Source organism: Psittacula echo, assembly GCF_963264785.1.
Source record: "Psittacula echo genome assembly, chromosome: 6".
Taxonomy (NCBI): domain Eukaryota; kingdom Metazoa; phylum Chordata; class Aves; order Psittaciformes; family Psittacidae; genus Psittacula; species Psittacula echo.
This window is the reverse complement of record NC_137743.1, coordinates 20,684,143-20,828,321: the sequence shown is the minus strand read 5'-3', so window position 1 is coordinate 20,828,321 and position 144,179 is coordinate 20,684,143. Positions and strand designations below refer to the sequence as shown.

At 39.5% G+C, this 144,179-nt stretch overlaps 1 protein-coding gene across 1 annotated transcript; it reads right to left on the bottom strand.

Moving 5' to 3' along the window:
- Nucleotides 1-79,086: 79,086 nt before the first annotated feature.
- FRMPD2 (FERM and PDZ domain containing 2) lies at nt 79,087-139,783 on the bottom strand (the record flags this gene model as incomplete). Its single annotated transcript, XM_080621965.1, has 43 exons — nt 79,087-79,158; nt 80,412-80,474; nt 80,744-80,959; nt 82,351-82,685; nt 83,807-83,897; nt 85,580-85,728; nt 87,978-88,093; nt 89,740-89,825; nt 91,898-91,974; nt 93,754-93,925; nt 94,832-94,993; nt 96,608-96,672; nt 97,117-97,203; nt 99,450-99,487; nt 100,233-100,443; nt 101,507-101,681; nt 102,311-102,469; nt 103,407-103,701; nt 108,106-108,470; nt 109,696-109,794; nt 111,101-111,315; nt 112,375-112,522; nt 112,727-112,812; nt 113,316-113,409; nt 114,718-114,822; nt 115,391-115,626; nt 116,281-116,397; nt 116,544-116,651; nt 117,797-117,895; nt 118,892-118,995; nt 119,904-120,114; nt 122,640-122,796; nt 123,664-123,849; nt 126,076-126,228; nt 127,115-127,253; nt 127,351-127,501; nt 128,242-128,416; nt 129,062-129,133; nt 130,738-130,888; nt 134,091-134,175; nt 136,814-136,945; nt 138,773-138,899; nt 139,751-139,783. 43 exons carry the CDS (start codon nt 139,781-139,783, stop codon nt 79,087-79,089), a joined length of 6,117 nt encoding a protein of 2,038 aa, XP_080478091.1.
- Nucleotides 139,784-144,179: the final 4,396 nt, after the last annotated feature.

The following is a 144,179-nucleotide window of genomic DNA, read 5'->3' as shown; positions in this document are numbered from 1 at the left end:
TCCTTAAAACACAGGTGGCAAAAGCATCATGCAGAGCTTTCTGTGCACAAGCCAAAAGCTTACTTTGTTCTAAGGAACAGACATTTCATCTTATCAAGGCTTTGTTGAAAATGTATGTACAGACATTTACACCAACCGGAATATATTATTGCTGCAGTTAGTTTGGATGATTAGCATCCCTATTGTGTCTCTAGCAGTGAGCAACACTATAGCAAAGCTATAACTACAAAATTGTTTCTTTTTTCATCCTTACTTTTTTGCTTCTGTGCTCCATTCTTTCTGGGAATGGCAAGTTTTCTGGGAATGTCTTACAGCAAGCTGAACATGTATATGATTCTTTCTGCTTAAGACCTTCAAATCATTTTCTGTGTGCAGGTTACAACTGAGAATGAGCATGCAGTCTGGTCCCTAGCCTATAACCTGGGGGAGCCCATTATCCCATTTAGAAAACTGGGGATCATGGATCACATTAAAATGAAGAAATGGGAAAGAGCATGGATTTGTACTATACGTGGATTTTGATTGTCTCCTTCACAGGAGCTAAGGTATGTCTGCAGCACATTGCAGTCGGCTGGACTAGGGTGCAGACCAGAGCTCAATAGCCTCCGCAGTCCACACTACCTAGATATGGAGTGCTTATAGCTCTGTGGATTTGCCCATGTTCCCATGGGAGCAGACGGTATGCAAATACTGATCTTTTGAGGAAGACAATTTTAAGCCTTCTTTAGGAAGGATACTATGGCACATTATGTACTCACATTGGGTGAACAATAAGAACAGATCTAGAATGGAGTTACTATGTCTCTTCCCCACTTGCACATGGAAGGCAGTGTAGACCCGAGTTCTCTCTGTCAGGAAATATTTATTCTCACATAGGATGTGAGACAAATTTGGGCTTGACTATAGTTTCAGTCCTGCTGTAGCAATCTTAGGAATGTTCTGAGTGTTACCCTGTACGCCTGAGAAGGTCCCATCTTTCTCTTCCCTATCCCTTGACTTTTTTTGAGGGTTCTTTTTATGTTGGAAAGGAGAATGTGTCTTTATGATCCTTTCTCCCTTTTTTCTCTCTAGAAAAAAATTCATACAGACTGTTCCTTATGTGATTTAGGGAAAGCTGGGCTTCTTGAGGGGAAGTATGGTGCTTCCTCCTCCGAATACTCTGCCAGTCTAATCTCTATGCTATGGCCAATAAAGTCAGCCACTTTGCTCCTGTATATGTGCAGTTCTCCCATCCCAACAGCCCCTGCTTGTCTGTAGCATTCTAAAGCTGTGTGATTCCTGGGACTAACCAAAAAAACCTTTAGTTTGGGTGGGAAACTGGCTCACATACTGCACCCTAACCAAATATAAGAAGGTCTTTTGTCATTTGAGTATAACTTGGATAGCAGTTAAGTATTTTGCTAAATATCTTCCCAGAGTATAAATCTTTCACTGTTAAAAGGTATCATTCCTCCATTTTATTTGGGTTCATGAATGTCAGCTTAAGATCGTATTCACTAGGGTCTTTTTAGGTAACAAGGGAATAGAAACCTTGTAAAATGCATCTAAGATTGCAGGGTTAATTTTTAACCTTCTGTAGAATAAAGCAGTATAAAATCAATTTGGCCAAAGCCAGCTTAAGTGGGTAATTAAGGTCACAATCAACGAAAATGGTTTCTGAAATCACTGCAGCTAGAGATCTTTACATTTCTCTCTCAGCACAATGCAAAAAGACGGGCCCCAGCTAATGCTTTCATCTGGCTATCAATCATCATTACATTGTAAGCTGCCAGGGTGAGAGAGGGCAAAGCTTTGAATTCAGAGCTGATGGAAGTTCTATGACCTTGGGGCTTTCTTAAGCTAAAGGCTAATTAACCATAAAAAAGTCAAAGGTCTGCAAGTCTAACACATTAAATGATGTGCCTGCCTCTTTAGGTTCCATTGTATCAGTAAACATTAATTCCGTTAAGTGTGAGCATGTCTAGAACAATCATTGCCTTCTCCCACCCCTCCTTCTACCTCCTTAGTTTTATATCTTTGGATTTTCTCCCTCTATGTCAAGTGGAGCTTGGGAACTGTGCTCACAATGGAGAAAGTTCTAAGCAATGCAGGCTACATCTGGAAGATGGATTCCTGACATTCTTCTTTCCTAATCATCTTGGCCAAGCTAATCACATTAGCTTCAGAGAGTGTATTTGGTCATCAGAGTCCAGAATAAACAAGGTCATAGTCTAAACAAGTGTGTTTGAGATTTCATAGACTGTGGGAGGCAGCTGTAAAACCACATGAATCTATATAATAGATCTATGGATAGCGGCATAAAATTGAGGTAAAGGTGAAAAATGAAATTTAAAGGTAGCAATATGGGACAAGAAAAATAACAATCATTAGATAGATCTACATTTAGGAGAGTTTGAATGTTTTCTAAATAGTGTTTGTTTCTTTAACAAAATCTTCTAGCCAAAAGGGGATAAAATTGTTATTGCACAGTACCTGCTTTTGGGGCCTCATTCAAAGGCCATTGAACTCAGGGAGAATTTGCCTATGAACTCCCAGGAAACACTGAATTAGATGAAGTATGGTATCAAACAGTGTTCCAAAGCTCAGGAGATGTGTATTTGCCACTGTTATAATTGTGTTGTTCAGGTACCCTCTTCTCACCTGCCTTCATTCTAGCCTATCTGTCTCTTCCTGTGGTGGTGTGCTCCAGCTCTTCACTTATACCGCAAAAGTTTGTGGAGCCACATTATTAACCAGAACTAAAATAGGGTTAAAAGTTTTCGATTTAATCTGACACATTTCAGTGGTGCAATTGGCAATGCTGGAGGGAGAGAAGAAGAGTTAGCAGGTGCAGGGGCAGGCAGGAACTTCTTAAGTCAGCTTTGGCACCAGAGAAGGTGTTTATCTAGGAACATCTTGAGTCTCTCATTGATTTGTCATTAGCGTTTAGCACTTTCAAGTTCCTGAGGTTGCAGTTCCATTTTACAAATCCTTTCACAGCTGAGTGTAAGGGGTTCCTGTCCCTGTCCCTGCCAAGCCTGCCTACATCTGTCAGCTGCTTGTTCTTGCCACCTGCGAGACATCACAGCCCTTTGGTCATACCAGTGAAATCGTTCATGTAACTGTGATCTAAAAAGGTCTAAGAAATGACCTGTTTAAAAAAAGTGCAACATTTAAAATCTCCAATTCCGCTCCCCCCCCCCCCAAAAAAAAAAAAATGGGATAAAAGAACTTCTTATCACTCCAGGCATGTTGACTTTGCTAGATTTTTTCTTTGGTGAGAATGAGAGGGGAAAATGCTTTATGAATGTTACTTAATAAAGGATCTTCACAATAGAGGGTAGTAGAGGGTCCCTTACTGTCATCTGCCTTGATTGCTTGCCTAAGCCAGTTCAGGGTATTTTAGAGTATTTCACTCCTTAAAATCAGTTTGTGATTCTTACAGTGAATTTAAGAGTATTCTGAACAGCTGCCTTTAGATGAGGGTGAATATATTGTAGCTCAAGCACATCATCTTGCCCACAATGCTGACTTTTTTTAAATTGAAGAATATACTGAGCATATGTATTAATTATCAGTAAAGTGCAGCAGCATGCAATCAGAGTACTACAGCAGAATGCAGACTGCGTTTGTAATGTGATTGTAGAGATGAAGACATAATGATATGACAGGCCTAGTCTGCAGGGAGAAGTACTGTCTTTTAGTAGTTTCAGAGAGTTGAAAGAAATGGAGAAGTTTGGCATTTTGTTTTCATTATCAGATCTCTGTATACCAGCAGTTGTGCTACGGTACCACCCAACAGTCTCACAAAGAAAGTGTAAAGGATAACAGCACTTGTTTTGGGGTTTTGTTAGAAAGGTCCTTCCTGTACTACGAAAAAATGTTATGTATTAGAGGCAGAGCTTTATGGACTTTGGGCTTCTGTGGGTAGTATTTTTGGAGAAGCCCTACAATTATATCCTGACAATTTAGTGTCAATTAAAGACGCTGTTAATGCCATTTTCAGGAATGTTAGTGGGTTTTTGCTTCAGTTCCACTGTGGCTTACCACATTGCAGTTTTGGTCAAAAGTTCCTTTTTGCTTTCTCCACATGGCTTTCTCCAAGGCTTTTGATGTAGTACTGATAGGCTTCGGCTGCATTCCAGGGTAGGTATTCTTGTAAGGTCTCATCGTCTTGCTCCTAATCCTTTGATGATCACATCAGAGTACTTACTGGAGTGCATGGAAGTTCCTTTCCTGCTCACATATCTTTCCTTACACAAGGTGCAGATGGAGAACAGGGCTGAAGGGTCCTTTTGTACTGATTGGTATTTGCAATTAAAATGATGAATTAAAAGGTGTATCACCAATAAATCTCATTTATTTGCTTAAGAGATGCTATGAGGGATCCCCACAGACTGCTTTTTGCTGTAATATCATTTAATATTTTCTTCAATGAACTAAATAACAAAATAGAGTTTTGAATTATAGTTTTGTAGTAAAGTTTAATGAAGTAGTAAATAATGAAGGCAAGTTTCTATTGTGGAGTGATAGGAATCATCTTGGCATGTGCTCTCCCAACAAACTGAGCTTTCAGACTGCTGACTAAGAAGTCAAGGTATTCCCACATGCTGTGAGACTCCGTCTCGGAAACTCAGAGGAGTGAGATGTTGTGATAAATAACCATCCTAGCAAAAGCTCTTAGTGCAGTACTTAAAGTAAAAGGGACAGTGTGATCTTATAAGAGGCTAGAAAGGCCATAAAATGGAAATATCAAATGGTCAGAGGGAAGTAATTTTGCTTCTTACATGGAACTAATGAGATCAGTTTTGGTGTCCCTCTTTCCAAGAGGAATGTATAAGAAAGAAATTATTGGGAGGCAAGCTTACATGTGAGGTTTGGGAGCTGCAATGCTCAGACATGTAAAAAAAAGATCCTTTGCCTGTTTGCCAGAGATGTCCTAAGTTATATGAAATGTTAGATTACGTGATCCAATGGCTTCTTAAGGTCTCAGGTCCTGTGAAACAACTGCTCCTTCCCTTTCATTTCACCATTTATGTATGCAAGATTGAATTTGTTGCATTTTAACTTCAGCATGGTGGCATTGGACCATCTATGCTGACTGACCAACTGACTTCAGAAAAGTCACACTAGTGTCAGCCTGGAGTAATGCAGTGGCAGGCTATACAGTTTATACAGAATTTTTGGGATACCTCAGGATAAAAGGCGCTATATAAATATAGGTCACTTTTATTAAATGCCTTGCAAATCGTTTATGATGCCTTTAAATATCAGAACAGCCATACCACATCAATAACCTCTGCACATGTGTTTACTTTATTTTAGAGTTTGCCACAGTTCACTATAAATGGCTTAGATATGTCCAGTAATTCAGTTATAATGAAATGCGCAAGCCTTCAATAAACGCACGTGTTGCAACTGGCTTCTGATGTAAATGCTTTACCAACTATATGTACATTAGTGATGACTGTAGCAGGCTTGTAAATACTTTTTGTAATTCTTTGGCCTCTATTCTCCCCTACCTTAACATAAGTTTTATAGTGGTGTGTAATTCTAGATTCACAGATTTTTAAGGCCAGGAGGGACCATTAGATCATCTAGCCTGACTATGAGTGTAACAGGCCAGAAAATCTCATCTGTTTACTTAAGCAATGAATCTAAGAACCATTTTTCTTGTCTAAAGCACATCTTCCGGTTGGCATGTCTGCAACTCTTCAGGTGAAGATCCTGAGATGTGAAAAATGAGTTAGTGTCCTCAGAAATCTGCTCCAGTTTTAACCATCCTCACAGTGTATCTTGTCTTCTTCCCCTACTGTATTCTACGTTACTTCTTTGTATACAATAGAAGATCTAGTGAGGAGAGCATCACCTTAACTTTGAGCCTCAGCCCAGATCTTTTCAGACTCTAACCTGCATGAAGTTTTCTTGGGGAAAAAGCTTGATTTAATTCTTGTTAACCTTTTTTCAGCAGGCCTCCAGGCATTCTTTCTGTTTTTTTTCCCATAATGGATAAATTCTTTGCGGAGAAGCTGTGTGAGAGCCATATGCCCTTTCAAATTAATTTTCAGCCTCTAAGCACATTACTGAAAGAACTCCTCTCAAAATTCTGAGGCTTATACACCCAGAAAAGATGCCAGATTTTGAAGGGCCAGGCACCTCTGTAGGTATATACATTAAATCAATTCCATGTTGAGTTTTTCCAAGGATCTGAGTGTGTGTAAAGGTTGTTAAATAGAAGTCGAAGACCTTGAAAAACCTTCGCACTTTGTGTGGATGTATCTTTTAAAAAATACAGCTCTATTCTGATTCACGTGTTGCTTGGCAATTGTTTGTACAGACTCACTGGAAAAGAGTAAATGTTCCCCCTTTCTGCCGATTACCACACAGGTTTCTCAGAATCATCATGTGCACTTCTCTGGACACTTTACCTGATTGCCAGCATAAGTCTTTTTACTGTTCCATGGTTCGTTCAGCACCGTCAGAAAGTTTACAAGTTTCTAATAGGGTGGTTTTATTGTCTGCCAAATGTACAGACTCATGGTATGGGTGTGGAGGAAGAAGAAGATGGAGAGTCTGGATATAAATGTGGTTTAATGCTTTGGGAAATATTATTCTACTATTCCAGATTGATTCTGGAGTCTATAAGAATAAGTAAAAGTACAGCATATACATTACAGGCAGGCAGAGGAACAAGTGGCAGTCAGGAGGAGTTCAGCTGGTAGATGGTTCCTTGGAGTTTTGTGCCAGACCAAGGCACAGTATCAGGGAATTGCAGTTTGATAATTTAAGCAGAAACCAGTAATAGTTAATTATTATGTTAATGAAAGCATGAAGTCAGGAGAGATCTATATTCTCCTGACAGATAGTGATGTGCAGATCAGACCTGAATCCACAGGAAAACACTGAAACCTCTTTAGAATAAAAATGCAAAGTTGAGACAGTGTGCATTTTTAATTGCTCTATTAGCACAAAATAAAAATGCACATAAACTTTAGTGCTTTTAGTATTGCACTTAGGAATGTTTACTTGATGAAGGTAAAGTGCTTTGAGAAGGAAAGCATACTTCCTCACGGGGGCTGCTTCCCATAATTGGAGTATGACTGTTTAAATTGTAGCTCAGCAGAAATATTTTGATTCTGTGGGGCACCAGCAGCTCAGCAACAGTGCTGCCTTTCACAACCACTTCTTAAGTGTAACAGATCATTTAGACCCTGGGTTGGCTAGGCTCACATAAACCAGGTTTACAAAGAGTTATAAAAGCTTGGCTTTCCTCCTCCCTTCTCCCCCACATTCCAATTTTTCCCCTTATAATTTTACCACAAGGCAATGCAGTCAAAGCTTTTCTTGGATCATATGAATCTAGATCAATAAATATCAGTTGCAGAATGGGAATCTATGCACAGGCATGTGCTAGAAGGATGAAATGGTTGTGTTAGTTTAAAGGAACCTCAAAGTTTGTTTTGTTCTCTATTTGCAGGGTATAATGCCTATGTTATATAGGTATCAAGCTGCAGCTGGAGTGGGAGTAAGTTTCTTCTGAAAAAGCAGCAATGCTGGAATGTGCTGTGGAGACTCAGATTGTTTTTCAGTTCTAGAGGCATGTATGGTAAGAAAAATGTTCTTATCTCTGGCTGGATAAGAGTACCACACATTACGGAATAACCTGCATTTCAGCTGTGATCAGATAGTTATTGTCTATATATATGTAAAGCGTTTTACGGGAACAAGATGTTTGGTTCAACAACAGACTGTCAAAATTGTTAAGGCAATTTTTTTCTCCCAGTGCTTAGACCCTGAGTCAGCTTCTACCAGACTCTCCTCCCCTCATATCCCCCCTGCAAGAAATAAATTACTTTACTAGCTCTGAAATGAGATTCAAAGTGAAATTCAGCCATGTGCAAAACGACACTAGAAAGGTTAATCATTGTTTAGCAGAGATCCTGTGGGACCCAAATGGTGTACAACACTTATGTTTGCCCTGAGCCTACCTTATCTCAAACATACTAAGTTCAATAGATTTTAGATCAAGAACATGCTCCGTGTAGTGTATGAAGTAACCAGACTCAAGTAGTGATTCTGCCACTAAACTGAGCATCATGATATTATAATCAGAATTTCTCTAAATGGATTAATGTCTTTGCATGGAAGTTCCTGTATAATGATACAGGAATTGCTGCAATGAGACCAAAGGCAGAGGATACAGTCAAAGGCATTACACCTTTCGAACTACAGTTAACTCCTAAGAAGATACAGTCTTTCTGATCATAACTAATTGAAGAAGTTTAACTAGAATAGTACAGAATTGTGCTGAGTCAGCAATGATGATAGCAGCCTCTGAAACCCGCTAAACACAGAAAATCAACATATGACTTAGCATGAGTTGTTGTAAGGGCAGTTGTTTCCCATATGAAAAAGTGTTAATTCTGTCATGTTTTGCTTTGAAGGAAATAAGGTACAAGATCACGGTACAAGGAATCATGGCAGCAAGATTTTACTTAGCCATCTCTTGCAGGCCTGTTCTATGATTTTAAGCATTTACTTCTCTTTATGCAGCCATCTCTTCATTTAGAAACTGAGAAATACTGATTCCTAGTGTGGGGTTTTGTGGGATTTTTTTTTTTGTGTGTGTGTTGTTTGTTTGTTTGTGTTTCTTTAAGTTAAAAGGGATCATTATACTTATCTCACCCAACTTCCTGCACAAAGCAACCATAGAATTCCAGCTAGGATTTATCACTCTTTTACAAAGCACTGTGCAATCTCTGGCCAGATGCAGCTGTATTCCTGATGAAGTGAGTGGGCTGCACACTGATATAGCTTCTTTTCATTCATGTGGCAAGGGGCAACATACCATATATGCTTAGAGAGAAAGGGAGGAGTAGGGTTTTTTTTTTTAGCTTCCCTGATATATCTCTCCCACCAATTATGACACACAAATGTAATTGTATAATTTTTCATAAAGAAAAGCAATATCTCATTTGTCAGAAGTAACTTTTCATGAAAAAGCTCTTTTAATTAATTAACAAGCTTTAGTCATATAAAAATATAATAAAAAATTAAGTATTTTCTCCCATGCTTATTAGCCTAATTGGGAGTAAAAGTAGTTTTGATTAAACTTAAGATAAATAATACATACATAGCCATGTAATGTTTATATTTATATGCACACGTTCTTAGCTTTCTATGTGCATAATCATATCTATCTGTACCGGAGTACCAGATAAAATCAATCAGGGGTGTCTCTTGGTCTGTCTCACATACACACTTTCAAAACCTGAGAGTTTCACACTGCACAGTTGTCGTGGTTTAAGCCCAGGCTGTAAATCAGAACCACGCAGTCTACTTCCCCCCCCACCTTTCTTCCCTCCACTCCTGGAGGGACGGGGAGGAGAATTGAAAGAATGCAACTCCCACGGGTTGAGGTAAGAACAGTTTAATAACTAAGGTATAACACAAATCACTACTGCTACCACTAATAGTAATAATGATAAAGAAAATAACAAAGGAAGTGTCGTGGTTTAAGCCCAGGCTGTAAATCAGAACCACGCAGTCCACTTCCCCCCCCCCCCACACCTTTCTTCCCTCCGCTTCTGGAGGGATGGGGAGGAGAATCAAAAGAATGCAACTCCCACGGGTTGAGATAAGAACAGTTTAATAACTAAGGTATAACACAAATCACTACTGCTACCACTAATAGTAATAATGACAAAGGAAATAACAAGGAAGAGAATACAACCGCTCATCAACCGGTACCTCACCCCCCACCCTGCAGTCATCCAGCCCTTCCGGGAACTCTCAGTTCTACATCCTGAGCATGATGTGCTATGGTATGGAATACCTCTTTGGCTAGTTTTGGGTCAGGTGTCCTGTCCCTGCTTCCTCCCAGCTTCTCCTCCTCCCTGGCAGAGCATGAGAGTCACAAAGTCCTTGGTCAGTCTAAACATCGGTGTTATCAGCTTTGTTCCCAGGCTGAAAGTCAAAAACACAGTGCTGCAACAGCTACTAAGAAGGAGAAAAAATGACTGCTGCTGCTGAACCCAGGACAGAAGAGAATACAACCACTCACCAATCGGTACCTCACACACACACCCCACCCACCCCCCCCACGTTCCAGACCTTCCGGACGACTCAGTTACATCCTGGGCATGACGTGCTGTGGTATGGAATACCTCTTTGGCTAGTTTGGGTCAGGTGTCCTGTCCCTGCTTCCTCCCAGCTTCTTCTCCTCCCTGGCAGAGCATGAGTCTCATAAAGTCCTTGGTCAGGGTAAACATTCTGACCAGCAACTGAAAACATCAGCTTTATCAGTATTATTGCCAGGCCGAAAGTCAAAACCACAGCGCTGCACCAGCTACTAAGAAGTAGAAAAAATGACTGCTACTGCTGAACCCAGGACAACAGTAAAAGTGAGTAAAACAGACCTCATCCTAACCAAGGCCAGATTAGATCTTTAGAATCCAGCCCTGATGATTTGCAGGAGGCCTTCCTCATGCAGATTCCAGAATGTGTGTTTAGAAATTAGCCCTTGGATGCACAGCCAGCGTAGGTGCCTTCAATAAAGCTATATGTTCTGTCTTAATAATAGTGACTCTTAGTATATTAATATCATGTTCCTCACATTCTGGGACACTTTGGTGAAGCAGAATAGAGAAATCATGTGCTGCAGCTTCTGGCTTTCAGCTCCATAGGCATATGGCAATATGTTGTTAATATAGAAGTCAATAGCTACATGCTGCTATATTTCATATAGGGGTACCTTGCTTTTTAATTAAGTCCAAAAGATGCCTTTGGTTTGAAAAGCTTCCAACTGAGCATAATTTACATTTCATTGTCTAATAGCAAAGGTTTTTAAGTGTTTTTATTCTTTTGAAATGTGAAAATATCAGAGCTTGAATAGAGTATTACAGAAGAAAAAGGAGCCTGAATTAATTTCAAAACTAGATTAACATCCATCTCCTCCTCTCCACTCTGTGTTCTGCTTATGCAATATAACAGGAACACAGTCCTTATTACTGTTTTCAACCAGTGTGGGGATGTTCTCATCACACATGGGCCCCCTGCAAACCCTCCTGCACCTAATTTCTGTGGTCACTACTGCAGATAATGTAGCGACAGTGAGGAGGCTCAGACCCAGCATAGAGGAGTCTGAGCAAGAGAAATGGAGCTTGCTGGAGGCCAGCAAATGCATTGTCAGAGCAGCTAGTAGGCTGGTTCATCTTGAGTTTGGTCCACACATAGGTTGGTAGATCCCAGCTGCAGCCAGTTAGAAGCATTAAATTTGCTCATAAATCAAGGACATCAAAGCATTATTCAAGTACTAATAAGTTAAGCATTGTACTATATGCCTTACTTACCTGTGATGTAAGTAAATTGTAATAGATGTATTTTACAAATGGGCAGATTTGAGTATCGTGAAACTACTTTGCAAACCTATAATCAGGCACCACTGGAGCTGAGAGCTGAGAAGGGACCTTGGGATCTGTGATACTGTGCTGAAGGTATTGTCGGCCAGAATCCAACAGCACCAATATGAGAGGTGTTCCTTCAGTCTCTGAGTCAGCCTCTGAATAACTCCTTAATTTTTCTCTACCTGCATCTGTGAAAGGAAAGTTCCTGTTCTCTCTATCAGATAAAAAGAACAGTGTCAGGAGAATGGGATTAGAGTATCCTATTCCTCAGCTTTCTCTGGTAAGCTAGTACTTGGTAAAAAATGTATTAAAAATAAGACGCCATGAACAAGAAAATTATGCTCAAGTTTGACAGTTTAAATCCCAGAATATTGTGCAAAGCATGGGCTATTTATATGAGTTAGTAGTTAGAAGAGCCATGGTAGAGAAAGTTGCAAGGAGCAATTCTGACCCTAGGCAAAACAAATGTAGTTGCTTTGCTTTGTTCACATCTAAATTGCAATTCAGTGGGAAGGATGACCTGTGCACAGTTCTGTTTTGAGGTGCACAAACCCTCTCAGGACCTTCTACCAGCTGAGATCAATGTAAGAAACCAGGGCAAAGATAAGTCAAGAGAGCACAGACAGGTTAAAGGTTGAAAACTCACATTTTTGCCCTTTGTAATCCTGCAGTGTTGTTACTGACAGAACCTGTAGTTGCTGCGATTACAAGCTCATACATGGCAGCAGTGCAGACTGTGGGTGCCTCATGTTTTTAGAAGGCAATCTTTACCCCATGTCAGGCTTTCTCATCACTTTGTTGCAAGAAATGTGGATGCTTATACCAACACATACATGAACACTCCTGAAATCCCTTAGATAGACATTTTGCTGTGTAAAGTCCTCATTAAATTGATCTCATTTGATTGACCAATTTATAACAAGTAAGGCTGTGATTACAATGATCCAAAGTAAAATACGACCCACCTGATCAAGATAGGCTACTTCTAACAGTTTGGTGTAGCAGAATCAGAGGTTTGTGGATTACTGCAGATGTCACTAAGCAGAATGCCTAGCTTTTGATATGATTCTATGGTTTTAAAGTTGCTGGTTTATATTTAGTAAAATATGAGAATTTGGCAAGTGCATTTAAGTCAAAAAACATAACCCAAACAGAGTTTTGGGAATTTTTTACTCAGCATTGTTAATGAATATTGTTTCAGCAGTGTGCATTTCACAGGTAAATATATGACCAGAAATTTTAAGAATGGTGAGTCTGAAAAGTGGACGAGGGTAAACTGGGACCCAGGAACAGGGAAATGACTTAATTTGAAATGGCAATTCACTGGCTGGCATCAGAACAGAGCAATGATCAAACTGTTCAGATGTTGTGGCTTTCTGTTTTCATTTCTTAATATGTCTATATTTTTATGCAGATGTAATGCTATATTACAGTAGCACTGCAGGAGCCACCATTAGAACTCTGACCCTAACGGTAAGAAGTATTTTAGCAAAATAAAATTATAAAACCAGTCCATGCTCTGCAGAGCTTACTGACTATAACCCCAGTTGTATAGCCCAGGGTGGCCTCCAACACTCCACTGACATCACAGGGAAAATTAAAACTGTGCTAGTTCTTGTTGCAGTTCGTCTTACCTAACCCCTAATGAAAGTTAAACAGAGGGCCACATATTTTGCTGAGAAAAGACAGCAGGCTGAATTAGGATCCCAGAGATGGTTACATGGATTGCTTGTTCAGGATTGTACCAAGCCTTTTACTTGCCCCATCACAATCAAGTAACGTTCTTGTGGCAACCACAGTAATTCCCTGCAGGGGGCAGGGATATTAAGAAAGTATGTTTAGAGTCTCTTAATGTAATTTAGCAGCAGGAAACTAGGAAGGAGTGCCAGAACCATGTGAATAGCCAGTTCTTTGTGCAGCACTTGCAAATGCTCCACCTAGGCCACAACAGGGCAGTTGCTGCTTCATTTGAATTTATTGCTGAGAAGTGTTTGGCTGCAAGTACATTTCACACCTGATTTAAGGCTTTTCATTTACATGTGACTTACGTAATAGTAAATTTACAGTTTAAGTGTGGTTAATGAAAATTAGTATTTGATTCACTGGAAACTCTTGTTTGGCTTCCCAGCTATTGGCATATTTAAGCTCTGTAACAATTCCAAGCCAAAAGTGTTTCTCTCCTAAGATCAAGTAAGTCTACTAGTTGATAGTGTTGTCAACACTTCTTAGTGCTGAATGTAGTATATAGTAGTTTTTTGCACCTGAATACTGTGAAAGTGTCCTGGTTACAGTTCTGTGGTAAATCAACCACTAAAATATTTCATTATAATAAACATTCACTTAGACCAAGTCAGTAAGCAGAAAACTCAAAGAACTACTTAAGCATAGTGAAGAGATAGTATCTGTATTGAAGAGCTTATGTGAAAGGAATGATCTAGGCCAGGGATATGCAAAGGCACAGAGAGCAGAAGTGACTTGTCTCAGGTTATACCACTATTCAGCGAGTGGCTGGTCGTTAGTGGTAGTAACTCAGCCATTTGATGGTGTTGTTTTCACTCTTTACCATATTGGTTACATGAATATAATAACAATATTTATTTACAGAAGATTAACAAAGTAGTTTAGGTAGCAAATGCCAAATGACTGCATGGTAAAAAAAACAACAACAAACCAAAACATTAACAAAAATTCATATCCTCCCTTGTATCCTTAAAAACCAGTTAAATATATCAAGATAAATTTATCCTTTTTTTGCCCTTAAAGAAAAGACATCAGGGATGAATTTGGCCCCATTTTATTCAATTTGTACTCAATTTGCTAAGCTCACTAATTTTCTCTTGTTTTACTCTCTGTTAACTGAGAAACAGCAGCGCTTTGCAATAGGCATTAGAAGCAGGAAATCTCTGGGTATGTTTCTAATCGCCAGACTTTCTTTCCCTCTTTCTGCTGTTCCTGTTTTAAGAAGCATGAGGGGGTGGTGTGAGCATGAGGTGCCACTAAGGAAACAGAAAGAGTATCAAGGTCAGGGTGAAAACCACACAAGAAGCAGGAAGAGATGCTTGCAGTTAGGTTCATGACCTTTGTATTTTTTTCTGATTGTCCAGGAGAGGGAAGAAGTGGGTAGAGAAGGAGAGATAGGAAGTTAACATTAGAGCAGATGTGTGCATAACCCCTGCTAGAAAACATCAGAGAGTTATGAAGGTTGTATTAAAGCTGCTAAAAATTGTACGGTTCTTACTGCTGAACATCTGGGAAAATCAGAAGTATGTCTGGTTTTTGTTCCCAGGCAGCTGAGGTAGTTCCAACAGGTAAAGGTCAAAGCCTGTGTTTCAAAAGGACAACTGAACCATAGAAAAGACTTGAAACATGTTTGATTATTCAAAAAATATTTTAAATATTAAAAATATTTTCAAAGCAAAACAATACCATTCATAATTGGTAAAACTGAAGTTCTTACCAAATATAGTAATTTAAGATGTTCATAAAAATTGGCAGGTATTAGCCTTAGTGAGCGTCTTCAAATTCTCATTGAGATAGTTGCATTCTTCATCAGTTCTCTCTCTGTTCTAACTTGGATGTAGTAATGTACATGTCCTGCTCCACAAATTCGCAAATGGAAAATTGTGACCAGGTCAGAGTTCTACTTAATTTTGTTCGGGCTTGTTGAGATCTCAGACATTTTAGTTTAGGCACATTCCTGAAGAAGATAAAATCTTTCTTTCCAGTGCCTTGGGGCACAGTTTCAGTGCATCACCACAAAAAAGTCTGTTACAAAATTCAAGCTCAATCTTTGCCCTATTTTATTACATATGGAACTGCATAGCATTTTTCAATACTCTTGTCTTGAGACAAGACTACAAAACTCAGTGTCTCTGACGCAGTGGGTGGTGAATCACTGCAATTGAAAGATGCTTGATAGAATGAATACTCTATAAAACCTCTGATGGTTTTCTACGAGGTTGGAAGGAATGATGAGTCCTTTTTTTTAGTGGTCCACCGGTTAACAAAATTTGTACGCTGGTGTGTAGGTGATCTTCTCCACCTCCTTGTAACTGCTGAATGTATTGCCACCTGCATTATGCTCTAAGCTACACTTTCTGTTTCAGTAGGAAATGCTAAGAAGCTACTAAGCAGTCTTCAGCCAACTATAAAACCACCTCTGGAAATTGTAGTGACTTGATTTTCCCAAACACTATTAACAGAAAATAATTGTGCAAAATGAGAGGAATGAATAGTTCAAATATTGGTGTTCTGCCTGTGAGTAGCTGTTTGCCTACTAGTTAATTGCAGGTGTAGTCAAGATACTCCAGAACTTAAATGGCTTTTCAGACTCCATATGTGATATTCTCTGGTGTTTCACACACACAAAAGTGTTGAGGTCTGTTTTCAAGACTTCGTACCTTGTGATGTCCAAGATGATGACTCGTTTATGTGTCAGGGAGCATGTCAGGAAGCTCACAATAGTCATCTATTGGTAGAAGAGAAGAAACTGAGTTCTTGGGGATTCCAGGTTATGTCTGGATGGGAGCCTTTCAACATCTCTGGGGAGTCAGGAAATTAGACGAGGCTTCATTTTCCTTTCTTCTATGTGACACTGGAGTCATATTAGTGAAAATCTGTTCAGTTTCATGTATACCAATAATAAAGCATTGTTGTCTCTACTAGATTATTAGAAGACATAAAAATATCACCAAATGTGCCTGCAATGAATGGTTACCGGGGCTAATTGAAGTTTGGTGTGATTGGATTCTGCAAACAGGAAAAATTGGTTTATTGAATGGAAATAAAATAAAATTGAAAAAAAAGTTTTATTTTTATAAGCATTCATGAGGGTAATGATTCTTTTTGAAATATTACATGATGCTGAGCTTTCTGGGGAGGGCTACTGTCAGGACACCTTTTGTAAACCAAGCAGATGATGTCCAGGTGTTTCTTTGTTGACATCAGAGAAGCCAGCAGCCTAGCTGATAGATTTCTGTGAGCTCCCCATTCAGTCATCAAAGCAGTAATTGCTGCATCTGGACTTGCAGAACAAATTATGCAGCACTTTCCAAACCAGGACTTCGCCTGAATTCTGGGCTTTACTAGCTCTGAAGATCAAAATGTGATCTGCAAGCAGAGGGCACTGAACTGATAATTACTGTATATTGTCATATTAGATGCTCATTTAGAGGAGAGCCAAGATTAAACTAACTGCAGGACAAACTGTCTTGCTCTGTGAGAGCCTTGCTTGATATCTAGATGTTGATGATCCATTCTTTCTTCCTCTGCAAGTTTGATTCTTTGCCTATTTTCTAGCTCCCAATGGTGTTCTTTGTTTATGCAGCTGGCTTAGTTCTTCCATTTGCTGTACACCTTTGAATATTTCAAATTTTGCTCCAGTGAAGAACATAAATTTGTGAAATGTCAGAATTTATCTCAAAATGGGATTTCTGTTGCCTCATTAAAAGTGTATTTTCATGCTTCCTATTGTAAACTGCTGCCTTCAACTTGCATTCAGAAATCCCATCAATATTCATAAAGATTCGGAGAAGAATATGTCTGCTGAAAAGTTAAGTACTGTAATTATCACTTGAGAGGGGCTTAATTAATTTTTAATGGTAAAGAATCAGGATCTGTAAACAGAGAGAAGTCACCTATGAGCACCTATGTAAAACTGATAAATCCTGAACTAAAGACACAAGAATGGGGATAAAGACCTGATTGTTTCTTTTTTGACTCTAGCCTAAAAATTACCATATTCTTGAGAATCAGAGGAGGAAATTAATCTTCTAGAAATCTCTGTTAACAGTAAAGAGAACATGTTCAAGTACTCAGGAGCCATGTCTAGAGTTGGAAAGCTTTCATACATTGCCATTTTTGCTAATGGTGCCTGAGCACAGCAAAGCTAGCAATAAAAAGGGTCCCTGTAGGCTTCATCTACAAATAAAGTAAACAGTGCCAGGATGCATTCCTCAGTGATGGAACTCAGTTCTCTGTGCTATGAGATTGTTGGAAAAGTTCCTGGCACAGTTTCACTTCTATCACCTGGAAATCTCCTACACAATTCATGAACATGGTTCAGGAGTTAGCAGCTTGTAATAAACATGGAGGATACGGCCACCCTGTTACAGGGTAAGTGAAACTAATGTCATGGAGAGGGACTGTTCCATGCTAGTTGACATTAATACCAAAGAGCATGTTTGGGTACATATTAGCCCTCTTAGACAAGCCACATGCTGTCTTAAATCAGTCTCAATATCAGGAAATCATAGCTTGTTTACCTGAATGCTTCTGGGGAAATGAATTGTGCCTATAGTTCTACAGACCAGACTGGCAAAGCACCAGAAAAATTATTTGAGTCACTGTGAGGTCCCCACTGACAGCTTTCACTGGCTTGCTAGCATACCTTGCCTATGTCCTTCAAGGCCTGTAAGATAATTTCCTTGTGATGAGAACACTTCTGGGATATTCTGGATTCACATTTCTAAAGATGAAAGTTCTTGTTTACCTATGGAGCACTTGCAGCATAGGAAATGCAAGTGTTTTCTCTTCAGAGCCTTGCCAGCATGACTTAGTCTTAAAGTGGAGTGACTGCTTCTAAACTAATAAAGCTTAATTTATTTTAGTGACTAGTTCACTTGTAGGCATCTTAATGGGTAGCTATCAGCTATGCTACCTAGAATTATGATTTTTTGTTAGACACTTGGAAACTCAGCATCTGGTGCAGAAGTTAATCTAAGGTAAGGTCATCTGTAGCCAGAACCTGATCCTGGCTTGCAATTATCTTTAGTCAGAACTGAACTCTGTTGCACTGCCAATCTTGTAAGTCAACATGTTGCTCAGTGTTGGAATTCGACATAAAATGAAAGTCCAAAGCATCCTTTCTGGTGCTATAACAAATCATTAGATCAAGTGGGGAAAAGAGGTAACATGCTATCTTCTCCCATACTCAGTATCACAAAAAAGTACCCAGGAAGTTGCTCACTTACCCTCTGCCTGCCATTAGAGGCTTTGCACTGCACAGGTCACAGCTCTGCCGTCAACTGTTGCCAGAGTCAGGAGGCAGTGTGTAGAAATTGAACAGGGGAAGAAAGGGGTGAAAGAAATTGAAGTTTTGATTTTCAAAATGTACAGTTAGAAATGTGTGGGCAGGAGATTCACTGAAGAAAAGAGGGAGTATTGGTCAGCTGTCAACAGCTCAAAGCCGAGAAGGTCCTTGCTGCCTTGTTGGGATTCCACTGGAATGGCGACACTGGAAGATGTTGCAAAATCAAAGTGACAAATGGAAAGAAGGAGGGGCATTGATGCCAGTATGGAGGAGGCAGAGAGCAAGTGAGCTTGCTGGGGAGGATAAAACAGGGTTGGTATTGTTTTGAAAGAACCCCCTGGTTCAAAGTAGGATGAAGAGGTGATTGGTGGAGGTAGGTGAACAAAGAGAGGACAGGGAATGGTGACTAATAGAATAACTAGAAATGACAGTTACCTGAATAACCCATGTGGAAGAGACCAGTAATGACATGCCTTATACTCCCAAGAGTAGTTGTCAGTAGCACTCGGTAGAAAATTAAGCTAGACAAACTGTTAGCACTCCAGACTGCCTGAAACTTGCTCTGGCAAAGGGCACTGGTTGGCTCCCAAAGTGCTGCTGTCAGGAAGGAGGCCAAGGACCAAATGCTCCTTTCCCTCTTGGGGTGGTCTCAGTGGTCTGAGTGAGCTGTGTGTGTGGCAGAGACCCTGTCTCTGCCACTGCTTGTCTTGCACCTATTCTGCAGACAGAAGGCCTCTGTCTGCAAACTTGTTAAACTGGCATCTTCTATCAGCAGTAGATTCACTAAAAGAAACATGTAGGAAGGGAGAATGTATTTTGCTGATGTTCTTTATTTCAATCATACAAAGAAAATGACAATTTTTATATAGAAGCCATTAGGGATGCAAGAGTCATCGGTTCCTAGCTCTAGGGTTCTTTCTTTTAACCAGACTGTGGCAATGCAAATACAGCCCATCATGATATTTATATCTTTAATTCTTGCATTCACCACATTACTAACACACTGATGGGCCCCTTGTTCTTCATTTGTCTATTTCCTTAAACTTTCTGCCCCCTTTTTTATTATTATTATTTTTTCTGTCATGTGTGCAGTTCTTGAAGGTCAATCAGACGTCACGGATAGAGCCATTCTGTTCAGGGGCTTGCAAGCAGCTTGTTTATGAATGAAGAAGGCTTTGTGAACTTCCAGGGACCTGCTGAGCTTTTTTATAAAACTACCAGTGGGACAAGGAGCTTGGGAAAGTAAAGGCCTCTTACGGAAACAGAAAACAGAGGCATACTGCCAAAAAACCTAGGCTGACATTCTGGTTTGTCAGAATCATGTCCAAGTAACAAGTTTCTAGAAAACAGATCAAGTACCTATATACCCAGGTTTTGAGCTTACCATATGTGAGCACAGGGCAGTATGTATGCTAGGAGACTGCCACAGCAAGTGATTAAGTCAAGATCTGACCATAAAAAGTGTCATAAAATGAACAGATCAGGAGGACCAGAGCTTTGTGGAACAGAAAACAGAAAGATAAACACAGGTTAAAGAAAAACAATTTATGGACTATGGCTGCAATGCACGCAGCAGCAGATGCATGTTGATCTCATACTGCTTGTCACAACTTTTTTACCGATTTTTTTTCTATCTTAAAATTAGTGTTTCATGCAACTGACAGGACATTCTTTTGTTAGAGGTATGCACAAACCCTTCTAAAAAAAGGAAAAAAGTAGGACTCACAAATTATACACAGTAAAGTGTATAAAAAAACTCCACTTTTTTACTCCACTGCAGTACCTGGCTCATGAAGATAATTTTGAGCTGAATATTTTCTTCATCCTGATGTCCTGGATATCCTGTGGAGTTATTAAACACTTGTCTAGCTTTTATATATACTTTTAGTAAATTCAGTGGAATTCTACACTGAGAGTTTGGTAGCCTTTTCAGCTGCTATCATCTCTATAGAAGTTCATAATTTTGAAAACATCTGAGAAGCTGAAAGTTTAGTTTGAGAAATTATCAGAGAGTTTTAGGTAAATGAAGATTAACGTCAGGCAAGTGAAGACTGGGGGAGGGCTCAGAAATTAAGAAGCCATAAAATTGCTTACTCTGTGCATTCTTAATTTTTTACTGTATTATTTCTTTTGCAAATTTAGCAGCATCCCAATTGCCATTGTTGGATGATGCCAGTGGGGAACAGAGAAGGAGATGGCTCAGCCCATTCGCATTTTGACATCTTCCGTTTTGTTTGATTGGGCATTTAGAGTTTCCTAGGGGCATGGGTTAATAGTAGATACGACATGTCCTGCTCTGTAATAACACTTGGAAGTGTACTACTACTTGAATAAAGCCAAAGTGTGCAACTGATTCTTACATTTTTTAGGCTTCAGTAGAACAATTATTTGAATCTCATAGATTCTGTTTGAACCTCTTGGATTTTGTGGACTTCTTATGTGTATAGGTCCCTTCCTGCATGTAGCTGGAGAAAGAGTAGAGGAACTAGCAGAATTGTTTAATTGGCCTAAATTTCCTTTACTCCAATTTAAAATTTAGTTGCCAACACAGTGGAAGCCAGCTGGATGTTGTTTATTGGAACTTTCATTGTTGTACTCATTCCGGTTCCTTCAGGGAAATGCTGATACACTTAATGAAAGCAGATTTAGGAGCGTATAGCAAAGTAACACAGAGATAGGCAAGCAGAGGCCTAATCCAGGCCTCAGTGTTCTTCCCTGACAATTGGCTGTGCAGCCTATAGGTGCTACATGTAGTCTTTCTCTGAATATCTTTGGTGTTTCTTTCAAACAATGGTAGCAAGGACAAAATCTGAGGAAAAGCACATCATTTGTCCCGAAAGCTCCAGCGCACCAAACATCCAATACAGTTTGAGAATGCTTGTTAATGTCAAAGAAATAGTGAGTTGTGGAAATCTTTGGTTGAATCTTTCTCTGACTTACTTCCCAATTCTTGCCTTCCTATCCCTGCATGACCATCATAATCAAAATTGCTATCATCATTATTCCTTTTCTCCTTCTTTCTCCTGCCCAGATGGCCTTGTCTCCAGGGGTATTTCTAGTTCCATGCAGTCATGCTTTTCTCTTCTTATCTTTACATTTGAGTCAAGCTACTTTCACAGGTAGATGTGGCACTTGAGGGATGTGGTTTAGTGGTGGACTTGGCAGTGTTAGGTTTATGATTGGACTTGCTGATCTTAAAGGTCTTTTCAAGCCTGAAATATTAGTGATTCTATATTCCATGACACCTGGGCACAATTAAGCCCTGTAGATAACAAGGGAACATTCCCCTTAATGTCAGATTTGATGTTTTAGCCAGCAGGTTTGGGGAAAACTCTAATCACCCTGAATCCCTCATTTGAAATTGACTGTAGAATTTAACTGTCAAGCTCTACCACACTATTGTGCATAGGCACAATATTTGTTTCTGCTCCCAATGACTTAGGGTTTGGCCAACTATGAATTGTTTTTTGGGGGCAGACAAAAGGCTCATCTCTGAAATAAGGGAAACTCATTTAAATTTCAAATCTGTTTTTCAGCAGAACTTTCTGAAAACAAAAAAAGTTGCGAGAATATATTTAATATACACAAAATGACATTTCCCACCTAATTTCATTGTTTGAAACAGCTAACCTTTTTCAGCACAGTGTGAAAAATAAAAGAATAGCAATTCTCTGGCAGACATTTAGCATGTGAAGTTTTAGTTCTAACACATAATTTTGGCAATGTCATGTAAGTATCCTCAAAAACAAGGATATGCCTAATAACTGTAAGATGAATATTGGTCACCCTGTACGACTTAGAGGAAAAAAATAACTTTAAAATATGGTCTTTGTTTTGACATTTCAGGATACTTTAGAAATACAAATTAAATCTCCCATACTTCAGCTGTACTCAGTGTGTGTATGGTTTTTCCACTATGTATCTATACTGTATTATATCCAAAATTATGCAGTTAATTTGAAGATGAGCTATTTACTTAGCTGGGATTGCAGGCTTTGCAAAAGTTGGAGACAATAAACCCACTAATCAAAGTGAGAGCAAAGGTTAGAGTGACTTAAGAGTTTCTGAGCTGGACTTTAAGATGATCGATGCTGTGTTTCTTGAGAGGAGACAGCGGTACAGCTGAATTAGAGAACCAAGAAAGAAGTCATGGCAGGGGGATTGGAACCAGATGATATTTAAGGTCCCTTCCAACCCTAACCATTCTATGATACTATGATTCATTCTATGAAGTTATCTTCTGTATAGGTGTTAGGATGGAAGAAAAAAGACTATTTATCAACTTGATTAGAATCCCCAAAACTGACAAACCTAAAATGTTTTTGGAGAGAAGCTTGACACTGCAGATGCCATTCGGTGTTATTCTCAAGAAGGAGGAAAGTAATTTGGAAATCAGTTCAGAGGATCAAATCACCATGTGAATCACTTCATGGGTTTTGACTGACAAAGGAAGACTGAAGCCAAATTACAGTGACTCCTGAAAACTTACCTTGGAGGGACGGGGGACAAAATCCTGATCTATACAGCTACTGTGCTAATTGGAAACATTCATCGTCTTTGCATAAAAGAAGTATCACTGACACCTATTTAGCAACTCCAATTGGTCTTAAAGAGAGGCCTGAACCAAGGAGTGATAATTTTGTGTTCTGTGCCACATCTGCCACCTAAGTTTCCTCCTGCTGCAAAGGTCCAGCATGATGACTCTGCTGCATAGAATTCCTTCTGCACTGAAACTTGCCATATAAGGATTCAGTAGAGAGCAGATTTTATTTATGCCAATATATGTTTTGCTCTTTGGAAGCTATTTGAAAATGTTATGGTCACTAATTGATTCAATATTTTTTGACAAAACATCGGCATGGTTGAGGCCTTGCTGTTTTTCATAGACAAAGCCAGTACCACAGTTTGTTTTCGTTCTTTACAAAGGCTTTGCAGCACATGTGGTACAAACCCCTCCTTCCTCTCCTTGTCTCTATGAGCTTAAAGTGCAGATGGCAGAGTTTTCTTAGGCATGCGCATAGTAGATTCAGAAGGGGGAGGCTCTAATAATCACACAAGGCTCTCCTTCCTTCCTTCTGCTTCTGTCAGCCTCTACTCAGATCCTGGCTTTAAAACCCCTTGTCTAGTGACCAGTGCACTACAGTTGTCTCCATGTCTTGTAAGGGCAGAAGGATGTTCAGCCCATCTTGCAGCAGACAGAGCAGGAAGTATTCCTGCCAGTTATACTGCATCTAAACACCTACAGTACTATGGCTAGGAGACCTGGGCTTTCCCTAGCTACAAGCACCAGGTTCCTGGAAGTTTTAAGGCCACTCAGCTGGAGTAGTTGTTGGCAGTAGGAGTATTAAGGCTCTTGAAGTGAGGTGAGCATGAAAGGGAGGCAGTGAGCCTCTACACAAGTTTGTATTGTAGTAGCAACAGTAAACACCCCTGGCAATGATTAAGATATTGGTATCCCCTTGTTGGAGGCTGCAGAATAGTGATCTAGACCTGGGGGCTGTGAGCTAGAGTCAAAGAAAACTCTCAAGTAATGCCCATCTACAGAAAATGCCAGAGGTGATGCAGAATGGCATCTTGTTGCTGAGGTTAGGAAGGAGTCTTCTACGACTTGCAGAGGCCTTGGTAGAGGAAAGAACATGGTAGATTTCATAAGCTACATGGTAGGTTTCTACATGGAAATGTACATGGTAGATTTCATATTTCCAAGTTCCAACTCAGAAACAGATATTCTTTAAATCCACAAATAACTCTGTTCCACACCTGAGAAACATCAAGACTCCATCAGAATTGTCCTGTTGTGCTTTTGTCTCGTACTAGACTGTGAGAAACCTGCAAAAAGCTTTCCAGAAAACAAACATGTCCTGCTTTTTCTGCTCATCTCTTGTCCACAGTGATTCATGCTTTATTTACAGGTGCTGGTTATTTAAATATATTTTTGGCAATAATTATTCCTACAAGGCAGGGGTCTATCCTATAGGTGGAGAGACTAAGACTATGTCTATAACTTCATGCTAACTTTAGACAAGACTTTGACCTAGTTGTCCACATGATCTGTATTTTAGTTCTTATTCCAGCTCTGATCTGAAGTGAACCCACTGACTGTAAATGATCTCAGGCCTTGGACACAGACTACGCATGATTAATTCTTGTTCTGATGGTCAATTCACACAAAACAAACCAGACAAGGAGCTTCAACAAGCTTAAGCCCTGCTATCAAAGGACAACTAAGTGTAGCTGTAAAGATCTCAGACTTGTGAACTTTAAGAGGCAAGGAGCAAGAAAAGGCCTGGCAAAAGTTGGAGTGTTGTGTGCACTTCTGGTGTCCTCAACATAAAAAGGACATGGAACTGTTGGAACAAGTCCAGAGGAGGGCCACGAGGATGATCAGGGGACTGGAGCACCTCCCATATGAAATAGGCTGAGAAAGTTGGGGCTGTTAAGCCTGGAGAAGAGAAGGCTGCATGGAGACCTCATAGCAGCCTTCCAGTATCTGAAGGGGGCCTACAGGGATGCTGGGGAGGGACTCTTCATTAGGGACTGTAGTGACAGGACAAGGGGTAAGGGGATTAAACTTAAACAGGGAAGTTTAGATTAGATATAAGGAGGAAGTTCTTTACTGTGAGGGTGGTGAGGCACTGGAATGGGTTGCCCAGGGAAGTTGTGAATGCTCCATCCCTGGCTTTCGTCAAGGCCAGGTTGGACAGAGCCTTGGGTGACATGGTTTAGTGTGGGGTGTCCCTGCCCATGGCAGGGGGATTGGAACTAGATGATCTTAAGGTCCTTTCCAACCCTAACTATTCTATGATTCTAAGTTTAGGGAAGAAGTTAGTGAAAATATATTGGACACTTCTTTCAAAGCAGGGATCAAAAGGCAACACAATAAAAATTACGTAGCAGATGACTGATCTGAAGGACTCATTGGTGCAGATGTCATGGAGACTAAAAGTTTATTAGGTTTTCAGAACAGTTAGATGAATGTGAACATCCAGGGCAAGTTGTGAGGACTATAAAATTCTTGTGCTTTGTAGAATAAGCCAACTGTAACAGAGAGGTCTCTTCAATTTACTATTGCCTTTTGCTGTTAAAACAAAGCTGGTTACTTTCTGCTCCGATTATTCCTTTCCTGCATTCTTTCTTTTTGGCATACAATATTTCAAGCAAGACTTGAAATTCTGTGTGATTTCCATGGAGTCCCAGATGAACTGTGACATCTTGAGTAATGAACCTATATAATCTTAACTGGAGAGTCCTATGTTAAGACCAGAACCTATATTATAAATAATTTTTTTTTCCCCAGCATTGTGAAATTTTTCAATATTTTTTTTATACTAAGCTAATGTTTCAGAGAGCTCCTGAGTATAAGTACTTGATGTTCTTACATAGCACTAATTGAAAGCACAGTAACTTCTGCTGTTAAGAAAAAAAAAAGTACTGGAAAATTTCCAGAATGTCAGTCTTATTCAAACAGGGGAATTTATTGAATGGATCATGTCATCATGCAGTTTTGTGCCCTCTATTTCTGCAAAATTTGCATGAATTTAAAATAAATCCTTTTTTGAAAGTCTAATCAAATGTAAAAACTGTCATCAAGATCATTCTTGAGGAAATTGGTGGCCTGTGGGGAAGCAGAATGAAAATCAGGAGTTATTTTTTAAAGTTTTAACCTGTGTGGGTCTTGATGCCTTCAGACATGGCATACTTATTCCGCTCCTTGGTTGCAGTGACATAGATTGCACCTTCCTCTTCTGAAAAGGTCTGATGGAACAGCTGTTGTTATGGGGCTCCTGTGACCTACTAGTGCAATAATACACGAGCTACAAATCAGATACTGACCTGATCAGATAATGTCATAAGCCATTTAGAAATGCAGACAGACTCAGAACAATTTCCACCCTGACTCTTCAACGAAAGCACACCAAACCCAAGCTATTTGAATGGAACATAGAATCATAGAATAGTTTGGGTTGGAAGGGACCTTCAAAGGTCATCTAGTCCAGCCCCCCTGCAACGGGACATCTCCAATTGTATCAAATTGCTCAGAACCACATCCAACATGGCCTTGAATGCCTCCAGGGATGGAATATTTACCACCTCTCTGGGCAACCTGTTCCAGTGTTTTACCACTCTCATTGTAGAATCATAGAATCATAGAATAGTTAGGGTTGGAAAGGACTTTAAGATCATCTAGTTCCAATCCCCCTGCCATGGGCAGGGACCCCCACACTAAACCATGTCACCCAAGGCCTCATCCAACCTGGCCTAAAAAATTTCATTCTCATGGCTAGCCTGAGGAACATAAAGGACTCTTTTTTATTCTATGTTTACATCTCTGGATGACTCAGAGGCCCCATTATCCCAGGTGTCCTATGACTTTTCCATACCAACACAGTATCACTGGGTCTTAGGTGATCTAGAAGCACAGATGGTGCTGCTAGCTTGGCTACAGGAACAAGAACAAGTGAAAACATTCTGTCAAACTAATGCACAATTATACACTGTTTTAAACTTTTCAGGTGATGATACTAATCATGTCTTACTACAGATCTGAAACAGAGCCAAGGATTTGCATGCTCTTTCGGAGAAATTCTCAAAAGCAAAGGTCTTAATTCCATAGCAATAATTCTATAGCACTCTTTAGGGGGAGTGGGATTTTAATATGTGGGACAAGGCATTATGGGTAAAACAAACAATCCCAAAGTTCCTTTGCTCTGTCTCAAGTGTATATGAAGGCCTTGTTTTAGCTCCTGTTTAGCAGTTTCTAGACAGTTGCAACTGTTACTGAGTTGCATTAAGTTAATGGGAGCTTAGCTTAGTTGGAAAAGAGCACAGAGTTTGGCCTGTGAAAACCCTGAGGCTTGGTTCTATTCTTTGGATGCAGAATATAGGCTGAATATAGGCACCTATCAGTCTTTTTCCAGAGAACTAGTAGGGCTCATTGTTCCCTTTTAAAACACAACTACAAGCAAAGCAGGACATGCCTTTTATGTAAGAACAAAGTAGCTAGTAATTTCACCTGGAAAGGAGGAGAGCCACTAAAATTATTTTTATCTATAACATGTTGGGACTACACAACCTCAGAGCTCTGTTACATTTTGCTTAGGTTTTTGTTCTCAAATTTTTTGTTGTTGTTGTTCTGAAGTTCTTAAATCAACAATTCCTCCAGGCATTTGTATAGTGTATAATTAAAACTTACAGGATTCAGATGGCTATTGAGAGAAGCAGATAAAGGAAGCTTCAAGAAATCATTCTTAATGTTCCAGCACCAAAAATCAGAGCCCCTAGTTGGATGAAAAGTTTCCTTCTTATTGCCTACAAGTAGTTTCTGTAATTGGCAAAATTGCCTGTTATTGTTTGAGTGTGTCTGGATCTCCTGTGGTAGGTTTTATATGTTTGAGAATTGCCTGGAAAGAAAAGCAGTGGCTTTCCCAAGTCACTGTTTCATTCACACAGGCTGAGCTGTAGGTATGAGATTAACAGGGTCTGACATGAATGGAGCCCCTTCTCTCTGAGGCCTATTGGAAAACAAAACACATACCGGCATACATTTGAGCAACTGTGAGTTGACTTTGGAGAGCACTGGTATTTTTACACGATAACAGTCTATTGGATTCCCTCATAAGTCTTTCAGTTCTTCATTACATAAGGACTTTTCCTGAACTGCAGAGCAGAGAGCACCATGTATGTAATCCCTGTTTCACACTAATGCATCACATGTGCTTTGGATTTCAAACATCAATATTTGTAGGAACATACAGTAGGGCTCTTTCTATGAGTAGGGATTGGATTCTCACACTTACCGCCCTTCATGGACTCTCCATAATTCACTGAGCATGGGCTTTGCTTTTCTTTATTTAATTCTTGTACTTGAAAATTGCCCCTTTATATTTAAGTATTGTAGAACCCTCCAGTAGCAATGCAGAAAACTACAACATGACATTTACAAAAAGAGTCTTTCTTATAGGTGAACATCACTGGACAGTTTTTATTTATCTCCTAAGATAATTGTTTTAATTGATCTTACTGGCTAGGTTTCCATCAGGTGTAAATCAGCATATCTGTACCAATTTCAATGGTAACATTGATTTACAGCAGAGAAAGGGTTAATCTAATCTCATACCTGTCATACCTGTAGACAGTGAAATCTGTAACAATAGTTTTAGGAATGCCCTTTATTAACCAGTTAATATGTCTGGAATAGTTTTTGTGGCCTGATCCTGTAATATTACAGAGGGAATTAACAACTGTTCTTATTAATTATAGGAGGTCATGGTACAGAAAGAATTCCCAGGCCTGCATGCCCAAAAGAAAGGTGTTGTAATCCCTAAATGTAAGTGCTAGGTCCTCTTGGTGGAATCCAGAATTTTGGGCTGAGTAGCAAGGTTCCTTATACCTGGTGGGCCAAAGTAGGTGTCTCAGAATAGGAATCAAAGCAACCAATGCTGAGAGCAGGAAGTCATGTAGAGTAACCAGTTGGAAGTGTTAAGCACAAAGCCCTCTCTGGAACAAAGGTTTGCATTCTAGACGGCACACAGGTTCTTCCATCCATTCAGGATCCAGTGCTATCACTCATCTGCTGAATATAGGCACCCATCAGTCTTTTTCCAGAGAACTAGTAGGGCTCATTGTTCTCTTTTAAACCCAACTACAAGCAAAGCAGGACATGCCTTTTATGTAAGAACAAAGTAGCTAGTAATTTCACCTAGAAAGGAAGAGAGCTGAGTTCTGTGCCCCCTCACACCCTGCTGAAGTCTGAGGGAGTTCAGCATATCAGTTAATAATGAAGCTATATACTAGTGTGAGGAGAGTCACTTTTGATCCCTGCAGAAACTTTCCCATTGCATTCAGACTTCACCAAACATCTAAATGTGATCAATTGAGCTATAAAAGGACTATATTCTTCTTTTAGTAACACCATGGCAAAACTAATCATATTAGTACAATTGCACAGCAGATGTTGGACTTGTATGTCTCAATTATTTCACCTGCTTTGGTTGCAGGCTTCAAAGATCCCAACAGAAGAAAGTGTCCTGTTTCTAAATATGCTGTTTGAATTTATCCACAATTAATCTGTAAAGAGATAATGAAAACCTAGAAAGTAGCATTCTCAGAGAGAATTACACTCATTTTCTTTTGCGTGCTGACAATGAAATGCTTGTGAGCGCTCATAAGAGCAGACAGCTTCTGTTAGCTGCCTTTCGCCTGCTGAGTTAAACAGAAAGAAAAATGTTAATGGTCAGAGCTTGTCAGCAGTACATTGCCATTCACGTTTAGTCACACTTCACTATTGTTTTGCATAGTTGTTAGGATACAGATATTTCTGGGGTCAAAAGGGGAGTGGATTCATCCCTCTGGAAACTTTATTAAAGTTTCAGCTCATGCAAGACCTGCTATACACTTAAAAATTAGTTCACTGACTAATCAATGGTAATGATGGGAAATGTGAGAAATGCTTATAATTTCTGAATTATCTGCATGTACTATTTTCTACTCCTTTTATAAAGGTATGTTTCTACTGTGACATAGTTAAGAATATGTTCTATTTTGCTAATTCTTTTTCATTCAGAGATCTCTGATTGCTTTAGAAATACTGATAAATATGAAGGAAAAGATAGAAGTGGACCTGAAAGCAGATAAAACTTAGTCATAGGATTCAATAGATCTGAGTTTAATTGCATTCCTTCAGTGACAGTGGATAATTCACTTGGTCTTCCTGTGCCTGGATGTAAAATGAAGTGAATTATTTTTTCCACTGTGCATCTTGTGTATTTGAACTGCAGGATCATGAAAGCAGAAACAGTCTCTTGCTATGTCCTCAGAAGGTAACTAGGTGGGACTGCATACATTGTCTGATTTTTTATTTGTTACATGAAGGAAAGAGTGATCAGCCAGAACTGACTGAACACCTTTCTGTAAGTCTGAGTCACAATCTTAGACTCTTTAGCTGAGGACAAGATTTGCTTTTCTCTATAAATCCAGCTTTTACTGGCTTCTCTGCTAAAGCATTTTCCTTCTTACTCTATTGAGTTTCAAATTTGGCATGAGTGGGCTGTAGGCAGTTGATAATGTGACCAAATTTGAAGTTACTTGAACAAGCTGTTTCAAAGTCGCAGGGAGTGGTGAGGGCTGGGAGAAATGTATTTTATGAAATTTCTTTAGTGTTTTTTTTTTTTTTTCCCCTTTGCTCTGGCCTACCAATCAAACAGACTGAGCTAGAGATGTTAGAGTGCTATGTATAATCTGATAGGCTGTACTACATGGACCTTAATAGGCTGTTGAACAAAATAGAGTCTTCAGGCTGTTGAACGGCATGTTTGGAAAGCGATTGAGTTAGGAATTTTGGAATAGCATGCCAGAATCCAGCATATTCCTAGGGGGGCAACCTATTCTGGTGTTTCCGTGCAAGTTCATTAGGCAGCTGGTTCAGCCAAAGAGGTTGCAAGCAGCACAGTCAGGGGTGTAGCAGAGAGTATATGACAGAGATGGTGAGGATGATCTTTCTGAGGCACAGAGAGGTTCAACAAACAAAATGGAACTTTACTTGAGCGTGTTTGTCCAGGAAAATACATAGAGTGTTGTCAAATTGCCAAATCAGAAACCAAACCCCCAAAATCAGGAAATTGGCTTTTTTTTACAACAAAAATTGCTATAGAGCTTTTGAACACAAGAAGTCTGGAGCATCATGGACTTCTGAAAGTAATGTTTTTTTCTCTTGCAAGAGTTAGAAACAAACACTCAGACTTGTAAGTTCTCTGTTGTATGTGCTTTTGGTGTTGTTTCATGGCCCAATGTGAGATGCAGCGGTGACATTCACCTGAAATTGTAGTGTGCTTTTAAAGATACCTCACAATATTACCACTGCTGCTTTGAAATAAAACAGCCTTTTGGAGTCTAAATTGCTCCTGATGTTAGACAGGTATGCCATCTCCCAGTTTTCTCTTGTCATGAGTGGGAGAGGCAAGGTGTGCGTTAGCATGGTCTAAGAGCCTAGCACCAGTGTGGGTTCTGTATCCTCTTATAAAGAAAGAAAAAGAGATAGGGACTGGATTTTAGAGCCAAACTTTTATGTGCAGAAATGCAGTATGAATTCAAATACTAAAAAGATGATTGCATAAACCTTTGCCCCATAGTAGTTGGTACTAAAGGAATGCAAAAATGTAGCTTTTCCTATCTCAGAGTAACCAGTGTCTAAAGTCATAATTTCCCCCATGTATCTGAATCCAAACCATTTCAATATGTGTGAAATAACTTTAATATCAGCAACAGCTGTTTATTATTGAATTGTTCTGTGAACTTCGAGAATACAGTAAGTCATACGGGGTGAGATACTCCAATTACTTATCCAGGTTTGAAATTTGCCAATCAAATGAAGAGTCAGTGAGCTGGTACTTCATTGAACTGCATTGATCTTAATTGTAAGCCTAACAAAAGCCCATTTAATAATGAAGGTGTGAGAACAGAAGCAGGGTGCCTCCATCTCCAGACTACTGTGTACAAAGCCTTTTCACAGCACTTAGTAGAGCAAGCTGCTTGGCACTTCAGACAGGTTTACCCTGGCCATCACACTCTCTGGCCTTTGTTCTGCACCTTCTGCCTGTAAGCCATTTCATAAGTCAAATGAAAAAGGCTTAAGTTTTCCTGTTCACCCAAGGTTGAGTGAGCCAGTGTAGAAATGGTAAGATTCCTCCTCATTCTTTCTGAAGGAGATATGAATCCAGTGATTTAGTGCAGAATAACCTAGAAAGAAACAGTGCACTTAATTTTTATAAAGAAACATGAAAGGGAATTTTTCTTGAGAAAACTTTTGCAGTTGAAAAAGTTTTGAACTTTCTGATTTAAATCTCTGCTTCCTGCCAGAATATGGTCACAGTAATGGCAAGTAGGATAAAAGAAGTTAATTACTTCTGTTTGTAAATCTCATGAACCTCCACTGAAATATCTGGGGCTGAGGAGCAAATAAGAATTCCAGTTTTTAAAAATAGATGAGATATTTCAAATTCTGTTTTGTGGTGCATTACCATGCAAATGAAACATTCCGAAACAGCAGATCAAAAAAACCTTACCAAGGACTTGTGAGACTAAAGTTCACATCCTTGATGCATTTGTCCTAGAGGAGAAACTTCTGTGTCATTTTTCTTTATGCATGTGACTACCCTGTTACAGAACATTGCCTGTGCTAAAAGCTGCTTTCACGGTTTGATCAGAAATTCTTCCCTGGACCTGAACTTCCTGCTTGAATTTTCACCTCAACCACTGCACTGTATGAGGATGAATCTGTAACTCCCAGCAAAACATAAGTGCAAAAACCAGAAATGTATTGACCATCTCAAAGTGGGACTAGTCCTTGTACTGATTCATTCAAGGGTATAGTGTCTCTTTTTCCAGTCCTTTGCAGTTTGAAAAGAATGATTGAAAGTTTTGAGCATCTGCTGTAAATTGAGAGACTTAAGAAGCTCAAAATTTTAATCTTATCTGAGGTAAAACAAAACACCAACAAGAGAGTGAGTTTTCTGTTTTAATCTGTTAATAAAAAAAAAATATTTTAGCAGTTTACATAACAGAATGTAATTCACTAATGTGGTAACTTGCCAGAAATGTGTTGGATTCTCTACCACTGGCAGGTAGTTGGAAAGACACCCATCACAACTTTAAAAAGTACACAACAGATTAACCATGTGCTATAGCATTCTTGCACAAATCATTGTGTGGATTTGTGTAGATGATTCTAGTAGTCCCATATGGTTTTAAAGTTTGCCCATCTATGAACCAAAAGATGCTTTGGATAATACAAGATTACATACTCTGTAGGACTCTGCCTCTGTGTTTATCCCATATCCCGGAACTTCCTTTAAGGTTGCTGTTCATGAGATTAATTATTTGTGCTTATTCCTACCTGGCATTTTTGTTCTACCAGCTATACACCCAGGAATGTCCTGCCAGAGTGCATAACGTACCTTGCTACAGCTCTGAGTGAAGAGGATTCCAGATATGCTGTTGTTCTGTGTGTCACTGGCCACACGAATCATGTGCCTTGTACCACTTATGGAACAGAAAGCTTAAGGATGGACTTTCTTCCACTATTGCTATAGCAGTCACTTGACAAATATGAAGCTTGAGGCAGGCTTTGGATTTAATGTCCACACAATTCAGGTATGCTGGGAGCAGCGTTTTAGTGTATATTTCCTGAGGGGTTTTGCCTCTCTTTTTTTGTTATTGTTTTATGTGCTCATTGGAGATGCTGAAGTCTGAATGAGGCAGGTTGACTGAGCATCTAGAAACTCTGTTTCATAATTTCTGGTGTCTGTAACCCCTGTTAATTGACAGTGTCCCTTCTTCTGCCTTTCTAGTACCATGTAGTTCTGCCAAGCCACATTAACTCAGCCTTACATCTCCTGGCCTGTGCCTCCCCTGGGGCACAAAGCCACGTGTTCAGCTCCCAACACTGACAGATGAAGGTAAACACTTCAGGATAAGCAAGTCTAATGCTCGTTATTTGCACATCTAGGAAAAAATCAAAGTCAGCCATTCATCTCTCCTGTTCAGTAAACACAGAAGCTAACTAGGCTGCACTGCATGTGGTTCCCCAGGGGATTGTTTTCATAGGACTTCATGTGAGGATTTTTGTTGCTGATTTTGAAAATATTTTGAGGTTGGATTGCGAATGTGATGTCCTCATTTACAGCCTTTCCTGAACCATAAATCAAGGGATATGTAATCAAATGAAACAGATAGTCAAAACCTTGACTAAGCTGTTTATTGAGCCTGGAAGGGAAAGGGATTCTGTGGTTTCACAAAGATCTTTACATAAAGATCCACTTACAAAATGCAGTTGTCAGTGTTCAGGTATGGTGGCATTAATGCATGATAGCAGCTAGCACTGCATGCTGCCAGCTAAGAAACCCATTTGCCAAGTCAAAAAACTGTGCTGTAGGACAGTAAGAAATTAAGAGCTGTTCAACTCAAATAACTTGCTTAGGCCTATAAATTATTTTTTTGGGGTTTTTTTCCATGAACCAAAACTAAAATCTGTTTTGTACCTCCTTTCGCCTCCCCACATTTTTTCTAACAACTATTGTAAGAGGGGAGATAATGGGTTTTTTAGAATCGAATGATGTGCTGAGTCTTTTAAGGTGCTTTAACATTTAATTTCATTTCACAAAATTACTTTTCAAGCAAAGGACTGTTTCTAGTTGAATGAAATTTTGAATGAGAAAAGAATGAAAATGTCAATCTTCTTGCTGGAAAGATTTCCAAATAGCTATTCACGAAATGTTTCAGTTGGAAGAGGGCTGTACTTCAGGATTTTGACAAAAAGTTTCTGTGAAAAAAAAAATTATCATACATAAGGACCAAAAAGTTGATGAGATTCTTGTTTTTCGTTTCTTATTTCTGAGTTAGTTTATATGAACTGGAAAACTTTCCCTTCTTTCCTCCATCTACTCCTCACTCCTGTAACATAATCTGTGCAACCAAAACACCATGGTAATGATGGTCACTCTTACAATGGATTAAGCTGTTTTTTTTAAGAGCTTAGTCTATGATGGTGGAGTTTAGAACACAAGGTAAGAGGTCAGGAAATTGGCATTCTCCATGATTTAACCAATGGAGCGCTTTGTTGGGTCTCCGCATGGTAGCACATTGCTCTCTGGAGGAGTGAGTGCTGCTTTAAGTGCTGGGAATGCTGGGGCTGGCTCTCTCACTTTTCCTAGCTACTGGAAACATCCCACTGCATGCAGACTGATGGGCCCAGAGAGTACACAGGGAGTCAGCAAGACCCATGCTATAAGTCAAGTCTGGACACTCTTTCGCATCTTTTCCCATGTTATCTCCTGATGCTTGATTAACTGTGTGAGGCACTTAAATGACACTTCATTGTTTCCACCATACATTTCTATACATACGTAGGTATATGTATACATGTCTGTTGTATTTACTATACAACTATTCATGTAAGGAAATAGGATTTCCTGTGGTTATTCTTCTGCCTCAGGGTGCTTTTTAACTTCTACCAGTCAGGCTTCTTGAAGTCCAAATTATGTTCTTCACCTACTTTGCAGGTATGTTTTGAGCAAAATTGCTTAAAATCAGGGCAGGGCATCCCAGGATTGGTCCTTTCTTTGGTCCTTTTATATTCTTGGGCCACACTCATCTCATTATTGCTTGTTGGAATCTGCATGTAAGCAGTAAGTCACTACAGTTTTCTTCACAGCAGCCTTCTATTTGCTGTTTCTTCCCAGTCAAATGAAAAAAATCTTAAAGGACCACACAGAGCAGCTGATGCATTCTGGATGCCTGTCTGCTGCGGAAATTTCCCCATGTTCTGGCCATTTGACAGTATTGTCAGCTAGGAACATTTGAAAAATCAAAGTAGCCCTGGTGTAAGGGGGTGTGCTCCGTTTTGCATCTCAGGAAATACACATTTTCACAGCTGCAGGTGCCACTGAGCTCAACCCTCTCCATAGCTTTGAATTTACAAATCTCTTCAAGATGCAAGCTTTACCAAGGTGACTAATCCAAAGTTTTACGTACATTTGGGATAATGTATGTATGTATGTATGTATGTATTTCAGTTGCAAGAATTTGAAATGGAAGCTGATCTGTCAAGATGAGCTTTTCCAGGAATCACTTCAGTTGGTGCTTGGGGTAGGAAGATGGGAGGTGTATATACAATGATTCCTCTCCTAAAGAGGCTGCAGCAGTGAAGGCAAAATCTTGCTCAGTGTCTCTGGAAGTGCTAGAATTCAACAGCTGCTACTATCAGTGAACTGAAGGTATGTTTGGAGAAGTTATATTTTATCATTGGTTCCTCCACTAACAGTGACACGTGGTTGAAGGTGAATGGAAGTTGTTAGGACTGAGATTGTATGGGAGGGTGTGGGAGAGCTGGCAGCTAAGCAAGTAAGTGGCAGCAGTGAGTTGCAGAGGCAAACTGTTCATTAAATTTTCCACTGGCATTAAAGTTATTTCAATCTGATTTTTAAAAGTACAGTGGATGATAAAACACATATTTAAAAATAGGGAGCAATTAAACCATCTTCTTAATAGTCAGTAGGGTCTTTTAAGCTTTATCTAATTACTAATGAAAGTTACCAGTTCTGTCTCTTCAGTGTTCCAGTCTAAAAAGCATGTAAGTATTAAAGTTAAAAAATCCACACACAAAATGTGTCTAGTTGGTAGAAACCAGAATTAAGCATGAGTTAACACTTAGGGCAGAGATTTTTCGAAGTACTGATTAAAGATGAAACATTGTCAGCATGGTTTTTCTTTTCTAAAACTGAGTGCAGCAAAAAGCTCCACCCAAGATGGAGATTTTGCAGTGTTTCTGTCCTGCTGATCTGTTGGTCTGTGATTAATTAGGATCTACTAGGCTACATGCTGCCTGACACAATGCACTCTTTATCTGTGCATACAAACAGTATTAGAGACCAGATAATAACTCATATTTTAAATACAGATAATACTATTTGGTCTCATTAAAGGGTTTTGCTGTAAGTTTCATTCATTTAAGTTTAATTTATCATAGATTCGAGCTTAGATAATGAGATACTTAGATTACTAGAACTCTCATGGTCTTCATGGAAATTATACATGCAAATTATTTCTTAGAAATGATGGAACTTATTTTTAATTTCCCCAAGGGTGCAATTTTATACAAGAATGAAATTGCTTATATGCAGTCTTTTTCAAATACAAGCGACAAAGACTAATATAAGATTTAAGTGGTGGCTTCAGGCTCTTTCTTCCCATTCCAGAAAATCATATTGAAATGTATTTTGAGTTCACCTTTCTAAAGAGAACAGTATGCTTGCAAATCAGTAGGACTATTTTCTCAAAGAAATCAAGCAAGGCTTTTAAGGAGGAAAATTCATTTCAAGCTGTGCATTTTGGAAAGTTGAGACATCAGTAAGCCCCCAAGTCCTGTTCTTCATTAGGTACTAGATATCAGACCGTGCACTTCACAGAACTGTACGTACATGTCTGGCAGGGAGTGACTTGTTTCACTTCATGCATTTGAAATGCGTGTGTGGCACTGTGAAGCATCAGAGGCTAAACAATCTTGCTGTGATGACCACAGGTAGGCAAGGGGAAGCGTTCACTGGCTGTGCCTCAGCTGGAGCTGAAAATCCAGCTAAGACTAGAAGAAGAACTGGTGCACAAAGCTCTGCAAGGATATATTCTGACTGGCTGCTTCTTTTTAAATGTTGCCTTAAATCTAGATAGCACAGCAATGTTTATCTCTTGTGGAGGGCTGGAGTATTAACAGGAAAGCTCTGGTGTGAAATGAATCACCCTGAATAACCAGAAACTGCACTAGAAATGTCTGTATCACAGAGGCTGTACAAACAGTACTGGAGGCATGGCCATTCCAGCAGTCCTTCTGTGCTCTGCAGAGGTTTGGAGTAAATACTTACAATTAAGCATATGCTGACAAGTTTTGCTGAACAGAGACTGGTTTAAGTAATACCTGTAAATGTTCTGTGAAACTTGAGCCTCTGTTCCAGACTGCACATGCTCAAAATAAATAGCAGTAATTTAAAAAAATGTAGTGAGAAGCTGGCTTTAAAGAATATTGTGAAGGATGAGAGAGGGGCATCTACAGGTAGAAATTCTCACTCATCTTGGGGGAGGTGGGGCAGAATTATTATGCCATATTAATATGTATCTTAGATATAGGTGAGGTTAGGTTTACTGGCCTCTAAATATCAGTAGGATGTTGGCTGCCAAATAAGACAGTGTGCACTTGGATTAGAAATGAAGAGTTATTTGGCTGTACAGTAGTCCTTTGGAAAAGGTCAGGAAAGTTTCAGTGTGTGAGGCTTCTTCAGGTGTTGTACAGGGGAAGCTTTCTGGAGTATCTAGTGTGTATCTTAATCTCCTGAGTTCTCTGATGTTTGTCAGACTGGAACACTTCTGGCTAGTGATTTGTTATCTTTGAACAGCATCTTAATAATGTAGGTAACTGCTAGGAAACTGTGTACAGCCTGCCCAGCTTTTCTGTTTTCTTTTGGCTCACAGGAGAGGAGGAGTTAGTCTGCCCAAAGCCATGAGTGCATCATTGTACTTCACCAGCTGCATGGGTAATGTCCCTGGAACTCGTTCTTGGACTCCACTGGAGTCACTTCAGTTTTAGACCAGCCTAAGATTAGGAATCAGGCTGTACAGCCCAGCAATTAGTGATTTCAGCTTGTCTCTGTCCTTTCCTTTTTAATAATTATGCCCAAAGCAACTAAGCCAAAAAGCTATTAGAAAAATATGTAATCAACCAAATTTATTTTGTATTGATTTTGTGCATGTGTGGGTTTCTGTGGTTTAACTTTTTCATAGGTGGCAAGAAGCAGGAAGCACATGGATGTCTGGTACCATATTCACGTCAAGGGAGGGAAATGCCACAGATGGAGGGAGCATGTCAGGAAGGGTGGAGAGAGAAACAAACCACATTCTGAACATCCACGGCCCAAAGGCCATGCAGTAAATTGGTGCAAATAATATTTGTTTGTTTGAAATGTCTTAATTTGGCTGAAAGTATGTAACCCTTAAGATCATTTTGAAAAGTACCTCTTTCAAAAGTAAATAATGAGACTTTTTATTTTTTTAAGACAAATCCAAAATGTTGCAAATGTCTTGATTTTTTTTTTTTTTCATCTGTACCTATTTCAGACTAAACATATTGCTGAATTTAATCCAAATTGTCAAATCTGGTTTTATTAACAGAAGTTCCTTCACATATCTATTTGTAGTATTTAATAAGATCCCTGACATAAAATTTTCATGTGATTCCAGTTCACCACGGAACAGAGCATAACATCTTTGGACCCTTCTGACCCCTAAGAAAACTACAGAATAAACACAAGATTCCTGGTTTAGTTCTAATTTCCCCTGCAGAGCTTAACCATTTTCACTGATAGCTATTATCATTAGCTGTCAGTCAATAGCTTACTCATTGAACACTTTAAGATCAATACCGGGATCTTTAAGTGGGTCTGTGCTGTACCAATTTATAGCAAGAAGCCCCAGTCAGTGCATCTGTCTTTCCCTTACCATGAAAGAGGCAAGTTGCTGTGCACTGTTGATTCAGCTGGAGCTCCTGGGTGGCCTATGTGCAGTTGGTAACAGGTAGAGGTATTGCAGACAAAATCCTGAATTATTGTGCTATGACTGGTTCCAGGAAGAAAGGTATATCCTACCAGCCAGCTTGTGATACATAAAAAGTATTCTTGGCCATTGGTACTGTTTTGGTGCCCAGAAACAGAGGAGAGACCAAGAAGATGCTGAAGTGGCGACAATTCAATAGAGAAGAATGTCTCACCAGCTGTTGCCCAAGTCTTTATCTGTTTTTCTCCTATTCTGGCTAGATCCCACTGCTTTTTATCCAAATGTTTATTTTTATTAATTGATGATATCACAGTTTAATATCATCAAATGTGCTACATAGGAATGGACCAGAGTAGGCTATTGTTCTTAATCTGCTGCTTGCAGCAAAATCCACTGGCCTCTGATTTTGTGTATAAAATATATGTAAATGGTGAATAAAGGCACTTCATACACCTTGCTTTTCTGATACCTAATCTATTCTAGTTAACCAAAGAAGTCCCTGTCACTACTGAACTTGAGGTTTTCATCATGGTACTATGTAAAAGCCTTGCTAAACTGAGGTCCTAAAACTCTTTCAAAATGTGTCTGATCTGGAAAAATCTCAGCCTGCATCAAGAACCAAATGCTTCACTGTAAACTGCAAACTTTCTACCTGGCATAATCTCTGAAAGTGATTTCCAGGGTTTACCCAAATACCTGCAGGCAGCAGGTAATACATTGCCCTTCAGTTTATCAGTGGAAGCATGAATTCACATGGTGTTATTTTTTCACCATATCTGAAACAAACAGATGCCACCTCTATAGACACTCAGGTCATGAATTCCCAAATGTATACAGTGATACACTTTCATGGATCTTTGTGTCCACACAGTATTCTGTATACCTACATATTCTTTAGGCTGAGTGCCATCCTTCAGATATCTTCTGACATTTTCTCATGAGGAAAAGAGAAACACTCCTCATCTCTATGGCATCCTGCTTTAAGAAGGCCACGATACAGGCGGGCTGTGAAGTCCCACTGCAAGCTCACTATCTGATACTGAAAATAATATTTAAAACATTATTTGAAAGGAGGGGCAAGATTTATTTTTCTTTTCCCTGATTTCCACAAGTTTCCACTTTTTTTATTGCTCCAGCTGAAGAAGTAAGGAATCCAGGTAAAACTAGTACATTAGAGAAACAGGAGATAAAGGATCCCATGCAGAACATTGTGACTGGAAGGATTTGCTGTCTTCTAGATACTGAAATTCACTCACTTTGCTGCTTTTGTTGATCAAATGCAATGCACTAGATGGACTCCCTTGCGAGCCGTTTCTGTGTCACCCTCTTTCCGCTTTCTTACATATTGCTTGGGTCCTTGATCACAGTCGTAAGGGAAAAACAAATTTCATTTGACCAAACATGTGACCTTGAGTTAAAGGGTGATTAGCTGGGAAGTATGCTACTGGGGTAGTAGAGATGATTTCTGAGCTGACTCTGTGCAGTAGCTGGTTATACAACCTCCCTGCCTATAAAATTATTGTGCATATAACCATAAAATTGTTGTGGTTGCAACATATTTAGATTTCTTTTCAGCTTTCCAGCAAGCACGTGTCCTTCCCTGTGAAAGATATCCCACGGCCAGGCAAACACCTGCAGAATCTGGTCTCATTGTGTGGCACAGTCTTGTTGTGAAGCTGGTCTGTCCTTTAGAGGTGATGAGCTGTTCTAGGTTGACATCTGACAGCTGGTATCTATCATATCAGGCACTTGGATGTTACAGGATTCACTTGCAGGGTAGAGCACTAAGAAAAAACACCTTTTCTTACTCCGTAATCTCATTGCATCTAATTGTACTGGTGAAAGAGTAAGGAGTTAATATTCAACAGAAATCAGTGCTTAATTACAGCCTGCAGATACTAATAATCCAGATAGTCTAGAACAATAGAATGATGCAGCTGTCAAAGGGAACGATTGATGTACTTCATTCTGAAGATGGCGAAGAAAACCTGCCAAGATAGAAGTCCCACCCTTCTCCCTCGTCCTTAGCTGGTAAAACAGCTCCCTCTACTGCAGCTATGTCAGAAGCCTCGTCTGTAACAACCTGTGCTTCAGGATCTTTGCCAATAGCATATTTGTGAGCTACTTTCAAAACACAAGGTAGGTGTTTTCAAGGCCAGGTGAGGTGGTGAACAGGTAAAGGGAGGACTTTTTTGTCTTTCCACGTGCAGCATATCCCAGTTGTTAAAGGGGGTTGCACAAGTCACCATGATCCTTCTTTCATCCAGGAAAATCTCAGTATCTCAATGCTTTGATCACAATAGTTAATGAAAAGCAGACAAATGTTTTCATCTACATACTGAAGAGATTTCTAAATTGTTTTTTTTTTTTTTTTTAGTCTGGGTAGAATATCTGAGATAAAGCCTTTTGGAAGCTGAAGCCTGTTCAAAATAGAAAGGAAATAATTATGAATGAGTCTGGTCTTGTAATCCAGAAAGGAGAAATTCAATTTCTGACCATAAGCTGATTGCTTCATGTCTCTGGGATGGGTTCAGTATTCCCTTGGGAAACAGGCATAGTATGGGAATAAGTCTTAATGACTGTAGACTGCTCAGAAGCATTAGTGAATGTGACTTTGAGAAAAAGCAGGCCTACAACAACCCAATCTGATGCCTCAGTGGTAAGACATTGATGACAAGTGTTGGCTTAGTCCATCAAAAGACCCAAACCTTAACTATACTGTTGATTTAATATGATTGGATTTTCAAGAGCATTCACTGAAAAACTATGCAGACTTGAGTTCATACTTTACCTGACCAGCATGCTAATTCTCTGCAATATAAAAATAGACATTAATTTTGAGACTGTCTTTAACCCATAATGTGAATCTCCTTGGTCAAATTTATAGGAAAGCTTCAGAAAAATAGAGAGAGAGGAAATGTGTCTAGTGTCTGATTATTCCTTCCCTTTAGTCACAATTCCTTGTTATAAAACTAGCTGAAAAGGTTATAATTTAATTTCATTGCACGGTGAAATAAAAAGCTGAAAAAAATACACTGCATTATGATAATTTTTTTTAAAAAAATATGGGACTGTCATTGTTTCAATCAAAATGTTTCAGCATTCAGAAATGAAAACATTTCATGTTTTTCTCTGCCTGCTCTTATCTGAAATACTTTGTTGAAACTGCAGAGACCATGGGATCTGGAATACAAAAATACATATAACCATCTGGTGGCAGATAAATGCTTTGAAATATTTTGAGGCAGCTGAGAAAGAAATAGTCTGTACTTCTTGCAGAAGAAACTAAAAGAAAAAAATTATTTTAGTTTTCCTGACTCAAAGCTGATCACTTTTTAAAGACTTCCCAAGGTATTGTTATGGAGTAGACATTGTCTTATGTTTCCTGGCTGGGTCTCCAGCAAGCAAAGAAGCCACTCCTACTCTCTTCCTGCTATCCTACCACACCTGTGGTCAGTTATAATACTAGGCTTATACTTAGGCTCGCTAGCAGCTGACTGAGGGGAACATCAGTCTGCAGACATGTTGGAGAGTGTTAAAAAGAAGGGATGGAAAGCCATAGACGAAATTCTGTGACTTCAATTGCTTGTGGGGTCGGAGATGTTAATGACAGAGATTGATAAAGGAGAAATAAACAAAACCCATGTGCTGCCTTGCTATGCCTCTTTCCTTCAGCAGAGATTCTGTGGGGATTGAGAACTAAGCATGATGCCCACTCCTTGTGTGAGTTCTGTAAGGAGCTGAAAACAGGTGTGTATCTAGAAGCTGGGACATCTTGTGTTCCTCACCCTTTAGTATGTCTGGGTGAAAAGTATCACATGAACCTCTGGTCCTCACTAACAAATAGTTCCAAATCAGTTTGGCAGGAAATGGCACTTCCAAGTGCAGAGCATAGAAAGAGAAAGAGTGCAAGGAGACCAACTGTGCTAGTTCCTCTTCCAGCCTGGCAAGTAGTCATTAGAGATCCCTTCCCAAACACAACTTCTGAGGGAGGAAGAGATTGGATATAGCAGTAGCTCCCTGTCACTCAAGCAGGATCACTGGGCCCAGGGCAGAACAGACGCAGGAGGAGAGGAGAAGCACAATCAAAGATTCTTCGACATATCAGGACATATATAATGTTGTGTGAGTGTGTGAGAGGAAAAAGACAAGATGGTTGCGACCTCAGACACTAATAAAGCTTTGGAAAGAACAGATGTGAGCTGTCAATGCTGAGCTGGAGTGGGAAGGAAGAAAATGGCTGTTGCTAAAGAAGTTTAGAAGAAAAGACTGACAATGAGGAGCAGGGGAAAGTCTTTAAGTGGGAGGAAGGAAAAGGAGCTGACTCTGTGCAGTAGCTGGTTATACAACTTCCCTTCCTATAAAATTATTGTGCTTATAACCATAAAATTGTTGTGCTTGCAGTATATTTAGATTTCTTTTCAGCAGTCAAGAACTGAAGACTGAATGGGAAGAAAAGGAATAGGGCGTCTGAGAGGTTGAGAGAGAAAGATTAAAAAGGGGATCCCTTGCAGAAGGAGCTGTATGAATATGCAATGCAGTCTTCTAATTTGATTTCCAGAGCAACTCAGTTTCCATACCAGCTCCAACAGGCTGACTAAATGCAAATTATGTGCAGCTAGCTGAACTCCTCTGGGAACTTCCTAATCAACCAGGGAGCCTCATTTGAGCCTGTTAACTTAAGCTGTAACTCCACAACATTGCTGCACAGACACAAGTCCAGTGTGGGACAATTGTGAATGAAAGTCTTAGTTAAGTCTACAGTGAAGATTTACTGTGTGCATTTACAGACCATTTACCGCAATGTGACAATAATCTCAACTGGAACTATGGGTTCCTAATGTAGTACAGAGAATATTTAAAGGAGGAAAATTAATGTTAGCGAGGAGGAATGAAGTTATGCTTTTGTGGTCCTTGCTGCAAGTAAATGGGTAATAACCTTGCACTTCTTGTGCTAGTGGTTTTGACATGGAGAGTGGCTAATGAAGCCTTATTTTCTGCTTGAATGCAAGGAATAGACTTGCTGTTGGACTTGAAGAAGGTCATTCAGTGATGTTGGTGATTCATGGTAGCAGGACAGTGGTCTCCTGAGAGCAGTCATGAAATCTGAATTTGCTAACTGGAAATAATGATATTGTGGTGGAAGGCTCTCATCTGTTGCCAGAGAGTCTTAGCGGAAGCTTGTTCCAAACCATGTTTACCACAGATGTCTCCTTTCCTTTCTCTCACCAAGATCCCTTCCTGGCACATGAAGATGAGAAGGATCATGCAATTTGCCACTTCTCATGTCCAAACAACAAAAATTTTGGAAATTCTGACTTTACCCAGAAGAGGGCTTAGGGGAAACAAATTAGCTTTGTTAACCTCAGTAGTGATTAAATGTCAATAAAAGTTTTATTCATGTGAAATAGAACTTACTGACAGCTAGACCCATATTTGAACCTCTCCAACCTCTGCTGGAGTCCATGAGAGTTAGACTTGAGCTCCTTGTTCTTGCAGAGGCTGGGAGGTTGTGGAGACATTGTTGTGACAGACTGTGGGGACAGAACAATTAGGAACTTGGGGGGCAGTGGGAGGAATGTGAGACTGAATGACAGTCTTCTCTGCAACTTTTACAAGATGTTCTAGTGTTTTACAAGATTTACTTAAGAAGAATCAAATTCATGGTGCAAGACCTTCAAACGCTTTGAAATGGGAACTGCTCATAATGTCCCATTTAGCTTGTTTTGATCACGACTGAAACCTAGCAAGAGGTTGCTGCCTCTGAAGTTCAAAGTGATTCAGAACAGAACCTGAGAAGTATTTTAGATGTTAAAACCAACCTCCTTTTGTTTCTCCAGTGCTTAGTAATGCTTGCCATGCATGTCAGCAGCTGGCATCTTCATGATAATTCAGTTCTCATAAAAAAAGTAGTTAATGATCTTATCTTCTTTAGCAGTTATACGAACTTAGAAAGATTTGTTTCTGTTGTGGTTTGCTATTTGTTTTGGTTTGGATGGGTTTTGTTTGGGTTTTGTTCGGTTTTTGTTCGTTTGTTGGGACTTTTTTGTTTGGGATTTTTTGGATTTTGTTGGGGTTTTTTCCATGGCACATGAGAGGAGTGGTTGGACAAAATTTATATTTTAAGGTCAAAAGAAGGAAGTTGGCTTTGTAAAGCAATGAGTTGGTACGCAGCGGAGCATACGTTGTGTCTCAGGTCTACCAGATCCTTCTCCGTGACCTGTAGCAAAGTACCTGGTGTTCTAACTCATAGACATAGGCTACAGAGATCATCACCTGCTTCTGTCTTCTTCACTTCTATCCCTTGGGCTACTCCTTGGAGATTCTTTACACCACTATATGAGTAGTTTAACTGATCCTGAAACAGTTGCTGTGTTGTTGCAAGTTAGTGTAATGTACTGAGGAAACTCAAAATCTTTGTTGGCTTCCTTGATATAGCAAGCTATAATTTGTAGTTCAGGAGGCTCATTTCTATCAGTTTAGCTGTCCATACAATACATATGTCTGAGAAACAAGTAAGTTGGACAACTTTGGCTCTTACTTTAATCTGTTCGTATTTTTGTGAGTCAAGACCATCAGCAGGAATGCTCCCATCTTTCTACGGCTTGTTGAAAATCTTCAGCCTATATTTGACTGAGGAGTATTTTTGTACTCCACTCTTTCACAACAGTATTGACTTTCAAGGGTCTCACTGAAGTCCAGGAGCAGTGTTACCTCTGCTGATGCAGAATGTGTTATGCTTGTTTTACTTCCATCTCCCTGTATGACAATCTGGTCTGCTGGTAGCTGACAAACTGAGACTGAACCATTAGTCTTATTTCCTCATTTCTTAGGGATAACAGGGAGTAGTTGTACTTGTGTTCTCCCAAGTACAGAAATAGCAGGGAATTTTGTTATATTCCACAAGAAAACTGGCTATTTCCTAATATTTTCTCATCTTAGTGGAATGAAAACCTGAAATCCAGAAAATAGCTAGTTGAAATAGAAAAAAGTAAGGTTGAATTTCTTGAAATGTTGTTTCAGTAGTTTAAAAATGTAGCTTCACTTTGATCTTTTAAAATGTCTACACTTTGTATATAGAAATCAAATTTCAAAGCAAAATTTCACATTGAGAAGAAAAATAAAATAAGAAAAATGTTAGTCAGACTTCCACATATTTTGAGGTTTTCCCTCTCCAAGCACAGTTGTTTTCCAGCAAGGTTGCTTCATGAAGAAAATATGAACAAACTTTAGAACATACCTGTTTTGTCCTCAAGACTGGAAAAGGATAACAAGGCTAATCACAGTATATTCTTCTTCTCCTTTGTACATTACAGTCTTCTCTTCAGCTACGGCCCTAGGAAATCAGGCTGAAGCCTATGTGAAACATCCAGCAGAAGGCTGGGTGCTGTAGAGGGTGCTATAGCTTGCAGGGTTCAGAAAATAATCAGCTCATGTCCCAGAGAATGAACTTTGATTATCCTGTTTTTCTCAGACCACATCACTGTGGTTATGTCTAGCTGTTTAAAACCCCTGTTTCAGTGCTTTGCTCTGTGCCCCCCGCAGCAGTGAATGCTGCCATCTGACTATGCTTTGCGTACAACAATCTCTCTTTAGATTTATGTCACAAGCCATTGAATTTCATTGACAGCCCCAGTACACATCTCATGAAATGGGGTGAAAGGATGGCAGGCTAATTTTCTTCTATGTAACTTCAGTTTATTATTTTTTTTACTGCAATGCTCCCCTTTTCTAGAATAAATAAGCAGAACCATGCTTTTTTTTTTTTTTTTTTTTTTTTCCATCCCATATATGGACTGACCAAACTGGCTTACAGGGAAAAGTGAAAAGGCGAGTGAGGCATAGGATAGAATCATAGAATCACAGAATAGTTAGGGTTGGAAAGGACCTTAAGATCATTTAGTTCCAACCCCTCTGCCATGGGCAGGGACACCCCACACTAAACCATGTCACCCAAGGCTCTGTCCAACCTGGCCTTGAACACCGCCAAGGATGGAGCATTCACAACCTCCCTGGGCAACCCATTCCAGTGCCTCATCACCCTCACAGTAAAGAATTTCTTCCTTAGATCCAATCTAAACTTCCCCTGTTTAAGTTTTAGCCCGTTACCCCTTCTCCTATCACTACAGTCCCTAATGAATAGTCCATCCCCAGCATCCCTGTAGGCCCCCTTCAGATACTGGAAGGCTGCTATGAGGTCTCCACGCAGCCTTCTCTTCTCCAGGCTGACCAGCCCCAACTTTCTCAGCCTGTCTTCATACGGGAGGTGCTCCAGTCCCCTGATCATCCTCGTGGCCCTCCTCTGGACTTGTTCCAACAGTTCCATGTCCTTTTTATGTTGAGGACACCAGAACTGCACACAATACTGCAAGCGAGATCTCACGAGAGCAGAGTACAAGGGCAGGATCACCTCCTTCGACCTGCTGGTCACGCTTCTTTTGATGCAGCCCAGGATATGGTTATGCAGCCCAGGATACAGTTAAACGTAACAGGGTACAGTTTAGCAGATAACAGCTATCAATTTCCTCTAGCTGAGTATGTATCAGTTCACTGAGGTCCATGGAGTTGTTTATCTTTTACAAACAGAGGACCTACCCAGGACTTTGTAGAAAGCAACATGAGGTGATGGTAACCATGCTGCTTTGGATAAAAGCCAAGAGAACTTCGTGCAGGAGTAAGTCAGCATCTGAGTGTTGTTAGCAAAGACTCGTCCGGTTCCCATTTGAAGAAGAACATGTGTTAGCCATAGCTTATAAAGCAAGAAATCCGAGATGCAAGTGAAACAGATCAGCACTTGCAAAAGAAAGCCAGGAGGAAGGAGCTTGAAAAAGGAAGCCATAGTAGGAGTGTGTTATATTCTAACACCTGAATGTCTGGCAGCCTTCAATTACATAAACCATTTGACAAGAATGGAAAGTGCTTTTGAACATCAGTGAAACAATAACCACAAAGATTTTCAGGCAGATGTTAGTGAACTTTGTACTGAAAGCAGTGAAGTACTGGGTGTGGAGAAATGAAAAGCAAGGACACTGGAAAAACAACTCCCCATCCTGCTCTGCCAGCATATACTTTACATGCTGGTCATTTTTTGGTATGACTGTCACCTTCTGAAGGCATTTGTACAGCCCTCCCCTGCAGCATAGCAGTCTCATAGCTTTTCTTCTTTCACATGAAGTGAGGCAATACTACAATGCTATATAATACTCTACAAATTCTCATTGTTCAGAGAACAGATACACTTTGATCTTCATTCCAAGTCTGATGCAGTGAAGATTCATTGTTACAATGTCTAACTTAGATGCCAGGTTATAAAATTGAATTACAGTCCTGAATTAGGTGATCAGACTCCCTACACAATGCAAATAAAGCTAGATGTCTAAAAATGTAGTTTCTGTTCTCCTGTCAGATACTCAGCAGAACCTGTTAAGCTGCAGAGTAGCACAAACGGAGGTCAAAACTGGGATTTCTAAGGACTGTTGAACAGTTAAGTGTGAACTGGAGCATGGCATCACTGGTGTATTGGGCAGCCAGCATCTGTCTGTTTCCTTGATGTGATATTACACCAAACAGGTTGGAGAATGCTTAAGTGATGAATCCTACAGTTGTGTCAGATTGTGCAATGTTACCATAACATCCACATTCATGAGAGAAAAGCTGTATCATGCTCCTTGAAAAGCTTCTCAATTCTAGTTCATATGTTCCATGCTATTTTTCTTAATTTTCCTCATAATCTATGTGCAGCTGGATCCAGACTTAAGCCCAGGCTTGGTCAACAGTTTATGTCTACAGGGTTATATGTGCACAGTCACTCCTTTATATCACTTAGCTAAGATTTCAAAGTTTAGCATGCTATTAATCACTTATCAAGAATCTGTTGTGGCAAGGAATCTCTCAGGCTCAAGGAGCAGCCTTGAGAGGCATCCCTACTCAAGGGGAGATCCTGGCATGCAGCCCACTGCCATGCAGGAGGCCTCAGTGAGGCCTGGGCTGTTCACTGTTTATGGAGTAAGCTAACTGGCTCATAGTCATATTTGCATATCAACTACTGAAGTTATGTGTTTTTTTCCTGAGTCAGACCTTGATCAGCATTATGGTTAAGGGGGTGCACGTTGCTCAGATTAGCCCTTGGCTATTGTGCTGTTATCTGTCTCCCCTGAATCCACTTTAAGTTGGATACAGCCGTCATGATCAGATGCATCCATTGCCACCACTAGTGGTTATCAGTTAAGCAGAGTTACCAGAAATAAAGGTCAGGCTGGGAGGAAGAGCACACTGTCACACTTACAAAATAGGTCAGTCAGAAATATTCCAGAATCCCTCCTAATTTACACCCTACTGCTCTGATTCCACAGCCCAATGTCTATTCCTTCGTAATGATCTTTTTCTTCCTTCTCTTACCTGGTTTTAAATTTCCATGCACTCAGTGCTACAGTGCTATTAGCATTTCTGTGTTCCTGCTTAAAATGTGTTCAAGTTTTTTCTTTATATGTTTGTGAGATAAATACAATAATTCTTTATCCAGAGGAATCACATGAAGCTCTCCTTTATTGTTTTATTTTGAGATCTGCAATCTTTTTAGATTTTACAGGTTGTGCTTAGTAGGAGGTATGGTCTGTCTGCATAAAAGCCCAGTGACCCTCCTTTGTTTTTTCAACACATTTCTCTTCGCATAATATCTCCTAAAGATGTGTTATGTATCTTCTTGTGTTCATAAGCCAAAACTATTTCTAGTCTATCCACTTGGACAACTTGCTCATGGTCTGCTTTTTTCCTATGCACAGATTTTCAGAATCACTTCTTAATACAAAGGAAGAGAAGGAATGATGTTTTAAACCATTTTACATGTTGATCTAAGTGTAATGCTCAAGTTCATATGCACAGAGTTACAGGGCGAGTTACTAAATACTAAGGAGATGCATAGCTCTTTTTAAAATTACTGCCCCTCCCAATTACGTAAAAGGATTTGTGTGTGCTTCTAAAGAAATCAAAGTTATGCCAGAACAACAGGGTCCTGAAAGAAAAGGCAGTTCCATCTGGAAGTTTAACTTCATTGTTGTCAAATTAAAAGTGAAGCAAAGAGTTAAAGAGTTAGGGAGGTGTTAACTGGATTATATTCAGGGTGCTTGCTGTGTGGGGCAGCATAGGCAAACTGGTCTGTCATCTTTTTCCTTCTTATGACCCATCATTAAGAGAGACTAACTATATTGCATTAAACAGTGTTGCTTGTAAGAAAAAGTCTATCCCACAGTCTTGTTTCAGCATCAGGAGATTCTGGACATGGTGTGTTGGGGATAGTAAAAGCAGGCTTCAGCAGTAGCATGTGTGTCTTATGACAAAGAACAAGCTTGAATATGATGTTGTTGTTCATCACAATGAGTAAACAAGACATTTGTTGTTAAGAAAGTGCTTACCAGAACCTAAGCAGCACTGTAAATTTCAAGGAAATCACTGGCTACCCCAGCTTGACTTTTTCTAGGGTTTATGAGATTAAGTTACAAGCATGGAAAATCATGCATTGAGTATGCAATGGGAGAACTTTCTTATTGTTCCTGGAACACAGCAGAAAAGCATGCTGAGAACTGGAAGAACAACTTAGCAATAAAAAAGGTGAATACAACAAGTAGTTCCCAGGGTATGAGCTTTCAGGCAGTGCAAACGAATTCCTTATCCCAACTGGTCTGCAAGTAATGAGTGAACCTCTAAATAACCAGAGTTTGGTTAAGACTTCAAGAACTGGAATCTCCCTGCAGTCACACTCATATGACTGTGCTTTATCTCCAAAACGCCTATCCTCACAAAACCCAAGTAGCAGAGCCCTCATTAGTATATTGTATTAGATTTGTTCCTGAAACTAGAAGGACAATTACCACAGAAAAATTAGCACCGTCTGCTGCAGTCTCCAGGTTGTCTTTGAACATTTCCTCTAGCACACTGAACAAGGTCATGATATTGTTTGCTCATGAGGTCCAGTTAGACTCCATTCCAGCATGGAAGTCTGGCTTGGAGGAGGTATCACATTTAGACTTGATTCTGGAATTACAGCAGAATGCATCACTGGCAGAAATTGTTTGCCAAGGTTTGGAAGGTGGAAGGACTAAGCAAAGAGGTCCTGACATAAACAAGTGAAAAATCAGTGGTACTGACCAGAATTATGTTTATGAGTTAGCAGGCTGGAAAAGCCTGACATTTCTCTGGGCATGTCTAACTGGCGTGTTTGCTGCAGATAACCCCAGCTGCCACTGACTTGGCCACAAAACAGAAGACTAGTGTTTTCCTTTGTATAAGCTGTTCCTGAGCTTTTTCCCCAAGTATTGGAACATGCTTTTCAACGATACAGGTTGGCATGACTTCTTTTTCCATCTGTTTGGGGGAATGGGGCAGGGTGGAGTCAATATTTTCATTTCTAAAGATAAACATTCCAGTTACACAGCCAAAAAATGGGAAACCTTCACTCGACAATGGTATTTAGAGTTTCCATTTGCTTTGGCTTCCTCCTCTAGATTCCTGTGCTGTGGAAGAGTATTTGCTATATGAGCAGTACAGGTTTATGTAAACAAAAGCTTACCATGCCAATCCAGCCAGACAGCAGAGATGGCACCCCCTAATGAGAACAAGATCCATTAGTTCAGAGAACAAAGTGGTAGGAGGGGCTGCTCTTCTTAGGACATCAAAAATCACAAGGTGGAGAATCCAAAGAGTAGCAGTTCCCCAGGGCAGCCCCTGTAGGTCATCACAGATGCCTGCTCATTGCTTGTGCTTGCTTTTTTCATATAAAAGCTGCTGCTTTGGAAAGTGTATGTAGTGGGATGATTGGCGGCACAATGACAATTGCAGTTGTGGGCGCTATCATCTGCCACCTACTGAACAGTAATTAATAAGGCCTGCCCTGAACAATACCGCTGGCTTGTTCAATGCTGACATGTGCAACAAATTCTAAAGGGAAGAGACACTCGGTCTGGGGTCCCACCCATCCACTCCCCTCCTCCTCCTCTTCTCACCCTACTTAGAAGGTTTTTTTTTTTATTTTTTCTTTCTTCTTCTTTTATTTTTTTTTTCTTTCCACAGCAAAGGTTACAGTACATAAAAAATGACTGCAAACAAGTTTGTCTCTTTAGTCTGTGTTTCAAACAATGCCATGGGCTTCATTGGTGTGGTATAATTAGAGCTCCATTCTGAATTCACAAAGAGCAGGGTCTGTTTATGTTGACGCTTTGTAGCTATGAGAGTTTTGTATGTTGCTGAAAAATCACTGGTTGCTTTTCTTTGTAAGTGCAGCTTGCTTTGCTCAGTAATCACCTTCTCCATAGTTTGTCACATAGTTTTCAAGTGTCATTTTATTACAGTTCTTCAAGAGACATTATCAGCCAGAAATAAAGAAAAATATTCTCTTTAATCTGAGGGAATCATTATATTGCTGTTGGGTCAGAACATTCAGAGAGACTCACTATTTTTAAGTAGCAATCCATTAAATTGGATAATCTGGCTGACACGCCAGAAGGCTGTGCTGCCATCCAGCGAGACCTGGACAGGCTGGAGAGTTGGGCAGGGAGAAACTTGATGAAATATAACAAGGGAAAGTGTAGAGTCCTGCATCTGGGCAGGAACAACCCCAGGTTCCAGTATAGGTTGGGGAATGACCTGTTAGAGAGTAGTGTAGGGGAGAGGGACCTGGGGGTCCTAGTGGATGGCAGGATGACCATGAGCCAACACTGTGCCCTTGTGGCCAAGAAGGCCAATGGCATCCTGGGGTGTATTAGAAGGGGGGTGGTCAGTAGGTCGAGAGAGGTCCTCCTTCCCCTCTACTCTGCCCTGGTGAGACCGCATCTGGAATATTGTGTCCAGTTCTGGGCCCCTCAGTTCAAGAAGGACAGGGACCTGCTGGAGAGAGTCCAGCGCAGGGCGACAAAGATGATTAAGGGAGTGGAGCATCTCCCTTATGAGGAAAGGCTGAGGGAGCTGGGTCTCTATAGTTTGGAGAAGAGGAGACTGCGGGGGGACCTTATTAGTGTATATAAATATATAAAGGGGGAGTGTCATGAGGATGGAGCCAGGCTCTTCTCAATGGCAAACAATGATAAGACAAGGGGTAATGGGTATAAACTGGAACACAAGAGGTTCCACTTAAACTTGAGAAGAAACTTCTTCTCAGTGAGGGTGACAGAACACTGGAACAGGCTGCCCAGGGAGGTTGTGGAGTCTCCTTCTCTGGAGACATTCAAAACCCGCCTGGACACATTCCTGTGTAACCTTATCTAGGTGTTCCTGCTCTGGCAGGGGGATTGGACTGGATGATCTTTTGAGGTCCCTTCCAATCTCTAACATACTGTGATACTGTGAAATTGCCGTCACGTTTTCAAGATAACAGCTATATGACACTGCCAGATCTGCATGCAGTTCAATTAATACTCATCACACAGTGGGGTAAATCGGGGGGAACTCTACCAAGCTGGGTGTGGTTATAATTTTAAGAGAGCCTAAACTGATGCTTCTACAACTGAACATGATATTCAAATTCTAAGTCCTGCTACAGCGCGTAAATCTAGATGAAATAAATCATAGAATCATAGAATAGTTACGATTGGAAAGGACCTTAAGATCATCTAGTTGGAACCCCCCCACCATGGGCAGGGACACCTCACACTAAACCATGCCACTCAAGGCTTTGTCCAACCTGGCCTTGAACACCGCCAAGGATGGAGCACTCACAACTTCCCTGGGCAACCCATTCCAGTGCCTCACCACCCTCTCAGTAAAGAACTTCCTCCTTATATCCAATCTAAACTTCCCCTGTTTAAGTTTGAACCTATTACCCCTTCTCCTGTCACTACAGTCGCTAATGAAGAGTCCCTCCCCAGCATCCCTACAGCCTCCCTTCAGATACTGGAAGGCTGCTATGAGGTCTCCACGCAGCCTTCTCTTCTCCAGGCTGAACAGCCCCAACTTTCTCAGCCTATCTTCATACGGGAGGTGCTCCAGTCCCCTGATCATCCTCATGGCCCTCCTCTGCACTTGTTCCAACAGTTCCATGTCCTTTTTATGTTGAGGACACCAGAACTGCACACAATACTCCAAGTGAGGTCTCACAAGAACAGAGTAGAGGAGCAGGATCACCTCCTTTGACCTGCTGGTCACGCTTCTTTTGATGCAGCCCAGGATACGGTCGGCTTTCTGGGCTGTGAGCAAACACTGAAGCCGGCTCATGTTAAGTTTCTCATCAACCAGCACCCCCAAGTCCTTCTCCGCAGGGCTGCTCTGAATCTCTTCTCTGCCCAACCTGTAGTTGTGCCTGGGATTGCTCCGACCCAGGTGTAGGACCTTGCACTTGGCATGGTTAAACTTCATAAGGTTGGCATCAGCCCACCTCACAAGCGTGTCAAGGTCCCTCTGGATGGCATCCCTTCCCTCCAGCGTTATCAACCGAACCACACAGCTTGGTGTCACCGGCAAACTTGCTGAGGGCGCACTCAATCCCACTGTCCCTGTCACCAACAAAGCTGTTGAACAAGACCGGTCCCAACACCAATCCCTGAGGGACACCACTCATTACCAGTCTCCAGCTGGACATAGAGCCGTTGACCACAACTCTTTGTGTGCAGCCATCCAGCCAGTTCTTCATCCACTGAGTCATCCATCTATCAAACTGATGTCTCTCCAATTTAGAGACAAGGATGTCATGTGGGACAGTGTCAAATGCTTTGCACAAGTCCAGGTAGATGATGTCAACTGCTCTGCCCCTGTCCATCAGTTTCATAGCCCCATCATAGAAGGCCACCAAATTGGTCAGGCAGGATTTCCCCTTAGTGAAGCCATGCTGGCTGTCACCAACCACCTCCTTGTTTTTCATGTGCCTTAGCATGCCTTCCAGGAGAATCTGCTCCAAGATTTTGCCAGGCACAGAGGTGAGACTGACTGGTCTGTAATTCCCCCGGGTCATCCATTTTCCCCTTCTTGAAAATGGGGGTTATATTTCCCTTTTTCCAGTCATCGGGAACTTCACCTGACTGACATGAGTTTTCAAATATGATGGACAGTGGCTTAGCAACTTCATTTGCCAGCTCCTTATTAAATCACTTATTGACATCTAACATCCCAAATAGACAAAGGATTTTATGGCTTTACAGACGTGAAACTCAGAACAGCATGAAGTGTGCATTTATCTCGCACAGTATTGTGCTACTGTCCTGTACAGATACCTCAAGCTCATTCCAATTTTTCAATCATTTCAATTCCTCAATCCATTTGAGGAAACTTCAGAGACTGGAAGCAATAGAGCCATGTAAAAGTGGCACTCAGACTGTCTTGCTGAGTGGTAGTCTCCATAGCCAAAATACAGTCCAGTGTCAGCTTGTGTTAATGAAAGTATGACACTGCATCATTTAGAAGCACTGGCTTGCATGGTGGTAGCTGCATTTTATGGTGTAAACATCCCCAGGGTCATACAGGCTACTGCTATGCTGCTTTACAAAATGCAGAAGATCAAGCATGTCAAATAAAGCACAGCCCCTTGACCTGACTACATCATGCACACCACTAGGACGTAGGGTGCTTGTATTTCAGCTCAGTGTGACATAGACACAAAGCAGGTCAAACCTAGGCTGCCTACCTGCTCCATTATCCGTTAGCAAACACAGTGGTGATGCTTTTCTAGACAGAATATAATACTAACTTATGTTCTTAATGTGAAGTATATTTGGGCCTATGCTGAGGATTAATATAGTGCTGAATTTGTTTCCTCATCATAGAGTAGCCTGACTATAGGGACATGGCTAAACACTTTGAAGAGAAAGTGAATTTAGATTTTAATACAGGAAATTGTCCATGTATCTGTCTGTAAAGGCAAAAGTGAATGTGGCTGGAATTAAACTTACATCTATTCTTAATCATGCTGCAATCATTGCTTTCTATTAATTTAATCAGATGTATAAGGTGTAATTTTATCAGATGAGTCCCATGAGATTATAGACAATGTGTGTTATTCCATAGCTACTCTGTAGGATTTGGAAAAAGGTGCTATTGACCCACTCCTGTGGAATACAAAACTGGAAGAGAAGGAAGAGACTTTCCCCTTCTCCTGTCAAATATTTAGATAGGAATTAACTGTCCTGAATTTGGCTACTTTGAATTAAACTGAGAAAGTGAAGAGTATGTTTTTTATATATTTTTTTTAATATATATATATGTGTATTTTTTTTTTTAGCAGTAGTGACTCATGACATCTGGAAACTTGGCACTTAACCAAGGTCTGGCAGTGTGCCCAGTCTGTACATAGAAGGAGTAAGAAGCTTTTCAATTTCTCCAATCCAATTCATTATGCAGCGGTGCACAAGCTGCCACATGTGTGCTGTTAGGAAGTCTCAGCACAGATGGAAATAGACTTTGTCACAAAATATGGGAATTCATCACTGGTGATGCTGTGCTTCCCCACTTGGAGAATGATTAGCTGTCTTGAAGTTCATTTGCAAACTGATCAAAGGTGTGAAATGGGGCTTACTGGCTAATCTTGTTTATTCCCTCACACCATTTGAAACAAATTGGAGGAAGATGAAAGGGTGAAGATTTTTGAATACCACAGTAAGAAAGGCCTTTTACTCTGAGATTTGTAAATCCGCATTTCACTTAGAATAAAAAGCTTCTTCCTTATAATTGCATTCTTGATTCGCATGGTGAATGGATTCAGCACAGCAAAAAAAGCCCAACAAAACCCAAACCTGGAGTTAAATAATATATGGACAGGCACTACTGAGAGCAGCCACTGACTTTATAAAACATGGAAAATCCTTAGAAGTTGATTATGTCTCATGATATGTACAATTGTACAAATTGCTGGAGTTTTTTTGTTCCTTTTTCTTATCTGGACAGTGCTAAGGACTTGCAACTTCCCTTGAGATCACTAAGGTGCTAATGGAATATAGGCTGGGTGGAAATCTCTGGTTTGAACTTACAAGGTTTGAGATTTATCATAATTCATCTCTGAAGACTATATGTCTGGAAGAATAGGGAGAGGAGAAATTGAAACCTTCACAAAAAAGTGTTGCAGTGTCAGAGTACTATCTGTCTGTCAACCTCTCTGCTAGCAATAAGAAGGGTAGTGCTGAGTGAAGCCATCTCACTGCCAGCTCTTGTTGTTTCTCATCAACCAGCATCCCCAAGTCCTTCTCCGCAGGGCTGCTCTGAATCTCTTCTCTGCCCAACCTGTAGCTGTGCCTAGGATTGCTCTGACTCAGGTGTAGAACCTTGCACTTGGCTTGGTTGCACTTCACAAGGTTGGCATTGGCTCACCTCTCATACATGTCAAGGTCCCTCTGGATGGCATCCCTTCCCTCCAGTGTATCAACCGAACCACACAGATTGGTGTCATCAGCAAACTTGCTGAGGGCGCACTCAATCCCACTGTCCATGTTGCTGCCAAAGATGTTGAACAGGATTGGTCTCAACACTGACCCCTGAGGGACACCTGTTCCTATCTGTCTATAGAGGGCTTCATCCATGCTGTCTTTCCTAAAGAGCCTATAACCTTCCATTCCAACACTCTGGCGTCATAGGAGCCATCCCATCATGTTTCTGTGATACCAGAATATACATATGGCAGAGATTCCAGAAACCTTTTCATACCAAGATAATAGTACCTTTCCCTAATTTGGTAGTGCCATGACACAACGTTATACCACCTGCCTGTATTTCACCCAAATGGATGCAAACTCCAGTCTTTCCATTCTGTTCTGCTTGAAACAATGTCTGCATAAACAGATTCTGTGGCTACTCTTGGCAGCTTGGTAAAGCTTGGTTCAAAGGGTCCCTTTTTTGTTAATAGTGATTCTTTTTCATGACTGTCTCTATGGTCCCTAGTTGCAGCCAGAGTCTGAAACACAAGTACTCTGTTAATGCTCCACAGCACAGGCTGGGGTTTTCCAGCCCAGCCAGATGCTGGAAGTCCTGGAAATCTTGCAAAAGAGCCTGCATATATCTGCCAGCTCAGTTGTTGCTTGGTTGTCTACAGCTGTGGGGGACTGGCTTTGATGGTCTGGATGCTCCCTACCAGGCCTATGTTCGCACATTCAGATCAAGATGGTTTGGTTGTGATCTAGAGACAGACAACTTTTTTAGAAACTTTTCCAATTTCTACCCTACGCTGTCCACATAAGGTTAGTATTGGCAGGTTGCAATGTATCTTGAGAATAGTATGGCACAAAGCTGTAAAGGCCAAGGCTAGAAGCAGATTGTCACTTCAAGGGGAAACAGTGGCTGTGTGTTCTTCTTTTTTATACTAAAATCACATTGAACTTTTCCAAACATTTTTTCGGGGGTAGCTTTTTCTTGTGACAGACCCTTTATGCTCATGAGTGTACTGAGGAGGCAGAACTCTTTATCTTTTCCGTGCCTGGCCTTTTACACTTGTAAAGGAGAAGGCTAATGATAACTCTGCATTGAGAGTTCAAGTACTTTATTCATCCCCACTGTTCTGAACAATTGCATAGATCAGTACACTGGCTTGCAACACTAGCTTGGTACACAAATGCTCCTGTTATTTCTTTATTCCAACTTTTTTTTTTTTTGTTGCATCTTTAACCAGCAATCTGTCAAGTATCAGGCTGCTGCTGCCTGTAAGGTGAAAAGAGTGTAACTGCTGGTTGGTCAGAGAACAGCAGGAATGAGTGAGCATGGACTAACAGCTGTAGGCATCAGTAGTGCTAAATCCTCTTATACATGTTAGGTCTACAACTTAGAGGAGAGAAGGAAAAAAAGAAAGCAAACATCTTACCATAACCCAAATCTATGTGGGAACAGGGAAAAATTGTACCAACCCTCCTCCTGTCTCCCCACTTTCCTGCCATCATTTTAGCACCATATATACTCCAAACCTTTGGAGCGTCTCAGCTATTGGAATAAGATGTTGTTTCATGTCTGTTTTCCATCTGGGTCTGGAGGCAGAAATGCCATAATACCACAAAACAAGCCTCTTGCATGCTACTTCTGATCATGGACAGGAATCTGGCCTGCCCGCGAGAAGGGCATAGCTGTGTTACAGGATTAGCTGGCACCCCCAGAGCTATGGGAAGTAATGCAGTGTCAGGCCATGGACTCTGTACTTACTTGGTTACTGAGCACGTGCAAACATTTCCAAGCAAATCTATGCAGCACATGAGGGCTTTCCAAGCACAGAACCAGGCCAGCTTACAGCAACTTCAGTGAGCAGATCTTGAAAAGTATTGCTTAAAATGCTTAACAAAGGTGTGTTCTCAACTGTCTTCCAATTTACAGCTCTCCTCATATGTTGTCATTAAAGTCACAGACAAATATATTAACATGTAGAAAAGGACCCTTGCATAAAAATAAAAATGGCATTTCTTAAAACGTGCAAATCAGTTCAAGTTTCATGGAGTATGAAGATAAGCAAGAATGTGTCAACGTTGGTTATGTTTGTTAGTTTAAGAGCATTCTTTGGGCTTCTGTATACAGCAGCAAAATCCCTCAGTATCTCTATCTTCCCTTACCCTGACAAAGTGCTCTCATTAAGGGATTAAAGATGTTATTGCAATACTATTCATAATGTATACACTTTGCAGCTCCTCACATCTGTTTTCTGCACTATTTATCTAATCATCAAGACCCTTATTCATATTTGCCTTGGAGATAACAGGGCAGGATACCAAAGGATTCCTGAGCTGAGAGGAAATGACAGAGGGTTGGTGTAATGAACTAATTAAAGACTTCAAGGTCAGACTAGAGAAATCCAGAATTCCATGGTGTGGGGAGACCCACAGGATATACAACACTACTCCATTTTTAATGGCACAGGCATGATCAAAGCCACCTGATCGTTCCATCCCAACAAACATGCCTCTGCCAGATCATCCAGTGTCTGATAAGTGGCTGGTGTTCTCAGCCACACTTCAAGAGAGATGACAGGCTTTACTTTTCATGTAAGGAATTACAAGGAAGCCAGGCAACTTGTGAGAGCAGAGAGCTCACTCTCACTAAGGCACTAACATCCCACATGTGAACAAATCAGACTTTGCTCTCCTCTTGCTGACTTGTCAGTTGTTCGACTGTCTTGGCTCAAAGAGCTCTGATGGCAGAGTAAAATACAGTATGAAGTTGAAGTCTATTCTTTTCAGTATGTACTTTCAGAAATGCCTCCCCATTGCACTTGTACTGCTAATATGTAGAGCCGAAGAATGTTTGCATATGTGATCTGTGATAGAACTGGGCTCAGTGGCCTAGATTCCTGGTTGGTACTTAGGTTTCATTTCAGAAGTTCTCAGAGAAAGAGAATTATAGAAATCTTCACTGCAGAACAATAAATATACCTTACAAGACAACACTTTTAAATTATTTCATATATCTGCTCACTCAGACACATGTATGTGCTGCATAAAATGGATTAAATGAATACAAATTATCAAGTCAAAACTCATTAATATAGAAGTTGAAATTATCAAATAAGATTTCCCTTCCCTGAATACTTTTCAGGTGTTACTTACTTTGTTAAAGTCAGTACATAACAGTGAAACTCTTCCACTGGAAATACTGCATGTAGTTCTATATGGCATCTAAATATCACTTGTGAAATAAGAGTTGAGTGAAACAGAAGGAAAGATATACAAAGTGAGATTTAAACAATAAGGATCAGTGTCATAAACAGTAATTACAGAGTGCTGGCTATTTTCAGGGCCAGTGTGACGGGAAATTTGATCAAAAATAGAAGCTTCTGAGCTGCTAGGCTTAATGAATTAGAGTCGTACTCAGCAGGGATGGCTGTAGCAAATTCAGACTTTGTGAACTGACAGTGGGATACTTAAAACAAGTGCAAAGGACATTTCAGCTGTCAAAACATTGGGCAATGTTTTGTAGAGATCTTTACAGAAAAGAGTTTTAAAGAGACATTTGAAGAATTTTAAGGCCATATGCTCTGCTTCTTCATCTGGCTAATGTCACCAGCAAATCAATTCTAAACAAATGACTGCCTAAATGTGTATTTAAAGAATTGAGAAGACTTGCCAAAATCAAAGACATTCAAAGTTTAGAGCAAGATAGAGCTTCAGTCTGCAAGAGCAGTTTATCCAGCCCACAGGCTATTAGCACTTCTCTTTTTCTGGGGGCATCTCAGCTGTAGAGATAGTGCTGAGTCAGACTAAATGTATTGTTTTGACAGCCAAGTGCTTTCTTCTTTTCCTTGTCTCCAGAGATCATGGGACAAGGTCAGCACAGACAAATGTCAGTGACCAAATTAGAGCAGAATTATTACTGCAGCAGCTAACAGGAAGAAACATTCCATTATCTCTGCAACACTAAGTTCTTCCAACTGTTTTGCAACCTATTGATCTGGGGTTCAACAAGGCCCAGTGGGACAACCAAAAGAATATCTGACAGAAGGGCATGAGATGGCTCCCCTTGAAAGTCGTGTCCTGTAGCAGCGTAAGTCCTACTATGAGACAGGGGATGTATATTGGGCAACCAGAATTCTCACACTTTTTGCAATGTTACTGACTTTGCTCATTTGAAGAACACCAGCTGCTGCTCTCTCAATGGACATAGTTGCAGTTAACCAAGAGATGTGCCTCCATAACTACCTATGAAGCTTTTCTACTTGGAAGGTTCCCATCTCTTCTTTAAAGCACTCAGAACACAAATCTATTTATGTGTTTTGCAAGCTTCTGTCACTATATCAACAGTTCAGTTTGGTTATGGATTTAGGGAACTAATAACATAGAAGTGGTAATCATAGACTTCTCTGGCTTGGAAATACAGTAGGAACAACTGGAACTGGCTACATGCTAAAGCTTCAATGGAAAATCCCTTTTGAATTTGCTCTGAAGTTCTGCTTTCTTTCAGCTTATCCCCACTGTCCTGAGTTCAGCAGTAGCAGTCATTTTTCTCCTTCTTAGTAGCTGGTGCAGAGCTGTGTTTTTGACTTTCGGCCTGGGAGCAGCGCTGATAACACCGATGTTTTTAGTTGTTGCTCAGTAATGTTTAGTCTGACCAAGGACTTTGTGAGTCTCATGCTCTGCCAGGGAGAAGGGGAAGCCAGGAGGAAGCAGAGACAGGACACCTGACCCAAACTAGCCAAAGAGGTATTCCATACCAGAGCACGTCATGCCCGGGAGGTAACTGGGAGTTACCTGGAAGGGCTAACTCACTGCTGGGTGGGGGCAAGGTATCGGTCGGTGAGGTGTTGTATTCTCTTCCCTTGTTATTTCCTTTATCATTATTATTATTGGTGGTAGCAGTAGTGGTTTGTGTTATACCTTAGTTACTGGACTGTTCTTATCTCAACCCATTGGGGTTACATTCTTTTGATTCTCTTTCCCATCCCTCTGGGAGCCGGGGGAAGAAAAGGAGGGGAGTGAGCGAGCAAGACTGCATGGCTAACAGAGTTTAAACCACGACACCCCACTCTGTATCTTTTTTATTTATAGTGGTCTGAATCAAACATCCCTATTTGAACTCTGCTGAACTAACAGAAGTTTGATAGTACAGATGAGAACAGCTATTCAGACATACTCCTGTTCCCTGATCAGTGCATTCTGAAGTGTTTGCCACTGTTTTCCCTCAGAAAGTGAACTAACGTAGTGGCATACTGACAATTACCTTAAGACCAGGGTATGGAATGAACTTACTTTAGCCAGAACTGGCTATTGTCTCAAAATAGAAACTTGGATTTTCAGGGAGGTGGACAAAACGGACCTTGGGCTGGAACCCTGAAATGGGCTAGCAAACAGTCCCACTGGAGTGGATATTGTAGGTACTTTTCTACTTCTAAATTTCCTGTATGTTTCCTGTCATCCATGAACAGAACCTCATGTATCATCATGGAAAAACATGTTATGCTAATTCTAGTTTGATTTTGATTGTCACAAAAGCAAATTGCACTGGGATTTGTACAGTTTTCAATGTGCCAAATGGCAGGGCTGGTGGTTCAAAAGACCTGAATTCTCCATCTGCTTTTTTCCTGGCTTCCCAGGTGATCATAAAGACAGTTTGCAAATTTCCTCTTTCTCTTTCCCCACCACTGAAGTTTGGATCTTCTTTGAGAATTTTAAGATACTGGTTCAGAGTGGTGAGAACATGGAGTATTATTTCATTAGCAACGAAGGTGACTTTTGTGTAGTCTTCTATACCTGGACAGAGATTAGAACCTGATCAGAGATGTGATTAGTCCATCACACCCTGACAGATGCAAGGCATCATTAAAGGGTAGGAGGCAGCTTCCTTACAGTCTGTTATTATCTAGTGATTTGAGGAGAGATAGTGACCAAAGTGAATGGCCGTGATGAGCATCACACCCCACTGCCTCTCATAGTCAGTAATGTACTATTTGTGAGAATATTAATAAATACACATCACTCTCTAGGGGACTGCAATACATTATTTTACCTTCAACAATAACAGACCTTGTTATTGTAGAGAGGAGCTCCTGTCAGGGCAATCAAGGATGGCCACTTTTAATGAAGACAAATGATCTCCGGCAAGCCTTGATTTGGCTTAATGGCTCACTAGTATGAAGCATGGATTTAATCAGAGCTCCAGCTTCTGTCACGCATGGGCCTTGAAGTCAGGTAATTGGAAGCAGGTGCTAAGTACAATTTAAATGAAATGTCTAGTTAATAAGGACAGTTTGAAACAAGCAATTTATACCCTTCCCCCAAGCTGTAGCCATCTCAGGGACGTGAAGGCAGCCAGCTGTGCTCAGGAACCAAATGACTTAATTTCTCAGTGTTGCTTTTCTCTCTCCCAACACTCTGTTGCTACTTTTAGCTTGCCAGATGTCCCAACTGGATGGACAACTAAGGGACTGTTTGAACTCAGTATGCTTTGTTTTCTGCTGGAAGAGGCAGCTAAGCCAAAATCTGGACAGAGATATGGTCCAAAAGATTCTGGCTTTCATGCTTCTCAAAGTGCAGGTTGGGAATGAGAAGGAACAGAGTATCGGTGTTTCCCTAATACATTTATCCTTGTTTACCGCTAAACTGTGGTTCTGAATGAGGAGATTTGACTCTCCAGGCTATATTGTGCAGGCCATTTTAGATGGCCACAACTGCTATGTTGAAATTGGAGTACATATAATCCACAGTGCCTCTCATAATCCAAATTGAGGAGCCTTCTGCAGAACACTGTGGTCCCTTTCCTACCTGATAACCTGTTAGGTTTCCTTCCAAGAACATCATCGTGGTTCATATTTTTATCTTTTTCCTTTTTGGTGGTGATGGGGCAGGAAGGAGAACAGAACTTGGGGGTAAGCAGAAAGAAACTGCCTACAACCCATGATCTGTGTGTAATTGTCATTTGGAACCATATAGGAATTGTCAGCATCACTAGGTCTTCTGCTGTAAAGCAGTCTTCTGACATTTGTAGTTTGTTTTGTATTTTGTTTGTTTTAGTGTGGTTTTTTGTTTCCTTGAGAACCTGGCTCAGTCGTGTGCTTATGAAGTAAAAAATGCTTGTAGCCAGGGAAGAAGATCTGAACATGTTACCTAAAGCAACTGCTACCCCACCCCAACACCTCACTAAAAAAGAAATACTTATTGTTTACTTACAGTCTTGAAGAAAGGCCTCTCATTTTCAGGCATTTGTTGCCAGCAGCACTGAACCTTATAGGGAACATAGGGATTTCTAGGAAGTTCAGTGAATTGTCACTAATACATTTGTTATAGTCTAGATTTTCAAACATAAATCAAACAGAAACCAAACTGGGTTTTAAACCCTAATTTTCAGTTACTTAAAACAAGGGTCTAACAAATGGGCAGAAGCATAATAAGAGCAGTACTATTGGTACTACAGGATCTTCCTTATCCCTTTTAGGTATTTCTGCCACCTTTACACTTGAAACTAGCAGTTAAAAGGTAGTACATTCATAACAAAAAAAAGATTTTACTTCTGAGGGAGAAAGTAATTAGGCACTGGCTGTGGAAATATTTTCCATTAGCAATTTTTCAAACACAGGCTGGAATACAACAATGCGTGTAGGGACTGCATGACTGGTACAAACCACAAACCTTCACTAAAGGGACATTTCTATGATCAGCTGCTGTGAAACTCATTTCTTAGTCAAGGAAGTACACACAGGCAAGGAAGGACCACTGGTGCAATTAAGTAGCCAGATATCTGTGTGCTTTGGCAGGATAGCATATGTGCTGTTTGCTTTGCACCAGGCAATGGGTAGGGTTGCCTCTCTACAGCAGGACCAAAGTTACTAAACCTGAGCCAGGGTAGGTGCACCTGTTTCTGGGAGCATGACATGGCAGTCATAGCGGAAATTGATTTCTCTCCATTAATATCTTATTATAGCAGGACCATTCAACATTAGGTGCCCTCTAAGGAATCTTTTTTAGAGAAGAAAGAAAGTAATCTCTGGCTCAAATTGTTTATTGAACTGCTTGGAAGCATGAATTTTTCCTGAGGGCCTCTGCAGTTTTTGTCTAGATTTCAGGAAACCAAAGGGGTTTTGGCTTTTCAGATCCATTTTGAAATTCATTGTTGATTTTTTTTTATTTTATTTTTGATTTTCATTCTTTTCCCTTCATCTGTTTTTTTAATTGGGAAAAAACTGACTGTCTATAATTAACAGATGAGAAATAGAACAATCTCGAGGAGGCAAATGGATCAAGAAAAGAGAAGTAGAATACAGGCTTTTTAGATTAGAAGTTAGTATTCAACTGATCAGAGTCCTGCTACCCTTCTGCTTTATGGCTTTAATTTCGTCCAATAGCCCTGAAGGTGGAATATGTCCCATTAGTTACAAAATAATCTATAAGTTTATATAAGTTATAAATAATAATAAGTTACACGAGCAAAGTGTTCAGATGGCCTTTCAAGTCTACAGCAACATTGTGCTTATGCATGTGATTGCAGCTCAGATAGCTGAAAAAAAGCTGCCAGCTCTTAGAATTACTAAGTCTAGCTAAGTTGGGTACCAGAAGCAGTGGGCATTCAATAACACCAGCTCCACCAGAAACTGAACAAAGCTGGCTGCTGTGTGAGCAAGTACGCTGTGTCAGTTGCAATCATGTCTGTCTGTAGTGGAGGAGAGAAGCAACGTTCTGTAAGTGGCAGAGGTTTGTGCTTCCAATCCCATAGTCACTTCCTATTCATGTGTGTATGAGGAGAGTTTGTCATGGGCACGCATGGTGGTGAATAATGATGGGAGGAGAAAAGAAGGGTAACTTGATTCTGTACCAGAAGGGGAAGGATTGCAATGTCCACCTTGCCTTTTGAATGTTGGTTGTTTCTGTGTACCTGTCAAAGTAAGATGTTTATAGAAGGAACAGAAGCTATGATTCTGTCAGAAAATGAAGCATTGGAAATGCTATTTGTCATTGTAAATGTATTTAGTCATTGGCCCAACTGAGGAAAAGAGAAGCTCTTAGAAGAAGAAAAGGAGTTTGTGATAACTGTTTAATTGATGCAGAAAGAAACAGTGGAGAGAAAGCCCAGGCTGGAACTGTAGTTCCCCTCTCCTCCTCAGGAAGCGGAATTGGGACCATGTACTCATGGAGCAGTGAATAGATTGTGTGTGTTCTGTCTGCAGTCATAAACTGTTAAAAAAATATGAACAACTCTTAGATACAATTCACACCTTAACGAGGATATTCCAGTTTTAGTTTGGAAGCTATTTTGGTAGGCCAGGAGAAGAACCTAATACTGATAGTTGCAGTGGACAGGAGACAAGACTAGGGTTACCTGCTGAGTCGCAGAAATAATGCATAAGACCGGATCCTGAGCTGAATCACCCTGTGACTGTTGTCAGCTTGTCAGGGTACCAAAGAGTAAGGCCAAATTGTGTTTATTCATCTGCATGCCCTTGGCTGCTATGTACAATGTAGAAAGCAATGTGTACTCTGTTCCCAGCTACACAGGACAAACGGGCTTTGCTATTCTTATGGACAAGGATCTCTTCATTACAATGTGATGGCTGTGAGGGCTGGTGCAATAAACAACTTCCATGCTTCCCTAGGAGCAAGGTTGCAGAAATAAAGCAGTAGGCCAGAGGTTCATTTACACTGATCAGGATTCACTTTCCCAGCTCTGCAAGTTGCTCACCATGAGGCCAAGTCATTTTGTCTTAGTGTGTACTTCTGTGTCTGTAAAAAGCCCAGAATAATGCTACCAGCCTCTCAGAAGTGAAATGATTTGAAGCCCTCCATGAAAGGTGCTGTAGAAGCCCAAGCTGCCATAGTCAAGCCAGCCCAAACAATACCTTGTGGAATGTGTGCCTTTCATGTTTGTTCTGGGGCCATGGGGAACAATGTCTTTTCGGGACCATAAATGTCTGTGATTCATGGTGAATTTCCTTCCCTTCTCTCATTAAAATCCATTCATTTCCAGTTCAGCCTCTTCATTCTTAAACATACATCTTGGATATTTGTCAACTTCTATTCATTTTACTTAGTCTGTGCATCTAATCTCTTTGAGACTAAACATTTCCTCTGATGGCAGAGCTTTAAGAGTGCTATTCTGCCAATTGGGATGCATTGAGGAGGGCTTCTTGGCAAGCTGGCTCATTCTTGGGTACACACATATTTGAGTAGTGAGACCATTTAGCATTCTGCAAAACTCAGAAGAGAACTACTGCCTTGAAAAGCAAGATGCTTACTGGTGAGTGTTTTTCAAGATAGGTATGGAAACTTGGCTTTTGTGCCCAATTACCTCATGACTCTCTATGTAGGCTCCTCTGTAGCCTGGAAAACAGTAGCACAAACTTCCTTCTTGTGCGTATTATTGTACCTCCTGCCTGCTCTGCCGTGTGTTTCAGGTCCTTTAGAGCAAAACTGTAGTGTTCACTAGTGATAAATGATGGGAGATGGACTCAGATTGAACTATCCAACAGCAGTGAAATCATGGCAGCTTTGGCTCTGCTTATGTCATCCACTGTTTTATCCACTGACACAGGGAAAGGCTCTTTCCTCAACTCCTTACATTTGCTGTTTAACTCTGTTCTCTTCAAAAGGGAAAGGAACTCAGGCAAGAGGCTTCTGCTGCCTCTACTCCAGACATCCTTGAGAGCTTGGTGACATCTGGTGGGAACTGGAAGGATCACAAGTAATTTATTAAACCAAAAATATTTCCCCCCAACTAATCACAAAGATTGCTATTGATTTCATACTCAAAATAGCAAACATGATGTTATAATGGTGCATATTGAACACTGTATAATTTAGAGATCAAAGGGCTTAAAATGCTGATGGGACATAACAGAGCTTAAATAGAAGGTATTTGGCATTGGGGTTTTGCAGGTATGTAAATACCATCTTTTTATCAGCCTGGTCAGAATATCAGTGTAAAAAGCAAATTATGCAGGTTACTTTTGCTCATCATGCAGTGCCAGGCCCCTGACATATAACCAATTTCCATCATGTTTAAACTTTGCACAAAGTACTTATATGCCTTAGCCTGGGAAGTACCACTGTGGGTATGTTTAGCAACCCATTTGCGAGCAGTTAGATACGCGTGCCCAGAGTTTGGATTAGGCATGGATCTGACAATTGGCACAAAACTTCAGAGAAAGGAAGGGTAGTGAAGATAATGTTATATTCAGGCTAAATCTGGTAAGTGTCCTGGGTTCAGCAGCAGCAGTCAGTTTTTCTCCTTCTTAGTAGCTGGTGCAGCACTGTGGTTTTGACTTTCAGCCTCGGAATAATACTGATAAAGCTGACTTGCCGACTGGCTTAAACCACGACAGTAGGAAAAGAGAAAATGGGTTTCTTGAAGTTCAGATGATTTATCTCATTTGATGATCTGCATGCAGATGCATTGACAGACCTTAGGCCTTTAACACAGCAGACTATATGGAGTCTTTGGAGTTTAGTGTTAGGTATGGCCATTATTTTAGGTTCCCTGACCAGCACTGGAGCAGGAAAATATTCTGCTGATACTGAAGTGTTCATGGTGCTCTTGTGACACAGTGATAAGCTGTTAAGTCCTAACCCAGAGGGAAAGCCATGTTCACCACCATGCTATACACATGGCATCTTCTGGGGCAGGAAGGTTCTCCTGCACAAAGCATAGACAGGACTGAAGACAAAATCCCCACTGACAAAATCTCTAGTAGCTGTAATGGGGCACTTAGTTGAATGTTTTTGATTCTGTTCTGCAGAGAGCAGTGTTCCATACATACACATTTGTGCACTCACAAACAAACACACACATTAGGTTGAGGAGTTAACACACACAGTGAACATACACATAGGTTGAGGAGTGAATGAATGTCTTATTTTAGTGTAGATTATTCTGTGACTTGGCAGAGGGTGAGAGCAAAGAAAAGAGGGCATTTCTCCAAGAAGTTAAAGAAAGGTGGAAATTTCACGTTCCTGCCCCATTTTCTGCATAATCTTTTGGCCTGCATCAATCATCAGTCTGCTCCTGTGGCATTGTAGTCTGGCAAATGCATCCACATTAACAGGGACATCTTTCCCAATCCTGCCAGTTTTCTCTCAGCAAGTAGAAACCATGTGCATTTGTGATATGAGATAGATTGGAAATGGTATATGCCACCTCTTCCCTAAGTCCCCAGAACCTAGAGGTAGCCTAGCTGCACTTTGGATTATTCACGAGCAAAAAGCTGGGAATCGAAGTGCACAATTGGAAGCGGGGTTTACAAACCTGTTGCCCTATTAACTGAACAACTAAGGGGGGAGAACTGTTGACAAAATGGAAGGCAGAAAAGTTTTATTTACTGGATAATTTTAATACATTTACTTGTTGGTGGTGTTCTCAGCTTATTCTGTGTCCTTCTCAGAGCTCCAAGGAGATAGTTGAGTTTCACCAGATGCTTTGGTAGAGTTCAAACCAGTGTTATGTAAGTGCTTGGAAAATTGAACCTGGCCCTTCAAGCCTTTTGAGTTTCTGCTGACAAAGGCTAACAGAAGACATAACCCAGCAGCCATCCACATTCTTAGCTAGGGATCTAAGTGAATGTTGCTGAGAAGTGGAGTAGGTGGAGAAGTCTCCATGAGATTGAAAGTCTCAGCAGGAGCTGGCATGGAGTACTCTGGAAGGAGCTGCTGTTGTCTAGAGCAATGTTGCTCTGAAGGAGTTGAGCATTTGTATTGAGCTGACAGATGTGGTCATCCCACTGCTCCTGGCATCCCAGGCATTATCTGGATTCTGATTATGGGAATAATTTTAGATCTTTTGATCTAAAATTGCTGTCAAGAAAAAGGAATGATGCTTAGTCTGTGCTAAGTGGCTCAAGGTAGGTGATATTAACGGTATTCTCACTGTGAAATAACCACTTTGTTCCTACTCACTGTTCAAATGATAGGTTAGCAGAATCCTCCTTTTTCCAGGGGACAGGCACATGCAACAAAAATAGCTCTCAGTTGTGTGAACTGTTTCACTTAATGAAGCAGCACAAATTTCCTAGTAATAGAGACAGGTGCTTGCTACTTGTACTGTACCTCATACACAGTGGTGAAGAGGAATGTGTGATAACTGAAAAGTGGAAGCATGGAGAATATTTTATGCTTTGTGCTGTCTTTTTCTTTGAGTACTTCCTCAACACTTCACAAATATTACCTGTGAGCCATGTATCTCCTCTAAGACAACAAAACAGTAGACAAGGAAAATGAGGCGTGATACTATTAAGGAATTTGCCTCACAATGAATTATAGGTATGATGAAGAGATTAACCAAGCAGTTCTGGAAGAATATGTGTAATGCTATTTCAAGTTACATAAACTATTTTTTTAGTTCTTTTATCTACTGAAAGTCAAAATTCCCCAAAGGTCATTCAATTATTTAAGTTTAGGATTAAAAAAAAAGTCAAAAGTCAGAAAGCACTGTCTGTGTTCCTGTTGAATACACAACTACAGGTTTTGCCTGGTTTCAGTGGATAAAATAGGTGCAAGGTCAAGGCAGGATAGTTTCGTGAGAGACCAAGATTCAGTTCCTGCCTTGAACAACGACAGCCTCCTGATCCAGGGAACTACAGACCAGTCAGTCTCACCTCCGTGCCTGGCAAAATCTTGGAGCAGATTCTCCTGGAAGGCATGCTAAGGCACAACAAGGTGCTTTGTGACAGCCAGCATGGCTTCACTAAGGGGAAATCCTGCCTGACCAATTTGGTGGCCTTCTATGATGGGGCTACGAAACTGATGGACAGGGGCAGAGCAGTTGATATCATCTACCTGGACTTGTGCAAAGCGTTCGACACTGTCCCACATGACATCCTTGTCTCTAAATTGGAGAGACATCAGTTTGATAGATGGATGACTCAGTGGATGAAGAACTGGCTGGATGGCTGCACACAAAGAGTTGTGGTCAACGGCTCTATGTCCAGCTGGAGACTGGTAATGAGTGGTGTCCCTCAGGGATTGGTGTTGGGACCGGTCTTGTTCAACAGCTTTGTTGGTGACAGGGACAGTGGGATTGAGTGCGCCCTCAGCAAGTTTGCCGGTGACACCAAGCTGTGTGGTTCGGTTGATAACGCTGGAGGGAAGGGATGCCATCCAGAGGGACCTTGACACGCTTGTGAGGTGGGCTGATGCCAACCTTATGAAGTTTAACCATGCCAAGTGCAAGGTCCTACACCTGGGTCGGAGCAATCCCAGGCACAACTACAGGTTGGGCAGAGAAGAGATTCAGAGCAGCCCTGCGGAGAAGGACTTGGGGGTGCTGGTTGATGAGAAACTTAACATGAGCCGGCTTCAGTGTTTGCTCACAGCCCAGAAAGCCGACCGTATCCTGGGCTGCATCAAAAGAAGCGTGACCAGCAGGTCAAAGGAGGTGATCCTGCTCCTCTACTCTGTTCTTGTGAGACCTCACTTGGAGTATTGTGTGCAGTTCTGGTGTCCTCGACATAAAAAGGACATGGAACTGTTAGAGCAAGTCCAGAGGAGGGCCATGAGGATGATCAGGGGACTGGAGCACCTCCCATATGAAGACAGGCTGAGAAAGTTGGGGCTGTTCAGCCTGGAGAAGAGAAGGCTGCGTGGAGACCTCATAGCAGCCTTCCAGTATCTGAAGGGAGGCTGTAGGGATGCTGGGGAGGGACTCTTCATTAGCGACTGTAGTGACAGGAGAAGGGGTAATAGGTTCAAACTTAAACAGGGGAAGTTTAGATTGGATATAAGGAGGAAGTTCTTTACTGTGAGGGTGGTGAGGCACTGGAATGGGTTGCCCAGGGAAGTTGTGAGTGCTCCATCCTTGGCGGTGTTCAAGGCCAGGTTGGACAGAGCCTTGGGTGACATGGTTTAGTGTGAGGTGTCCCTGCCCATGGCAGGGGGCTTGGAACTAGATGATCTTAAGGTCCTTTCCAATCGTAACTATTCTATGATTCTATGATCACCAAGACAGTTGTTATCAGCATGTGGTTCCTTTGGTGACATGGTGCTAAACTTGCAGTGAAATCTGGAGCCAGCTGAGTGAGGATTTCCTTTGCAAAGACTCCACAGTTTCAGAAGTCTTTTTTCACCCAACATTTCCAAAAGTGGGTGAGCTAAATTTCTGGCTGCTGTAGGTGTGCTTTTTGCATGTGTTAGGGGTTGTGGCAAGACTGCAAGCCAGGCATGCTCCCTACTGATGCTGTAGCCCAAGTTGCTGCTTTATCAGCACCTTTACATATACAATTACAGCATTTTCCTTGCACTTATGGTGGGGGTTTGCTTTGTGTGAATACTTGTGTTGCTATAGCTACATTTCCCTAATGTTCATTATTTCCCGTAGTGTCTTTGTCGCTCATCCAAGGATCCTGGCATTAAGAAAGCTCACAGCATGTAATTTCTGCCTTAGGAGCTATTGGTAAGTGTACTGAATGGCCAAGAGGTACTGCAGCTGGTTCGTTGCCTGGGCTAAATCTACTTCAACCATGAAGGAAGTGTTCAGGGAAACAGGATCTTTCTTACAGCAGTGTGATGGGAAAGACATGCCTACAATCACTAGTGCCCCTTTCCAAGAGGGTTGGACGGAAAGGAGAAGAAACTGTCATCTCTCAAGGGAACAATTACAGAGAGGGGAGGGATCACAGGCAACTTCAGCTAATTGCTAGGTTGTGTAATGAGCTGGGGTGCTGGACAGCTACTGTATAGTCTCCATTGTGTCCGTTGTGCCTGGTTGGGGGTGTACTGCTCCCGGGCATTTTAGCTGGTTTTTGGTTTTGAATGGTTTAATGAGTGAGCTAAATAGCTGTAAAATTCAGAGCAGGCTCTCAAAAAGTTCACTTTCCCTCAGGCATGCATGTGTATCTGGTGCAGAGCAGAAGGAGCAATGAGTTCTGAACAGCTGCCTGCTTCTTATGGGAGGGAGCTATGTACAGAACTCAGCTGCACAAAGAAAGACAGCAAAGAGTTAGTTAAAAAGTAGAGCTGGTCACTGGCAGATCTTGCAGACTGGCACCCAGGAGATGCTCCAGACTCTTCATCGTCTGGAATTTCTGTCATATAAGGAGAAGCTGAGAGAACTGTGGTTGTTTAGCATGGAGATGGGAATGTTCAGGGGCTATATGTACAAATTCCTAGAGGGGAGGGAGTAAACAAGTAAAGAAGGAAGAAACAGATCCCTTTTAGTGGTATCCAGTGACAGGACAAGATGCAATGGGCACAAACTGAAATACAGGAAATTCCATTTAAACTTCAGAAAAAAAAAAAATTGATCTGGTGATCAGATATCAGAACAGGTTGACCAGACAGATCATGGAGTCTCCATCCCTGGAGATACTCAAAACCCAGCTGAACACAGTCCTGAGCTGTAGATGATACTGGTCTGAGGTGGGGGGGCTAGACTAAATGCTCTCCAGAGGTTCCTTCCAATCTCATTTATTCTGTGGATTTGTGATTCTGTGTTAATACTTCCATGCTATTGGGTCTTCAGAAGCGAGAACTTGTTCTGTTATTCCTGGTTTGCATTAAGTAATTGACCAAGACAAGACAAATGGTACCTGTATGGCACTACAGAACATTTTTCTGGTTTTACAAGCTTCTTTCTAAACCTACAGAGCTACATCAGTGCAAAATTATGTGCAAATCACGCTTCACTGTTACACATATCTTTTATAAGTGCTGAGGCCTTCCATCACACGCATGAATGGACATTTAAAAGATCAATCTAATAGTGGATTGTCACCCTCAGTCTGCTTAAACTGCAAGGGTGAGCTCTCTTTTCAGGGTAGGGATCTCAGCTATAATAGTCAGTCAGTAGACAGGCAGTCTTCATGTTGAGCCCAGTTTTGTGACTTAACTGTGAGAAATACTATTGTCCTTCATGGTAACTGTTTTACTGGAGGCAAAACAGTTTACTGGAGCACTGGAGGTGCTCTTCCATTATAAATCCAGTAAGAAAGGCACTCAGACTATGCACAGTGTCATTTAAAGTGCTATTTATTGATGCTAACACTGTAGAGGATGAGATGATAGTACAGATAATCTGATGTCCCTTCAGACAGCAGGAACTCTGAGTTGTGCAGCATCAAAAAGGCAGCATATGATCTAGGCACAGCCCATCATGCAGACTCTGTCTGAGAAAGGGTTTCCCTGTGTTGGTCATTTGAATTATTATATGGTTTTCACACAAGAAAACAACTTCATTTTTCTACCACCCAACAGGAGTGTTCACATGAGAAATTCTTGCTACACTTCTAGGTAAAGGCAAGAACTTGAAGGTGGTATGATCATCAGTACCAAGTGGGAGATGCCTACAGGCTCTCCGTTACAATTAGCTGGCTATGTTTATTCTACAGCTGAGATACTCACAGCACAACAGGGGCCTGAAGGCTAAGCTGTATGTGCAGCACAGCGCAGCCATTGGCCTACTCAGGTTAAGGTTTATGTGGATAGCCATCCTTGATGTGCAATGATTGGGATCATTACACTGAGACATATGACACTATATCCAGTCGTCATTCTGCAGATGGAATTGCAACATACTTGACAAAAGAAACCAGTTTACATGGATTATCTTACACTACTATACCCCAACCCAATTAGATTTAGCTGCTCACGGGGTTTCATAAAACCAGTTCTTGTAAAACTCCAGGAAGATTTACCATTACTCTTAATTTTCAGTAAATGAAGGAAGAAAGCACTCCATTGCAAAAGCACCACTGCTTTAAGATCAAAAGCAAGTTTATTCATAAATAAGGCTCTTGTTAGATTTGGACAGATCCTGTTCCTGAGGATGACGAGTACTTTGTTATCCTTTATTTTAGGATCTGTAGGACTGGCACCAGTATGGCTATATAGTTGTCAGTAGCATGCAGCCCCTGCCTTCCCATGCAGGAACTTGCCAGGCTGAAGCCAGAGCACTGCATCCTGCCGACCCTCTTCTAGTAATGCTTGTGAAAGAGCCTCAGTGAAAGTTCATGGAGTGATTCTGTGCCAAGGACATGAGTGACTAACTGCGATGGATGCTGTCACAGTGGCGATTTGCCCATAGATGGCAGCGTTTGCTGTCCTTTTGATATACTGGCGGTATTTGCATTTACTGTATTTGTTCCACCACAGAAGATTCTGTTGTTCAGAAGGCCATAAACTCCAACTGAAAATACAGTTAGAGAAAACTTTCTGACTCATCTCTCAGGCTTTCTAAAAATAAAAAGGAAGCCAGAATAGCATGAATAAAGAACACAGAAGTATGACCCTCATTTGTGCTGTGTATTGGAGAAGATGGTGTAGACCTGCTCTCTGTAGCCAGATTCTCCTATACATAAATGCACCTTAAAAGTCTTATGTTTGCAGTTTATCTACACTTTAAGTTCAGTGGCCCCATCTATAAAGAATCTAAGTGTACCCCAGTAGTGCAGTGTAAAAGAAGAAACCTGTGAGGTGCAGAGAATCCCATTTAAGTGGTTTGACTTATTCAGGAAGTCTGCAGCAGAGCTGGAATTTAGATCCCTGAATTCTACCTTTAAAGGGGAAGCTGAGTACAGATGGTTCCTTAGCATCTCCAGGACAGCATATACATCAGCCACATCTGCTGAGCACTTTCTGGTGATGACTCATTGTTTATTTCTCCAAACATGGTATAGGAAGATGTGTCTATCATTTCATTCCTTTCCTCCTCAAAATGTATCTGCTCTCTAGGCTGACTGTCAGCAGTGGAGCTCATGAGCAGTACTAGTACTGAGGTGACCAGCCTTTAGCTTCAAACACATGCAGAACCGTTGCAAGTCTGCAGTTTCCTTAAAATATTTTCTTTCTGTGGATTGAGAGACTCACTCTTATCAGATCTCTCCGGGACTTTGACAGATGGAGGGCCTGTCACTCAGCATGTGGTTATTTGTGTCTGGCTCCACTAAAAGTGGGTCTGAGAGTCTCTGAGATTTTCTGTGGGAAAGTTTCTTTGTTATAAAACAGATTACAAAATATCTGGAAGGACAGTTCTGTTTTATCTTACTCTGCTAGCAGCCTTAGAGGACAAGATCTGTGTAAATTGTATGTCTCATCCAAAACAAAGTTCAGTCTGAATGACAATGCCATTATGGGGATCACAACCATGGGATCTGTTTAAAAGCATTTAATTTTATATTCGTATAGGATAAGAACATGGGATATGGCAGAATGTCTCAGAGGTCAGTAATACCCGCTTTACAGAAATGTACAAAAGATAGCATAATCCCAAAATCTGCCTTTAAAGGAAGTTTAAGCCCCAATTAATAAAAGATTTTTTCCCCTAGATCTCAATAGAAAGAAACTGAAATGAAACACAGTGCTTTCGGAAATCTTTGTAATATCCCTGTAAATCAGGAAAAACTTCCATCAAACAGCAAACACTTCAGTTGAACAGCTGTAAAGATGGTGCACAAATGTGGATAAACAAATAATGCCATGAAGATTGCCTTCTAAATCCAGAATGCTTTTCCTAACCTACAGAAAAAGCACTCTTGCATAAAGCACAAGAATATTTTCACTGAGAAGCTTTTTAAAGCTGTTATGATACATAAGGTGAATTGTGCATTCATGTGCATTCATTGCATAGTAGTATAGGTGCAGTAATTAAAATCAAAATGAAAGGCCTAGTACCAAATGAAGGTAACAAAGTTATGAATAACACTTTGACTGATGACATTGGACAAAACTCCAAATAGTTCTTTACATGCAACATAAACGTAGCAAATGCAGAATGCATGGAGAGCAATGCTTCTGGGAAGGCTCATATTCAATGAATTTAAGACAAAACATTGAATTCTGTTTATATTTGTGCCAATTTAATTCCAGGGTTATTCCACTAACTTAGCGTTACTCTGGACCTCTATCAATATGGTTGAAATTAGCACCTGGCTCATCGTCATAAATTTCATTTCTATGTTTCCCTGACTTCCAGCAGACAGAAAAAATGGCCCTTGGCCTTAATTATAATTGTATTACAGTGGCTTTTTCTGAAAGTCATATTTTTAATTTCTATTTAATCCCTCATTCTTTCTGAACTATAAACCTTTCATTCATAATGAAAATAAACAGCTATTTTATTGTCTTGTTTCTACTGCAGTTTTATATTCAAATGCCTCAGGATTTTGTCCTTTCTTGAAATCAAAGAAGTTTTAAAAATATGTACAATTGAGTTAAATAAATTCTCTTATAATATTCTATGTTTAAAAGTTACTCTTCCAATGCAACCACCCCACCTTCTAGATAAAGGACTTAGAAATAGCACTATAGAAACAAGTACAGTCTTACAAACTTGAACAGCAGGTTTCTGCTCAAATCTACTCAAACTCACACTAATAGAAACACTTTTTACAAGAGAAATAAACTGTACAGAGAGTTATTTACTCTGAACTGAAACCAGTAGGACTTCCAACCAATAGATTGGTTCAAATCCTAGATAAGAATTACAAGATAGTTAATGAAAATGATCAGGGGAAGATGAAATGTAAATGTGTACCATAATGCACACACAGTCCTTTCATCTGGCTTTGTATTGCATTCTTTTTTACATGGATGCAGAATGAAAGAATACTGGTGCTGTCTAAAGATGTCCATATAGCTGGGAAAAAAATAATATTCTATCCAATTATTAGAACACTCTTTCTGCTTTGAAGAGAACCAACTAGGGTTTAAAGGCATCTTATTTTTCTGTCAGATTCTTAAGATGACTTTTGATGGTGGTATAAATTCCTGGGCTAGAGTGATGACTAGAAATGATTCTACATTGTTCAAGCAACCAAAGCTAAATAGAGTCCTTCCACACAAAAGCATAACTACTGTAGAAAATGCTGATTTGCAGTCCAGAAACCAATAGTAGACAACAATATGTAAGGGACAACTAATCTTCCACCAACACCAGCAGAACCTTATATTTTCATAGTTGCCTCTGGAAAGTGGAGCTAACTGCAAAAGCTGCTATCTCCTTGTCACAGTCCCAAAATATTTTCCAAACAATTGATATGTTATTTTACAGAACACACAAATTCCATTTTAATTTAACAGCACTGTTGCAGGACTGGTTGGCTGTTTCTCCAAACTGAGTGCCAAGAATTAAATGACTTACCAAGGACATTTTAAGCAAGGTTTTGAAATGCTTTAGAAATCAGAGTAATCTAACAAAGCATGTAATATAACACTTGTCTGTGCTGGCTTGACATTACTTTAAAGCAATTACTAAGTGGTCGCTGGAGTCCAACAGGAACAGCAATAGGGAAGAGTCATATTGCAGTCAGTCGGAATCCATTGCTTGAAGGTTCTGAAGGACTTCCAGCACAACTTCATAGCAGAATAAATACTCATCCTGGATGCAAACACACCAATGTGAAACATCTGATTACATTCAACATAAATTCTAGACAAAGAACAATGAACTGTTTGAAGTGTTGTTTATAACACCAGCATCTATGTAGAATCATAGAATAGTTAGGGTTGGAAAGGACCTTAAGATCATCTAGTTCCAACTCGCCCTGCCATGGGCAGGGACACCTCACACTAAACCATGCCACCCAAGGCCCTGTCCAACCTGGCCTTGAACACCGCCAAGGATGGAGCACTCACAACTTCCCTGGGCAACCCATTCCAGTGCCTCACCACCCTCTCAGTAAAGAATTTCTTCCTTATATCCAATCTAAACTTCCCCTGTTTAAGTTTGAACCTGTTACCCCTTGTCCTGTCACTATAGTCCCTAATGAAGACTCCCTCCCCAGCATCCCTATAGGCCCCCTTCAGATACTGGAAGGCTGCTATGAGGTCTCCACGCAGCCTTCTCTTCTCCAGGCTGAACAGCCCCAACTTTCTCAGCCTGTCTTCATATGGGAGGTGCTCCAGTCCCCTGATCATCCTCGTGGCCCTCCTCTGGACTTGTAATCCTTGTTCTTTTTGTTCCATTACTTGAAAAGTTCATGAAAGTTTTCTTATTCAGTGCAGTACCTGTAAGCATGTGCTCAAGCCTCATTTAGGTTAATGCTTAATTTTAATCACACAATCATTATCCTGAAGAAAAATGTATCAAAGCATATGTAAAATATTTGCCTACAGGAAGAATGTACCCTGGTCTTGTCTTAGTTTTCTTCACACCGCTTGTTTGCTCAAAATTGAGTTAGCCACATCTTATCTTTCCTATGTGAAAGCTCTTTTCAGGGGTAGGGTTAACTCAGCAGTAGTAGGCTTTATTGAGGTGGTGATAACTCAGCAATAGCAAGAGTTCAGCTGAAAGCTGCTATTTTTCAGGGTAGAGTTTATGTTATCTCACTGGTTTTGTTGTTGATCCCTGCTTTTTTTTTTAGCTTAAAAAAAAAGTAGGGGAGTGAGGAGGGAATGGGGATGGGACTGGGAGCTGTACTATATTGGTGGTTTGCTTTTATTTCGATTGGTTAGTAAGGAACAGACCTTTCATATTTAAATCTAGACACCACTTGCCTGGAAGGGTGTTATTTTCCTCAAATGAGAAGGCTAAATTTATGCTTTAAGCCCCAGATTTATCAAAGCATGTAGCTATGTACCACTTATTGAGACATTTAAAAATCATCATCTAGTTGAATATTGAAAGCTTACCTTCGTTTGGATCATGCCAAATCGCTGATGTCTCAAGTCTCTCACTATCTGCTTGATGTTGAACTATCAGAAGAGAACAGGTTTTATATTGTTGACATGCAAGTTATAAAGAAAGATTTAAGCATGTTTAGATGGGGAAGTTGTGACTTAGTTCTGTTACAAATAGTATATTCGCAGTTATTATCTTTGTTGCTTAAAACAATAAAAGCTGGTTTGTTCCATTTTGTTATGTTGAATTCTAACAGGAATTACACTGGTCTAAGATACTCCCACTGTGTTGCTGACATCCATACCAGTTTGTAATACTTAATGATGATCTGTTTGATACTTACAGATAAATCTTTCTCTATATAGCTGAGCAGAACTTCAACAACCAGTAAAACTCCACTTCTTCCAATGCCAGTGCTGCAGTGAGCAACAATAGGTCCTGTACTGTGAGCTCTTCTCATGTAACAAATAAATTTTACAAGCTGCTCAGGCAGTTTGGAAGTATTTTGGTCTGGCCAAGTGGTAAACTGCAAATGACTTATAGTGCGCTTCTCTTCTGTCTGGAAGAGCAAGACCAAAAATGTTAAAAATGATCAGTCTAAGACCAAGTTTCAAGTAATTCCACTGATAAATTTTCCATTAGCTTCATTCTTGGTCAATTGTTAGTCTACTGAACAATTCCTCAGCTTTTCATACTTGAGTCTATTAAGGTTTCTTTTAGTTTTTCAGAAATGTACTCAGAAGACATATAATATTTATGACACACTGAAGTTACTCTGGATGTAGTTATATTATTTGATTAGAAAGGAAAACCAAAAACATTTGTTAAATTAGAACATTCCAGTACTGTTTACTAAAATTAGTTTTGGAACTGAACTAAGCCATACTAATAGAAGAGTAGTAATATGATAGACATGATAGTAAGATTGTAAATACTATTCTGGCTATGAGATATAAAAGAACAATTTGTGATTAGATACCCTAACATACAAACCAAATCAAATAAAAAAAATCTTACAAGAATAATCATAATGTAGATAAAGAGTATTATTAACAGAATGGTCCTGGGACAGTACTTCTTGTTGCCAGCTTGCCAAAACATGTTAAGCTGAATGCAAAAGAACAACCCTGATTTTTACGATCAGAAAAATGTGAATGTATTTTTGGATTTCTCCTGAAGTAAAACTGTGTCTTTCTGCAGTAATGTGATATTGGTCCAATACAGACATAGCAAACTAAGATAACCATTGAAACAATTACATATAACAGCCTATCTTCCCATCTTAATAATCTTTTGGGGAAGCTCATAGCAAATGCTTTACTATGCTTCACACTTAGTGACATAAAGTAAATTGGCTTTTCTTTATATAGAGATTTTTTTTCTTGATGGAAAACAACCAATTTAGTCTGGAACAAGAATGAATCTTTTAATGATTTCATTTACTAATATGTCCTGCAGAAATTTTTGCAAAGCTAAGTAAAACTTTCAGGCAAGCTATTGAGGCAAGACTGTTGGACTTAACAGTTGCTCCAGTTTCCATGTTCTTACACTTGGATTCTGTGTTTGTAGTTTCATGTGTATTCACATTTTTCGACATTAGAAAGAAATATCATTAATTCTAAAATCTAAAAAAACCACCTTCTTCCCCTTTCCTTCCAGCCAGCATTAGAGAATGTGAATCCACTCTGGCAGCCGTTACTGATTTGACTTGATGAGAACAGTAAGCAATTATGCAAAACACTGAATGCACCAGCTCTGTGACTATTAAAGGACTAACTTTTGGACATTCTTGTCTAACCTTAATTTCATTCCTGTTATTCAGATTTTCACATTCCTAAAAATTACTGAGCAAATGTTACGGAAGAAGCAAACAATAATATTAGAATATACTCACGTAAAATACCTAATGAATTTCATCATATAGGAAAATATTAAGCCTACTCAACTTACCTGCTTGTTGATAATTTCTATTGTTCTAATTACGAAGTATTCCAGAATCTGGTAATCATCTAGCCTGAGATGGAAATTAGCCAAGTCTATAGAGTCATGGGGAGGTTCAGGCCAGTATCGATGACATTTGATTTGCCCTAGCTCCACTTCTTTTGTCATCATGGCAATCACATCTGATTCACTCTCCCAGACCATTTGCCAGAAATCAGGCACAGTAGATGGCAAAGGCCCTTGAGTTGTAATATAGAAATGTTCCTCTTCTCCAACTTTCATTCTAATATAACTTGCATTAATGTAGCCATTCTTTTCTCCCAGAGGAACTCGTGTCCTATCATCTGTACAGAAACAAAAAGCAGTTATTTCAGCTATAGATCTGAAACAGAGTTCTACCATCTCTAGCAGTCAGGATGGTGAACCTCAGCCTCAAGCAGCAAAGTATGCCTCTGGATTTTCAAATACATTTGACTAGTACCACTAGTATTAATCAGCATTAATACGAATTCCCACAAATAAATTTTATTGCTCACTTCAGCTTTATTTCTCTTAAGATACCTGTGTAATGCTCTGACAAGCCTTCTAATTACCATAGAATTGTATGGCAATGATTCAGAATAGTGTGTCCAATATGGCTTTTAATATATGGGATGGGAACATTGTCACTGGATATTGCTGTTTTCAAGCAGGAAACTCCTAAGAATGTATGCTGTATCACTAATACAGGAAGGTGACTGTGCTACAAATTTTGCATGTGTTTTCCTGCTGCTGCAGTTCAGAAAGACATCAAGGGTCCAGCAAGTGTTCCCCTTCTGTTGTGATACCTCTCAGGGAATCATTGGGTATTACAGGATTTTTTGGAAATCCTTGTTAACAGCAGTCATTCAGCTCTTGTACTGAAATCTTCTAAATGACTAAAATGACTTCTCATCAGTGAGCAAACTTGTTTCTGACTTAGAACAGAGATGAGCCCCTAAAAGCTCTGGTTGCATATTATGCTTCTAAACACTTCTGAAAACTTCTTTATTTTTCCAAGAGATGCACGACTCCATGATTTCCACCATGCTTTCCAGAATTCCATTGTGTCACAAACAGTAGATATAGCTGTACATTCAAATATATTTAAAGATCTGCTATTATAGTTCAAGTTACACTTGCCCACAGAAATGCAGATCCATATTTCTGAGAAAAATGGGAAGGAAACACTTAGATAGCTGCTCCCTTATCAGACAAAGTCCCACCTTGTGAAAGATGATACTTCAGAAAATTACATACTGTGCAATGCTGACACCCTTACATGAACTCTACCTCCTTTCGAAAAATCTCAACACATTTCATTGTTAGTGTACCTCTCAGTGGCTAAGGATGTAGTGGGATTTGCATCTCCTACATATCAGTGTTATAACTGCTCTTCTGTTTTCCAGTTAACTGAATGTATGTTCTCATTAGTGTGCATACTTACATGGAAGAATATCTCGGTATCTGTTTTTATCCCGGTTTTCTGGTGCTTTGCCAGTTCTGCAGTCATCTATTGGTTTCAAACGTTCTAAAGCCTAGATCAAAGAGAAATAGTCAATCCATGTTGTTCATATCCTTCATAGACAACCTTTACAGAGTTGGTGTGAACAAACTGTACAGCTATAAGTGACCCAACATTGGTAAGTAGACTTCTTACAGAAGAGAATCAGTACCTCACCCTCTAAACTTCAAATTGCTTTGTACTTTCTTCAGTCTGCACAAGATTTCTGGGGTTTTCAAGTGAGATTTCCAACCCACATCCTCAACCCTTGTCATTACAAATCCCTGTTGTATACTGCTGTGAAATGAATGTTTGGAATAGTGTCTTGGTCAAATGTCAGTATTCATAATTGATGGCATACTAACTAAAGCACCAAGTATTGCTCTATTAACAAGTAGTGAATGTCAGTGAATACTTTACAGTGACAGGGAAAGTGACGGATATAGAGAACAGCATCAATGCTGAAAAGTGCAACTAATATGATTGTTGAGTACTTCATAGCAGATTTAGGGTAACAGTGCAGTGTAGCTGGAAGCAGGAATGTGAAAGTTAATTTCATTTACAGTTTTCAGTTACCTTCACTTTTCTTTATTCTTTTACCTCTTTGGTATGCACTGCACAATGCTCAACCATCACATTATGGCACTATACAGTGTATATGGGCTGAAATACATGTGACATTTCCTTAATACATTCATCAGTTACTACAGCTTTTACTCAGATAAAATATCCACTGACTTTGGTAACCAGTGCATTCCCTGTTAGATCTTTATGTTTTCTGTGCAGACGTGTGTCTCAGCGCAGTATGCTATGCCTGCATCAGTAGCAGAATGGAATGAATGGAAATTAATACATGCCCTTGAGCCTTTAGGAAAAGTCAGCAAATCCTATACACTTCAGCCTGTGGGATTTTCTACCCAGAAAGTCAGAGATATAAAGGCAAGTGAAAAGAACTGATAATGTTGTAATTGCTATGGAAAAGTGGTAGCAATCTATTTCCCTAGTTTTGAGTACATCCTTTAAAGGAAATTCCAGTACTGTGCTGAAGAGTTACAAAATAATCTGTTCTTTAGGAATTTGCTGATAACTGAGTACTCTTTTTATATCCTGAAATAAGAGATTCTGTATGCTTCCCCAATTTGGTATCTTTTCATGCCATCAGATGTAATTATGTGTTTTCATTATCTATGGAAGTACATTACTTTTTCTTTCTAATTTCATAAAGTTCCCAACCTTAATAGCCTCTTGTGGCAATGAGTTCCATGGTTCACTGGAGCATTGAGTGAAACATTTTCCTTTCAACTAAGTGTTTCAGGACTACTGAATCCCTAGCAGCATGGATTTCTTGTTTTAGTGCAGCCTCTGAAATAGTTCTTAGGGAAATGTTCAGGAGAGCTGAGGGGGTAATAGGAAGAAGTCATTCTAGGAAAAAGCAATTAATATTCTAATGTTTTATTTATTTTTCATTCCATGTGGGCTGTATCTTTGGACAGGGAATAGTGTAAGCCTGACCTGTGTGGAAAGAAAGATCCAAATACTGTAGCATCACTCAAACAGTAGAGTAGAAACCTTATTCTGGCTGGAATAATTCTCTGAGAAAGTGGAGTCAGTAAAGATATACAAGCCAATCTCCCATACAGTATGCAGAAGGCTGCTAAAAGTCACTTTCTTATTTCTGCTAACACACTCAGATCTTAAAAAGGAATCACACTTTACCACAAACTCCTTTAACACCTCTTGAGTCTCAATTCGAAACTGAAGGCCTCGAATAAGACCTGTGATGCCAGCCGTTGGGCCTATTCCAGCCAGTGATGGTTTAAAGTTAATTAAGTGAGTCAGTTCATCTCCACAAGCAAAGGTTCTGCCTATATATCAACAAAGAAAAACAAAGGAGTTTTTAATTATCATTGTTCATAGTGCAAATTCTTGGCTTTAAAAACTAAGGGGCTGCAGTACATAAGTACATTTTGATGCTTATACTGTGGAAGTGAAATATGAAAAAATATTTTTGGCTTACTTATGTTCATAGCAGAAAGAAGAGTAAGTCAGCACCATGGATACAACCAGCACCACATTTCATCTCATTTGGAAGCAGATCCAACTATTGCAACTTATTGCCTCATACTGTTTCTAAATACAGTCTGTTTAAATAAAGTGTTCTTGCAGAATTGTAAACTTTATCGACAGATTCTATTGGTACTGGAGACTCTCACCACATCTTCACAAGGAATCATCTTCATCTATCCAACACTTTCCTGAAAATTAGTACTGCCACACCCCAGTGCTAGGAATAATCACTGCAAATTCTTCCTCCCTGAAGTAAAATATCTTCTGCCCTTTTCTCATACTCCTCTTCAAGAACAAGATGCAAAGCATCTTTGATGCAACAAAATCAGGATTCAGTTTTACTAATTTGCTCACCCTGAAGTATATGTTCTGATATGAAACTTGACAGATTAAGAAGATGGATAAACATTTATATCTGTAGAAATATCACTACTTTACTGTAGCAATTGAAAAAAAATTTTACCATGTAGAGGAAAAACAGTAGCTTGTTTGGTAAAAAATAGTTGTTTGAGGCAGAGAAATTATGGAATTTGTCCTTTTAGTCATAGACTACTGTTGGCAAAGGATAACATGCCAGCTGTCTCAAAAAACCCCTGCTGATCAGTTCCACAGGTTTGTGGTAGGCTGAAGACAAGAAGCAATGCTCTCTTTTCCTCTTGTAAGATGTCATCGCTATTCTTAACCAATCTCCGTAACAAAACTGTTGTGTTTCCTATGCTTTTGTCTGGGCTACAACTTGCACCTGCCTTGCCTGAGCTTCTGAAACAATTTCTGTTCACTTTCTGTTCTCTAGCCATAAGAGATGCCAGGGTATTTCTATTAACTAGTTGAGAGTGCCAATGAAGACAGATCTGCCACTCCAGACACAGCATGCTATTTCGTATACACCTCTCTTTCCTTCCAGATCAAGTGGAATAAGAAAGCAAAGAATCTGAGCAGGTATGAGAGGAGAGATTGGTTATAATTTTCTGTTTGCTAGCCAGCACAGTTTGGTAGTGTGAGGGAGATAACTGTGATTTACTTCTTCTAAGAGCCATGAGCAATTCATTGCTTCCACAGGGCAAGAAGAAGCAGGGAGAGACCTGTATTTCAGGGAATCTGTAGGATACTGCAGTATGATTCCTTTCACAAATTTTTGTTTGGAGCAGAAGCAGCTTAATTTCCTGTAGGAACAACTAGGCAGATTCTTTCTGTAAACTGTCTTCTGGTATCAGAACGGCTTTAGCACCTGAGCTGTGAAAGTGCTTCAGTATGTTTAAGCACATCAGTTCTAGAGGTTTTAATTTCACTCACTATATGATGTGAAATTCAAAGCCATCCGCTTTTATTTCATTCATTTTGGAACAAACTAAGAATTTCAATTTTTAATTATGCACTGGAAAGCTCCCACAAATTTGCTTCTGACCCAAATTGCACTGGTTTTGTTTTCTTTTCTTCATTCAGCCACTCAGCCAATGTGTCATTCTTTGCACAATCCAAGAGTGCATGACTTGAACAAATGTTGTGAAGTTGCTCAAATTAATGCAACAACTTTCTTTTCCTCTTTTTTGCTCAGTTTGTACACCTGATTGAGTATAATCAAGGTATTCAGAGATTCTCCTTTGAGGAAGGACATGATATAGAGCATAGAAAAAAATCTCCTCCCCCCCCCCAAACCCCACAAAAAAATAAAAATAAAAAGTTGCCCATCCTTTTGAAACTGGGGTGCCAAAGCAGAGGTGCTCCTAGCAGTGGTGAGCGGGTGATGGCTAGCACAGCTGCCCTCCCTGAGTTCAGTTAACTACATTCAGACTTGTGTTCCTTCCTTCCTGCTGTTCCCCAAAAGAGTTGGAGAGCTCCTGATGTAAGCCTTCTTCTTGCGGATGTTTCAAAGGTTTGATGGCCTTCATACGTATCATAGCAAAAATTGTGTCCTGAGTGCTCTGGTCTTTGAGACACAAAGAGCAAATACTTAGCTTATGTATAAGTGATTAGTGTTGTTCTCACTGTACATATACGGAGCAGCTGGCCTACAATATTAAAGAAACAGAAGTTTTTGCATGGTTACTTCTAGGTAGAACAGAAATCCTGTGGGGCATATCATTGTCTTCATCATTCCGGCTGTCTGCCTCAGGCTGCTGATTCTCTCTTCTGCAGCCTTCAGATTGTGCGTATTTCTGTGACCTGTAAAACAGCATTAGTTGAATGATCGTACAGAAGTGGCAGGAACTTTTATAGTTTGGTTTTTTAATCTATTTTTTATCACTTTTAACTTTCTTAAGCAACTATTTTTAAGAATTAGCGTGAACTCCGAAGAACATAAATTCAAGGAGTAATAGCATAGTCAGGAGTAGTGTTTGGAAGTAAGGTTTGTCACAGTTGCAGACAATTTTTCATGTATGATATTCTTCAGTTGTTAGGCAGCCATAGCTATATAGGCTTTGCTTGTTACTGTTTCCTAAATTATTTAGAAAATTTTGGAGCCCTTGAATATGTTTTAGGTAGAAGATGTGCCTGCAATCCAGACTACAGCTATAATGTGTGCAGAATGGGTCAGATGTTCCTCGACTGGCTAACTCTGACACCCGCAGACCTAACATTTAACTATGGCTTAAGCACATCAGAGTCTTGCATTATCCTATCCTAGGTGTGATCATAATACATAATCTTAGAAATAGTAGAAGGTACACTTAAGAGGGAGAATAAGGTAATAAGTAGCAGCTTTCTGAATATCAGTTACCATTGCAGGCTGTGCATGTTCAAGGTACACAAGGCTTTTGCAAGTAGCAAATACGAACGCAAGAAAGTACTGGTAGTAAAAAAGTTAAGATTACATGACAGGGGCCAGAAAACCATCCTATTTGCAAAACAGTCAGGAGAGATACTTGTTATCCTTATATGTGATAACTTTGTATTAGTCATAGATGCATTTATGCATCTTGCCCACAGAGCAAGATAACTTAATAATAATCATACCTAATTGCCTGGTATATGACAAGATAATGTTATATTAGCAATGAGATAATAGCAAGGGGCACTGAGCCTCTGTTCATACAGATATTCTTACATGCAGATGCTCTCAACGCATCTTGCAGCTCAACAAGCAGGTGAGTTAGGGAAGATTTTCATCCCTAATTGGTTGGCCAAATACTGTTCTTACAAAATTTTAAGTTTTCTTACAAAATTTAAGTAAATATTTAGTCTTTTTTTCAATTTATGTGGGTTATAAGTGATAAAGAAAATAGTCATATTTCATCTATGCCATGTCATTTTAATAGACAAAACTGCCCATGTCTTATCAACACTCCATTATTCTTTGGTTTCCCATTGTACTGTGTATTTAAAATTTGAAGTAAAATTCTTGTCCTCCTATAGTACGTACTTTCTTTGGAGTAACATTCTCAAATTCTCCTGACTCTCAGATGTCTGGAGTTCAAAGTCTGGACTGCTACAGCCATAATAGCACAAGGTCCAGCCCAGGCTGCAAGTGCTGCTTGGAACACTTAGTAGAACCCACAGCTATCCTGCCCACACCAACGTGATAGGGGTACCACTGTTCTCTCTCCTCCTCAGCTAGAAAAGCTAAAGCTAGCTTAGGCATGTCTGCATGAGCTGTTAGAGCTAGAAGCTTGTGTTTCATGTCTTACTAGTTGCATGGAAGCTATTTAGCATTTCTTACTGCAGATGGAGCTGTATTCCAATAGAACTGTATTTCTGTCATTTAGGACACTAGGGTGCATTTGCACTCTATATTAGGACAGTTCTGGAAATAAAAGATAAATTAGCCATGCTATTTATTTTAATAGTTTTAATTCATTTGAAAGACTTACGTGTCTGAAGTGTTACCGATTATATCCTTATAGTCTCGTCCAGCCAGCTGACCTTGCAGAGGGGAATTGTGTTTGCTATTTAGATCCTACAGGTTTAAAATATAAAAAAGCTGTGAAAAATCAGTACATAGAAACATCAAGCATGTAGTTACTTTCATCAACATGTTTCTTATATCTGTAAAAATGTGTCTTTCAGGAATGGAAGGGGAAACAGAACAGTTTCCACTTTCAGACGAAAGTATGCAACTTTGATTCAGCATTGTAGTATCTACTAGAAGTAAGAAGCCACAAGGTGTAAAAAGTATTTGTGAGTTTCATAACAATACAGTCTTCAGAATCCCTACCACTTAGAATTTAATGACTAAACTTTGAAAAGTTTCATGTTAGTCATGTCCTCTCCAGTCTCATAAAGAAAATGCAATCCCAGGAATCATGAGTCACACTCTATTCTTCGCCTCCTTAGCACTTGGTGGGAGAAAGCTCCGCTGTCTGAGATGGAATTGTTGGTAATAATTTCCTTTTTCTATCTCAGACACAACGGTGCCAGCTGGTAGAAGCAGGGTGCAGCTGCTCTACTGAAGAAGCACTTAACTAACAGAGAAGGCAGACCCTTGATCACCCTCCATATGCAGGAGAAGCGATAGTATTGGTGGCTGGTTTTCCATCCTAGAGAATTATAACTGGATTCTGCATTTAAATAATGATTCAGGACATCCCCATCTGCATCATGTTTGTGGAAGTGGCTCCTACTGAGTTGAAACACTTGATAGATAATTATTTAAATTCTAGTTCAGAGTAGTGTTTCCTTTTCTTTCCCTTCTTAATATTCCAGATGTACTCAGAGTCCTGTGACATGTTACACAGTATAAACTACTGAATGCCCCACAGAATCTTAATGGTAGCCTCTACTTACACCTTATTTTCTTACTTTTGTGCTTGTACTTTCCCATTAGAACAGGGAAATTTGTGGCTGCCTATTTAATAATGAATTAATTTACCCAGTTTCTGCACCTACTAACTACATTGATTGGAGAATTCTGTATAGATTTTTGTTTTCTATTTTCTAAGGAAAGGTATCTTACTGCTGCTTTTTTGCATCTGTGGGTTTTTTTTCAATGGGTTGTCATTTTCAGAGTCTACATCTTTAGAGTAGATGGCAGCTGTGCTCTATAAAGTAAAGCATAAATAGTTTCTATTCACAGGAAACAGCTAAAGGCAAGCTTGAAATAACGAACAGTTAATGAAACTAATTCAGCACAAAATTTTTAAGTTAAGCATGTGCTGTGCTTAACTAGATAGACTTTACTACATGCTTAAACCTACATTTGTGCATTGAGCTAATAAGGAAACTTGTAACCTTAGTACTATCTCATATTTTTCATTACATTTTTTATTTCTTGAGTGTACTTCTTTGTCAAAATATAGGCATGACTTTGTTTTGATATTACATTTCATCAATCTCTAACAGTTCAGTTCAACACCCATTCCAACAGAGTACTTAAAACTTCTTCAAACAAATTCCTCTTCAAGGTTTTCTCATCTTATTCACATCAAGGATTTCTTCCATTTTTCTTTTCTAGTTTGATTATATTGGTTGAGGGTTTTTATTTGTTGTGGATGATAAACAGACCTATATTTCTCACATTTCCTGAGAAGAGGTTTTACAATTGTAAACTTAGAAATAATAGATGCTGTAAAATTTGATGTGGAATGTCTTACAGAACATAGTGATATTAAAAAACATAAACATGTTTGAAGAAATTTGGGACCCTTGGAGTTATGAATATTTATAGAAGACAGTTGAATAGAAATCCTTTAAAGTATATTGTTTTAAAATACTGAAAGAATGGTAAAATTAATTAATCATTCCTTCCAGTCTTAAAAAGTACCAGAATTAGACTTGCATATGCAGTCTTCCACTTCCCCCCCCCACCCCCTCTTAGCATATGTATATTATACTAATTGTATGCTCTTATCTCAGTGGAACCCCCTGACTCATTCAAATGTTAGCAGTTCCCGTCATTGAAGCACACTTCCCTCACCTTAATCCTTTTTTGTTAAGAAGATGTGGTTCTTGCCTGCATTGCAGCAAACCCATTTTGTAAACAAATGTGAGTACATTGCCTGATAACTTCTAGAAGCCTGGTTCAGATTTTACCTTGATACACATCTGGTTGGATTCTTCTTCCTTGAAAGTGAGAACAGGCTGAGCTCGCAGGCTTCCCTGTGCACTATCTGAACATCAGAAAACAAAACATAATCCCTATGAAGCATGAAAATATAGAGCCGTTTCTTCTGTGCCACGCACACCAGAGGACTTCAATCTTCTAAGAAGCACTGAGATACAGTGCCAGAAATTGGCATGGAATATCCCGTTCATGGATGCTCTGAGAGGGTTGGTACAGCACAAATGTTATGTATCACCACTGAAGAAGCCAGCATAATTCAGGTTGCCAGAAGATACATGGAAAAGACCCCTGTATCAATAGCAGTTATAAAAAAACTGAAACAGAATTTAATTCTGCCCTCTCTAATCCAGCCCATTCCTAAGGCCCAAATACCATAGATTAACTGTAATGCCAGTGCTTCTATAATACCACTGGGTTTTGCTGCTCCAGGAAAACAGTTTAAACTTTCCAGCAACTGTGTAATTCACCAGTGTCATGTGAGATGCAAATAAATGTGCCCACAACTAATTCCTTGAATTTGCCGAGCTGGAGAAAAGGCTAGTCTTACTGAAATGAATAGGAATAATTCCACAGACCTTAATAGAGCAGGAGCTTCAATCAGCCTTTTTATAATTGGCTATCCTTACCGTTTTTTTTTTTTTTTTTTTTTTTGCATCGTTAGCCCCCAGAATTAAACTAGAACAGAGATGGGCCAGTGAACATCCTCCTTTGAAGCTGGTGCTGAACATAGCTTTTACATCCTTATGGAAAAGCTTTGCTCTTGTAACTCAGAGGCAGCTTCCAGTAAGTGAAGGAGTATCCAGTGCTTAAGACACTGGCTAGAAGTTCAAGATGGTTAGATTCAGTCTAATAGATACTGAAAAAATTGAGATCTTTGAACCCTACGGGGCAGCTGCTGCCCGGCAGCAGAATTGCCTACAATACCTCTACAGGAAAGTTCGCTTCAGTAAAGCTGACTAGATGCATAAATGTTTGCTCTAAAATATGTCAAAAACCCACAGTCAGCTCAGCATCTCTTCCTTATCAGCTGAGGAGAAAGTAAATAGCAATGACACTAGCTTCTTGCCTACAAAGATTTGAAACAAAGCCTCCAATTTGTAACTGATGAGCTAGAAGGTATATTAAGAAGGAATTATATATTCTTCTCACTGAATTTTCTCCTCAGTGTTCAAGGAAATAGGTGGTTGAGGTATATAAACCCATAATCTATTGTTAATAGTATGCCCTTCCTTCCGCTCAGAGCTTTAACTAGTATTTTGATTTTGGATATTCATTAGAGCAGAGCCTGCAGCACAAGTTTTTTTCTATTAGTCAGCTCTGTAAGTTTTGCTCTGTGCAGGTTGATGTGCTGTCAAATTAGTAGCAATCAATCTGGGAGCAGAGGCTTCTGGATTTGCACATACACAAAAAGGAGAGGAGCTGTTTGTCAGATAGAACTGGTGCTTCCTAGAGAAAGGTGTGAAATTTATGAGAAATGTGTTTCAGCAGCTGGGTCAATAACCGGCTGTGATTCCATCAGTGGGCTGTATAAAACCGGGTAAAATCAGACCAGGAGCCTCCGTGACTTAAAAATAAAAGCTGAGTTAAACGTTCTGTGAGGGTCTCGCAGCTTTGCTTCCACTATTTCTAGACTTAAAACTGACACTTGGGCATTCCTTCCCCATGGTCCTATGTCTTGAGTAGCGTATCCAGAGCTGCAGATCAGGGTGAAGAATATGTTTATATATGCAGCTATGAATCAGGACTAACTGTAAAGTTAGTACTGTTGAACACAGGCAATGCATAATCTCAATTTACTGTCTACTGAGTGGATGTAGTTGCTTACCAGGCTCTGCTTTTGTGTTTGGAGGGGAGGGTATACTCTTGCTTTGATTGCCTGAATAAGCCCAATGCAAACCCATCCTTCGGCACACAGTGAGTTGAACAGTGCCTTGAGCCTTGCGCAGCAAATCTGTAACTGTTTGGCGTGGCAGGCCAGACACGAAAGTCTCATTCACCTGAAAAAATACAATGATATGTACTTCCAGGTTTCTGTAACAGAAAGGTTTTTTAATCACATATCCCAGCATTGAGCACTTTGCACTTCATGTATCCTCATCCCCTCCCATTTTAGTAACTTGCTTGATCCTGTCCTGTCCACTTCTTTATACCATGATTGCCAGCAGTACAGCACAAAAGTATAGTCTACACCTCTTCTGAGACAATAAGAGGGCATTGTTCCTCCCATAATTCAGATGGAAGATGGAGGAGAGATGGAAGTAAATGAAAAATAGAAAAGCAAACAGAACTACTGAAACTCCTGGAGGGGGAGGAAAAAAAAAATTTGGGGTAAAAATAAAACTCAAACACCCCCCAAAAATCCAAGACGTGATTTACATTAAGAGATGGTTAAACAGTAAGATTTTAATTAAAGATTCAAAAGCTCTAATTCCAGTGCTTTTTGTTTGTCTTGGTAATACCTAACTGGCAGTGATGATAGATTCCTCCCAGTGTCCTCTTGGTTAGCTGTTATATGCATGCTTGGTCAGTTAACTCTTTGTTCCCTGATTTTTTCATGCGTAACCACGTGTAATCCTCGCTGAGCACAGTTACACTACAGAGTGATTGCACTTTTGTCACTTGCCCTGCTATTCTGGGTTTGCTTCTCTGCTGGAATAGCAAACAGCCACCTCCAGCTGTAGAGAGGCCCAGCCCCAAGGGAAGCTAAATGCTAGGCAAGGGATGGAGGGTAGGGAGGCAGAACAGCTGTCTGACCCCCAGGAGTTGGGGGACATCATTTTCTACATATTACTGTGCCAAGCTGCCCCAGATTTCCAACCTGTGCAGCCTTTATACTGAACAGAATGCTGATTATAGAATAGCCAGAGAAATTGTAGGCCAAAACAATGAAGAACAAGCAGTACCTTAAGTAGGATGTCACCAACTTGAAGCCTTCCATCTACGTCTGCAATGCTGTCTGGGCTGATGGCTTTTATTAGGATAGCCCTGCCATTTCTTCCACCAACGAGTGCAAATCCTAGGCTTCCATTTTCTGCTTTTTCCAGCTCAATCTTAATAATGAAGTCCTACAATAGACAAGGATGTAGTCTTAAGTGGAGTTTATTTAGGGCTGGTTTTTTTTTTCATTTTGAATACTAAATAATCCCATTATGCTTCACAGTCCTCACTCGCTGATGTAGATTATGGGATATATCCTTCTCCTGAATAGGTATATAGAGCTTCCATATATTAAAATATATATTAACATATATAAAATATATATTAATAATATAATTATATATAAAATATATATATAAAATAAATAAATATATAATATATAATATATAATATAATATATATAATAATATATATATAATACATATAATAATAATATATATAATATAATATATATAAGTAAATATATATAAAAATATATATAAAATATATATTAACATATATTAAAATATATGGAAGCTGCATGTATGTATCAGAATGAAAATAGTACATACTTATTTCCATAATCTTTTTCAATAATTGCTGGAGGGGAAAATAACCTCTTAATAGCAAGGAAATACTTACTTTTGTAATCCTTTTATAACATATGAAATACATCACCTTCACTGACAAACAAGTAACTCTTCTCTCCAGCATGATGGTAATGCAGTACATCCTCCATTATTTTATTATTCTATAATGAAAATCTTAAACTTGCAACCTCAACATACCCATCTATTTGGCTTTAGCATTTCATTCAGTTTTAAAATAAACTGCTTCCTTAGGGTCAAATATTATGTCAAAAACAGGAGCAACCTAGAAATATTTATGACTTGCAGCATGACTTGTTCCAATGTTGCAAATGTCACCATCAGAAATTATTTTAGCATGTTGAACAGATAAACCATCATGGATTAAATGGTGCAGAAGAAGCAGTAATAGTGATGACTTAAAAGTGAGAAAATAGTTTCCATTTTTCTGCCAGGTTGGAGGTCTAATTTTAACAGGAGAGCAGCCTTTTGCAAACCACAATCAAGAGAAAACTAGTAAATCAATTCCCATGAAACATCAGTCCCAATGTGGGTAATTTCACTTCCAAGTAACGTTATTTTCCACAATTTTGCACAAACAGAAGTGATGCTTGCACTTGTAAGAATTTTGAAGCGTTGTGTGTTGAGCATGGAAATTCTTTTTTTGAAGAGCACACGTGTATTTTAAGAAGTCATCATTTCAAAAATTGCATTAATTTTGGTAAATTAAAACCATTAGGGTTTATGTCAATACTGCATAATACTCCAAAGGTTTTGAGTAATTTTACATTCTTTTCAAATGCTCCCATCTGAGAATTTCAGAATGAAATATATTAACTTAGATTTCAAACGTTGTGGAAAATATTTTACAATTACAGTTGCACTTATTTGCCCTAGAATTCCATTATATTATTCCATGATATTCCATGATATTATACACTGAAAAACAGTAATAGAAGAGCCTAACCCCAGGAGCGTTCGAGGCATTCTAGTCCATGAAGATTGAAGGAATTCAATACTTCACAGGACACTCTCCAAATGCATTATATTCACATTTTCAAGGAAACTGGAGAGGAATCAAATACTGTCGAAATATCACTGTTGAAAAAAAATCTCACTCCATATAGCTCACTTCACTTGATGGACCATGTCACGCTTGATAAACCTGTCACTTACCTTACATTCTGGAGAATCAGGAGTGTTTTGCTCAGCATGACAGTTTGTTTCCTCCAAATGTTTCTCTGTGAAAAAAGCAGTGGCAGCGATTTTTGCGCAGTTGTGCTGGTAAAATGTTCCACAGTATAACTCTCAAAATCATATTCAGAGGCATAAAATAACATTTTCTACTTGACATGTAAAATACAAAAAAAAAATAATTTGGGGATTTATGTGGGCTTACACTCCTGAACTGTGAACTTAACTTTCTGTGCATTATCCTGTAGACTTTTTATGTCCCAGTGGGCAGGTTCCAAAACAAGCTTTAAAAGCTGCATATTATAGGATCAGATACTCTAGATGGATGACAGGTAATGCATAAATGTTCTCTGAAACTCTGAGGGAGGCAGTTTTGTTTATGAAGAATTAATCTTTCCCAGGTGTGGCCAGTACCACCTACAGACTTACTTTCTTTGAAGAGAAGGCACACAATTTTACAAACCCTAATTGAAAAATGCTGAGTTCCTTACCATGTTGATGCACCAGATGCTGTTCTTGGGAATTCAGGTTTTCATCTGAGAAAGAAATATTGGCTTTCTCTGTCTCAGCAGGTGGCCCTAAAAGCATACATGTAGGTTTGTTCTGACAGGCCTCCTGCTAACCTTCATATACACAGTGGAATGTAAACTCTTTGCTTAGATTATTAACCAAAGAATCAATATCCAGTACTGACACTACATGAGGCAGTTTGCGACGCTACTGCATTATTAAGTTTGCCAGTTTGCACAGTAATATAAACAATTCTGTCATGAATTGCAGAGATGTTGCCTCTCAGTCACTGCTATTTTTAAAATTGTAACAACAAGCAGAGATCAGGCTGAGTAACTCTAGACATGTGGCAATGATCAGGCAGAGGAAGAAGCAGGGCGTGTTAGTGTCTGAACAGATGGATATGTAAGAAAACAATGTGCACTTCTTGACGCTCCCACTTCTACCCACCCACCCCCAGTTTTGGGATTTTGCTTTATCATCTTGGTGATCCTCATTGTTTTCCAAGAAGTATTCTTTCTTGTATGAATTATAGAAAATATAACAACAGGACAAGGGGTGATGGGTTTCAACTTAAAAAGGGAAGTTCAGACTAGATATAAGGAAGAAGGAATCAATACTGGTGGCCTCATAGCAGCCTTCCAATATCTGAAGGGGGCCTACAATGATGCCAGAGAGAAGCTGTTTAACAGTGAATGTAGCAATAGGACAAGGGGTAATGGGTTTCAACTTAAACAGGGCAAGTTCAGGTTAGATATAAGGAAGAAGTTCATTACTGTGAGGGTGGTGAGGCACTGGAATGGGTTGCCCAAAGAAGTGGTAAATGCCCCATCCCTGGCAGTGTTCAAGGCCAGGCTGGACAGTGCCTTGGGTGGCATGGTTTAGTGTGAGGTGTCCCTGCCCTTGGCAGGGGGGTTGGAACTAGATGATCTTAAGGTCCTTTCCAACCCTAACTATTCTGTGATTCTATAAGTTTTCTGGTGGTTTTAAGGAAAAAAAAGCTCCCTGTTGCATTTGCAATTTTAGAATGCATTTTTGTTACTGAGAGTCTATCAAATGAAGAGCTGTTTCCTTAATTGCAAATTGTTATGGATTTTCTATAAATCTATCAAAGATGATAGCAACAGAACACCAAATACCAAATTACTATAGATTTAAGTGCCTTAGAAATGTGAAGAATCTTTATAAGAGAGGTGAGTAACTGTACTATTGTAGAGTTCGTAAATCTGTATCAGAGGTGGATCAGATCTGGTAACCTATTTTGCAGGTGTCTTGAGAAATCTCAGAATCTGCAAAGCTCATGCAGCAAGGATGTGTAAGCAAGGTCCTATCAGGATATGCTTTTACCATGTTTTAGTTATACCACAGGAACTGAGAGTACATGTAACTTTAGCTGTAGAAAATTCAAAGAAGTTTGTTCTTCAGTAAATTAAATAAACTGCTTCAGATTATAAAAACAAACATATGACTAGTTGTTTTAGGGTAGGAAACCTGTAACTAGCTTGACTTGGAATAATTTCTTCAGGTAGTCAGATGCTAGTATTAAGATGAGCGTAGGCATACGAGTAATTCTGTCCTAGGGGTACTTTTTCAGGTCATCTTGAAAAAAAAACATTATTAAAAAAAATTCAGATATTGAGTCAGGTAAATGAAACTGAGTGTCAGGCCTGACTTAAACCTGCAGCCAAATGTACACTGGAAAGTGTGACTTGCATCGGTAAGGCACTTTCTGTGCAGTGATGTAGATGTGATACCTATCCTTCCATCTGATGGTGCAGATGCTTGCTGAGTTTCCTTCTACTGCTGCAGCAATTCTGGTCACGTCTTTGCAGCGCAGATGATTACTGTAGTTTTGTGTTAGTTACAGTATTAAATATCTTCTAGGAATGCTGTTATATTAACTAAGGGATATTGGTGCTGCCTGTTTCTGATTTTCTATAGATTTACTGATAGCAGTTTAAAAAGTTGGTCTAGATGATGAAGTAGTGGCTCATATTAAATAGTTTCAATCCAAACAGATGTTGAAATATGACCACTTAAAATTCCCTTTTAATATCAATTTTAAAAAAATTAAACTATGCAAAATACAATAAATACTTTTTTACAGAGAACTATATATTTAATTTCTATCTTTAAGGACCTACCAAATTTTCTTCAGACTCTTAGAATGGCCGTAACAGAAATACTGAATGCCAGGTTACAATATCTTAATAACATTTTAAAGGCAATGAATCAATACCTTATGTTTATTTCCAAAATCAGAAGCAAGTTTTGAACTAAAAAATAAAATAAAAATAATATTAGCCTTACTTACTATTCTCCTGCTCTATAGGAACCACTGGATTGCCATTTCTGGGGGCAGAAAAAGTGAAATATGTGAGCCATTAAGAGCTGCATGCTTTGTAAAGCACATATGAAAAATCTTTTTAGAAAGTCAGTTGTCTGAATTGTGGTTGTACTTCTATGATTTTGTTAAGGGTGATTTCCTAAAGAGCATTTATATGAGTATATGAACTATTTGTATGTATTTAACAACAGTGAACCATTTTTATTTATTTATTCCCCTGGGTTGGGGAAATAAAGAACATGTTGAGCCATCTGTCCCATTACAGATCTGCTTTGTGGTATATTCTGAATTCAGCTTTGGTTCCTCCTATATAAAGTCAGAATGATCTTTGTCAAAATGTTTGGCTTTTGTAAGTAACTGGGAGTTTTCCATCAGAGGTAGTTTCTTGCCTGTAGTTGTGAATCTAAGATTGTATGCAGAAGGTTAGCACTAGTGGAGGATTTTCCATAAAGAACAGGATACCTGAAAATGATGGCCAGCCTCATGGTTAAAGGTCCACATTTGTATTTGGGTGATAGTTTGGAGATATCTCATTTGTATTGTAGGAGTGTACTTGTACTCATTGTGTTAGCTGTAATTACAAGGAGTGATGATACCTTATGGATGTTATTTATCAAGTGTCAGTGTTTAGACCTTTGAGTTAAAGCATTTTTCTTGTAGTTTGTCTTGGCTTTATTGTTTGACTTGTTTATGTAAAATTGAAGAACTTGCTTCAACATTAGGATGAAGGTTGAGTATGCTCAGATTTACCTTGTGGCTTTGATTTGGACATGCTGGGTGGCAGCTTCACACACTCTCACTGCATCATCCAGGCTAATGCCCTCAGTCCACAGTCCACAGATGTAAACAATCTGATCTCGTGGCTGCAAACTGCCTTCCACACTGGCAGGAGAGCCAGGCACTATTTCTAGCACATAAATACCTTGTAACTTGCTTCCAGCCCCTCCTGTCAGCTTCAAGCCTAGAATAATGCAGAGAAAGCATCTTTTGCGGCAGCGTGTTTTCAATTTCACTGTCAGTGACATACAGCCTGATAGAATAGATATGGGTCATTGAAAGATAGGCTGAACAAATCACTGACATCATAAATAACAGTCACCCCAGTAAGATGGGGAATAAGAGCTGGACAGGGAGAGTGAAATACAATTAGATGCTAAAAAAATATGGAAAAAACTTAATGGTATTGTCTATCTTTACACTTTGGCTATTCAATAGTGCTTTATTTCACCTGATGTTGAATAGTCATTTGAGTAAGACACTCAGCTGCATAGCAGTAACTCCCTCATTACCAGAGTGCTTAAGTGCCCTGCAATCTTCAGAGTGCCGTAGGCAATGGAGGCATAAAACAAATGAGGAGATACCTATACAGTGAAAAATGGAATTGTGCAAGAATATCCAAGAAAACTCCAAAGAAGCTGGTTTTGAACTTGAAACTGGATGCTATACCTGAGCAAATATAGTTATACTGTTTCCTGAGTCTACAGTTGTATCTGTGTACAGCACTCACCCCATTCTGCAGAAATACCAAGATACAGTGTGGGGATTTCTTTTATCACTTGTTTTCACAATGCAGATCAAACTTTGTGTCTGTGGTTAATTAAGGATTTGAGTGGAGACTTTCTGAATGGCAAACTAATTCTTTTTCTTTCCCTCCAAAAAGATATTTATGTATCTCAGCAGGTAGTAGACATTATCATGTACAACACTATTATCTACAATCAACAGCTTCTGTATATCAGTAACATAAAAATGTGAGACTAGAGATCTGCTAGAAACATTAGCTGACAGGGTCATAATACAAAGATCATTTATCCAACTATCTTCACTGGTCTAATAAGAGATATTTGTCTTCCCTTTAAGGCCTTACCCAAAATAAAGCTGTTCATCGTCATGGGTGATGGCGAAGAACATAAAAGTGTCAAGGTCACTCAGGATCATATTGATCTAAGACCACAGTTGGTTATGATTACCTTATGATTGCTATAATCTCTGTGCAAAATAGCAAGCATATATTTACTACACACCTAGCTGTCCATTGGCACCTTTGGTGAGAGTAATTTCAGGAATCTCATCTGGCCTAATAGATGAACGTGGATCACTGTCAGCACGACCAACCACAAGGTGCAGATCAGGAGAGGAGCTTTGCAGTAAAGTCAGGGCTTCATTGCATGGTAAAGATGTGACATCAATTCCATTCACCTAAATGACAAACCAGTAAAATGATGTCATAGATCTCATTGACCATCATGTACTCATCCCTCCACTCTGAATTTTGCATATGAACTTAAATTAGTTTCACTTTCATGTTACTGCTTTGGTGTGGTATTTAATGTCGGTGAATGCAACAGTTAAGATTGCAGTAAGATTTCTTTTTTGGACTTTTGTTTTTCTAAATGCATAGCTGTCATGAAAATAGCTCTTTTTTTTCCTTGAAATTCAAGGAAATAGCAAATAACCAAGGAAGACATTCTAAGGTGAAAAACTGAAGATGAGCCAAACTGAAAACAGGCTTTATTCATAACTCCTGTATCCTTTGCATGTAATCTATCTTATGACATTAATTCAGTTTATTGGGAAAGCATTTAATATCTTGGTTGTCTTGCATTTCTGTTAGATGATTCATGTTATTTGCCTGGTCATACAGTGTATTCAGTGTGAAACGTGTCCTGCTGAAGTCAACAGAATTACATTTATTATATGATTCATTTGCACTTGCATGCCTAAGTATGTGTTAAACAGGACCCTATGAAAGGAAGAATCCTCAAGCTAAATGGCATTGATCTGCAAATATTTTCTCCTCTGTATAAATTCAAAGTCAATTACTGTACCATAATGATTCTGTCTCCTCTTCTTAGTCTTCCATCAGACAGGGCAGGATCATTCAAGATTTCATCAACATAGAGGCAAGAGTCCACTTTGTTAAGAACTACAGAGAATCCGTAACCGTTGTTCTCTGACTTTGTCAAAGTCACAGAGATCTCCATTTCCTATTAAAATAAGCACAAGATATGTCTGATGTAGGCTTTTCTGTTGCTTCATTAACATCTTCTATTATATGCAATGTTTTATATGCAGATAGTAATCAGATCCTCAGATGACATGAATAACAGCATACATAAAGGCTTCTCTGATCTGTCACTGCTTTACTCCAGAATTCATTTTACTTCTTTTTACCTAGTGGAGCTTCATGGTGATTGACTGATAGCACCTAATAAGGCAGAAAATACCATCAGGGACTGGAATTTTGGTATTTGAAATGTGTAAAGTAAGGCTTGGAATAGTTTGAGCTGGCAAGCATTAGAGTACTAGGGTGCAGAGATTATTATTGTTATTAATACTGCTATTGCTGTCACACTGAAGGAAACGGCTGGAGATAAATTTTGGCTGTGATGCTCTCAAATTAGTATCAATTCAGAGCTAAATTAGTGTCAGCAAGAATGCAAGATGTTCAGCATTTGGCAAGACTGAGCCTTAGATTTTGAATAGTAATTAGCAGAAGGAATGCACTTTCTTATCAGGACATTACAGTAGTATCACTGTTACAGAGATTTTTCACATGGGTTTAAAACATGACAGAAAGAAACCCATGTAGTTGACTCCAATTAATTTTAGCTGCTACTAGAGGACTATTAGGCCTTTGAAAACTGGGAATAATACTGCAGAATTCTAGAAAGTTGCAGAAATAGTAAGGTGGCAAGAGCAAGGATATGGCCTTTAAGGCAATTGGTAAAGAATTCTGGAGAGCTGGGTGTTGCAGAAGGTCTGCTTTACTTGAGGATTCCGGACATTCAGGGAAGTAAAAAAAAGCCATGCAGAAATAGCATAGATAATGAGTTGAAATTAATGTTTAAGAATGTTGCATTCTTAAAGTTGTTTCTTTTCCCATGTATTCTACCTATTAATAGTTTGGTGCCTATCACATACCTTAGTGCAATCTTCCTTTTCTTCCTTCTCTTCTTCCAGTTCCTCCAAGTCTTCCCATTCATTGTCACTGTCATGTGTCTCTCTAGCTGGCACAGATGCTGAGAAAGGACCACAAACACGTGGTTGTGGGGTCACCATATTTGTGGAGAGTGTCTCAGAGCTTCCTCCCCGTGAAAGTGAGGTCACAGATGTTGAGCTGATAATGAGATAGTCTTCATCAACAGGGGTTACAGAGAGAGTTTCAGGCATACATTTTGTGTTCAACAGATCATCATCATTCTTATTAAATATGTGGCTGGAAAATAAGATTGCAGTGCTGGGGTTTTCCTCCATATGCTTTATTAGGTGGCCACTGCAAAGTCTACTACTTATACACGACCTTATTTTAACTGAAGTACTAGTTATGATATTAAATTGCTGTGTGGGCTTTCCAGTGTTACTATAAAAATAAGTAATCAATAGTGGTGACCTCATAGCAGCCTTCCAGTATCTGAAAGGGGCCTACAAGGATGCTGGAGAGGGACATCAAGTACTGTAGTGATAGGACAAGGGGTAATGGGTTTCAACTTCAACAGGGCAAGTTCAGGTTAGATATAAGGAAGAAGTTCTTTACTGTGAGGGTTGTGAGGCACTGGAATGGGTTGCCCAAAGAAGTGGTGAATGCTCCATCCCTGTCAGTGTCCAAGGCCAGGTTGGACAGAGCCTTCAGCAACATGGTCTAGGGTGAAATGTCCCTGCCCATGGCAGGGGGGTTGGAACTAGATGATCTTAAGGTCCTTTCCAACCCTAACTATTCTATGATTCTCTGATTCTATGATTCTACAATATTTTGCAAAGCTAATTAAAAGATTAAAAAGCTTTCAGAATTTGAAAAGAGTCTTTGCAAAATCTTGCACTTTTTAAAAATACATTAATTAGTACTTTAGTTGTTTCTTGAAAAGAATAATCAGGCAGTTCCTAGACCACTGCCATAAACAATTAACTTTTCTGGCCAGTGGTATGTACATTACAATACTACTACAATCTTTATATTTTGCATTTTTGTTGAAAGAGGAATGCCAGCCACATTCCTGGCTCCTACAGGTCTTTCCTTGGTAATTAGAGCACAGACCAGAAACATGAAATATGATTCTTGTCTCTCCATAAAAAAAATTCCAAGTCCTGACTTCTCTTTGTAAGCTTGCTTTTATTCTTATGCTTGCCTTGAAGCATAAGATTTGTCCTACAGAAATCAATGGATTTTTCAATTACTTGAATTAAAATTGCTATTGATTTTATTTCACTAGAATGGAGACAGTGTTCAGCACTTCGGATGTTCAAGCCCTGACTATAATCGTATGTGTTGTGTTTACTATTGTTTTGGCTGTTAGCATTAATGAACTTTAATAGAGTTCATTACTAGCATTGACTCCCATTAAATTTAACATTAAAGCCAATAGAAATGCTTGAAACACATTTTTTTAAGTATGTATTTTCTTCATATCAGTCTTTCTTGAAATATTGTTAAACCTCATTCATCTTAATGAAGAAAACACTTAAAATGACACAACTTTTATTAATGCTTCACATAGCAAAAGTGCCATGTCTTTTCATACATATCACCTACGAACTTCTGCTCTGATAGAACTGCAGGGTGTCTACCATCTCCAAAGCAAACACAGACAACTAAAATGAATACATACTGTGTGTCTTGCATGAAATCACAGAAGATCCCCAGTGTTAAGCTCTTCTTTCAAAAGTTGTTTATGATCAGAAGGATAATACAAAGCACACTAGCAAAACAAGCATTTTAGTTGAATATAGCTAGTAGCCCTCAACAGTATTTTGAAATACTGATGAAAATTAGAAAAGCTTGTAGGTTCATGCTGTGTGACCTCAGTGACACAATCAATCTAGTCCTTTAGCTTGTATCTTTGCAGGGAGGAATTGAGAGAAGTTGGCCATCTTGAGTAGCACAGCAAAGCTGAGAATGAAGCTGGCAGTTTGTGCTGTAACAGCTGGACAACAGATACTTACAGTACCGTGGAAGACTGGGGCAACTGAAAGAACTGTTTAAGGGTAACAGCAAATGCACTCTGCTCCTTTCTTTTGGAGACAGGAAAGAAAAGAGTAAGTTCAATAGACATTGGTCACTGTGGGTGTCATAGAAGTTGTCACGTGCTAGTGGAGTGCCAGCTGACCTTCGGAGTGTATGAAGGTGTTTGGCAGAGCTACACGAGCTCAAGGCAATGAGCCAGAACTGGCTTAATCATAGCACAACTTTGAGCTGATCTCCACATCACCATGGGAAATAACATGAGCCTTGGTCCTGCAGGCCCATACATGAGCTTCACTGCTTTTGACTTCCTTTTGGAGACTTGTGACTGTACACCTGGACTTCACAGGGAGAAAGTGCAGGCTAAGGTTTTCCAAAGCAGCTTTTTCAAAGGTTCTTATTGGTAGTGATACAAAGAAGAATAAAAGGAATTTTCCATGTGATACCCTGAGCCAGGGATCTTCTAAAATTCTTATCAGAAGGTATCTACATTTGCATGAGCAGTTTTGAGAAATCTGAAGGAAAGAAATTTCCTCATTAATCAAAAGGAATTCCTTCATTAATGCCTATTTCTTTTTGAGGGTTTTTTTATGTTTCTAGCTAGAAGGATCATTTAAACTCAGATTATATTAAAATATTCTTTAAAATGCATGCCATCTTAAACTTGCCTGCCTGCCTTTTGAAAATGCAAAAGCTGAGATTAAATGATACTGAGAAAGCACCAAACAAATTTTAAAAAGCTGCATTTCAGAACTTCCTTCTTGGGAAGAATCCAAATTTTTTGTTGGAATTTATATTTCCCCACAGTAAACTTGATGGCTTGGCTTGGCGAACAAAGATTTGGGAAGGGCATTACCCACACTCACTACAAGCACGATGACTAAGGGCAAGTGGAATAGGCAAAACTGATTGGAGAAAAGCTGCATAGGCAGTCAGGAAGATTCCGCACGAGACTCATCTCCTGGATCAAGCTTGAGTGACCAAGGCCTGAACTGCCCGCAGGCAAAGTTGGACCTGCAGCTTCCAGTGCACCTTGTCACCTGCCGTTTCGACCCTCGCCTGTTGCTACAGGGCTTTGCAAGTGTGAGTAAACCCTTCCAGCCTGTGCAATGGATTTTTTAGGTGAGGCGCAGTGTGCGCAGAACTGGCCCCACCCTTTACATCTGAGGTTTATCTGCCACCACCTAGATAGCTGGAATGGTGACAGCAAAGTCCTCAGGTCATAGGTTTTGTAACAGTGTCCTTCTCTTAGATGGAAGACCTTTCAAGGCTAGATGAGCTCCATCAGCCCTGGTTTGAAGATAGGAGTTTTCCTTCTCCTGTGAGGATGGCATGTCTTCGTTAATGAAGATCTGGAAAGGGCTTTACCCCAGCACTCTGAACAAGACTGTCATCTCCTGGGTCAATCTCAAGTGACCGATGACGCAACAGCACAACATCAAGCATCTAGGCGGGATTCTGACTTAGAGGCGTTCAGTCATAAGCCCGCAGATGGTAGCCTCGCGCCAGTGGCTCCTCAGCCAAGCGCACGCACCAGTGGTCTGAACCTGTGGTTCCTCTCGTACTGAGCAGGATTACTATTGCAACAACACATCATCAGTAGGGTAAAACTAACCTGTCTCACGACAGTAAACTTAGTGTTGTTGGAACTATATCTCTTGGCAAAAATGTTTGTTACAGACATATTTCTGTTGATTTTACTCTAAGCAGTAGGGAACCATATAGGTAAGCAGGAGCTTCACTCATAATCGTAACTGAAGGTTCTCTCAAGAGAGAGGAGCTAAAAGTATGAATTTCCATGATGGCCCAAGTTGACTTGCAGTCAGCTTGGCCTGTGACTCTCGAGACTGGAATCTCTGACTGTCTGGTTCTGCGCTTGATGAATGTCAAGAGTAACAAAAAGATTTCAAGCAACTGGATGGAAAAATAGAAATTAGTTTCTAGATAAAATTACTAAAGCTGTAAGTTAAAGGCTTCTAGAAGACCTTTAACTTGTCTTTCCATCAATCACTTCTGTTCTGATAATTTATATTCTTTGCACTGGGAAGGATGATTAAAATGGAATAGATCATGTTTTGTGTGCCAGTGTCTGGCATATCAAACGGAGTGTTAAAGGAAGCTGAGTCCGTTTGCGCCACATCTTATTGTATAACTCCTTTGGCTCAGAGCTTCTACCATTCTACCAGCTTTCAAAGACTTGAAAGTAGTTTGTCTTCCAAGTTTGTTTTATTTTCTCTGAAATATTTTGGAATTAAAAGATCATACAATAAGAAAGAAATTTTTGGTGCCTATTTAAGTCAACTCTGAGAAAAATAAAATTAAAAGATCATATAATAAATGAGAAAGTCTTTGGTTCCCATTTAAGACAACAAGAGTCTTTCCACTGATTTCCAGCTGCAGCCAGCTTCAGCTGAACAGCATAAATTATTACAGTAATGCAGCACTCATACAAATATCTTGCAACAGAGACTTACGCAAAAATCTTATAGATGAGAATAAATAGAGACAGCAGGTTAGGATAATCAGAATAAGATGGTAAAGCAAAATCTTCAGTAATCAACAGTGATTACAAGCACATAGTCCTGTACTTAAATCCAAGCAATTCACTTGCAAAATTCAAAGAGCCAAAGGAAAGGCTGCAGAGCAAATTTCAGCATTCCCTACCTTTTGGCCAGTCCAAATTCACATGGTGAGTAGCAGTTCTCCTTCATTTCTTCCTCGAGGGAGTGAAAGACTTCAGAACTGGCAGCTTCTTGATGAAACTTCCAAAGATGCTTATAGAAATGTTCCCTGGAAGTCATAAGTTTCTGTATGGGCTTCTCTGGAAGTTCAGCTTCCTGCTCTTCATAAGTTGAACTGTCCTCCTCAGGAGGCTCACTGAAATCTGCTGCCACTGGAGAATCCAGGCAATCTTCAAGGTCTGGAGAGGTGCTACCTCCATCACTGGTTGACTGATCCATACTATTTCCTAACTCTGTACTGCCTGGCATTTCTGCCACAAACTCCTTAACTGGAGATGGTGCTGGAGTCTATCAAAATAACAGAAAGGTTAGTGTAACTACATTTTATCTCCCATCTTCTTTAAGAACAAAATAACTTGAAGAAACAACATCAATAAGCATGTGAATGTGAATATATGAAATGGTAGCTGGAAGGGAGGGGAAAAATAAGAGGGGAGGTACTCTTACTAAATAAGTGTTCAGTCTTTATGCTTTTCTTCCATATTCTGCAGGAGTTCCTGCCAGGACACTACTACACAATTCCACTTTCCCCAGGTTGTTTTTTTTTTTTTTTGGTTTTTTTTTTTTTTTTTTGCTAGAGGTGGCCTTTTTTAATTTCTTTTCATATCATGTCTCAATTTATGTCTATATTCTCTTCATTGTGTAGAAGTAGCTTCCAGATTTGACTTGTGTGTGACTGACCATAGAAAACAGTCAAGAGCACATAGCAGGAGAGCAACAGGAGTCAGTTTGTTATCTGGAGATGGTCCTGGCAGTAATTTCTGTCTGCCTATGGACAGCTCTTATAAATCCTGGAGAGACAGGAGCCATGAGTGGGCCATTCTGCTACAGTAATACAAATGCATGTTCATTATAAGAATACTTGTGTATGTGTTCATGAGTTGTGTTGAAGAAGAAGAAATAATAATGGTAGCACAGCTAATGGCACTGGTTTAGTCTCTGATGCCTCTAATGTTTGGGTTTTTTCTCCCCCTTCCTCTCCACACTTCTCCCTCTTCTCCCCCACCCCCCAGAGTCTGCTAACTATCAGTAAGAAGCTGAATAATCAGTTGAAACCATAATATATTTAGGTTTACTAAGAGGTAGCCTGGATGGGAAAAGTTATTTAGTTTCCTCTTACTTTTGGGAGTAATCTAGCTACTTCAAGCCCACAAGTTGTAATAGCTGCAGTTGAGAATACCGTAGGTTTTGGCTGAGGATTTAGTAGAGCATTTTTAGAAGCATCACTAGAATATCTGCTGAGGTATGTGCTGTTTCACTCCAGTGACAGTACTGCAATTAAAAAGTTGTTGGACTGGGATAAACATGTTTCACATCTGTCAGATTTCTATTATTTTGGTTACTAAGGAAGAAACAGTTGAACTTTAGAGGTTGAGTTGAAGCTGGGAAGGGAAAGAAATGGAATAAAGGGCCTTGGGGAAAATGGAAGGTTGCCTTATTCAAAACTGGATAGAAAAGGTATTGTTTTTCCAAGTTTACAGAAACAAGCTTACTGATAGAGGCTTTGCCTTACCATGGCACTCTGCTCTATTTCTGGAAGAACACCTTTTGGTGGTCTGCAAAGTAGTAGTATGACTTCGGAAGGAGCTCCTCTCAACAAGTGCAAGACATCCTAAGCAGGAAGAAGGAATATTATCTTTCTTATGGAACACAGTCTTTCGTGCATGTCAATTTACCAACTGGGATGGAGACAATTTTTATAGTGAATGCCCAATTCCTAGCAATTGTCTCTCTCAGTTGTGTCTGGGGGACAAAATTCACCACTGTATGATTGTCATATAAGTGGACCACAGTTTTTATGTGAGTGTGTATCTAAAGTCAAGTCAGTTGTATTTACATATTTTTGTTCCACCAATAAACACGTAGGTTTAAATTCTTTTCTTGAAGAAAACAGGATTTTCAGGCAAATTCATTCAAATTGCATGTGGCAGTGACACATCTTCTGTCAGTTGTATCAGCGCACCTCCACAGACTGCCATATTGACATAAACAAAGGGAGACTTTCTCAAAGCCCCTCCTTGACATGATATCTCTTCACTGGCATTCAGCTTTCAGCTAAAGTGAGAGATGAAATACTTAATATGGGGGGGGTGGGGGAAGGGGGAGTAATGCTTTAGGCAAAAACACCCTGTCTGTCCCTCTGCACAAACGGATTAAAAAGGCTGTATGTCAGAAAGCAAGACAGTGCTGGAAAGGGACAATCTCCAGGTAAGAAAAAAAAACAGAAAAATGGAGTACAATTACAGCAGCTCTCCAGGTGTCTGGGACTTACAGCACCTTGCCTTTTGCCCCAGCTATTTAATGATGCAGGTGACGTGCCATTCAAAATAGCATGATTTATACATTTCTGCTTGTTACCAACCTTATCTATTGGTATATGCATATTCACATACAAAAGGGGCATTTTTCATAAGGTAAACAGTTTACAATGAACAAAATAAATCCACATGTAGTCCTTTCTTACCATTTAATTTATTCATAGAAATAATTTCTTATTCTCAGAAAGAAAGTTGAACTGGACTGAGCTCACCTGGTAGAGATTTGAATCTGGGGCATGACATTACAAAGCACAAATGACCACGGGGAAAAAATGTTCCAGCTATGCAGAACAGCAATAAAGATTCCAACTAATTAACAACTAGTGTGCATCTGACAATAGACTTTGTGCATCAATAGTAGAAAGTTATAAATTAAATAACAAAGAAATTCTGTCAGGGTATTCTCCTTAAGAATTGTAGAGAAGAATCCTACATAGAAATCAGATTAACTATATGCTAATTCTGACTCCCTCTGATAATAATTAAGTTCTAATGCAGTTTCACCCCATTGTCCTTATTATCATGTTACCCATCTGGAGTTCCAGGGATAGTATTGCCCAGGCAGTACTGATACAAGAGTATCAGTACCAGTACCAGTACCTGATACAAGAGTCCTTGAATAGGTTTCCCATTCACAGCTAAAATGATGTCTCCGACTTCAATTTTGCCATTCTCTTCAGCTGGCTGCGCTGGAAACAGTCTTTTAATCCTGATGATAGATCCTCCGAGGTGTTCACAACCATCTCCTTCCATTTGCAGAACACTAAAGCCGAGGCCTCCCGAATTCTTTGTCAATTTGACTTCAAATATATTATCTGTTCAAAGTGGGGATTAGAAAAAGAGTGGGAGATATAGCATATAGAATCATAGAATCCCACATATGCCGCTGATGTAAATTATACCTTCAGCAGTCCTTTTCCTTGTGTCCTGCAGAAGTATATCTACTGGTAATAATGGCAAAAGAAGGGTTTGGTATTGCTTTAACTTATGTGAGCCCTTGAAATAGCACAGGTAGAATGTGGATAACCAGATTCTATTTCACCATGTCTTCACAGACTTTATGCCATCTGGTACGAGCTCATACACCAAGAAGCCTTTTGTGCCAACAGAAAGGTCCAAATGCTATTCTTTTCTGACATTCTTTCTGTAATGTTGGGTATATCTTACTACTGTGTTGATACCTGATATTAGTTTGGGTCCTGCCGTAACCAGCATAACCTAGAATAAAATTTACTGCTCTTCCCAGACAAGAACAAGAGATCGGACTTTTTCCAAATACAATACTTGCAGCTGAACCCCATTCTGCTAGGGATAATGTAGAGAAGTATGCCCCATGAGAAAGCATGGTGTTTATGAGACAGCCTTACAGTAAAAGAAACAGCATTTATTTGTTGGCTAAATGCAGTGAGAGTGATCTCTGAATCTTCTGCTTTTAAGAAACAAAGTGATGGCACTCTCCAGTCCTGTTCCTGGGACAGCAGTTCACCCTGGCTTCATCACTGACATAGCATCAGCAGTTGTGCCGGCGGTGCTTTCTTTGGGTACCAACCTAGCAACATCAACACAGCTGCTTCATGTCCAATGGTGCTACAGAGTACAGACAGGGATGTCCCCTGCCAGCCCCAGCTCATGTCAGTACAGTATTTATGCCTAAAATAAATTCAGTTATATGTAGCAACTATAACTCTAAGTACATCAGAAATATTTTGTTTGGGATTGATTTTTTATAATGCCATTAACATTGCACATTATATGTGTATTCAACATGCAGTTTTCCTTCTAACCCACAGAAATTTCATCGGATCATTTTCATTCATTCCTTTCTTGCACACTGTAAGAAGTTACCCTGAGATCTCTTTTTTTTTATCACTCACCATCTATCAAAAAGCAGTAGTCCTTGATATCATCTGTGAAGGATGTTGCTACAGAAACAACTGCACATTGGTCCTCCTTTCTCTCATTAGCAGTCAGGCATGGCTCTGCTGATTGGTAGTTTCCCCGTTCTAGAACCAGCTTGACAATCTAAAATAATGATGATCAGGTTCTAGTTACACAGTACACAGTGAGCCCTAAGTCTTTTCTTTTTACTTTTGCTTTCATAAGATGGTTGGATGGAGGAGTGTGTGTGTGTGTGGAGTTTCTCTTGGCCCAGCTTTGCTACTGTGCTTCATATTAAATGCAGTTTAGTCTACTGGGTATCTTATTGAGCTTTGCTGTTGTACAAACCTGGCCAGACTTCTTCAGGTGTTCCACAGCTTGTTTGTGAGTGATGCCACAGAGGCTGATGCCATCTACTTCCAGGAGACGATCACCTGAGGCAAAACAAAACAAAAAAGCAAACAAAAAAGGGTTCAAGTTGCTTTGATGTTTAAGTTCAGTGGGTGTAAACCTTGAGGCTACCCATGATGCAACAGACTTTCATGCTTACATGTGTCAAATTATACTACTTTGTATGCAAGCAATACTGCTTGTTGTACAGCATTCTATACCTAGCACTTAAAACATACCAGCATATTCTGTAAGTAAAATACAGGGATAGTATCTGGCTATCATAGCAGCTTCTGAAAGTAGATGTCAAAGTCAGTAGCCTGATGTGCAGCTACATAGAGTAACTGTACAATGTTGGTATGAGGCTCCTGTTTTTAACATGGGATATCTATAGTTAGTATTGTGACTGGCTGACGAATAATGGTCTACATATTACGTTTCACAGTAGTATGATCTCCGATCCCAAATGGGTTTCATTGTCCCTATGGCAAGCATTCCTCACTACATTGACTTCTGCAGCCCAGAGTTTCCTTGACAGACATGTTACCTATCTTTATTTGCCCATCCTTATCAGCTGGTCCTGTGGGAATAATTGACTTCACATATATCCCACCGTGACGTACGCTAGTGTTAATTCCACCCTGCAAAACATATACCTACAGATTAGAGTCTTTACATGATAAAATCAAAGCAATTTACACATGCATTGCAAAACAACTACTTCAGGAATTACATTTTATATAAATATAGGAAAAAAAGGAAAAGAGGATGTTACTCCAAAGTCCCATCTAGTTGCAATATACTTCCCTAGGCAGTAATTTTGTTTTTTTCTCAGGAAAATGCAATGCATTTCCACTTGGCTATATAAAAACATTTACTAAATTTTTTCCCTGTGCTGACATAAAGAAGGTGTTGCATCTTTCAGTCAGTCACTAGCCCAGATTCCATGCTATGCAATATCCATTCAGTTATTATTAATGTTACAGATAATACATAAAGCATGGACCTGAACTTGTGCAGCCATGTGAGAGCCTACAGCTCAGAGGAATACCAGATTAATCCAAGAATCATGTTCTGCCCATCTGCATGCCCTGGCAAAATTTAGATGAAAAAGCAGCCCTCAATTTCTCCTGCAGGCAATGAAATGGCTGTTGCTTCCAACTCCATTTCAACAAAGACTGTAAAGATGTCTCAGCCTGGAAGGATAAACTCAACTTCAATAGCCACGACAAGGAATCATTATTCAAAGGTGGCAAATGGTTTTTGCTGCTGCCTTCTCTGGTCCTCTGAATATACAGTCAACTGTATTTCCTTATATTGGGAAATAAAATTGGCCATGGCCCTTTCTCTGGCCTCCAGAGTAAGAAGCATGATACCATGCTTGAGTCCACAAGCTAAACTTTTAGCATGGGATGGCTTCCATTACTCTACTTGTTGAGGCACAGGCCAAAGCCCTATTGAGGGCTGTCAACAGTTAAACAGTGCTTGAGGGCCACTGCTTGATCCCATGCCATGGTCCTGTAAAACCTGCTTGCACAGACACAGCCTTTGAGCTCCAAGAGCTCTAGGGGAGCAGCAAAACCTGTCACAACTTGGAGAATTCTTGAATTGCTGCATTTTCTAGAAGCCCTGGCAATATCCCTTGCTGACCAAACTCAACATTCAGTGGCAGGTCTTGTTCTCAGACTGAGTAAGGTTGAAAAATGTTTGTGCTGCCACGTGCTTTAGGCCGGCACACTTCTGCAGGCAACAACTGGGGAATGAGCAGAGCATGTACTTTATGCTTTCTCAGACAGTCAATTGGACACTCAGGTTTGAAATGTGCCATGAGAACATCTTTTATCATCAGCCTATCTCCTATCTCTGTTCCACATAAATACACTTCCCTATGTGTTCCTTGGTCATTAACAGTTTGACAGACACACTGAAAGATTAACAGTAACACTTGCAGTCACACTGATTCCAAAAGTTCCATCTTCTTTAATGAGCTCCACAGTATAAGTTTCCTTTGAGTTAGTTTCAGATGGAGATGGTAAGTGCGAAGAATCAACTTCCTGTCTCAAAAATATAAACAGTAATGAGAGTGCAGCATCTCAATAAAAAAGGAGGGTAACGAAGAACAAAAAGGAGAAAGAGTTCCCAGAAGGGTTTAATCCTGCTGACACTGTAAGCCTGGAGCAGTAACATTTATATCTCTGACACTATTTCAAGCTTACAGTAATGTTTCTCAAAATATAATCTAAATGTGCATATGCTGAGTAATGGGGAGGTTGTCTAATAGTAGAAAACTAGACACAAATTGTTGCTGTTCTCTGTCAGGTTGAAAACTTAAGAGAATGCAAGGAAACAATCAAAATTTTGTACCCTCACTGGAAAAGGGAGGAGAATTTTTAATAACATTTTTTGGAACAGTTTCCCTATTTTCTTTCGCATATTCTAGACATGCCTATCATCTTGACATTTCCAATGGAATTTAGCAAGCAACATCTTCCAAGGTTTTCTTTCTCCTTTACTAATTTTTTTTAATTTCTTGGTTACCTTCTATTCTTAACAACAAGCTGGCATGTTGTTAAGACACATACTGGGCATAATAGTACTGAACTGCATCAAAATCTCAGTTACCTCCACATCCAGGCTATCAGCTGAAGGAACTGGAATCCTAGAACCCAAATTTTGTACTAAACTCCAGGAAAGGGCCTTCTCAAGTTCATCTACATTTGTGTCCTGTTCTTTGGGGAGGGCTGTATGACAATCCTGAATCTTTTTTCTCCTGTTGTCTGCACAAGAGATCTCAGATCCACTAGTGCTGTTTCCTCTTGATAGATTCTTTTCTTCATTTAGTCCTTCTTCACATATGTCTGTAAAGGCATAGCAAAATAACGCATTGCTGAATGCATACAGTAAGTAAACTTGAAGGCAAATATTATTATACCTCAGCACAGGAGAGCAAAATAACTTCCTACACCAGCTGGTTGTGAAATCAGATCTATAAAATGAGTCGGTCATTGTAAAGTGGAGCGTTATTATGAATATGGAGAAATGTGTTTGCTTTATCATTGCAGAGGACTGTTTCTCTATGAGAGAAAGAAATGAAAAAAATCCCTTGGTATTCAGCAAAGCAGCCAATAATAGATGTTTTCACACTGACTGTAGAACAGAGATCACTTGATATATAAAATGAGTCGGTCATTGTAAAGTGGAGCGTTATTATGAATATGGAGAAATGTGTTTGCTTTATCATTGCAGAGGACTGTTTCTCTATGAGAGAAAGAAATGAAAAAAATCCCTTGGTATTCAGCAAAGCAGCCAATAATAGATGTTTTCACACTGACTGTAGAACAGAGATCACTTGATACCTACTAGAAGCTGGCTGTTTCCACTGCTGGACTATGGTTATTATGACAGGCACTGAGCAGGAAGAAAGTTCTACTACATCCCAGTGCCTAATAAATACCAGCGTCCTGAGTTAACTATTAGCATTCCATAGGCAGGAAAGGCATTTGCCTTCATACCTTTGGGTTGAGAGATGATGAGCTCCACTTCATCAGGAGAATTCTGTATGATTTTAACTGCAGTATTAAATGAAACACCCTCAAGACTAGTATTATTCACAGAGATGAGTCGTCCTCCTTAAAAAAAAAAAAAACCCAACCAAAAAAGAGAACACAAGGATAAAACCAAGACAAAGGAAATCTAAATAGAAAAATAAATCCAGAATAGCTAACTTTAAACCATGAAAGTATTTTAATTCTAATTAAAAACTAAGGACAATGACCTGGTTTGATATTTCCAGCTCTGTCTGCAGGTCCCCCAGGGATAATTGAAGCGATAAAGATACCGAGGTCTAATTTTCCTACATTTTCTCCTCCAATAATTACAAAACCTGCAAAAATGAGATAGCATGAGAATGCAGAGACTTTGGCAGTATTAGAAAAGAAGCATAAAAAGCTCTTGCTCTAATGGCTTAAGTTTTATACATGGTCTGGAGAATGGGGAGCTCTGATTTACATGGCATTTGCAAATCAGGTAAAAAAAGGTCTTGATTTGGAAGAGCTTTAAATTTGTATTATATTATAACTAAAGTGTGCTGGTGACTTTGGTGGCTATGTAAATATAACTTCTCAATAAGAATACTTTCCCAGTATGGGACTTTCAAAGATTCCAGCTACTTTCTTAAAAGAGTCATAAAATCTTGTATGTGGACCTTAGTATTTAACACCTGCAGGAGTAAAATGGTATAAAAGCTCATTTAAGAAATTCAAACATTTTTCTGCATCATGTGTAGGGCCTGTCAGGTGGGCCATGTAAATTTCTAATGGAAATGTAAGGCATATCTAAGAAAATTAAATCTGTTGTCAAGGAGTTCAGTTTCACTATCCTAGTTCAGAATATTCTGCTTATTGCAGGAAATATTCTTCTTTCTGGTAGCATAGTTGGGTTTGGGATGAGGATATCCCACACAGACATGCATCATTTAGAAACTTGATGTTTAATTGTATTAATGATCAGCTGTGAGACATGATGGTCCTCTGAACTTATCCACAAGAACAGGATAGAGTGCAATAGTGTCTTATATAACAAAAAATCTTATCTGAATAAGAATCCAAAAGTCAGGAAACATTAATGTTAAGCCTGTGTACACATTTTGCACTTCCACAGGCAATACCTGAAAGGTTTGCAGAACATGATCTCCCCCTGTGTAATGTCTAAGATAAATAAAATCACTGAGCTTGCATTTCAGATACAAAAATAGACCCTTGTTCCTTTCATTGTACTCAGCACTTGGTCCCCTTGACCTCTGTGGCCTTAGTTAATCCTCTGAAAAAATTGTGGTCTTGATTTATGTGCTTAGTCCTTTTCAGTCTCAGAAATTCTAAGTCCTTCACAAAGACTGGTAGTTTTATTCTATAAGAATAAATGAGGTGAAGAAGGTTACAGTGTTGGCCAGGTTGAGTCAGCAACTATCAGCGTTAGCACCAGGATCTGAAAGTCTTAGTAACAAAAGCAACATTCGTGTTCCTTACTTACCAAATCCATTCTTAGGGTCACGTTTTAGGTTGACGCAAATTATTTCCCTTTCTAGACCACTTAGTAAAACTTCCTTTTGGATGGCTGGTGATCCAGGTGCTGCAGAAACAAAACAGCTAGAATAAATGCAGATTAATGCAGGGACACAATAGATTCATATAGTATGAAAAACTGGGGCTTCAAAATTAAAAATATATTTTGTCCTTTTCAACATTAGCATCACTTCTGAAACAGTATAATTCGAAGGAAGCTCAAACAAGTGTCTAAAAATTTGTATTCTTTAGAAAAGCGTACGTACACTAGCTGTGTAAGCTCTTCCTATAATGCTCCTTCCTGGGAGACTATGCATTTATCTGCAATAGTTTTAAGATTAGGACATCTAAAGAGACAGGCTTGTAGTGCCCATTGAACATGAGGGTGATTTGGAGACAAAATCTCCTATGGATTCCTTCGGAAACTCTAGCCTTTGTCCCTGAGGGCACTTTTGTCTCTGTAGGTGAAATCCAATCAGTACTGATTAGGATGGTGACTTTTGTAGTGTTAACACTACTTAATATTGTGCAATTGCCACAGCATGTCCGAAATACAGTTCTAATTTTAAAATGGGCCAAACAAATAATCATAGCTTTGTATTTCATACATCTCCTCACTTGTGCATGCAATGTTAGACAACTAGGTGTCCAAATCTTATTCTAGTTAGTGTCATACAAATGCAAGAACAGAGGAAGGACCTGGAGCCTATGTCATCTCATACATTATTTATTGGGTTGTAGATCTTAATTGCAAATCAAATTATGACCTCTGAGCATCGGGGTATTGCCTCATGCGAGAGTCCTGGGTATACTGAACCATGTCTCTGAAGAGCGTTAGGCACCATTGTAAGAGTAATTATATCATTAAGTCCCCTACCACTAATCCTGAAGGAAAGCAGGTGTGAAAGGGAAGAAAAGAGCTTGTCTTGCTAAAGTCTGGGTTAATTGCCAGGACTAGAAGTGCAAAAGGATATTCTTTAATCTGTAAGTAGAATATATTTCGGTCGTCTGCTATTAAAACAATAACATGGCAGGGTACTGTCTCTATGATTATTATACTCACCACTGATTGTGTTCTGAGTTGAATGGATAGACAGGTAGTCATAACTCCTTTGCTTTCCATTCAAATTGATGTTCATTTCTGATTGGGATAGTCCTGATGTGGATCTGCATGGCAGGAGGTAAAGACCTCATTAAAGGAACAAATCAGCAATGGTATTTAGCACTCCTCATTGTCATTAGTCTATCAGAGTCAAGTTGGGAACACATGTCTTTATAGCCTTTCAATGATTATTCTGATTTCTGGGCCACATTTCATTGTAGAGTAGAGGTAGTCTATCCTTGCCAGCATTAGCTTCCAAATAACAGCTGCCATTAGACCGCTCACATCACGACTGATTTTGCCTTGTGTTTTTCTTTGAGCTGGGTGCAGGCATCAGGAAAACAGAGCATAGTCTCAGCATGATTCTTTTAGCCCTGTTGTCCATTTAAACAAAATCTTGTCTGAAACTTTTCCTAGTAGTTCATGTTCTTCTTGGCTCTATTCTAACTCAGTATTCTAAAAGAAACTAGAACTCATCAAAGGCCTTGAGACTGTGTGCAGCTATAGTAACCGCCTACACTGGTGAATGTACCAATGCAAATGAAAAGGGAGAAGTTCTTACGCTGTTCTCTGTGATTTGCACCTTTAGACAAGGAGGAATCAATTAGGCAAGACCTGCTCAAAACCAGCTTCCAATGTGCATTCAGTTCACATACTGCCATTTCCAGAGAAGATACAGACACTAAAGATTTTTATTTTATTTTATTTTATTCTCCCTTATTTTTATTCCTCTCCATAACCCAGTAAGTGGTTCATTCCTGAGTCTAGTACAAATTTAAATGTCATTCTTTTTGAAGCTCTCTGTTAAAGGATTAGCTTCCCCCCTGTGTTTGCTATACTGCTGGCACCACGGAACCCCAGGCCTTTTGGTGTGACCCACAATAAAGGCTGCAAAAAAACCTGTCTGCCTCACAGCAATGATCATCTATGACTGAGTATTCTTATACATGTTTAGAGGAAAAAGCAAACCCACCTGCCGATATTGCTTTTGTGTCTAGTTCTCTTGTTGGTTTCCGCACTGAGGTTATCGCAAGATTTGCTCATCATCCCAGCAGAAAGGTTTTCCAGGTTTGCTCCATAGAGCACATTCTCTGAACGAGACAATCTCTGAATCAGGGCAAGGTGTTCATGCTGAGCTGCATATGCAGAATTTGATTTGTCTATTTCCACAAATTTACTTTCCTCTAAATAAGAAGGGAGAGAGAGGGAGGAAGGAGAGATAAATCCACTGATAATTTCCCATCTTTTTAAGCTCAAAGGCACTTTCTGTCTAACCTTTAGAAAATGCCAGCAAAAAAGCTTAGCACCATAGATATATTTGTTCTGGTATCCTTGGGAATACCTAGGCCTTGGAGAGAGTAGAACGGGTTTCCAAATAATTTCTGTCATAGAAAGTATATGTTGTATTTAGATTTCATTTCTATGAATTATACTGCAGATTCACTTTCTACAGAGATGAAATTTACAACCCTGTATAATTTAAACCTGAATATCTCTGTAAAGCATACTTTGGAAATGTTCAGTGTATGGAGAAATACCCAACTGTCAGAGAGTGAATTAGCCAGGTTGGTAATTTCCTGTCCTTCATGGACAGGACACCACTCTGACATATGTGTATCTGAAAAGACAGGAGCTACAGTAACACATGCTCTCTTAAGTTCAGAGAGGGGCCGAGGAGCTGGCGATTTGCTCTGAGTGATTTGCACAAGTGAAGTTGAGTAAGGGGCCATATTGATGGCAGTGCTTTCTATCCAATTTTCCACCTCTGTGTGAAATCTACTACTTGCTTAATGACATCTGGGCTCTGCTATATACGAATCTATCCTCTCAAAAGATTTAATTTCCCTGAAACCAGATAGTGCTGGGGGAGGGATTGTTAATTTATTTAGGTTCTCAGCTGGTGGGCTGGACAGGGGATTTGAAGGAGAGAGGAACAGTAGGCAATAGGAGGGATGTTGGAAAGTAAAACAAGCTTGGTATAGGTTAGCAGAAATATAGGCTTTAATTGTGCTTATACATGACAGCTGACCTGCCATGTCTTTTCCTAACAAGTGTTAGCCTGAATGCAACTTTCCAGAATGCTGCTGTGAGGCATTAAACCGAGGCTCCCTCTTTCCTCAGTGGCTTTGTTCAGGGGGCATTTGTTGAGGCATCAGAAGGCTTAACTGTCTACAATATGAGCGCAGTCTGAGAGTTGCCACGATAATTTTAAAGTAGGGGGTTGCTAGCAATTTTTGGAGAGATGGTGACTTGTACATTTGAAGAGTGCAGCAGAAGCAAGTTTCCTTCACGAAGAAAGAGCCTTAGAATGTCTTACAGCCCCACAATGGTGACTAAGGCAGCATTTTGAACTACTGTCTGTCATTGCCTTCACAAAGCCTTTATTTCTGGGACAGCAAGCGCATATCAAACCTCAGAACCTGCAGTCACATGGCTTGTGTAAGTCTGGCTTTTTCAGTGGTTGGAAGGGGCTTATAATCAAGAATTGGGTCATAATTTTCTCAGCTTTCATATATGGAATGTAGTAATTTTTATTAAGATACGTTACCACAAGCAAATGTGACACAGGAAACTTTAAGATTCACTGTTAGCACTCATTTGTATGCTACAGATCACAGTCCCACTAAGTTATGTGTGAAGCTACAGGAGCCCAAGCAACAAAAGATGCTTTGAACCTAAATGTCATCCTAATGCCTTTGCCATGGCAACAAATATGTACAGGTGGAATTTCACTTTCATGAAATAATCTTAGTGGGAAAGAAGCCATATATCAATCATCCTGTTATATTCCATGATATCATTTTTTGCCTACACTTTTACAGTTTTACTAGAGAAAGGAGTATCCCAGCAGATAAGGCATGACTCTTGACTCTCCTGCTATGACTCACTGGGTCAAATACTCAGTGGTTGTAAATGATAATGATTCTGTTCAAAACAGTGGATGAGGTAGTGAAAACTCATGTTGCTCCACTGAAGCCAAGAGTGACGACAGTTATCAGCTTAGGCTATTTTTTCTTATATGCCTCAGTTTCCCTATAATGATCCTCACGATAAGAAGTGCTATGTAACTGCCCTGGTTGAGCATAACTTTATCTTAGAAACTAGTAAATCTGAAGTGTAAGGAGGTATTAGTCATATCTTCCACAGACACAGCAAAATCAAAGATAAAAGCAGCTAGCAGCTACATGGTTGAGTGAGTATAACTGATGTGCCTTGGGTTTAGTGGTTTTGACCTGGGACTGAACCATACAGCTGAACCCCTGTCTTATGCAAAGATGGCTAGTTAACTAAGTTCAGCTCCAGCACATCTGGGCACTACTGTATTTATTCATTTTGACCAACATTTCTCAGGATACAGTTGGAGTAAGCTTGATATGTTTTTTCAGAATTCTCAGCAGATTTCCTGAAGGGAAGTATAATCATGTTTGTGGGGTTTTTTTTAATCTGGGTTTAGCTACATAGTTTTTATCATCAGAGAACCCCTCTCCACCCCCTGCACATGCCCACTCTCGTCCAGAGACTAAATTAGTCTTATATACCTCTAACTTCTAGTGAGTAGGAGACATTATTTTCTATTCTGCAAATGTGAAACTGAAGCACAGTGAAACTGATGTGGCATGTTCCAATTCTCAGCTTCACTGAATGCACTTTTCCTAATAGCTAACTTTGTCCTATATTCTAAACAATGGAAAGTGCATTTATACCGCACCTGATGACGTTTGCCGAAGTTGCCTAGAATTCATCTGTGCATTGAATTTGTGCTGGGCAGAGCAGAGGTCCAGTAAATATTTACATGTCTTTGCTGTATCAGTAATGAAGGTGTGTTTCTTGCCACTGAAGCTGCTTTCAATCATGAACTTTTTTCTCTAAAAAGATAAAAAACACAGCTTGCTTCATATATCAGTCATTACAGTGAGGCACTGAAAGTTCATTTTACATAATCTTGTTGGTTTGTCCAGTTGTATTTATGCCTGGTTTCATGCCTTTGAGTACAGTAAATACCTATCATAAATTCAGCAGTTGTTATTGAGGTGGCTGTCTTCTACTCCATGTCAAAAGCCAGGAGCCTTTGGACACTGACCACATTGAGAGCAGGTTGATAGAACTGGCAAAATTTGGCCTTACAGATGTTAAAATGATTAAACCAATTTAATGTAAACCCAAAAATATCTTCAAGGGGCAGAAAGGCCATCCTGGGAGAGCAGGCAGGCTGGGAAATGTGTGATGCAGCTTGACACCTATGCTGTATGATGGTAGATTGATATACCTCTGATGGCAAAATACAATTTAGAAGGGGTCACAATCTTGTCACCAGTACCAGTTTGTTAACAGGCATCAGTATACTAAGAGATGAGGATGGAAACAATGAGATCTGGAAAGACGGAGGTGTGATCCCACGACCTGACTGGGAGAGGGGAAGATGCGAATGAATAGGGAATATGCCATAGAGAGATTTGACATAGTCTCTGTAATAGTCAACACCAGATTATTCAGTTTCATAGTAATTTGACTCCAGCCTTGGCAAAAAAACCTCCAGATCTAAACCTCACTAAGAGCTGGGTGTCTTGGTAACTACATCCACATCCAGCCTCGATTTTAGACTGTTTTCAAAAAGGACTTGCTTGTACAGAATGAGTCTAATTCTGGCTCTGAATGCAATATTTATCAAAGTGACAGGCAGAAGGGGAGTAATGTGGTAGGGTGGAAAAGAGATTCACTTGGTTCCAACTCACATGAGCTGAAATTCTCTCTGTTTCACGCCACTGGAATCTTAAACTGGCAATTCTTGTTTGATTTTTAACCTCATAAACAATGATGCCTTTGGCACAGATTCCCAGGATGATGTCCCCTGCTGCTCCTTTCTTCTCTTGGGACACACGGTAGAATAACACTCCATATTCGGAAAGTTGCTGAGTCACCTTGTAGAGAAAAAGTGCATTTACCAAGCATTACTCAAAAACAGGCATGGGAAGAAAAGGTAAGTACCTGGGAAAGGAAGTGGTTTTGAGTCTCTTTACTCAATATTCTTTCACTCTGTCAAGAAACCTTTGAAAACCCTTACCAAATTTTCATATCTGCTGCCTCAAAGAATCATCCCTTTACTTTGGTATGTCATAGCACCATTACATGCATTCATTTTCCATGCGTAAAATTGAAGCAACACTTTCCCACGTACCTCATTTGAAGAGGCAGGAGGATTATATATACCTTCCTCCACAATAATCTAAACATTACATTGCCACTGAGGTATTCAGCATTACTGCTACTTGGCACTTGTGTGCATTTCTGAATAGAAATCCATGCAGGATTAGTGCTGCTTGACTACTGTTAAACTTTGTTTCATTCCATTTTCTTTTCTGTGTCTTTGTTTTCCTGAGCAAACCCAGAAACCATGAAGTACAGCAAATATGATGGTCTTAGTAGAATTGCTAATATTTTGGTGCAAGGGCTACTCTGAGATTTTTATGGGCTTGTGTGGTTTCCTTTCACCAATAGTGACGTACAACTGGACAGTGACACTACAGCTCCCTGCCTGCAACTATCTCACATATATGTCCATATAGGTACATATGTCCATTCCTTCATGGCCATCATCTTTTAAAATCAGACATTATAGATTTCTGTTGCCAAGGTCTTAAATTAGAGGGTTTGCTAATTTTCCCCTTAAATTATCTCACCCAGATATAGTGGTGACTTTTGAGGGAATTTCACTGTCCCAGAATTCCTTTCGGTGCCAGACTTTATAGCAACAGACCTTAGGTGTCACTTCTTTCTTGCACAGTGCCCATTGCTAGGTAAAACATTAAGTAGGAGTATACTTCAAGGGACTGACAAGCCAGCTTGTGCCCCTGCCATCTATCTGTGCAGAGGATACTCTGAGGAACTCACCCAGAGGTTCTGGGTTGTAGCCTTTGTACCTCATCCACTTGGCAACAAAATGTTAAAATATGACTCAGACCCTTTACAGAACTATGGAATATGAGGAGGGTTTTCTGTTCTCTTTTGTGATCTGCAGATCAGTAAAAGTGTATTCTACAGCTTTTTTTTTTTTTGAGGGTGGGAGAAGCTAACGTAGAATCGTCAAATTACCTTTCCGTAATGAAAAGGGATTTTCAGCAATCAAAAATAAAAGAAAGTAAGTTTTTCAGAAAGCATCCAGAGCACAAATGTTTAGGTCCTGAAAACTAGGGCACCTATAATTATTAGCTGAATCTGGGTTTTAATTTTTAATCCTTTTTATATTTGAAATGTGCATGTTCTTGCCATGGGGGCTTTCTCACTTTGTATGATGTGTTGGTTTCTTCTACAAACTTATTCATTGAAACAGATACTAACAAAGCTGCTTTTCTTCATTGGATTTGCCACGCACGATGGGACTGTCATTCAGGCTAAGCTTCAATCTATTTCTTCAATTCCACTGACAACGTTGGATGAGGAACTAACATAATTAAACAGCAACTGAGCTAAAATTATGCTACAAATAAAAACATGTGGCACTGCATCTAAATGGCTACTGATATTTATTCATTATCAGATCCCTGATATTTTTCATTTGATGGAAAGCAGGGAAGTTTGGGGGAGAATGAGAAATCAGGAAAGAAAAAAATATCTCAAGTCATCATGACAGTCTAGAGCCTTGGAGGAAGAGTCATGTGAGAAAATACTTCAGAGAACTCCTTCCTCCCTTCCAGAGTTCATAGATATTTTTAAACAAATAAACACTACATGTTTAGAAAGTAGCTGAATAGCTGCTGTAGTTTCAAGTCAAGAAAGTGCTTATTCCCATGCTTATAATCATCCCTAATACATTCAGTAGGTGTATTTATAATCATCTGGAGCCCAGACATGTTGGTAACATGCTGAAAATTTGCATCAACCCTTGGGATGTTGAAAATACACTGAAATGTGTATTAACCCTTTATAAACTATCAGTGAAAGGGAACCTACAATGAAAATGTCATGGAAGTTATTTAGAGGAGCAGTATCTGCAGCAGAATGACATTCATAGATTTTCATTGACTGTTCAAATTTTTTCACCATATCTAAAATATACTGTATTAGACAAGAAAGAAATAAAAGACAGTGTAAAGAGAGAGGGGCTTTCTATCTCAAAATAAATAAGTGTTTGGGGTATGGCAAGTTACCTTTAAAAATTCTAGTTCAGCTTCATCCTCAAATAGGGAACGATTCATACGATGTAATTTAGCAAGCTCCCTCTGTACATGTGCCAGGGTCATTTTCTCTATTCGGCTTGCTGGAATGTAGTCTTCAACACGAAAATAGCTTTTCCCATGCATCTTTGGGAGGAAAAAAAAAAAATAAATTAAAACCAAAAAAAAACAGAGAGAGGAGCTTTTTGTTCTTTCTTGACTTTTCTTATTTGGTGCATTTCCATTTTCAGGGTGACCCATGTGTTGAAGTCTCCCTGTTGCCATTTCCTAAGAGAAGATGGGGAACAGCAGGTAGTATCATGACAGCCAAATGTTCCTCTTGTACTTGTGCTCAGCCAGGTCCTTAAAGTACACACTACTGTATGTATTGTGCATGCCTGCAGTTGTGCATGTGGAGCTGACAGCTACAGCTGCCTCAGTACAAACTATAAGGGGAGACCCAGTGCAGGGATGGATCCAACCACATGGATCATACCACTCAGAGTTCAATTAATAGAACTACACTGATTTGTATAACTGAAGATATGGCAAAGACCATGAATGGGTATTTTCTGTATACTTTAAAACTGGGATAACTAGTTCAGATACAGCATCAGTAATCTGTCTTTGCAGGTTGTGGATCTGAGCCAACACACAAAATAGCTGCGAATTCTGGAGTGTTTATGTTTTTTCTTCCATGTTTTCTAATATCTTTAAACCCCTCTACACATCCAAGATGTGCCTATGTTGAAATTTTTCTACAGATTTTTGGAGTTTCTGGCCTATATTATTAATTATGAAGGACCAAGAGTCTTTCATCATTCTGCCATATTGCCTACCAAACTCATCTGGCTTATTATTGCTCTTTAATCAGGAAAACTTTGTAACTTTTAAAATTGAATCTGAAAAGTGATTACTAAAGGAATTAGCTGAAATTATGTGCTTTTTACATTTCTTCTTTACATTTTTTCTAGGTGACAAACAAAAGTTGTTGAGAGAGACTTCTGAGAAATATTGTATTACTTATCCACACCTCAGGAGCATAATTGCCAAGCTCTGCCTGCAAAGCCAAAGCACCAAGTTTCAGAGCAGTCTCATCATTGCAATACAATCGCTCCTCCAAAATATCTTTACGAAGCTGAAGATAAAACTGATGCCTTGTCAAGCCATGCCTGGAACATAAAGAAGGTTTAGGAACACAGGGGAAGCCTTGACCAGTCACCTTAAATGCTTCTGTTTTTCCTGCCATCAGCAGAACCATACACTTACTGGATAATATTAAAGTGATTGACAAAGAATTTTATCCTTAGAAAGAGCGTGAAATTAATGATGGATGTTTTCTTCTTGGGTTGGTCATTCCAGCCATCTGGGGCCACTTTGTAGAGTTTGGTTTCCTCATCCAAAAAGAAGAATTCTTTACCTGAAATGAGATTTTGGGTTCTGTGATAAATCTGGAGATACTTCAGTTGCTCAAAGTTCTGCTGTCTTTGTTCAGTGCATCACTAGCAATAAAAAATAAAAGGGATCATGGACGTTAGTTGAGATTTATTTCTCTGCATCATGGCTTAATTTACTGCTTCTTTGATGGAGAAATTAGGATAACAGTGTGTAATTTAGGATTACAATTGTTTGATGCTGGATTGGTGAGGTGTCTATGGAATTACTCAAAAATCAATGGGGTTTGTATCCTGCTCACCATTGTAATCCTCATGTCCTACACACAAGGTATGCTTCTTCTTAGTGCCTCAGCTATGCTTACTATCAGAAATGGGCTAGGGAGATGTGTGTCTTGTAGATGAAATAGCGGAGCCGACTCCAGTTTGTATCTAGGAACAGTCAGCCTTCCCCATTACAGTGCTTCCTGGAATTTCTAAGGGAGCTATGTGGCTCAATATTATTCCAGTGCAAGGCTGGGACACAGCCTTTGCTGCATGAGAATATCGGATAATAACAATACAGTCGTGCTGATGCAGAGTCCCTAGGGTAGACATACTTTACACCTCTGCAGTACAGTTTAAATCAACATACCTGACTTTTGCTTAATCTTTGGATCTACTTTCACCTGAGGACCTTAAAGGAACTTGTTGCAATTCATTAATAAAGTGACTACAAAGGCACTGAGGGGGAGAACTGTTGCTCTAGTTAGCTATGTTTCATTACCTTTCAGGTAAGCCAAGCCAAAGTAGAAATGTTCCACCAAGTTTGCATATGCCACCACAGTGTTGAAAACATCTCTTGCCTTGGACTTGATGTCACATTGCACCTCAAGGCACTGCCCATTGAGTAGAATCACATTGAGATCCCTTTGGGACAAATAGGATTTCCCTTTTTTAGTCTAAGAACATGTAAAAAAAATGAAGAATGAGTGTCAAGTACAAGCAATGCAAGTTCCACAGGATTTTATTGCTGAGGCCCCCTAGTCTCCTGTCTCTACATAACCTGATGGAGGATCGAGTTGGTCACAACACAATACTATTCCCTGCCTCCTTTCTCACAGATTAATATCCCAAACATTTCTAATTTTTTAAAACCCAGGGAATCCCAACAAAACAGCCAAGCATACTCAGATTCTACAATCACCCTCATTTTCACTGCTGTATGCTGTCAGCCTTTTCCCTTATCTTAATAAAAGGTAGAGGATGTGTCTGCAAATTGAAGGAGTCCCAAACGTCGGCACTAGATGTCATATTGCATCTATACAATGTATAATCTTAATATACAATGTATAATCTTAATCTCAAAAAGTCTTGTGTTAAAGCAAGCATCCTTGCTGAGAAGGATAAATTAGGCTATTTCACACCAACAGAAAAAAATACATAGCACTGAAAACTAAATGACCTCCTTTCAAGGTTCAATACCTCTGCAGGAACCCTCACTTGGTTTGGGAGAAGCACAAGAGTTAAGACTCATATGTAACTTACAAAAAGCCCCAACTAAAGGATCACCAGGTTAGTTCTAAATTCTTCATGTTCATACTTACCACAATTGACCCAGGCAGCTGTAAGGTCACTGGTGGTTCACTAGACAAAATAACAAATTCTGGACCTGAAAACTGTAAGGAGGCAATTTAGAAATTTAATAAATGTTTCCTTAATATAATGAAGATTCCAAACACCAGTACCAATGAAAACCATTTCTGTTTGTCTGTATGTTGTAGCTAATTGACTTCAGCGTCTAATAAGACGGAAATGCTGACTGAAGACTTCTCTCTGTTTAGGGTCTCTCCTGTATGGGCTCTCTGGGGTCTAATTAGGTGTAAGGTCATGCTGAAGCCTTTTCTTCTGTAAAGGCACTTAACCAAGATCCATTTCCATTTCAAGGCACCTATTTTCATGACACCCACAGAAACTTAATTTCTTCTGAGACCTTTTGTCATTTGATTCCCAAGTTACTATAAGGACAGTCACAGACATGTACATAAAAACATACATGCTACTGTGATTTTCATAAGCCTAGCTTCCATAGGGAACCAGACTGGAACATAGAGCTACTTTCTTCCTTGTAATAAAGGTTGACTGATACATTAGCAGACACTGTATTCTTTTTCTTTTACTTCATGGACTTTAACAGCACTTAGTGAGCTTTTTCTTAGTGAGCATCCATCTCAAGGAATTTTGCTTATTGGGTTTTTTTTCATATTCATCTATGCATTTATATCCTTCAAGCAGACAGAAAAAAATGAATGTCTGCAAGTGGCAAGATATGGATCCTTCCAACCATTCTCCGTGACTTAGTACCTTGACCATTTAGATCTCCCTTTTTCTTATTTTTGCTTGAGAAAATACATGGTTAGTTTCATAATACTAGTATCATCTACCAAGACAATGCATTTTTATATCACATATAATGAAGGTCTAGCACTTTGTTGCAACAGTTGCTGGATGCCTGAGGACCTCCATTATTATCCCAGCAAAAATCATATTCACAAAGTTTAAAACTAAATTTATTTATAAAAAGATAATTTCCCAAAGTATCTAACTGAAACTCTATCAAAGTTCTGCCACTGGTCAGTGTGGAGCTAGTGGACTGGGAATAGGTTAAAGGACTCACCAGCCTTAAAACTGTCCAGAAAGCTCCATGGTAGCAGCATTGTGGAGTTTTCTGATTCAATTATTTATAGATTTTTGTGACCAAACTGCCAAAAAAAAACTCATTATCCTTCCCATTTAACAGTCCTACAACAAATCAGCAACTAGTAATAGACCCTTAGGTGAACTATTGGTTTGGCACACTCTCTGCTAGCCTATGCTTTCTGTCCAGGCATATACTATAAAAGCAATTTAAGATCTTTGAGCACTGTTGACCAGCAGGTGTTTGGGTTCAGCGTCTCTGTAATTTTTTTTGCTGTACTGAAGCTCGTGTCAAAGTGGTTAATGAAAACAGGCCATATGGTGCTTGATGCTCACAGAAATCACACATGTAGGTCAGAGAGGATTTGATTATAAGCTTTTGCTTAGTCTTTACAGACAAGAGCTTTCACTGCCTTCAGCTCTGAGTTACCAGGACTGGATCATGCCTAATTTGGAGTTTGTCAATTTAGAATACTCATCTAATTATATGACTCATGCAGGTCACTGGCAAACGACAACTGGATAAGAAGTTTCTCTTTAGTGATATTTACATTTTTAATCAGCTTGTAAGTTTTTTATTAGTCACCTTTTCCTTCCTGTGGAACAAACATTTCTGTGATGTAGCAGCTGCTGTGTAGTCCTTTGTAGACACAGAGAAGGTGGAACCTAAACTTAGCAGGTTCTGTCTGCTGTTCTTCTGAATTCCAGTAGGGATTTCTTCTACAGCGCTGACTGATCTTCAAAAGAAATGTCGTAGTGAGTAATATACATAGCATGCAATCAAAACAACACAGACTTGAGATCAAAGAGCTTAAGATGCATTGACTGCAAGAATATTATGAAATCCAGGGCATTGTTAGTTGCAAGTTGTTAAATGCTTCATTACAGAAAAAAAAGGAAAAATAAATCAACTGAGATTATATTACTGATACCCTTTATAAATACATCTAAAATCTGTTGGGTTTTTTTTGTCATTTGGTGAGTCAGATCTAGCTGGTTTAATTCTGGTGAAGCCAACAGGCAAAGAATTTAGCTCCTTGTCTTTCTGTGAATTCTGCAGGATGAAGTAAATTTTCTGGACCAAAAAAGCTTCCCAAAATCATAACATTATAGCATTATTCAGAGTTTTCCAGGAATGGAAACTAAATTATCTTAATACTAATTCATTAGAATAAATTAATGTCTAAGGGAACTTAGGGAATTTTCTATTTAATTAAGAGAAAGATGGATGAAATCTCAGATCAGAAAGCTGTCTTTACACTATACTTCTAATACATACAGTAATGGTGTTTTCCACATGAGCAGAAATGTGTGCTTAGAATAAACTTAAAGTATAATATACACTCTTATCAATGAGGAAAGATTGATTATGTGGTATAGGAGGAAAGATTTTGTTGAGGTAGGTTTTTGTTAATTACATTTTAAACAAATGCCAAGGTCACACATTTTTTGTTATTCCAAAGTTTTATCATTTTCTTTTGCATGTTATACAGTTGCTTCAGGGAACTATTCATGGAGTTTTCAAAATGTTTTTAGTAAAGTTACTGAAGTAGTTGTTGATCTCGATCTCTTCTCCCTGGTATCCAGTGACAGGACATGTGGGAATGGTTCAAAGCTGTGTCAGGGAAGGTTCAGACTTGGTGTGTGAAAGCATTTCTTTACTGAGAGAGTAGCCAAACACCGTAACAGTCTTCCCAGAGGGGTGATCACTGCCCCAAGCTTGTCAGTTGTTTAAGAGGCATTAGGACATTGCCCTTAATAACATGCTTAAGCTTTTGGTCAGCACTAAGATAGTCAGGAAGTTGAACTCAATGATTGTTGCAGTTCTCTTCCAACTGAACTGAACAAATCTATCCCATCCTATCCTATCCTATCCTATCCTATCCTATCCTATCCTATCCTATCCTATCCTAGTTTAAATTCCTCTGTTATAAAGTTGTCTAGATATATTTGTTTCTATCTACACAATCTCTTACAGATCAACATTTAACTAAGAAATATGCCTAGAAAATGACCTGAAGTGACTTTTGTGGATATGAAAATACTGTTAGCTCAAAACCCAAGATGCTGTATTAAGAAGATTTTGTTTTCCTGTGAAAAAAAACTTCCTGTTATTAGTCCTGCAAGGTGGGAGATAAGAGACTTGACATTTGTGTCTTCTTTATGTACAGGCCAGAGTCCTGTGTGTACTTCAAGCTTAACTTTATGAGATGTAAACTATATCAGTTGGATGGTTTATAGAATTATGATATTACTAAGCTTTATAGATAGAAAACCCATCACTAAGTTTTGTGTTGGTTGTCCTTCTGTATGGGAAATTAGTGGTTTCCAAACTAATTAAACTCCACTGTTGTCGTGGTACTTACAATAGGGCCTTGCAGATGCTTACAACCAAAAGTGAGGTGTACAGTCCCTGAAATTCTATGGTAAACAGCTTGCTGGAAATTTGGAGAAAAGAGTTAATCTTTCAGCAGAGGAGGGGAACATTTGCTTGGCAGCATGATTTTAGATCAAGGATATGGGGACAATACCCAGGTTGGTAGTCAGAAGCATTGCATTTGCTCCAAAATTCTCAGTAAATAGATCTTCTGTTACTGATAGCATTCCCAGGTGGGTAATGCATATATAGATGTCTCTATACACACATATGTATGTTTTTGTGTGTAGTTAGACAGGTAGACAGAGACTTCTTTCTTCACAAAAACTGGCACTATCCTACATCCTGCTTGTAGTTCTTTCTTTATTTCAGGTTTAGAGGCGTACTCGGGTATCTCACATCACACAGATTATTGTGGCTGATTTATCAGGAAGTTCAACTGTTTACCTGGGGTACATTTAATTGGGAGTTGATCTAAATAGAGCATTTCCTGTGGGCCTGAATTACTCATGCCATGGTTAAAAGAAGAAACTCCTGTTTAACTGGGTCAAGAACTCAATTTAAATGGGATGTCTGTAGGGATTACATGATGCTTAACTATGGGATTCTGGTCTTTGTGGTGCCTACAGGCTAACAGTACTTACATCTCTTCTTCATTTGGAAACAGCCGTGATTACAGCCTCACTATGCTAACACCCTGTTTAGAAGACTCTTGTTTGACAGCAGTGGTGTTTCCCCAGCTTTTGAAAATCAGTTAGTATCAGCTGTACAATTCTCAGCTTTCCTTGCCTATGTCTACAGTGCTGCTGTATAGGCTGTGGCTGAAATGAGGCTAATCCTTAGGACAGAGCCAAGCTCTTTACTGGTTGTGTCCCTGGGTTACTTGAAACTTTTCCATAAAGTGGCGGCGCAGGCCTGGATATGGCTGACAAAAGTGAGACAAATCAATTTAAGAACTGAGATGGAAATGCATAAACCACTGAAAATGATGGATCATATACATGGTCTGTTATAGTCACTCCAGAACACATCAGGCCTCTGCTAATGTGACAGCAAGTCAAGACCAGATCCAAAATCTGAATGTAGACAAATATGAACGTTGCAGAACACCTTGCCAATTAAAGCATGCCTGTTTGCACCCTCTCAGCATGCTTTTCCTTTCCACATTCTCTGTGGAGCTGCTTTGCAGTTGTTTCAGGCACAGCGAGCTATTGCTCCTTACCTGTCTAATTATGCCAGAGACATGCTAGGGGCAGCTGTTTTGGGAGGCCAGTAACATCTGGCAGGACACAGTGGTAAAGAGTAATGGTAGAAAACTTCAGTGTGCTTGTTTTGCATGGATTCATCAGGGCCCAAGCTCCATTTTACTAGAGCATTTGGACTGTTTCACTTGGAGCCAAACTGAGCCTAGGTGCACTTTAATTCTGTGTAAACAGTATTTATTATCAAAACGGGTTCGAATGGCAATCAGGCATTTTCTGTGAATGACATTGCCTCATTAGCTGCTGTTTCACTTGGCAATAAGACAGCACTGATCTTGCAGAAACATGAGTTCTGATTACCTGTTTATGAAGAGCTTGTAGCTACTTTGTGTCCTAGACCCACTAAGGGTGGGGTCCCATGACCTGTGTGTCTGTGGAACTCTCCCTGAAATGAACAAAAGAAATTTCACAATTGAAGCAATTGAACCAGCACTTGGCATCAGATCTTGGGACAATAACAAGAAAGAAATTTAGACTGGCTACCTCCTCTTGTGTCCTCACTTGGGCATGACAAATGGCTATTTGATAAGGTTAAGTGAATACTACACCAGCAGTATTCCCAGTTCTCTAGTTATTGTTACTTCCTCTTCATAACTCTTCATGTGAACGTAATTTGGAAAATAGCTGTGTAGGTACAATGGCTGTTATTTCCATATGTATGGAGAGCTTTTGCTGTTCAGAAATTACCCTTAGTATTCTTTGTTCTTCTATTTCCAGGCATAAAATTGGGAAGGAGGGCTGGGGGAAGCCATGAAATTTCTCTGGCTTAATCAGAGTAGCATATGAAATGAAAACTGTTTAAAAATATTCCAACAGTTATTTGCTACATTTAATATACTGTGAATGGTTTTACAACATAAAAATCTGGTAGGAATATAGGATGGCTTCTGAGTTATTAGCAAATAAGTTTTGTATAATTTTCACCTTCAGTCATCTCTGCTGCTACAGAAAGGATAGGCATTGCTCTGTCCAAATGTATGAAAGGTGAAATTTAGAGGTAGAACCAGAAAAGGTTATGCAAGTTTTGTGAACATCTCTTATAGCAGCAGAGGTGTTTTAAATCCTGTAGGGAAAGGTGGGAAGGTTAAATTTTTCTTCACTTGGACTATTTAATTGATCTTATTTGAAGAATTGCATATCAAACTATTACATAAGCAGTGGGGATAAGATGATCTATGTGGAAGCACTCATATAGGTCAACTTTTTCTCCAGATAAAATATCCATTAACTACACCCTGAGACCTCACTCTGAATTCCAACATGAAAACATGACATTGAATTCTAGTATACCAACCACCAATTGCAATTTTAAAAACTAGAAAATCTACACATTGCTAAAATATGCATAAAATGGTTTTCAAGCCACAAATGGTAGTGTCAAAATGTGACATTTGAGACAAGCCAAATATGCAGGGCTAGTTACCAAAGTTAAGATTCAGTCCTGTGTTCTGAAACTATGTGCTTTTTAAAGAGAAAGCCTTGCAAAGTTCTCTGCTTACACTATAGGTTTCACATAATTGTGTAAATATATTTTGACAAGCACATGAAATTCCCCTTAGTTTTTCTGTCTCAGTTGTCATGGCACTGAGACAAGTGACTAGTTTCAGTGGCCAGACTGTTATGCTTTGATCACAAATCCAACACATTCCTGATGTTAAATAACATGTGGCCCTCAAAGACATTGATCCTGTAGATGTTTCATATAATGATGTTGATCTCTCCTGGTAATGGTGCTCTACTAGGTGGTAATATCTTTTTTCAGAGAAGAATGCATTTTTCTAATACATTATCTCATGAAAGAGTGTTTGCAGCAAACAAGTTCTCACATTGTTTTCTCATGTAATTTAGTTTTTTCTTACAAAATCCTGAGTACAAACAGTTACCAGTGTATCAGTGAAGACTGAGACATGCACAAATTCACTAGAATGAGCCTTTGTCAAGTTTATATCCTTATTTTTTAAAAAAGGACTTACAAAGAAGACTCCTGGGCTTACCTTCACTGTGTGCCACTAGGTCTGTGACTGACATGTATGCGTCACATAGGGAGCAGCTGCAATTTCAGGGTTTTATTGCTGCTGATATTGAAAGCAATTCTGGAGCTTCAGAAAAGCGCCTTTAAGGAGTATCAACAGCAGTTGTATTAGTAGCTTTACCTTCCCCATCCTTGGGGCTAAAGGCTTGGGGCTGAGAGGCTGTTACGTGCTGTGTTTTGTCTTTTGTTTGGGTTTTTGCTTTGTTTCCCAGGAAGTATTTGTTCTCTCTCTGTGAATCATCTCTTGGCAGGCTTGTGAGAATGCAATTGGCACCCAGGGTTTTTTGCTATCTTTCCTAGGAAAATTTGTGCCTTGAGATCATGCTCTATGCCTTTAATTTTTGCCTAGTAAATTTTAAACTTTCCACATTTGGAAGAGTGTGAGTAATATGTTCCTACAAATCTCATGACAATCAGCAGCTGGATATCATAAACCCAAATTAATGCTTTCCCATGAGAAAAAGCAAGGACTACTCAGCAGTTTTCTGTCATTTATGGCATCAATGAACTAACCAGTTGGTGTGCATACCTTGTTGCATCATAACTGAAACAGTGGATGTTAGGATTATAGGAAGGAAATTTCTGGGATGAAAACCACACATGCTTACAGAACACATTTAAATCCATGCCACAGGAGGACCTAGTACCTCTGGAGCCTACCTATGGAGGCTCATAGAGCAAGGATGTAAACTCCAAAGTACAGTTTCCTGGGACTGGAAGCTCAGGAGAAGTGCCCCAGGCAGGATGGAAAAAAAAAAAGTCTGAAAACAGGAGGGAGAGTGTGTAACTGTGGAATAGAAAACAGAAATGTGCATGTTTCTGAGATAGGGAGCTGGCATGTAAGCTTGGTTTGTTAGGAGATGCTGATGGCATTTGGCAACAGGAACTTTTTGCTCTTGCATGGGTATTCTTACATGGGTATTCTTACATTTCAGGGGACAAAAGAGATGAGTATGTAATTCATAAACATAATCTTTCAGGAAAATCTTACCTCTCCTGTGTCCTCGGTTAGACAGGATCAAAGATGTACTTTCAGAAATACTATTAGAGTCACTGTAGTCCACGGAGAGTTGTCTGTAATCTTCTGTTGATTGACTGTAATTCATTAATCTGGACCCTTTGTCTGGAAATAGAAAAGAAATATGGTGAACCACATACTTTAATTATAAATCATTGTATCTGCATGATAATATAAATAACATTTGGCTTGACTAATTTTCATATAGTCCATGTCCGCTGTCTTCTAACACTGACTTCAACTCCTTAAAGACCAAGGAAAGCTTGGTAAATTCATTCTACAACTTTCATAATCTTATTCTGACCCAAAACAGTTCTTATAGTTCTCCTAAAACATTCTGAATAAAACAAATCTAACATATTAATTCTATTCTACATGTTATGTGGAAGGGTTGCAAAGTGCAGATAACCTGCAAAGTTCTCCTTTCTTACATTCTGAGACCCAAAACCTTCAGCTATAAAGTATTCTCTCTGTGGGCAGGATGGAGAGTGCCCAGAGACAAGCCACTAACAGTGTTGGCTGCAGAAATTCCATTAAGGAGTCATTCTAAGTCATTATGAAGTACATGTTTTTTGTTGCACCTTAACTTTACTTTGGTTGCATTGTCTCTTGTGTTTTTCTAGAAACTCTGAAGGTTATAATTTTTAATTAAATAGAAAGAAAGAAATGGAATGCTGCCTTGAGAAGTGTGGCTCACACATTCTCAATATAATCAACATCCCGATTCATTGAAGCCCTTCAGTGTAGGCCACATGACCTGAATCCCTAGAAAACACTGAGATTACCCCAGATACATAATCGTGAGAACCAGTAGAAGGGAAATGGCAGGAATTTGAAACTAATAGGGGTTTGAAGATGGGACCAACCCTTTTGGCAGTAGCAGTTTTTACCAGCTTATGCAAGTGTGAATCTATAAACTCAGTTTCTGAATGGTTGAGCTAATGTGCTTTGAAGGGTGGTTTATCTGTATGTTTTCGTAAGAATGTCATTTTCTTATGACCAGTAAAACCTAATAGATAGAAATGTTTTGAAGGTATTTAAGCATGTGTTTAATTCTAGCTGGAGTTAATGGAACATACATGTGACTTGCTGAATAGGAATTGGATTGTTCATATGCCTAATATTGAGCATATCCAAAAAAAATGCCTGCATAGCTTTGTCCAACCTTCCGCTTCCCCCAGAATTAGAGACTTTTGTTGAAGTGAACAGTACAATATAGTACAATATAGAGACTAGAAAAAATTAACTATCTGAACCTGAAGCTCACATTTAGTTACAGCTAGAGAATTAGTCTGTGGGATAATAAAATCTTGAGTTTAGTCAAATGAAATGTGAAATTAGTATATGCTGGTTTATTTATATAGTGAGCAGGATTTGGCCTTGTGTCTTGAAATCACTCCAGCAATCCATGTGTGAATTTATAAAACATCTCTGAATGCAAAAGCAAAACTAAAATAAAAAAGAATCCACAAATCTTTGCTTGAGTAATCAATCAGGAAGGATGAATATATATTCTTTAATGGCAACAGGATAACTTCACAGAATCCCACTCTTTACCTTCAGAAATACACTGGAGTATGCAAATATAAAAGCATACTCCATATAAAAAAGCAGTTTTGAAATCAGGCTTTTTTATATGCACAGCTTTTATGCAAAGTGCTTTAAGAGTTGAATCTGCAAGCTGATTCATTATCATTGCTTCACAGCCCTCAGACTACTGTCCTTTGTGGAAGTAAGGAACAGAAACCTTGCTGACTTGCCTCAGAGTCTTTCCATTATGAAGTCATTTATATGTAAAGCAATAAATATCCTATCCAACACTACTTGTAATCATCACAGTATGAAATTAAACAAGTTGCCTAGCCTGGGAAAGACTCAGAAAAGGCTGGCTGTATCCTTATTACACAGTTCAGATTGTAAGTCTTTTTTTACCTTGGTGAAAATTCATCTGGGAGTACAGTGGTGAGCTGTCTGATATTTTCTCATGCAGCCTTTTCCTTATCACATGACTTCTGTTAAGCTGAGAGGCTGTGCTGTCTTCGTTGACTACCCGCTCTACCTAGAAGACAGTAGTACTGCAAGTCAATGTCATACGATATGTGGACTTCGGACTCTCATATTGAAGTGATCCTTGCCCTCTGCTTGTCAGAGGCTGCTGATTGTGTTGGTATAAACAACTTCATCTTCTCAGTTTAACACAAAGCAGAATTGAGTTTTGATGGCTTTTTGCTCTCATGCAAGCCGGGTTTAAGAGGGGACACCCTCTCCTACACTGGGAAACAGAGTAATAAGGAGTGCAAGGGAAAAGGTCATCTCAGAATATTAATGAATACTGGTTGAAAACAGGAAAAAAAACTCCACAACCCTGTGGTGTATTTTCTTCCAGTTTCATTCAGCTTGTCAACAAAATTTCTTAGTTGATATTTCAAATCTTGAAAAAGACTCAGGTGCTCACTTATTAAAGACTTCACATGGTCAGGCTTGATTGAGCAGCAGGTGTTCAGTTCCACTGAAGAATGATGAATTAAGTTCTCGATATGATGTAAATGTGATTTCTTCAAATTTCTCAAAGTCTGAAACCAGAGGGGCAATGGAGAAATCTTTTCTCTTGTGTAAAGACAATTGGCCAATATGAAGGCTCTGTAAAGGTTATGATTGCTTCAATATTAACCAAAGAAATGAAGGTACAAACTGGATTTGTATCATTTCCCAGGAGTGTAAGAGCGGTGTGAGAGATGGCTTCATTGCTTCCTTTGATTGTACACATGGCCACACAATTTCCTGCTTAGAAGTCTAAAACCCAATCTAACTTCCTGAATTCATACAAGCATTAATTTCAGGCAATTGCTCACCATGACACTGCTCTCCTCTCTCACCAAAGAAAAGATTACATATGAGAGTAGTACCTACCTCACTGACACTTCCCACAGCAAACTGGACCATTTTCTTTATATAGACATTGGCTGGTAAGAAAGCAGCTTCTTTCTGATGTGCCTCACATGCTTCCAGAATTGACTCAGGAGAAAGTCTTTTGTGTGGCAGATCTTCACATAGTGTCAGCAAGAGCATGTGTAGTTGGTCACTCAGCTGGAGGGACTGAGTCAAAATACAGGTACTGTTAAATGACATCTCCCAGTGGTCTGAAATCCTCTGTAAACTGCAACAAAGGATTTCTGTAAACCTTTTACTCTGGGTGAGAAATAGGCAGTGAATTCCTTTAGATTTTGGGAAAATTCCTGACAGGCAGCATAACAGCACTAAATGGAGCCACTAATGGGATCCAGAGGGAACTGGCATCGACAAGGAAAGTCATCAGGCCATGTAGGGGCTTCCTGATGACAGACAACAGCTCAATTTCTCCACACCTTTGCTAATTAGACTGTGAATCTTAAAGATTCATGCAAGTAAGATATGTGACAGCATTAGCTTTAAAAAGGTGAGGAGTTATACCAGCCAAAATTGTTACCATAGAGACCAGATACTTTAAAATTTTAGAGTCATTTAGCTTATAGAGCTTTTTCTCTTAGACCATGTATACCCATGAAAGGGAGGTTAGATCTACTAAAAGTTTGTGCTTTTCAAATAAAAACCATGCAGTCAAAGGCATGGATACAGAAATGAAGCAAAATGTGTGCTACAAATCTTTGAAAGAATTCTGGGTAAAAATAAATGCAAAATTTCAACTAGCAGAGATGCCGGTAGAATTTGCACAGAAATAAAGAGAGTTATTCAGTTTATTTAGCATCCCATTCTTTGAAAAAGCACATAAATGTGCACAGCACCACAATCATGTGGACATGATGTTTTTCTTTTAGCCCTTCCTCTTTTAGAATCATAGCGTCATAGTATCATAGAATGATTTAGATTGGAAAAGACCTCTAAACCATCAAGTCCAGCTGTAGCCCTTATACTGCAAATCCACCACTAAACCATGCCCTTGTCACATCTACACATCTTTTAAACATCTCATGGGATAGTGACTCAACCACTTCACTGGAGAGTCTGCTCCTTATTACAGCCTTGAAATAAATAATCTTCACTCTTAACAGCAAGGCACAATTAATCTTATTTGGAACAATTCTGGTTTTTGAAGAAAAAGAGAGATAGAATAAAAGGAAAGTAAAGATGAGGCTCAACTAAATTTCTGAGTTGGATCAACTAGTATTTTTGGTGAAGTCTGGACCTTGACATAAGATTTCCAGTTTTTTCGAGTGGTCCAAAACATAAAGCCCTTCCCTCTGAGATTTCAGATTACGCCTCTCAATCTTTGAACCTACTAATATAAAACAGAATAAAAGTTCAAACTTCAACAAGGGAAATTCAGGTTAGATATAAGGAAGAAGTTCTCTACTGTGATGGTGGTGAGGCAATGGAACAGGTTGCCCAAGGAATTTTTGAATGCTCCAGCCCTGGCAGCGTTCAAGGCCAGGTTGGATGGAGCCTTGGGTGGCATGGTTTAGTGTGAGGTGTCCCTACCCATGGCAGGGGGGTGGGAACTGCATGATCTTAAGGTCCTTTCCAACCCAAACCATTCTATGATTCTATTTGAAAACAAAAATGTGTTACTGGCCTGGTTTGGAGGAACCTGGTAGTCTGCTGACCAATAGAGGGTCATTCCTAAGGAATACACCAACATCTGTAAAACAAAAAAGGAAATCCTTTATGAAGTCAACATTAAATACAGAAAAGCGTTGTACTAGAGAGACCACCTTTTGTGTCTTTGGTCACCACCAGCAGAAGCCAAGAAATATTAAAAAAAAAAAAAAAGTTAGACTAGAGGAAGCATATGAAAGTACAATAGTGACTCACAGATTAGGTAGCATGCAGTGAGTATTGTTCACCTTGAGGGGTTGAGCCAGACTTCACTTTATCCAATGATGCCATGAGTAGGAAAAGAAATTTTAACTCCCTTTTTAGTTTTGAAGCAATCTCGTTGGTCATTAAAGCTCTCTCATACCTGTGGAGCTGACTAGCACTCATGTCCATCTATTCCAAAGCTTTACTTTTCTGCATAGCATCTAAGTGATAAGTTACATGAGAGTCTGAAACTACTGTGTTCTGCCTGAGGGAAGTATGCAGTTATGCAGTCCTAGTGGTTTGTAAAACTTATAGGTACCTGAGTGTTTTATCTTACTGTCTTGCCAGAGAGACTCATTTGGCAAGGAGAAGAAAAATAAATTGTTAACAAAGCTGAACATATTTCTGACTTCCTGGGAGTGCTTTCACTCTCTGACTGTAATTGCAATTACCACATCGGGTCAAGCATCATGTTCATAGAAATATTCTTCCTTTCTGTGGGCCTTTATATATAATACATTAGTGTTATCAGGAATGGAATTTGGCAATAGATACCTGGTATACTACATTAAAACCCACAAGCTTGTCTTCATGAGGTACTATCAAGATTTATTTTCTAATATACCTTACCTTTGTTAGTCCAATGTGCTGGTTTTTACTTTGTCTTTGGAGCAATTCTGGTGCACTGAAAGGTATAGCTTCTGTCTGAGATGCATTGTTTTGGAAGGACAGATTTCCTTCAGCAGACAGTAGTACTGACCATGGACAAATCACACAGATGGCAGGGTCTGAAAAATGTTGAAGAAAATAATGGAGTTTTTAGCGTTAAATTTACTGTGCTCATAAAATTATATTGCTGGTGTCTCACCTGCATAGCCAAACCTACCAATGAAGTTTCATGGAGATGTACCCAGAAGTCAGTGGAATCATGCTCATTTATGCCTGGTTCATTTTGTCAGGTGGAATTCAGTGATGGTTAAAGACTTGATTTCTCTCTCACATCATTTCACACATACAAACATATTGATTTCAATGGATTTCTGAAGCCTAAGGACAGGCACAAATACATCCCATGTGCAGATTCTAGAGATACTGACATTTTTGGTAGATCTTTTTATGCAAAGCACAACAGAGTATCTGAGGAGTAGAACACTCCTTCCAATAAAGCATGGGTACTTTGAACTGGCATTTGCAAAGACCTTAAGTTAGCTTCCATTAAGTTGCATGACCACAGTACAAATCTCTGTGGTGATATATTTTTTGTTCTGTGCGCTCCTTATAGTCAGTCAGTTCTGCATTTTAGTAACCTCTTTTTTAGTGTATTGTGTCAAGCAAAGCCAAGTTACTTTGCCAGAAAGTCAGTGTCAGGATTCAGTACCTTTATTCCTATTGTACAGACAAAGAAACTGATGCAGAGTCCAGCTTTGATGACTACACCACATCAGTCAACAGAAGCCAAGGTAGCTTCCCAAGTCCCAGTGCTGTAACCTATGAAACTTTTTGTAAAATGGAAACATAATTTCCAACTAACCTAAAGTTTTTTTTTGTTGTTTTTTTTTTTTTTTTTTTTTTTTTTTTTTTACCAGAATGCAGGTATGAAAGCTAACCAAACTAAAACTAAGACTAGATTCTAGCAGTCTAGTAGAACTGCCATGATATTTTAGCATTATTCACATTCAGTCTTTCTGTCTGCATGTCAGATCTCTTAAAAGAGGGGATATTTCAAACAAATGTGCTTTCAAATGATAAATGCAGACTCCTAAACTTGACAAGGTCCTGAGGACACTAATGGCCTTAATGGCCCTGACCAGCCTCACCTGGGAACTAACCCCATCCTCTGCCCATAGTTCCAGGCTCAGTTAAGCGCAGCCTAGGGCCTTGAGTCCGTGCCTGAGGTATAGTGAAGGTGTGCCTGTGTCCAGCTTAGCCACAGTTATGCCTTGCCTGACTGTGGACCTCTTTGATCCTGACACATTGACTAACTTTCCAAAAGCACCTCAGGCTTGCCTTGTCACTGTGGACTTGCCTGGTGATCACTGGGCCATCTGACTCTGGTTGCCTGCAGCAGACCTGATCCTGACTCAGCTTCCCAGCTTGAGCTCAGACCTGCCTTGTCATCACAAACTTGTGTGTTGGTATGGATTCTCAGGCGTCAGCCCCAGAACTTCCCTGCTTGCCTTGTTTGGGTAGTGTGGGATAGGGCCCTCTGTACCAGGAAAATGGATGGCAAAACCGGATAAAATGTTAATCTGGGAACTCATATATATATAAACCTAGGAGGTTTGTGTAGCCTTAGTCAACTGGGATGATGCTATGCAGAGGCAGTTTACCTTCGCTGCCCTCCAAGAAACTGTAGCACTGGGGATTCAGCTTCAGAATGAGTCCAACTTGGCATCCCTTCTGGACTTGAGCTCTCTAAAGACGTGTTTGAGCAGTCATGTGCTTAACCTATAGACCAGCTTGGTTCTACATAGCTACTTCCTCTTGGCTTACTCTTCATCTTCCCATCATAATATCCTAAATTTATTTGGTGCAGCATAGG